A 135,925-nucleotide genomic window follows, 5' to 3' on the forward strand; every position below is an offset into this window, starting at 1 on the left:
CATGGGCACAGATATTACATGGGATGAATGTGTTTTGCCTGTTCAGACAACTGCCAGAAGATTTTTATAACTAGAACATAGGGGGAAGTTGTCTGTGCCCACATCTGAGACTCCAGAGGTATGAGGATGGGGTGAAGGTGACTTACGTGACTTCCTAAAGAGTTTGGTCTTGATCTTGAAGTCAACAGGGAATTATTAAAATTTTACTAGCATACACAACATGATCAGAATAGCTATTTTAAGTGATCACAAAGTAGTATAGGAATAGACAAATAGATCACTGAAAAAATAGAAATTCCATAAACCCCTATATATTTTTGTCATTTTGGTGTATCTTAAAGGTTGTATTTCAAGCCTGTAGAAAAAGATTGTATGAGAAGACCAAATAGTGTGGAGTCATTCTGCCAGGGTTAGAATCCTGGTTTTACGAGTTAATATCTATATAAATTGGGCACACTACATAACCATTGGGTGCCTTCCTTGCTACCTCTTAAAAAAAATTTTTTTTAAGTAGTTTTGTTTAATCCTCAAAACAACCCCAAGAGGATGGGATTAAATTGAACAAAGTAAGAGTTCAATAAATGTTAGTAGTTACTGTTATAAATGCAAGTTGACTATCCATTTGAAAAAACTTTGGATTCCTACATTATATCCTTCATGAGAATACATTTCATGTGATCAAATAGCTAAACTCTTTTTTAAGCTATCGAAGTATTAGGAAAACACATGAAAAATAAGTGTAACCTTTGGATAGAATTCTCAAATAAGATGAATGTAAACACCATAAAAGAGAATACTGAGTCCTGGCCAGTAGCTCAGTTGGTTGAAGCATTGTCCTGATACACCAAGGTTGCAGGTTCCATCCCCAGTCAGGGCACATGAAAGAATCAACCAATAAATGCGTTAATAAGTGTAACAACAAATCGATCTCTAATAAATAAAATTAGTCGCATTTCAAAACACTAACAGTGACTGATCAAAAAAAATTAAGAAAACAATTCAGTTTACTATAGTATCAAAAAGGGTAAAATACTTAGGAGTAAACCCTAAAGAAGTGAAAGACTTTGCAATGAAAATTATAAAACATTGCTAAAAAGAAATCCAAAAAGATGCAAAGAAATGGAAAGACATCCTGTGTTTGTAGATTGAGACTCGTTAAAATGTCTATGCTACCCCAAGCTATCTACAGATTCTATCCATTTTCTATCAAAAATGTTTCTGTCAAAATCGCAATATTTGAAGAAATAGAAAAAAACATGCTGGAATGTATATGGAATCTCAAGGGATCCCAAGTAGCCAAAACAATCTTAAAAAGAACAAAGTTGAAGGTCTCACGCTTCCTGATTTGAAGACATATTACAAAGCAGTAGTAATCAAAACAGTGTTGTTCCGACATTAAGACAGATATATAGACCAAGAGAACAAAGTAGCCCAGAAATAAACCCTTGCATGCATTGCCAAGAGACCGTCGAGAAGGGTGCTAAGACTCCGCAATGGGCAAAGGACAGCCTTTCAACAAACGGCACTGGGAAAACTGGGTATCCACATCAAAAGAATGAAGTTAGACTCACCTTACACCATAGACAAAGATTAACTCAAAAGTGGATTTAAGACCTAAAACCATAAGGCTAGGAGAAAGCGGGGAAAACCTCAGGACGTTGGATCGGCAATGATTTCTTGAATTATCACTCCAAGAGCACAGTCAATAAAGGCAAAGTAGTCAAATGGGGCTGCATCAAACTGAAAGAAGCTTTGGTGCATCTAGGAAACAACAGCAACCTGTGGAATGGGAGAAAATATTTGGAAGTCGTTTACCTGATAAGGGATTAAAATCCAGAATTTATATGGAATTTCTGCAACTCAACAACAAAAAAACAAGTAATTTAAAAATGGGCAAAAGACTTGAATCGACAATTATCTAAAGAAGATACACAAATAGCCAACAAGCACATGAAAAGATGTTCATCGTCACTAATGATTGCAAATCAAAACAACAACGAGATAACACCTCGCACCCTCTAGGATGGCCACTATCAAAAGAACAGAAAATAACAAGTGGGCGAGAATGTGGCCGACGTCCTATTAACTGGAACACTTGTGCATTGTTGTTAGGAATGTAAAGTGGTGCGGCCACTATGAAAAACACTACGGTGGTTCCTCAAAAAATCAAAAATAGAAATACTGTGGTCTGGCCATCCCACTTCTGTGTATATGTTCAATAGAGTTAAAGGCAGGCTCTCAAAGAGATCTGCACACCCAAGTTCATTAAAGCTCTATTCACAATAACCAACAGGTGGGTGCAACACAGAGACCCACTGACGGCCCAATGGGTAAAGAAAATGCAGTGTATGCGCACAATGGGTGTTACCCAGAGTTAAGAAAGAAGGAAATTCTGTCGTATGCTACAACTTGAGTAAACTTCAAGGACAGTGTACTAAGATAAGCCAGCCACAAAAGGACAAATACGGTATAATTCCACTCATGAAGTATCTAGAGTAGCTAAGATAGGGACAGAGAGCCCTGTCTGTGTCTGGGTAGCTCAGTTGGTTGAGCGTTGTCCCAGTGTGCCAAAGTTGTGGGTTCAATCCCTGGTCAAGGCACATGCAGGACTCAACCAATGAATGCACGGATGAGTGGAACAAAAAAATCAGTGTTTCTCTCTCCCCGATTTCCTCCCTCTCTCTAAAATCAATTAAAAAAAAAAAAAATAGAGACAGGACAGAGATAAGCAGGTAGTGCCAGATGCAGAGGAGAGGGGGGAGGGGAAATTAGTATTGAGTGGGTATAGAGTTTCATTTTTGCAAGATGAAAAAATTCTAGAGGTTCAACAATGTAAGTATACTTAACACTAGAAACTGTACACTTAAAATGATAAAGATGGTAAGTTCAATGTGATGTGCTTTTTACTATAAGCAGTGAGGGACAAATGCCGTATGATCTCACCTTTAACTGGAACATAATCAACAAAAGAAAAAAGCAAACAAAATATAACCAGAGACATTGAAATTAAGAACAATGTAACAACAGCCAGAGGGGAGTGGGGAGAGAGGTCTATAGGAGCTACTATAAAGGACACAAGGACAAAATCAAGGGGGAGGGTAGAGGTGGGGGAGGGAGGTGGGACTGGCTGGGGTGGGGTGGAGGGATGGGGAGAAAATGCAGACAATTGTAACTGAATAAAAAGTAAATTTTTAAAAAAATAAGTAAATTTATATTGAGAGCAAAGCAATGTACAGTGAGAAATGAAAGTTTAAGAGGAAGTCACACACCTATTAAAAACTGCTTCTTTGCTGTAGTCCTGTGGGGCTCATAGGTATAAGACTTGTTGGCTTTGAGCTAGGTGTTTTGGGAATCCATCCCTGATGTGGGAGCCTTAAAAGTTGGGGCACTTGAAGTGTGGGCCAAATCCTTCACTCCGCAGGCAGAGGCTGGGAGCGGGGGCTCCCTCGAAATTGTACGGCCCTGTGCTGAGGGTGGGACTCGTGGTGAGAGCAGGGCTCCGCCTTTCCTACCCATTCGGGGATATTTCCTCATTTCACCCCTTGTGTAGGAGTCACTCAGCTAGTTTCTGGATTTCCCTCAGGTGGAATTGCTGTGTGTAGCTGTGCATTCTGAGTGTGCATGGTAGGAGGGACACCCCAGGAGTCTCCCATGTCATCATCTTGGTCCTGCTCCAGAGGAAATACATGCTGAATGCTTAAGTATGAAGGGTGACAATATCTTCAAGTAACTGTTTAATGGTTTAATGTTTTGGGAAAAGAAAGATGATGATAGATGATAGATAGATAGATAAAGAAAGAAAGAAGAAAGAGAAAGAAAGAAAAAGAGGAAAGAGAAAAAAAGAAGAGAGAAGGAGAGAGAGAATGTAGCAAAACATTAACAGATGGTGGCCTAGATGAGGGTAGGGGTATTTATTTACTATTCTTACAACTTTTCCATAGCCTGCATTTTTCAGAATAAAAAATGTGAAAAAGATAACTTGCAGTAGAGAGAAAGATAACTGGCAGAGTAGGGATGGGATGCAGAGCATAAGGAACAGGATTAGGTGGGACAGGAGAAGAGCCGCTCAGACTAGAGGACAGGAGATGGTGTGTCTGCCGGTGAAGGTTAGTGTGTGGGTGTGAGCAGAAGTTGAAGGAGTGTGTGCTTACTGTTCCCAATGCTCTCTGTGAAGTTGAAAACAAGGCCATTTATTGAGTGACAGGGTTTGGGTACAGGTGAAGAATTGAAATAGCTACTGAAGTGCATGGAAGAGGTCAGGGACATGTAAAATGATGGCAAAGTAATGTTGGGAACCCAGGAAGGACTGCAGAACCTGAATTAGTAGTGGCACCAATTGCACGTTATGTGGTTTCCCCAGAACCATTCGACAAAAGAAAGTGGATGGGTGGAATGAGCTATCATTGGGATTTGACAGGGAAAATGCAACAATAGAGCAAGGAATTGAGGATGCATGCAAGAGAGGTAGAATTGACATAGCATAGGTTCAGGAATGGATAAAGAAAAGTGTTGATAGGAGAGCGAAATCATGAGAGGAGTGGCGAACTGGGAGAGAGGGGATCAGTCAAGTGAATGGAAGCTCAAGAAGGTTGATTAACACATATGTTAAAGATTAGCAAGTGGGAGGGCTGTAGAAGTCAAAGATCGAGACGGGCAGTTAGAATCAGACAACAGGTGGAACTATTCCAGGAAAGATAAGGGATGATATTGCATCATGGGTATCAACTGGGGATAAAGATTTTGAGGTTGACGTGATGAAAGAACTTTAAGCCTAAAGTTTTCAGTGATTCAGCCATGTGTACACTGAACAGAAGCCTAGCGTGAACAGCACATCCATAGGCCGATTCTGAAAGGTTCTTTCCATATAAATTGCCAAATTGGTATTTCATAATCAGCATCTTACCCACAAACATCCGATCTGTAGATTGGCCAGGGGCTCATGAGGTGGACTGTCCAAAGGGAACAGATCCTCCCTTTGGAGAATTTAGATCTCAAGACATAGAATGCTGAACATCTATAGCAAGAGCAGAAACCGTACATAAAGAAAAGCAGGGTTGCACCCGACACAAGAGCACCATGACGTCACCGGGATGTAAAGTACAGACAGGGAATATAGTCAACAATATTGTACTAACTATGTGTGGTGCTGGGTGGGTACTAGACTTTATCAGGGGGGATCACTTCATAAATTATATAAATATCTAACCACTGTGCTGTGCACCTGAAACTAATATCATAATGAACACCATCTGGAATTGAAAAATTAAAAAATTAAAAATAAAGAGCACGGTGATGGTAGAGTCTTGTGACAGGAACGGATCAAGCACTCTGTGACGCTGAGGGAGTGAGGGCTAGATCCACATCGGACCCTAAAGGCCATGCAGTTCCTGAGCTACATCCCAGGCTCTGCGAGGCCTGCACGGGCAGCCAGCCCTTCTGGTAGTACCAAGTGGGGTTCCCGAGTTTCCAGGAGGCCCAGCTGTGTCTGAGACACCTGCTTCAATATGCATCCTTGAATACCAACAGGTTTCATTTAGGATGTTTACAGTGCAAGTAGCAGACATGTTAACTCAGTCTACTTTGAGCAATAAAAAAATCCATCTCAAATAACAGATTTCAAAAATAGTGCCCCTTTCTGCACAGCACAGCCAGGACTGAAGTTCCATGTCCCCCACTTCTGACCTTGCTCTGTCATCATCAAAGCCCCTCAGTTGGCTGTAAACAGCCATTGGAGCTAAATACTTCTTGTTCACAATCACTGGTGAGAAAGAGGGCCTCTTCCCCAACCATGTGATGAAAATTCTTTCCTTAGTATGATTGTGCCAACTTTGGGCAATGCCAACCTTTCAATGGCCAAAGAAGTGTCACATGCTGATTAGGTTAAAGCAGAATCTCTGAACCAATAAGTGACAAGAAAGATGATTGTTGCTGTGATTGACTTAAATAGGATCTACTCTTAAGCAGGATGGAGGTGATCAGCTTTTTCTGAATAATATGGGATATGTAAGGGGAATGTGGACACTTGAATAAAACTGGCTATTTTTTTCAAGAAGGAAGAAAGGAGCCCTGGCCAGGTGGCTCAGTTTGTCGGAGCATCATCCCGTACACCAGAAGGTTGCAGATTCGATCCCCAATAGGGGCATATACAGGAGATGACTGATCGGTGTTTCTCACATCATGTTTCTCTCTCTCCTCCCCCCATTCCTCTCTCTCTAAAATCAATACATACATCCTCAGGTGAGGATTTTAAAATAAGAAGGAAGAAGGAAGAAAATGGATGTTCTGTAGGCAAACAATAGTGTTCCTTGTCCTCAGTGTTTGAGAAGGAACTATACAAGTTTGAGCTGTTTCAGGGTGTAGCAAGAGTGTCTGAACAGTAGTTTCCCTGCGTTTTCCTGAACTAACCCACTTTGGTATTTCTCCATTCTCCTCTAATTTCCCCACACAGAAATATACCCTACTGTATACATTCAAAGACACACATTCATATTAATATATAAATATGTGTATTTAAGTGTATACCTTTGAATATATGGAATATTGTATAACATATGTATAGCATAAAATATTGCATATATATAGAGTATATTTAAGGCATAGAACATATTACCAAAACGAGCACCCTTGCATCTATACACATGATTTAAGAAAAAGAATATTGCCTATGACTTTGAAGCTTTCTGTATGTAGTCATGCCCCATGCCCTTCCTCGACTCTACCCCGCATCGGAGGTAACCAGTGGCCTGGATTTTGCATCTTCTTGACTTTCAGTATAGTTTTACCCATTATTTGGATACCTCAACAATGTGTGGTCCTTCGCAACCTCCTCTTTTTGCTGAGTTCTGTTTATGATATTCATCCACGTTAACATATAGTTTTGGTTTACTCGCCTTAATTGCTGTATGATATTTCACTGTTTGAATATGAAACAACTTGTTTTCCATTGTCCTACAAATGATTATTTGTTCCTAATTTTTGCTATCATAAACAGGGCTGCGTTCTTTTACATGCCTCCTGGACGCGTGCACAAAGTATCTCTAGTCCAAGATACATACTTAGAAGTGAGATTGTGTCCTGAGGCATTGTGTATCTTCAGTTATAACTCTTCAAGTATACGTCTGTCCTCCCATCAACAGTGTCTGAGAGCTTCTGTTGCTCCATAGCCTCACTAGAACTGGGGCAATGTCAGTGTGGCAGATACTGCCTCTTATCCCCAGCACCCACTCTCCCCTTTTTCCTTTTATGACAGCTCTAGTGCGTTTTATCTGGGTTGCCCAGGTAGAAACTTTATTTCCCAACCTTCCTTGCAGCTAAGCATGGCCAACCAACTAAGTTGTAACCAACAGGATGTAACTGAAAGAGATTTGTATCTCTTCTGGGTTATGACCTTAAAAAGCATGCTCCTTAAAAAATATGCTCCCCTAACTCATTCTCCCTGTCCACTGGCTGGATGCCGACTTGGCAGGAGCCAGAGCGGCCACCTTGAACTCAGAGATGGAGGCTCTATGTTGAAGATGACAGCTCTGGGCCACTTACCTCTGAATGTTCTATGAATGAAAAATGAACTTTTATTTTGTTAAAGCCACTGTATTTTTAGTGTCTCATTGTTAGGGTGCTTAAACTGCATCCTAATTAATACATTTATTGTACAATTTTAAAGTCAGTCCCCATGTACGCTCCAGAAGCCTGTATTTATTCTCTCTTAAGATCATATTGGTGATGTTCTTTTTGCATTTGATGTATATTGCTAAACTTCTTTTTATGCCCCTGTCTTTGAGCACATTCAGCTGGAAGTGGAGGCTCTTCCCCAAGGCAGCTGATGATTTTTTTTTTTTTTTTTACAAACATTCACTTCTTCCTAACAGTACCCAGGTTTTTTCCTTGGAGTGTTACATTTTCCCCAATTGTATGCAACTGTATTAGGATTTAGATCAGAGTGTTCAGCCTTTTTCTCCATAGAGGCTGAAGAGGGAGCCCTGCAAGCTCCTTCTTCCAGGCCCTTTCTTTCACCAGCCCATACATCTGAGAAGGCACTGAGTAGTTAAAAGGTGGTGGGGGGAGTGAGGGGAGTCAAACTTGTTTCTTGCAGCACACAGAGCTTTGATGGTAGAATAACTCCGGCCTTACCTTTTTCCTACTCCTAGACCTAGTTATATGACTTTCTTATCTATTTTGTGACTTCCACAATATCTTTCCAATACATTTCCTTTTAAGTTTTAGTAGCTGCTATGAATAACTTCCAAAGAACTGTAATGGATACAACCACCCTCAAGTCCCAGGCTCTCCTAAACGGTGCAGATCCACTGTGAATGGCTGGAAGGACGGACCACACACAATTGAACCTATGGGTTTCCTTCGAATCAAATGAGAACACGGCTCTGTCAACATAAGAACACTTAAACCTGTAGAGAATTTTTATGAGAGCTCTTTAAGGAGGGAGCATAAGGAAGATTACATGAATTACAAGATGACATGAGAGAAAGCAAGGCAGGGAAACCTCAACGACTGGATTACAGCAACGATTTTCAACTGGTGTGCCACGGCACACTGATATGCACAAGAATTTTAAAAACATACAATACCTAATTCTTCAGTCAGGGGCACTGACATCTTTCCCCGTAGACTGTCAAATGATAAAATGACAACAGCCAACACAACAATAGCCGTCTGGTGTGAATTAATCAAAATCGTATCTGTTTTATTTTTTTGTCAGGTCGGCAAACATTATATTTTTTGTTCTGCCACTGAATTGTAATAATTAGTTTATGTGTGCCATGAAATGAAAAAGGTTGAAAATTGCTGGATTATAAAATAGTAAAGATTATGTGTTCCTTTGAGTGTGATTATGCTTATTTGTAAAATTCTTTTGAGTTGTTGCATGTAATTATAGTTCACTCATTCTAATTGCTGGGTTTTTTAAATTTTTATTTATTGAATTTAGAAAGAGAGAGGAGAGGAGAGAGAGATCAATTTGTTGTTCCACTTATTTTTGCATCAATTGGTTGATTCTTTTAAAAAATATTTATTTTTTTTTTTAGAGAAAGAGGAAGGGAGGCAGAAAAAGAGGGAGAGAAACATTGATGTGTGAGAAAAACATCAATCAGCTGTCTCTTACACATGCCCTGATTGGGGACCAAACCCGCAACCCAAGCGTGTGCCCTGACTGGGAACTACAGGGGCGACCCTTTGCTTTGTGGTGTGCAACCAACTGAGCCACTTTTGTTGGGATATTGGTTGATGATCCTTGTATGTGCCCTGACTGAGGGTCAAACCCACAACCTTGGCGTATCAGGATGATGCTCTAACCAAAGGGCTACCTGGCCAGGGTTCTAATTGCTGTTTTGTATTCCATTATATAAATATACTGCAGTTTGATTATCCATTCTAGTGTGGGTGAATATATGGACTGTTTTCCAGTTTCAGTTATTACAAATACTGCTGCTGTGAACATTCTTGTATATTCATGTATTTGTGTTGGTTATACGTTTAGGAGTGGAATTCCTGGGCCATAGGCTACATGTCTATTCAGCTTTAGTAGACATTGCCAAGCAGTCATTCAGAGTGGTCATCCCAATATACACTCCCTCGAGCAGCATGTGAGAACTCCATTTGCTCCACTCCTTGGCTTACGACTGCTTCATTTCCAGTCTCTGCCTCTCCATTACATGGGCTTCTCCCTGTTTCACAGGGCCGTCTTCTCATAAGGTTACAGTCACATCGGATTGGGGCCACCCTACTCCACCATGACTTCATCTTAAAGAATTACATCTGCAACAACCCTATTTCCAAATAAGGTCTCTCTCTCTGAGGTACTAGGGGTTAGGGCCTAAAACAGATCCTTTTTGGGGGAGGTACACAATTCAACCCATACCAGATATGATTGTAGTGGACATCTGTTCTTGATCTCAGTGGGGAAAATGTCAACTTTTTACCATTAAGTGTTATGTTTGCTATACTTTTTTTTTTAAGTAGGCACTTAAAATCCGTACAAGATTAAGGAAGTTCTTTTTTTATTTTTGGTTTGCTAAACTTCTTAAAAATCATGAGTGATGCCCTGGCTGGCTAGCGCAGTTGATTAGAGCATCATCCCGATAACCAAGGTTGTGGACTCATAGAGCACATATGAGCAACAACTAAAGAATGCATAAATAAGTGGAACGGCAAAGGGATATTTCCGTCTCTCTCAAATTAATAAATTTTAAAAATAAAAATCATGAAAGGATGATGAAATTTATCATATTTTTCTGAATCTAATGAGATGATCAGCTGATTATCTCATTTACTATTATAGTAAAAATACATTTATTTTTATTTTTCAAGTGAGAATTTTAGTTAAAAATATTAAAACTACAAGTAACAGAGATTTCTGAGCTGAGGAATATTGTTTTTTTCCATCTGGGTGCTGGTTACCCAATTATGAAAATTCACTAAGATGTATGCTTACAATGTGTAATTTTATGTATATGTTATACTTTAATAAAAAGTTAAACAACTAAATTCCTCCTTGAGAATGAGAAGCTCTTTCTTCTGAAGATACTTAGATTTCCCACTTTGCACTCACACCCACCTGCTAAGAGAGGTGAAGATCTGGGCTGTTCATTAGGAAGCAAGGTCAAATTTTCAAGTGGTGCACAACTAGTACAGTGGCACACTTAATATGCTCGGGGTTAGGCAGTGTTTCAGAATCCAGCGTGCGCCCTGGCTGGTGTGGCTCAGTGGCAGTGTGGATCCGCTTTGTTTTTCCGTGATTTATTCAAGCCGAAGGAGTTGGTGTTTAGTATTACCCCGAGAGATTGGCTTATATTCTAGGTCGTCCTCTCTCGACAATCTATCTGTTCTTTGCTACCTTTGCTTCAGCTGAGATTCTCCAACATGAGTTTTTATGTGTTCAGTTATTCTAAAGAATTCCACTTCTCCCCTTTTTATAACAACTGCAGATGTTATCTTTCAGCTGCCTGCAGGAATTGGTGTAGTCTTATACTGTCTTCAAAATAGGTTTCCACTCTTCACAAATTTGTTCCCAGTTGGGTTCTTTGTTATAATTGAAGTCTATCCATTTAATTTGAGAAGAATTTTGACATCTTTACAATTTTTCCTCCTTTTATTTAGACCACGATAATCTCTCCATTATTTCAAGTCTAATTTTATCTCACTCCGATATGATTTTGTATGGTTCTGTAGTTATCTCCGTATACATTCTACACATTTCTTATGGGAGTTATTTCTACTTGCTTCATGTTTTTTGTTGTTCCGATTTTTGCTATTGTAGCTGGAACCTTTTCTTTCTTTCTTTTTTTTTTTTTTCCATTCAAAAATGAACCCGTGGAGCGATAGGATCTCTACCACCCCTTTCAGCTGCGAGACTCTATGGTTTTTCGGTTCTATGACAGCATTCGACTCTCACCTACATTATCCGAACCTGAAGGAAGATGGCAACCGAGGGTTGCCAAGCAAAGAGTCGCTCTATCTCGCCTTTGTTCTCCTCTCGGTGGCTACTGCGCAGGCGTAGTCGTCCCGGTGCGACCCCGCCTTCTCGGTCGCGGGCCCTGCTCGGTAGCGCCGGCGCACTGGCTCTCTCCGTTTACAAGCTCTGGGGCCTGTAGGCGCCGCGAGTTCCGGCTGTCGCCGTCGCCGCCGCGGCTCCTGGAGGTCGGTTGCGACGAGTAACGGTGCAGGGACGAGCCCTGCGCCTTCTCCGATATGTACCCCAACTGGGGCCGATATGGCGGGAGCAGCCACTATCCGCCTCCGCCGGTCCCGCCGCCGCCGCCGGTGGCGCTTCCTGAGGCCTCGCCCGGGCCCGGGTACTCGAGCTCGACGACTCCCGCGGCCCCCTCCTCGTCGGGCTTCATGAGCTTCCGCGAACAGCACTTGGCGCAGCTCCAGCAGCTGCAGCAGATGCACCAGAAGCAAATGCAGTGCGTGCTCCAGCCCCATCACCTTCCTCCGCCCCCCCTGCCGCCCCCGCCGGTGATGCCCGGGAGCGGCTACGGAGACTGGCAGACGCCGCCACCACCGATGCCCCCGCCACCGGGGCCGGCCCTCAGCTATCAGAAGCCGCAGCAGTACAAACACCAGATGCTCCACCACCAACGAGACGGGCCTCCTGGTTTGGTTCCCATGGAGCTGGATTCTCCCCCTCAATCTCCCCCTGTGCCGCCAGGGTCCTATATGCCCCCCTCTCAGTCTTACATGCCCCCACCTCAACCGCCACCCTCGTACTACCCCCCGGCCTCGTCTCAGCCCTACTTGCCTCCTGCTCAGCCGTCCCCTTCTCAGTCCCCACCTTCCCAATCCTACCTGGCTCCCACCTCTTCTTATTCTTCCTCTTCCTCCTCGCAACCCTATCTGAGCCATTCCCAGTCCTACTTGCCCCCTTCTCAGGCGTCTCCTTCCCGCCCTTCCCAAGGCCATTCCAAATCCCAACTACTAGCTCCACCACCGTCCACCGCTTCTGGGAATAAGACAACTGTCCAGCAAGAGCCTTTGAAGACTGGTGCCAAGAACCAGAATGCTGAACAGCATCAAGCTGCCCCTGAGCCAGATCCTTCTAAGATGACTCCACAGGTAAGAAAGCATCCGCCCCAGCCGCATCTTTTCACCTAGAGGACCCTAAGTGAGCAGGCCTCGGGGCTTTAACCAGTGCTTATTCTAATTACAACACTATGACCAGCTAATTTACACTCCAAAGGATTCCGTAAGAGCCAGAGGTCTGACCTCGCAGCTTTTTAATTAGCTAAAAATGGATTATTGAACGTGTTTGAAGATGTTTCTAGACACCACGGAGTAGTGAGGTGGCTCAAAAGTTACTTCTTAGATATATTTCTTAGTTTCCTTTGACCGACTTCCTAGATTGTGTTGCTGTTGCAAAGGGCTCTGCTTTAAAATCTTGTTGGAAACTAAAATTTCCATTTGAGAGATAGCATGAAAAAGAAGCTTCTGAAAGAACTGGAATTTGAAATGCACATGAACTTTATGCTTCTTTAAAGGAATTATTTAGGGACCATTGATAGCTATCAGCTTCCTGAATTAGAAGAACTCACCAGTTGAAGGATTGAAATCTTGTTCTTACCGGAAGCATCCTAACTGTGCTTATAGATACATATGCAGTACACAGGGGAGTCTACACGTTTGACCCTTTGGCGAGTCTGTCGGTCATTTAAGGAATTGACCCACACGTGCTTTTCTCACTTCATTTAAAGATTTAAGACATGACCAGTTCACTGCACTGCATTGTTGTTACCATTCACTCCAGAGTAACAGGCTTGGAATTTGGCCAGGGTAAAAAAAAAAAAAAAGGAAAAGGAAAAAAAAGACGACGAAGAAGAAAGTTTTCTGATACCTCTTCACTCATGAGAGAGCCATTTCTCTAAACTTCTGTTTGAAGTGATGCCTCCCAGGGAATGGTCAAAGAGGGATGGGATAGCAGTGATAAACTCCTCCCCTTAGAAAGAAGATAGAACGAAAGTGGATAAATTATTTTTATCATTTATGATTTCCTAAAATAGACACTTTTAGCACTTACTAATCTACCTTAGATTCCCTAATGAAAAACAGAGACTCTTTTCATCTACAAACTCAGATTTACATGTAAAAGATTTCCAAAAGATAGGGATGTGGCATTTTAATGTTATAGTGGATTGGCATTCGAAATTAAGAACAGATACAGTTGTTTTAAGTAAGCACGATGCTGTGGTTGGCCGGAGAGTGAGTGACTCTGTTGGCTTCACCAGAGTGCCATGCCACCAGGTTATTCCCCGCAGATTTCTGTGTTACAGAGACAGAATTTCTCTCTTCCCACTTTGAAATTTCCAGTGCTTTTATTGTCAAATGCTCTGTGTTAATTCACGCCGAAATATGACATATGTCCATCTTTACTAGGCTGGTATTCTGGCCTTTTATAGAGAGAGAAATGAATTGTTTTATGGGATGGGGGGAATGAGACAGGTCATTAATATAAATACCGTGAGCACTGCTTTCCTGCCTTTGTACTTGGAGTGAACTCCTTTTAGAGCTTGGAATATTGAGTGCCTCCCATTCTTTGGTGGGAGCCAGGAAGAAAGTGATGGGAAAGAAAACTGGAAGATGAGGCTTGAGAAGTGTGAATGAGCTCTATCAAGAAGGGCCTTGTAAGCCTGTTTAGGCTTTTCTTACCTCTATCTGGAATTCATTCCAACTTCCTCAGCCTTCTTTTCCCTACAGTTGTATTGCTTTCAAGGCACATCTCAAATATCAGGGCTCTATGGAGCCATGCCTCAGCTTAGCCATTTGGGTGATTCTGTCCTTGGGATTGTAAATCCCTGGCAGAGAGAGACTATCTCACTCATTTTTTTATCGCCTGTAGCACCTAGGACAGTGCCTTGCAAACTGTAGGCTCTCCACATAGGTTTGTTGAACACGATACAAGAGTTGCCATGTTCTAGATTTAGGGTACTTTGGCTTCTTAGATGAGAAACATTTTCTTCATGCCAGTGCCAGTCTCTGACAATTAATCCTTCTGCACATTCTTATGTTATTTTTTTTGGAAAATGTCATTTAAAATGTGAAAGATTTTAAACATACAGTAGGCCCCCCACCTTATTTGCAGTTTTGCTTTCTACAGTTTCACTTACTTGCAGTCAATTGCCCGCCAAAAATATTAAATGGAAAATTCCAGAAATGCGCAATTGAGTGTGCTGTTCTGAGTAGTGTGATGAAATCTTGCTCCAGCCTGTTCTGTCCTCCCGGGATGTGAGCAGTCCCTTTGTCCAGCATACCCACCCTGCACCAGCTACTTGCCCATTTGTCCATTAGTAGCCCTCTAGGTTATTAGGTAACTGTTGCAGTATCGCCGTGCCAGCGTTCAAGTGACCCTGTCTTACTTAATCATGGCTGCAGGCGCAGCGGTAATAATGCCGGCAGTTTGGATGTGCCAAAGAGAAGCTGTGAAGTGCTTCTTTTAAGTGGAAAAGTGAAAGTTCTCAATAAGTAAAGGACAAAATTGTAGGCCGAGTTGCTGAGATCTACGGTAAGAGCAAATCTTCTATCCCTGAAACTGTGAAGAAGGAAAAAAGAAATTTGGGGTAGTTTGCTGAGAGACCACATTCATTTAACTTTATTGTAATAGTAAATTATAATTATTCTGTTTTTAGTTGTTAATCTCTTAGTGTGCGATTGGCCTAAATTATAAATGAAACTTTATCATAGGTGTGTATGTATAAGGAAAAACACTGTGTGTGTGCATATACGTATATGCTTCAGTACTATCTGTAGCTCCAGGTATCTACTGGGGGTCTTGGAACATATATCTCCAGCAGTTGCGGGGGGTGGGGGGGGCTGCTGTACACCAACGTACAGAAAGTGGTGTGATCCTTCCCCCATCATTCAGATTCAGTAACTATCAAGAGTTTACCATGTTTACTCCAACTAAGCCTTTTTTGTTGTTCCTTCTAAAATATTTTGAATAAATCTTAGCTCTCATGTCATTTCATCCATATATTCTTAGACATCTTAAAGAAAAAAAACCTGTCCTTAGGTTAACACACTATAACATGTAACAGAATTAACAGTAGTTTCTTTGTATCATCTAACACCTGATCCATTCAGATTTCCCCTATTGTCTCATCATACTAATGGAATTAAAAATAATCCCTTGATGTCATCCCTTCTAAACTTCCCCAGTGGATTAATTGTGTTTGCTTGGTTGGTTCAGGATGGGATCCTGCACAGACATTTGGAGCAGGATAAGCCTCTGTTGTGGGTTGACTGTCCTGTGCGACCGACGGGGGATGTTTTCAGCAGCACCTCGTGGTCCTCTGCCTACTGGAAAGCAGTAGCGGCCCCTCGTCGTGACAACCAGAAATGTTTCCAGACATTGCCAAATACTCCCCAGGGGAGCAAAATCACCCTCGGTGGAGAACCCCTGATTTAGATTACTTTCTCCTATTCTCTTCTTTTACCCCATGCCATTGAACTTGAAAAACCTGTGTTGTCTTGTAGACTGTCTCACATTCTGGATTCATCTGCTGTCTCATGGTGTCATTTGACTTGTTCCTCTCTTTTCCATGTTTCTTGTAAACTAGACATTAACTCTGAAGCTTTCTTAGATTTAAGCTCACCTTTTGGCAAGTGTGCTCTGTAACCCAGGTAACGCCGTGTTCTTCATTTGCATTCCATTAGGAGGCGCACAGTGCCGGGTTGTCCCACAGTTAGTAGTGCCAAAGATTGACGGGGTGACAATCTGGTCCCCCCACTGTAAAGCTTCCCGTCAGTCTTGCATCTAATGCTTCATCTAGTGATTTATCCATTGATTTTTTTTTTTTTTTTTTTTGCCTCAGTAAGTTATTTCTTCATTAGATGTTGCAGTGTGGTGATTTTTTTTTTTTTTTGTACCATTTCTTAAATGGAATTCTGTAGAGAAAAACTTCCACTCACGAACCAGGACTCTTTGATTGGAAATACAGTTTGTATAGGAAAGAGAGGATAAGTGCTTGATAGTCTTCCATTTAGTTTCTTGTTTTCAGAGTCAGGTGGTGGTGATTTAACGGAACGCATCTTTTTTCTTTCAGAATTAAATTTCTGTATGTTTAATGGACTAACCAGATAAAGTGCATACGAGCCTTTTTTCGTGAATTGTGATTTTATTTACCCTTTTAGTCTCAAAACCTATTTAGGAAAAGATGCTGAATTTGGTTAGAATTTTTAGTCCTTTATTTAATGTTCATGTATTTATTGAGTAGCAACCGTGTGCCAAGTACTGTGCTTAGTATGGAGATGTAACGGTAAACATGAGCCTTCATTGACTTGTTCTGATGGGGGGGAGATATTTAAGTAACTAAGAGATGAACGGGGTGCTATAGCATTATAAAATACAGAATTATAAAATATACAATATTACTAGATTATTCCATAAGGAATGGGAGAAGGTGAGGTGTTCTAAGCACATAGTAGGTGAAAAACAAATATTTTTTTAAATGATTGGATGTAGCTGGGAGTTCTCACCTAATTGAAGAGGCCTCCCTTTGTGAGGGATATATAAGTGAAACCCAAAGAATAGGTAGGAATTAACCAGATAGAGCTCAAAGAATTGAGTGCAGTAAGGCTTACTGAAATCCCAGGGTGACAGTGGTAGACACAATCTAGATCAAGAAGGGCCCATCAGGGCTCTGTTTTAAGGGCAATAGGAAGGCACTGAAGGATTTTATACAGACGGATGTGACAGATAGGCAGTTTTAGAAGCTTACTCTACTTACAGTGTGGAGAGTAGAATCAAAAGGAACACGAGTGATTTACGGAGAATAGTTAGTAAGTAATTCAAGCAAGAGATAAGTGGCTTGGACTTGGATGGCAATCATGGAGATGGAGAGAGGTGGAAGGCCTGGAGAAACGTTTAGGCACTGGACTCCGGCTGGAGATTGAGTAGTAGTGGAGAGGGAGGGGGCTGGAGATTGAGTAGTAGTGGAGAGGGAGGGGGCTGGAGATTGAGTAGTAGTGGAGAGGGAGGCGTCAGTGATGGATGATGGCTGGGTTTCTAGGATAAGCTGCTGGGTGGGTGGGGTCCCATTTACTAACAACATATGAGAACCTAGAGGAGGAGGAAGAACAGGTCTGGGGATGAAGGGGAAATAGTAAGTTTTAGACCTACTGAGTTTCAAGTTCTTGATACATAAGAGTCCAAATAGAGTTGTCAAGTTGGAAGTTAGATGTAGGTGTGGAATCTAGGTGCAAGATCTGGGAGACCTGGTAGACTTGTGAGTCATCAGCATAAAAGTGTTATTTGACGGGACAGAAAAAGATGAGGTCTCCTGAGGAATGTGCAGGGTAAGAACAGAGGTTAATGGAGATTGAGCCTAGCCTCACAGAGTCTTGGTATCTAAGGGAACCAACAGGGAAAAAGGCCAAATAGTGGAAAATCAGGACAGTGTACTGCACAGAGGTGAAGGGAAGACTGTTTATAGGAGGAGGGACTGGTCAGCTGTGTCACGACTGCTGAGAGGTCAAGCAAGATGAAGACTGTGAGCTATCTTGTGCCTGTACTGACATGTAGATTATTGTTGACCTTGGCAGGAGCAGTTTCATAGTGACTGAAGCCATATTGCATTGATTTGAGGAGTGATGGAAGGTGAGGAATGGGGATGGTGAGTATAGACCATTCTTTCAAGAAGTTTGACTGAAGGAGAGGAGGAGAGAGAGAAGGAGGGCAGCGGCTGGAGGAAGAGGTGAAGTAAAGGACGTTTTTTTTGGATGGAACTAAGATTATCTGGTGACCTTAATCTCTTGAAGTAGAATGTAAACTCAAAAATATTGCAAATAAATAAACTTTTAAATAAATAAATTTTAAATAAACTTTAAGAATGAAAATCCAGTATATTATTTTATCAGGTTCTCTCCCCAAACCCTCCTTCACTTTAGAATATAAGACGTAGGACATTTAGTCTTATAGGCATTTATAATAATCAACCTGGATAGGAAAGGCCTCCAAAATTAATCTTTAAATGCTCTCTCTCTCACTCACTCATACTCTCTCTCTCACTCGCTCTCTTTCTGCCCCTTTCTCTCTTTCTCTTCTCTCCCCTCTTTCTCTGCCCTCTATATTTTCCACCTTGAAAAATTATTCAATGCCCAGTGCATAACTATACTAGCAGCAAGCAGTCAGTAAGTGCTTGATGAGTAAATTAACACCTTTTTTTTGGTAATGATATTTGTGACAAATAGTTCTTTACATCCTTTTAAACTTCATTCCATCTCTTTTTGAATATGACATATGCTGTGATTTTCCCTGACTTGTGAACTAACGTCCCATATGAGGTGGAGGTGTCTGACATGACGGGACATTCAGAAGAACCAGGTACTAGTTCAGCTTCAGGCAGATTTTAGTTCTTTCTAAAATAAAAGTCAATCATCCTTGTTGGAGTCACTCAGGGCATTTTTGAATGTCATCATTGTTTCTTTGTAGAGCTTGAACAATGTGCCCAAACCTAGCCCAAGGATTGCGTTAGATCTGGTTTCTGTTTATTGGGTTCACATTAAACAGAAACTGACTTGCAGTGCCTGCTGTCAGTAACTAGCAATTACCTGAGCTCAGAAGGTAGGAAGCATGATAATAAGGAGGGTGCAAGTTGATAAAGAATCTAATATCTATAGTCTTCATATCTATAGCCATTGGCTTCTGGTTTGTGACAGATGGTTTGCATCTTTGCATCTTTTAGTGATGTTATTAAAGCAACTAAAAAAGAAACTTATAACTTCTACTGGAAAGAAGCTTAATTTACTAACTTCCCTAAGCTGAAAGGTAAACCTATTGCTATTTTCATAAAATAATAAAGTTGATAATGTTTTCATGCTACATTACTGTTGACTGTCGTGACCCGTGTGCAGTTTTTTTTTAATGCTGAACGGTAAAAGCACTTATATTCTGGAAGCTGATGATTATGTATATGATAATTAAAACCAAAAAGAACCCAGTCATGACCTAAACTTCAAGATTGAGTTAGTGTTCTTCTCAGTGGACTGGACCAAGTTGGAAGACGTAGGAATGAGTGGACTAGAGGGAAGTCTTCCGTTGATTGACAGCCACTTATTGACATCCTACAGGGTGCTCCTGCACTGTGCCTGAGCACCAGAGATAAGAAAAGCACGAGGCATTTCTCTCTCAAGAAAATTACCCTGTGAGTGAAAAAAAAGATAACAAAACAGTATATTGAGTGAGAAAAGAGCTTATATATTATGTACATTATATGCATCTGTTTCCATGTGGAAAATTGGAGAAGTGTACCATGAAACATTAGCCACATAGGAAGCCCTGGTTATCCAAAGACAGTGAATCACAGTGAATGCAAGTAAAAACGGATCCATTTAACATAAAGACTAAAGTTTATTGTAAAAAAGTAAAAAATTTGATTTGGAACATAATCTTGAAAAAACAAAGCTCAAAATCATAAAGAATAGCTGAGTCTTAGAAAGAGCAAAGAATAATTAAAGTATAGATTGTGTTTCCGTGCTATAATTTTTGTGACAACATTACATATCTATCATCTTTTATTTAGTTTTTGGAAAAACATTTTAGAGATTTATCAATTTTCCCGAGGGCTATTTTTCAATCTTTGATATTCACACATTCTCTTTTGCAGTTCCTATTATTAAAATTCTTTTTGCTTTTTAACCAGTAGGACGTGTACTAGATCCTCAGCTATCAATAAAGGGTTCCAAAGTTCTCCAACATCACTTTTATCAAATCTGCATCCTTATAGTAGAAATACGTGCTGTCATTAACTATAGAGTATATAGGGAGGCTTATTAGTGAATATTTTAGTGTCATGACACCTTTTTCCTTATGCAACCTTGTAACCATGGAGATTATATTGTGAATATTGGGATAATGATTCTGTAGTTATTTATGAGTGGTAAGATTTTTTATTGATTTAAATAATTAATTATTGCTTATTTATGCCGTCAGTTCTCTTCATTTGAGGTGTTTGCGTTCTGTAAAGTACCTGGAACGCTGAGTTAGTGAGCACTGAACCACTGCTCCTAAGGGAAGCGCAGAGTTAGGTTCCTGCGAGCCTCTGGTCACATTTTCATCAGCCAGTCAATGCGTAACCTTGTTTTATGTGTGTTTCTATTTAAAGACACCTTATTTAATAGGTGTTGTTGATTCATTAACTTTGATTCACAGCCAGCAGCACTGTCACATCTGCCCGAGTGAAGCTTAGCTGCCACACATTTCCTCTGTAAGGCACATCACAGCCTTCTGGCACATAGGAACACGAGTCGCCACTTTAGCCCAAGCTTGGGGGCCATTCTAAACAACAAGATCACTAACAAAAAAAGCACAGAAATGCAAAAAAATGTGGCCCTAAACAGACTGTGAAAAGGACAATTACTTACAGTACGAGAGCCGCACAAGAAGGCGAGCAGGGCCGTGTGCTGCCTGAGCTGGGGATGCGCACTTGAAGCAACTCAGACTCTCCCCGCCGCGCGCACATCCAGACACTGCCGCCGGAGCTCGAAACAAAAGTTAGCAAGCAGGCACAGAATCCACGGATAACGAAGGCCGGCTATGTTTTCTAATTTTTTTCTCCCTTAAACTTGTGATTCTTTTAAAGTGGAAGCACAAAACAGGCTTCCAGAAAATTCAATTACAGTATAATTTGGAAGGCAGAGTGAGACTTTTTCTTTAAGACTTTTAAAATAAATAGAAAGCATTTAAAAACACGTTCTATTCTCATTTACGCGTACAGTAGTCTCCCTTTATCTGTGGTTTCGCTTTCTACAGTTTCAGTCACCGGTGATCAACCACTGTCTGAAAACATTAAGTGGAAACCCCCAGAAATAAACATTCGTAAGTTTTAAATCGCGTGCTGTTCTGCGTTGAGTAATGAAATCTCAGCTGCCCTGCACTGTCCAGACCCATCGCTCTCGGGATGTGATTCGTCCCTTCGTCCAGCATATCCGTCCATGGTGTGCACGTGACCTGTGCCCTTAGTGACTTAGCCGTCTCGGGTACCAGATCCCTGATACTGCAGTGCCTGTGTCCCAGTAACCCTTACTTTGCTTAGTAACGTCTCAGCCACCTCACTTCATCTCATCGCGTGGGCATCTTACCATCTCACAGTGTCAGGAGAAGGATGAGTACAGTGCCATGAGTTACTTTGAGAGAGAGAGAACCACATTCATGTAACTTTTATTACAATATATTGTTCTACTTTATTATTTTGTTATTGTTGTTAATCTCTTACTGTGCCTAATTTATCAATTAAGCTATTATAGGTATGTATGTATGTATAGGAAGAAACTTAGTATATATAGGATTCAGTACTACCCCTGGTTTCAGGCATCTACTGGGGGTCTTGGAATGTATCTCCCGTGGAAAAGGGGGGACTACGGTCCATGTCTGGGAATGGCTAGACTAATGACACAACAGGTGTTTAGAGGAGAGAAGGCAGAGCGAAGAAGTAGGACTATTTGGTTATAATCATTCATTTTAAGACCTCCGCGGATAAATCTGGATCAATTAAAGACAGGTTAAAAGCAACTAGCTGTAAATACTGACAGGATTTACGCTGACCATTTAGCAAAGAGATTGCTCTCACTTCCAACAGTGTGTGTTTTAAGAGAGAAGAGATGTTGAATTGATACGTGTGGCATGGTTTAACTTAAATGTGTAAATTTGGGGAAGCAATTGAAAGTCTTGGTTATTTGCCTTTCTGGGTCTGGCTTTGCCTTTTCTTGCGTATAGATGCATGAACACAGACACAAATATAGCTCTCTGAAAACATCAAGCTGCAGCTTATAGGGTTGTCGAATAAAATTCTTAAAAATGTTTCTGTTGTAGGAACAGCAGCAGTATTGGTATCGACAGCACTTGCTTAGTTTGCAGCAGAGGACAAAAGTGCATTTGCCAGGACACAAAAAGGGTCCTGTCATAGCAAAGGATGCACCCAAGCCAGTAAAAGAAGTTACAGTACCTGCCAGCAGTCAAGTACCAGAACCCTCTCCATCTGAGGAGCCCCCATTACCTCCTCCTAATGAGGAGGTACCACCCCCTCTGCCACCTGAAGAATCCCAGGTAACCATAAAATTGATTATTTGGTGTTTATTAAATTGTGCAGCTTTGTTCTGATCATTTATATACCTTTGTCACGAATGGATATATTTTTTTATGGTGTTCTTTTTTTTTTAAAGCCTTGTCAGGTTTAGAAAAGGCATTTTTTGGCTCTCCCTCTCGGGAGTCCACCTGCTCCTTTCCTGCCCCCTCTCTCCCCCGGGCACACTACCCTCCCTTTCCCTCTCCTAAGCTCCAAGGGCCCTTCTCCTGCCTCCGTGACTTGTTTCCTGAGCCTGCACAGCCCAGCTGGCTCACTTCTACCACCTCTGCAACTTTCTAAATAAGCTTTCTCTGGTAATTTGAAAAAAAAAGAAAAGGCATTTTTTTTTCATGGCTTAAATGAGAGTAAGAGTTAAACAGTCTTGTAAATTATGTCTCTAAGCACTAAAGGGATGCGGGGTATTTTCATATTGGCAGCAGGCAGCAACAGTTAGCGCTTCAGCTTTTGTTGTCAGACTACCCAGGCTGCAGTGCAGTCGCTGCTGGCGGTGACTCTGCGCAAGTTAGTAACCCGTTCTGGGCCTCCCTTTCCTCATCTGCAAAGTAGGTTAGAGCGTTAAATGTCATCATCCTTGTCACTTAGCATAACTCACTGGCACATGGACAGTTCTCACATTGGTCCAAAGGTCATTGTTCTAAGAGCCTCATGTGGAAACTTTATTTAATCATGGTAATTACAGTGTAGTCCATTGGTGAAAAGTGACTAAGGTGGAAAAGAAAGATTTCGCATGGGGAAATGATTGTCCTGTGTAAGAACAGTGAGATGATTATCCTAGTGAAGGCTGGAATTCATGAACTCCTCTATATTGGTATCCCTGATCACACTATAGATAGAGCTAGGTATTTTATCTAAAGCTAGGACAGCTTTTCCCCCAGCCAGGTGGCTTAGTTGGTTGGAGCATTGTGACATGCACCAAACGGTTGTGGGTCCACTTCCCGGTCCGGGCACATCCCTAAGTTGTGAGTTCAGTCTCCAGTCGAGCGTGTACAGGAGGCAACCCATCAAAGTTTCCCTCACTTCAGTGTTTCTCTTTCCCCCACACCCCTCCTCCCTCTCGAAAGTCAATAAACATATCCTCAGGTGAGGATTAAAAAAAAAGAAGATAGAATAGCTTTCCTCAATCAGGCAGAGTTGTAGGGATTCTGGACTTTATATTACAATACATTATAATGCTTTATATAATATTGAAGTTTCTTACTAATTCGATTGCTGGTTTATGACTTAAATGAGAATGCATCCTCTTTCACCTGTAGTCCGAGGACCCGGAAGAAGACGCCAGGCTAAAACAGTTGCAGGCTGCAGCAGCACACTGGCAGCAGCACCAGCAGCATCGAGTCGGCTTCCAGTATCAGGGAATAATGCAGAAGCACACTCAGCTACAACAGATCCTGCAACAGTACCAGCAGATTATACAGCAGCCGCCGCACATTCAGGCAAGTGCTTCCTCAGCGGGCACACGGGAAGCTGCCCCCAAGACATGTAAAGGATTTGTTATTCCTGAAAGAGATTTAAGTGTGAAGAAGGCAAGGGATCGCATATTAACAATTAAATATTTCCCAAGAGGTGCTCAGGTACTTACTCAGTTGCCACGTTGACGTGGGGGCTTGGGAAGTGTGGTGTTGTGGAAGCGCCCTTGTGGGGCAGCTTGAAGAAGTCTTCTGCTCACCTCGACCCAGACGAATGTAGAGTGCTGTTACTGGTTCCTAAGTACGTGTGCTAAGGGGTTTAAGAACCAGGGCTCTCATGTAACTTCAAGTTAACTTACGTTTTGCCTACTAGTCACTATGGTAACAGACAAGCAAAAATGCACCAAAAAGATTAAAGCAACTATCATGAAGAACCCAACAAATACCCCATAAAAGATGAAATGACTCATACTTCTTGGTCTTATATGTTTGAGGTACAAACCTGTCTATGTGTCTATAATAATAGGTCACTTTTTTAAGTTCTTGAAGTGATCCACAGTAACATTAAAACCTTGGAAAATACTGATTGCTGAGGCAGGTATTTGCTTTACTCTTTGATTTTACCAACTCAGTGATGACCGATACAGGGTGGGGCGAGCGTAGGTTTACCGTTGTTCATGTGGAAAATACTACAGTCATTAATCAATAATAATACAAGAATAAGCTGTTTCCCGCACTCACAGCTGTCACCCTCCTTTGGCCCCACCCTGTGTAACTGAGTCAGAGGAAGGAAGAATGATCGTCACTGAACGGATTTAACAAGCTTATCCTTGTCCTCCGAAAATCTTTAATATTTTAATCTCCTGAGACTGCAAATGCCCTTGACTCATTAATACTTATCTTGTTATTAATTCTCTTCTATGGATGTCCTGAAATAATTTTAACCCCTTTGTTTGTAGACCATGTCTGTAGATATGCAACTGCGGCATTATGAGATGCAGCAGCAGCAGTTTCAACATCTCTACCAAGAATGGGAGCGAGAGTTTCAGCTGTGGGAGGAGCAGCTGCATTCCTATCCTCATAAAGACCAGCTCCAGGAGTATGAGAAGCAGTGGAAAACATGGCAGGGACATATGAAAGCCACTCAGACCTATCTCCAGGAAAGAGTCAATTCATTTCAGAACATGAAGAACCAATATATGGGGAACATGTCAATGCCACCTCCTTTTGTTCCATATTCTCAGATGCCTCCACCTCTACCAACAATGCCCCCTCCGGTACTGCCTCCGTCATTGCCACCGCCAGTGATGCCCCCTGCCCTGCCTGCCTCAGTGCCCCCACCTGGCATGCCCCCACCTGTGATGCCACCTTCTCTACCAACCTCTGTGCCCCCACCTGTGATGCCTCCATCTCTGTCTTCAACAGGGCCACCACCAGTCCTTCCCCCGCCCTCCCTCTCTTCTGTAGGGCCGCCACCAGTTCTTCCCCCACCGTCTCTATCTTCAACGGCACCTCCACCTGTCATGCCCCTCCCACCGTTGTCTTCAGCCACACCTCCTCCAGGAATCCCTCCCCCTGGGGTTCCACAAGGGATACCTCCTCAATTAACAACAGCCCCAGTTCCGCCAGTCTCCAGTTCTCAGACTTCACAACTTCCGGAGAAACCTAGACCAGCATTACTTCCCACTCCCGTGTCTTTTGGTTCAGGCCCACCCTCAGCTTACCATCCTCCATTGCAATCAGCTGTTGGCCCATCAGAACAAGGGAATTCTAAAGGTCCTCTGAGCAAGTCTGCTCTGCCATACGGTTCGTTCTCATCTGAGCAAGGACTTGGGGAGTCTTCAGTTGCTCCATCTCAGCCAATCACTGCGGTCAAGGACATGCCAGTGAGGCCAGGTGGACTGCTTCCCGATCCTCCCAGAAGCAGTTACATGGAAGGTCTAAAAGGGCCAAGGTAGGTCTGCCTTTTTTGTTTGTGCGGTTTGGCTGATTTGTTGATTTAGGCTGAGTAGGCCTTGATGGTATAAAAAGCTTCATTTATTTGGTGTTCTCCTGGCCCTTTTAATCTATACACATTCCTGGTTTACAATTAATGATGTTAAGTATTATTCATTTATTAGACATAACAATGAAATCTATAATGGTAACGTGTCCCCATTTTTTTGAAATCACTGCTTTTATCCTATATGTAGAGATTACAGTGCAGGATGGATGTGATGTTTTAGAGTAATGCTTATCAATCTCTTACCGACTTTTCAACTTCAAAAGTGATATTAAATTTATCTTTTTTGCTTTTTGTTTATTTGACAAATAACTGAATTGATAACTTCTTTGTTAGCTAATACGCTAACTGTTGGAGGTGAAGCTGAATAAGTTAACATTGTAGTGAAATAAAGCAGTGATATTTAGTGTGAGGGTAAAGAAGACTTTTTTTCTCCCCAAGTTGACCTAAATGGTAACTTTCCTACAAAAAAAATTTCAGCAAGATTCTCTTCCAAATGGAAATTGTATAGAAATACATACTCCTTATATAAAATTTAGATAGTTCAGAAAAGTACTGAAAAAAGTAGAAGTCACCTAATTCCACTGGCGATTATTATCCAGAGATAATTTTTTAAATATATGTATTAAAAATGGGGCCACACTAAGTGTACTGTCTTGTAACTCGCTTTCCCTTATCAGTACATAGGTTAGTTTTCCATCTTAGTGTCATTGGATCTACATCATCATTTTTAATTTAAATCCCATTTCAATAATTGAGGACAAAGTATATCTTTTATTTGTTCCCTAAGTTTATAATTCTGAAAACAATGTGGCACAAACTTCGCCCAAAATCAAAGCTAATTAGAGACAATTAACAGGAGTTCCTCTGGGTGCCAGAGGCCTTACCGGAGACTTTGCGGTAAGACATTCTCTTAGGGAGTCTTTTCAATAACCTGTGAATTTGTATGCCCTGTATTTATCATTTACAAATGGGCTGAGAGGATTGGATAACTTGCCCAGGATCATGTCCCTGGGACAGTTGAGCCTGAGTTTATATCCAATGGGAGCTGAGTCCAGGGGTTCCTCAGAGCAAAAGCACCAGTTAAGTACTGTATTTGATCCCGTGGTTCAGTGATGTTCATAGTTACAAATACATTTGTAGCCTTCATTTACTTAGTATGTATATCTTCTTGATTTGAATTCCCACTTATCTCCTGGATTGAATACTGTCTTTTAGATCTGGTGACTAGTTTGCTCTCAGAAGTACATTTTTAACATCTCACGAAACAAAGATTTTCTGCTCCCTTTTTTTTTTTTCTATCATATTAACGTTTCTCTCTTTTGCCTACCAAATCTTGAGTTTGTAAGTTTAGGACCAATTTTGAGTTTTTTCCTTGTCTCAAGATACAATTAATAACTTCAGTGCTGGGAGGATCTTAGCAATTACCTAACACAGTATCCACTTTACAGCAACTCATGTTTGTGTTGCATTTAATTTGACGGCTGCACATACTACCTTATTCCTCCATTGAACTCATGAGAAGTAGTTAAGGGAAGCTGAACTTTGGAGAGGTTGTACATAAATTGCCCCAGTTGACATGGCTAGTAAATAGTTGAGATGAAATTAGAGTCCAAGGCCTTCTGATTCACTTACAAGTTCATTGTATTTCCTGTGACAAGCAATTGATGGACTCTGCTTGAACACTGACAGTTTTCTAGAAAGTTTATTTCTTACACTGACCCTAAATACATTACTATAACTTCTACCTGTTGATTTTAGATCCACCCTTGCAGTAGAACACATAATGAATTGTCCTCTCTTTCTTCCACAGTGTGTGGATACAGTTGCTTAAAGATCACCCTCTCATCTTCTTTCCCATCCTGCTTTACCCACTCTGCTCTGCCATCACATAAATTCAGATTCTTCCTTTCTTTTCACACTCACACTGACCCTAGCCTCCTCATGCTGTATTGCTCACTGTCCTTTGAAGGGCCTTTGGTTTGTCAAGTCTCCTTCAGATGCAGAGGACCACAGCCCTAGTACCGGTGTCATTACAAAAAATGTGCTCGTATAGCTGAAAAAATTGCCGCCTTTTTTTTTTTTTTTTTTTTTGGTCACCACTCTCACAGGTTTTCAGGTCTTTTTCACATTAGCTATTTTTAGGCAGAGTTTCTCTCATCCTGCTTGTGCAGCTGCTTTTTGCTTTCTTTTTTCTTTTTCTAAGACTTTAGCTTTACATCTCATCTAGTAAAGTTTGGGCCAGCATTCTAGTCTTCTGAAATCTCGGTGAATGTTGATTACATTGTTTTTAGGTACAAGATATCCCTCCCCAGCTTTTTCATCTGCTACTTTTATTTTTGTCATTGAATTGGATCCTGCTCACATTATCTATCTTATTTTAAAAGCCTTTCCCCGGTCTAGCCTATGGCATTGCCGCTTGTACTACTCTTCCACTTCTTTTGCTCATTTGGCCCGTACGAAGTATAGTTTGAGCCTGTTGAGCAGGCATGGCTCTTTTTTCTCCTGTGTAACTAGGTTAAAAATACCAGTTGGAATCTGGGTAGTTAGTGAAAATGTCTAAGGTAAGGGTAATCTACATTGTTAAGAAAATTTGTGAATTTCCTTTACCAGTTGAATTCAGAGCTTGCTGTAGCATATAACTGATATGGTAAGCCACTCCTGTCTTGTCTTGTTTTGTTTTCATTTAAACAGAGCTGGGTAGAAAGACAAGAATTAATAAAACAGATACGTGATTTACCAATAACACACTATTAAAGTATTGAAAAGTACTTTGAATTTTTGCAAAATCTAGATTTAGGCTGCTTTCTAAAAAGTGTAAAGGTTCCCAAAAAGTCTGACGTAACTGCATCATATGTAAATAGCATGCCACGTGGTTCAGCGTCCAGGGCAGCTTCTTTGAAACTGTGTGTGTGTGTGTGTGTGTGTGTGGATCATCACATGCCTCAAGCCCTCTGGAAGACCACCGCTGCTCAAAGAACTGTCATGTCAGTGAGTGTTGGTTTCCCAGAACCGTTTATTTTTCAGTGATAAGATTTATTTATTAAAGGCTAACATACAGAGATGTGCACAATCGTAAGTGTTCAGCTTAGTGAATTTGTACAAAGTAGAACCACCCATGTCATCACTACGCAGATCACGAAATAGAATTTCACGTGTCTGAGAAGTCCCCCTCATGTCCCTTCCCACCTTCCCTTTCTACACCTTTTTTTGAATTCTATATAAATGGAGTCACGCTGTGTGTACTCTTTGGAGGAGCGTCTTTAACTTGACGTTACATTGCTGTGGGAGTCGTCCATGTTGTGTGCAGCTGGCTTGTTCATTCTCATCCCTGCACAGGGTTTTGTTGTATGAATAAACCAGACTGTTTATCCCTCCTAATCCTGATGGTCACTTAAGTTTTGGGGTTATTACGAAAAACGCTGCTGGGTGTCTCTTGGTGCCAGATGTCTCCCTTCTGCTGCACGCACATGTTTCTGTATGTGTGGGTGCTGGATTTTGTTTATATCTATCCCAAGGATAGAAATTGCTTGATCATGGGTATCTATGTTTCCCTTTGATGGATCTTGTCAGTTTTCCAAAGTGGGTTGTTACAGTTTATATTCTCAGCAGCAGTGATTCTGTGCTCCAGTTGTTTTGCATCCTCATCAATACTTAGTGTTGTTAAACTTTAAAATTTTAGCGATCTGGGTGGATATTTAATGGTATTGTAATAGGGCTTTAGTTGATATTTCCCTGATGATGAATGAGGCTGATTCCTTTCCATTTGATTATTATTCAGTTGGATTTCCTCTTTTATGAAATGCTGGTTCAAGTCTTTTCTCTATTTTTCTGTTAGGTTGTGTTTTCTTTCTTCCCGATTTGCAGGAGTTCCTCATGTTCACTAGATTCCGTTGTTGGGCCAGGTGTGCCTGGATCGTCCTGACCAGCGCTCACTGTGCGGCACTTTTTACTTTTCGCAGAACATCAGAAAAGTCGTCTTCACCATTTACCATCTAGGTCCAATGGACGCTTTTTATTTTTTAAATTTTAAGTAATTTTACAAAACACTTACTAAGTAAGAATAAAAGGAGAGTAAAAAACGTACTACAGATTGTAATAAAAATTTTTAAAGAGTAAAACTCATTACATCAAGTAAATTTTAGCAAACATCATAAAAGATGAAATAATTCTGTCACATATTCTTTTAGCAAAACAGAGGGTCCAGGTTCTTGCCACACAGTATTATGTGAAGTCCTTCCTAGTTAGTAACTAAGAGGGTGACAATACCACATTTCCGTTCTGTTTGTAGAAATACATTGTTCGCGCATCAAATCTTGAGTTTGAGAATATTCATTTAGGATATTGTCATCTGAGGACTCAGAGTTGGGGGTTTTACTTGTGATAAATTTCACATCTTTATTAAAGCCAGAGTGCAACTGTAGAGACATTTGTCTTTGGATTCATCTAATAGTTTTGGCACAACTTTCTCTGTCATTCTTTTCTTTGTCCTTCCAGTCAGGAGGTGCAGATTTCCGCGCTCGCAGATGTGCGGAGTGAAGCCTCAACACAGGCTGCAGTCTTTCGGGCAACGCGAGGGGATGCGACGGTTTATTTCACCTTTGCCTCATCCTCGTAGGCGATTCTGCCATTCTCTTGTTGTCTTTGTGTTTGAATCTTCTTTGGCATAGTTGGGGTTAGCAAGTAATAAATAATAAGCAATAAGTGCCAATGAGTATTAATGGATTCTAGGATAAGGGAATCACAAAATATTTCAAGATACAGAAAAAAATCACTTAAGATCTTACAATATATCTTAGATTTGTGAAAGGATCCAATGGACCCCATATGGTAACTGCAAGATAATTTAAATTTTTGTTGTTTTTTAAAAAGTAAATTTTCTCTTTGTTCTCTGGAAGGCCGGTGAGAAAAAGGTCATGAAATATAAATCTTTACAAGTAGAACTGTTAAAAAAAAAAACCCTCAAAAACTATGATTGGGTCCACTGAACCCTGATGAAACCCAAAGACTAATAATGCCTTTGATTAATAGAAATTCTTGATTTTAATTTAGTTTTCCAATTTATAGATTTTTTTTCTTTATGGCTAGTGCTTTTTTGTGTGTCCCGTTTAAGCAATCTTTGTTTACTCCAAAGCCGTAAATATGTTATCATATTTTATCTTTTATTGTTTTACCTTATATTTTAAAGTTAATAATCTGCATAGAATCGACTGTTTGTATGTGTGGTGTGAAGCGGGGGTCAAAGTTCATTGTTTTGCAGATGGCTGTCCAGGTGACCCCAGTGCCATTGACTTAAATGCGTCATCCTTTCCTTACTGTTGTACTTTGCCGTGTCCCCCTTCATCATAAGTGAAGTGATTGTATTTGTGCATTTGTTTCTGGACTTAGTTCCTTTGGTTTACTGGTTTGTCCTCGCACTGATGTCACACTGTTTTACTTACTGTAGCTTTATCATAAATCTTCATGTCTCTTAGTGTAAGTCCCCCAGTTCTGTTTCTAGATCAGAAGTTGTCAGACTTTCCTGTGAAGGACCACGTGGTAAATATGCTTAAGCTTTGCAGGCCATGGTTGGTGTCTGTCAAATATTTGTCTTTCTTTTCTAATTCTTTCTTATTTCTTTTCAAACTTTAAAAATGTAAGTCATCCTTATCTGGACTTGGCCCATGGACCATAGTTGGCTGATTCCTGATCTAGAGGTTGTCTTGACTATTCTCAGTACCTCTTACGTCCCATATAATGCTTAGAATCAGCTTGTCAGTTTTCAGAGGCCTGCTGGAATTTCTATGGGCACTGCATGGAGACCGTTGACCATTTTAGGAAGAATTGGCATCTTTACAATATCGAGGCTTCTGATCAGTCGCATCTACTTGTTGATCGCTGTTAATACTGGAATTGGGGACCTCTTCCACTCCGTAGCTGTCCCACTGGGGTTTGCAAGGGACTATGGACACTGTGGTTTTTCTTTATGCTTCCATTTGTCGTGGCTGTTGCTTTGTAGTGTTTGCTTCCCTTGGGGAACTTTGATTTTAGGATCTTGGACATACATATTAGAAAATAGGCATTATTTCACGTGAAAACAAAAGGAAGGAATTTTTATTGGCTTTATTGGGGTGACATCGGTTAATAGAACTATCTAGGTCTCAGGTATACAGTTCTACAGTACATCATCTGTATATTGTAGTGTGCGTTCACCACCCCACATCAAGTCTCCTTCCATCACCTTTTGTCCTGCCTTTACCCTCTTCTACTTCCCCTCCACACTCTGCCCCCACCGAAGGAATTTTATTCGAGATTTAACATCTCGTACTCCCCAGGTCTGCTGATTGGAGTATGTTTATGTGTAAGCACTGTGATTACCAGGTGATAACTTGTTTAAGGGTATTTGTAACCCTCCATACTTCTTAAGTTTTTGTACCTAATTTGGAGTATTTTTAATATAACTTGAAGTGTTTACACCTCGTTCAAATGACTTCATACCTAGTTTAACAGTTTTTATTTTTTAGAGGTTTATAAAATACTTAATTGTACAGACAAAACTTTTCTAAATAATTAAATATCAAATATTTGTTTTCTTTTCATCTAACCAATGTGCAATGCATGTGTGTTATGTGCTTGTATTTAGTGAATAGACACTATGTTCTTTATTTCCAATACATGCATTTCTATGTTAAAAGGTCATAGTGTTTCATTGTGTTGATGTAAAGATGGCTTATTTTTGTTCATATTTTTAACGTGAGTATCTCAGTATATTTCAAAGGCCTAAAAACTCTTTACTTTTATAAATTAAAAGGTTTTGGTAGTTTTTTGATTTCATAAATCCTTGAACTTCAAAAATATGTAAGTGCAGTATTGATAAATAGTTGCCATTTCTCTGTAGTGTTGAAGGTATATTTCAATTGGTTTAATGTTTTGTAATTCCCAAAATAAAAGTAAAATAATGACCCTTGGCAGTTGATTAGCAGTTCAACTTGAGAACAAAGCACCCACCCCCTCCCGGAGACTGCTTGCGTCCTGTGCTCAGGTACGAGGCTTGCAGAACCCGCTCTCTTCCTTCTGTCCACATTCAGTGCTCCCGCCCCCTTTAGCCTTGCCCCTGGCCTTTACATGTGTTCTTCTTTTTGTTTGGGATCCCTTTCCTGTCCATTTTTTGTTTTACTAATTCCTGTTTTTCCTGCACTCTGGTAATTGTATGCAGAGATCCTTCAGTGCGTGGTATCCCCTGGGGAGCAAGACTAACATGTCCCATATTTATTAAATTGTATTCTAATTGTTGATTTACTTGTCTCACTCTTCCTAGGGACTGTGAACTCCCTGAGGTTAGGTATCAGTTTTATTTCCAGCACTAACACAGTACCTGACAGTGAGTGAGTGTTGCTTATGCCAGAATGTCTCAGTTATGGATAAAATTCCAAGGCATTCATAATTTAGTTAGGAAGGCATTTCATTCACACTCAGAATTATACTACTAGATAACGTGTTGACAGCAGTTCTTTATTGACTCTTGTACATTGGGAGGATACTCTTACCACTTATGTGAACTATTAGTGCTGAATTGATTACAAGACGGAGGATTTTATATAAGTTTAATAATTTGTTATTCCAGGCACTTTGAATTAATAAATGTAACTTAAAGGAACCAAACCATCAAAAGCTCTGAAGCAGTGTTGTTTTTGCTCTTTGTAAACATGTGGTCTCTATGCTTAGCGTTGTGTTGTAGCCTTTGACAAGTCTCCAGTTAGCTAGCTGCCTTTCCCTCTGCCCAACAAGAGCTGTGCTGAGCCTTCGCTGTTTCGGATGTAGACATCTTCCCTAGTGCTGCTCTCTGGGCCTCAGCAAACACTGTTATTTTGCTTTCTGGCTTTAATTTAGATTCTTGCCTCACAGAGAAGATCGGGGCTTTCAGGACCACTCAATTCCTGCCTTTACCTTACCATCCTCATCTTCTTTCTTTCTTTTAATCCTCCCTTGGGGATATGTTTATTTATTTGAGAGAGAGAAGAAAGGGGGATAGAAGGGGAGAGACAGACAGACAGAGACATCAGTTTGTTGTTCCGCTTATCTATGCATTCATTGGTTGATTCTTGTATGTGCCCTGACCTGGGATCAAACCCACAACCTTAACTTATTGGGATGACACTATACCAACTGAGCTACACAACCAGGGCCCTGTCTTTCTTGTAATATCAGAAGAAGCCTTTTTCCTGGTTAGGGCTAGTCCTCTGTCTGCACTCTTAAAAGAAATACATTTTACATTTTATCAACGTGATGCATACGCATAGTTTAAAAAAAAAGAAAAGTAAAACAGCCATCCACTGTCCCAAGTCACCTTATATGTAATTCCTAATTACATCTTTTATTCTTTAGCTGTTTCTTTTGGTAGTTACCTTCATATCACTAAAGAATATGCTGCAAATTTCTTGACTTATACTTTTTAGATATTATATATTTACTTCCTGTACTGGTAAAGGTTTATTTAGTTCTTAGACTACTCTCTAACCCCATCTGCCCAATATCTTTATATCTATTTTGATACACCAGTAAACAATGTTGATTGTTGTAGAGGTGGGCAGTGTACTATGATTTCATTTTCTTTAATGTAATAACTTTTTCAGAATTTCCAATTGCCTCTTTGAAAAAAAGTAATCCTTCAACCCCAGGTCCCAAAACATTGTCTCTCTCGAGGAAATCTCTGTCCCAAATTCATGTGTGCTCTTGCTTTTGTCTAGACTGGTTGGCTGATTGGCTGCTCTCAAGATGTTGCTCTCCTATTTCCCTTGACTATACTCCTGGATTTGTATGCACTGTTTATTGAAACTCATGACTTCCTGTTTGTGGGTTAGTGCCTCCTTTTCCCTGAGTAATTTACTGAGAAACTGTATATTGAGGGTAAACTTTCTGAGTCCTTGCATGTTTGCAAATGTCTTTATTCTAACCTCACACGTATACTTTGGATGTGGAATTTGAAGTTGAACATAATTGCTCCTCCAAGGTTTAGGTCACTGTTCTATTTTCTTCTGTCACCTAATGCAGCTATTGTGCTATTCCAATTCTTTTTAGATGGCTTCTCTCTAATTCCAGAAACTTTAAAAAAAATTTCCGGTATTCTAAAATTTCAGTGGGTGGGTGGTTGGTTGGTTGGTTTTGTTAATTGTACTGGCTACTGATTGAGCAGGGCCCTTTCTGTCTGGAGATTAGAAATCTCAGCTCTGGGAAATTTCTCTGTGCTATTTCTTCTTGACTTTTTTTCTCTTTTCTGTTTTTCTCTTTCTGGAACTCATTAGAAGAATTTTCAACCTGCTGGATTGATTATATTTATCTTTCTCTCATTTTGTTGTACTTTCTGAGATACTTTTAGTCATTTTATTGCATTTTTTATTTTGAGAATTTAAAAACTTTTCTACAGTTCTTCTGGTTCTGATCCCCTTTACATATAGCAGTTTGTTCTTGAAGGGTGTGTGTGTGTGTGTGTGTGTGTGTGTGTGTGTGTGTAAGTTCTCTTCTGTTTTTTTACATTACCTCTGTTTTCTCCAGATGTGTGAACAGTTTAGCTTTGGTCTCTTTCTTTCATTTTGGAGACTTTCCTCAACTACCTAGTGATCCTCAGTTGTCCATGTATGTTTGAGAGCGGGAGACACTGACAGGTGGATTGGGGGCTTTGCTGTAGGTGGTAGGGCAAAGCATTGCTAATGTTAGGGGACCCTCACATTCAAGAATTTAGAGACATTCAACCTAGGGAAAGGCTGGTTGATGGTTTGGAATGTAGATTTTAATTTACACGTTTTTAGCCCCCAAGTCTTACTCTTGTCCTTCCCCAACATCTCTGGTAACAGAATGCTGACCGCTCTGGGTTTCGGTAGGCAGGCCGGTCCCACCTTCTGTTACCAGCCCTCTGAACTGCAGCTTCTTCCTCTAAACTGTTACCCCTTGTGTGTGTTCTTTGTCTTTCAGAATTTAAAAACAAAATAACCATCTGCTTGTGGCCCTCTTTTCACTGTGTTTAGTGGGTTTATGTATTTTTTGTTATGACTCTAAAGTGTCACCTTGGCTAGGCTGACATGTGTTTCCCAGAGTTCTCTTTCTTACATGCTTCTGATTAGGGTGGGTCATGAGGAACATTTTTGCACCCAGCATGAAATACCCCTGGACAACCAAAAACATTCTAACCCTTTCCCCAGAAGAGGATATAAAATCCATTTTTTAAAAATCTTGGGGATATCTTCATTATTCTTCTAGCTGGTTCATACTCCCTCTGATATTTTATAACAAATCCTGATATAGAAAGGTAACTATTATTAATGTATCTTATGATAGATGATAAGGAAGAAAAATTAACAAAAAATATTTGACTAGCCCTGGCTGGTGTGGCTCAGTGGATTGAGTGCTGGACTGCAAACCAAAGGGTAATGGGTTCAATTCCCGGTCAGGGCACATGCTTGGGTTGCAGGCCAGGCTCCCAGTAGGGGACGCTCAAGAGGCAATCACACATTGATGTTTCTTTCCCTCTCTCTTCCCGTCTCTAAAAATAAATAAATAAAATCTTTAAAAAATATATTTGACTAGTATATGTACATATTTAAGCATATAATATCAAATTAAGGAAGAAATACTCATCTGTCACAGTCCTTATTTCTGCAACTGGTCATGTAATCACAGTTGGTTTTTATAACTACCTTCTTTCACTGCCCTTTCAGTATTCCCTTTGCTCTCAGCAGGCACGGTAGCTGGTCTTGGTTCCTTGCCTGGTGGGTCACCCAAACCTTCATTCTTGAAAGGTCTGGGCTATTCACAGTCCTGCCAAACTGTGTTACTGTAGTTTTCCATTGACCGTAATTGCGGGACATGGAAGCACTAAGGTGTGCGAGATGATCTGCAGGCCAGACATGACTCCTCCTCACCGTCACTGTGTAGTAGTGACCCCGTTTGCTCTTGGAAGCCAGGACCAGTCCTCGCCAGCCTTCTTTGCCTGTTGATGCAGACCCCAGAGTGGCCAGGTGGCAGTGTCAGCTCGAGACTGATGGAGTCATTGTTGTGTCCCCTGATGGAAGCATTCCCCACTTTGGAACTAAGGCTTCCAGACCAGCAAAACTAACGGGGATAGGAAGTAGATACTTTGCTGAGGCTGAATTTATTACGCTTCAATGAGTTTTCCAAATAAATGAAAGAAGACCCTACTTCTCATTAATTCGTGAAGGGCATCACTGTCCATGCAGTCATTTAAGCCAGGAGCCTTGGAATGGTACTAAATTCTTCCCTTTCCGTTGTCATTTAAATCGCACCTCTGAGAAAAGTCTGTCTGTTTTAGGGAGCATTTGAGATCTTGCTTCCCTGCAGTTGTCCTCAATTTGGCTCAAATAAAATCTTACAGAAAACATTTTTTTTAAGATTTTATTTATTTTTTAGAGAGAGGGAGAGGGAGAGAGACATCTATTGGTTGCCACTCGCATACACCCCAGTCTGGGACCGGCCCATAACCCCGGCCTGTGCCCTGGCCAGGAATCAAACCGGCAACTCCTTGCTTTGTGGTGCAGCGCTCATCCAACTGAGCCACACCAGTGAGGGAAAGATCTTATAGGAATCTTTTTAAAAATTCTATCCTTTGTAACTTCCTCCATATCTCTCACTTTTTATCTCCTCCTCTACAGTATTTTCATATCAGTCACCACCTTGGACCAGGAGGCTTTACCTTCTCTTACCGAAATTGTGGAAACAATCTACAATAAGTTCTTCTCACCTATTCATATACTACTTTTCTGCTAGAGCAATGTTTTAAAAAGTCAGGTCCTATTTAGTGGCTCTAAGTGCTTATAAGGTAATTCCCAACTCTTACCCAGCATAATTAATTCATCTGTTATAACAGAAATCCAAAGGCGCATAGCTTTAACAAGTTAGAGGTTTATGCTCTCTCAGGACTTACGTGATGGCTCTACAGTGTCAGGAATCCAAGTTCCTTCTGGTTTGTTACTTTACCATCCCTTAGTATGTTGCCCTCAACTATGTGGGCCAAGGTAACGTCACTACCATGTTAGAAGCAGCACGAAAAAGCAAATGGTGAAGAGGAGGATGTGCCCAGAAGGAAGTATAAGTCATTTTCATTCTCAGCCCACTGGCCTGAACGTGACTGCAAGATGTAGCAGCAAGAGAGTTTGAAAACGAGAGTCTTTAGTCTGGCCGGCCTTCTTCCAGCTGAAAGTGGGAAAGCTCAGTTACTGTAGAGAAGGGGGAATGGGTATTGGAGGAGCACCAGCAGGGTCTGCCATCCAAGGCATACAGGGTCTTCTGGACACTGACGCTTGCCTGCCTCTTCACCTTCTCTCTCAGTGTGCTGCTTTCCCACTCCTCCTCCTTCCCCCGCACGCCCGGACTCTGTCTCCTCTTAGTTTCAGCCATGCTAAACTGTTTGCGTTTGCATACATGCTCTGCTGACATGTTTCTCTGCCTTTCCTCATCATGCTTCCTTAGCCTCAGATGCCCTTGCCTCCCCCTCCCTTCATCTCTAACACCCTCTGTTGACCCGATCTGAGAGAATTTGTCTTTTGAGACTCATTTAAGCATTTTCTGTCATATAAAGCCTTTATGAACAGCATTCCGCCACCACCACCCCAGTAGAGTTGACCATTCTTTCTCCTGCTGCCCTGATCATATGCAAGGAGACTTTAGTCATCACACGTTTGAGCACGTTTAATCTTAGATTCTCTGTATCCTTGACTGTAAACCCTTCGGGAGCGCAGATGACATTTATTCATACATCCCGTGGCTATAGCGTAGTGCCTAACAGACGGGATGCGCACTAAATACTCACTGCATCAGTGAGTGGGTCCATAGCAACAGCATCTCTGTCCAGGCTTCTAAAACGTCAGGGCACACAATTAAGATATGGCTGGCTGCTGGTTTTTCAGACTTTTGTCAATTAGTCAAAATGGTAAATGCTAGCTCCAGTCATATTTATAATCATACTATATTATCTTGTTAATTGTTTCATAGTTTTTAGTTATATTTTAATTCTGAAAGTACTCTTGAAGATAGCTGTGGAATTTTTTTTTTCATTCAAATTAGTGGACTTTCCTGTCTACTAAGGCACAACACTTATAATTGTTTTTTAACAATTCAGTATATCAGTGACTTGCTGCAGGAGATGTGTCGAAGTGAAGGACATGAAACTGACATGATTTCCAAAGCCTGTCCTGAGACCTTCAGGGCAGGGCCACTGTGCCGTGCTGGTTCTAAGACACAGATGCCTCAGGGTTCGTTTGATGACTGGAAGAGTCGTTGTTGTGAACAGATTCTAAGGCAAGGTTGCCGCAGATATTCTTACATGGAGAATTTTTCTTTTCTGCTTTACTGTCTTGAGTAATATCTTTTGTTTTACTTGTAGATTTGATGGTCCTCGAAGATTTGAGGATTTAGGGTCAAGGTGTGAAGGACCGAGACCCAAAGGGCCTCGTTTTGAAGGAAATCGCCCCGATGGGCCAAGACCCAGATATGAAGGTCACCCAGCAGAGGGCACTAAAAGCAAATGGGGAATGATTCCCCGGGGGCCAGCATCTCAGTTTTATATTACCCCCAATACATCCCTAAGTCCTCGACAGAGTGGACCACAGTGGAAAGGCCCCAAACCAGCTTTGGGACAGCAACATCAGCAGCAACCTAAGTCACAAGCAGAACCTCTTTCAGGAAACAAAGAACCATTAGCAGACACCAATAGTAACCAGCAGAAGAATTTAAAAATGCAATCCGCTGCATTGTCCATTGGTGCAGATGTAAAGGATGCCAAGGCGGCTCAGTCAAATGAGAATCTAAGCGACTCTCAGCAAGAGCCACCTAAAAGCGAAGTCTCGGAAGGGCCCATAGAGCCTTCTAATTGGGACCAGAATTCTCAAAGTATGGAGACTCAAATGGACAAAACCCAAGCTGTTACTCAGCCTGTATCCCTTGCAAATAAACCTCTACCTACTCAATCTACTTTTTCCTCAAAAACAGGGGGGATGGAGGGAGGAGCAATAGTAGCAACATCATCATCGACTGCAGACAATGATTTTAAACCTTTAGGTATTGGTCTGCCCCACTCAGGAGACAACCAAGATAAAGGGCTGCCTCAGCCAGATAACAGAGATAAGTTAGAAGGCAACCGAGGCAGCAGCTCATCTTACAGAGGTCCTGGGCAAAGCAGAATGGAAGACATGCAGGATAAAGGACTAGTAAATAGAGGTCGAGGCCAGGCAATCAGCCGTGGCCCAGGGTTGGTCAAGCAAGAAGACTTTCATGATAAGATGATGGGTAGAAGAGAAGACAGTCGAGAGAAGATGAGCAGAGGAGAAGGCAGTCGGGACAGAGGGTTAGTGAGGCCAGGAAGCAGTCGGGAGAAAGTGCCGGGTGGTATGCAAGGCAGCCAGGACAGGGGTAGAGCTGGCAGCCGAGAAAGGGGACCACCTCGGAGGGCTGGCAGTCAGGAGAGAGGACCCCTTCGGAGGGCTGGGAGTAGAGAGAGAGTACCACCTCGAAGAGCTGGGAGCAGGGAGAGGGCACCACCTCGAGGGCCTGGCAGTCGGGAAAGGGGACTGGGAAGACCAGATTTGGGTCGTGATAGAGGTCCATTTAGACCAGAATCAGGCGATGGGGAAAAAATGTATCCTTATCACCGAGATGAGCCTCCTAGAGCTCCTTGGAACCATGGAGAAGAGAGAGGGCACGAGGAGTTCCCTTTAGATGGCAGGAATGCTCCAATGGAACGAGAAAGACTTGATGATTGGGATAGAGAGAGATACTGGAGAGAATGTGAGCGGGACTATCGAGACGATACTCTAGATCCATATAACAGGGAGGACAGGTTCCCGGCACCACCATCTCGGTCTCATGACGGAGATAGACGAGGCCCGTGGTGGGAGGATTGGGAGAGAGAGCAGGATATGGATGAGGACTACAACAGGGAAATGGACAGGGACTTGGACAGGGATGTGGATCGGATTGGAAGACCGATGGATATGTATGATAGAAATTTGGATAATGAGTGGGACAGAGATTATGGGAGACCACTGGATGAACAAGAATCACAATTCCGTGAACGGGATATTCCATCTCTTCCACCTTTACCGCCCCTCCCACCTCTTCCACCTTTGGATAGATATCGGGATGATAGATGGAGAGAAGAAAGAAATCGAGACCATGGGTATGATCGAGATTTCCGTGATAGGGGTGAGTTGAGGATCCGAGAGTATCCAGAAAGAGGAGATACCTGGCGGGAAAAGCGAGATTATATTCCTGACAGAATGGACTGGGAAAGAGAACGGTTGTCAGACAGATGGTACCCATCTGATGTGGATAGACATTCCCCCATTGCGGAACATATGCCCTCCTCACATCATTCTTCTGAAATGATGGGGTCGGATGCAAATTTAGACTCTGACCAAGGCCTTGGAGGGGTAATGGTTCTCAGTCAGAGGCAGCACGAAATCATTTTGAAAGCTGCACAAGAACTGAAAATGCTTCGGTAAGTTGACTACTTAAGATCATTTCTTTTAGCCGAAACCACATTCAGAATGCTCTTTTTAAACTGATGTGATGTATGTGAATGGAATTAATTCAAGTTCTTACCACATAACTTTAACTTACACCTCTGGTCATTCTGTGCTGTTTTGGGGTTGGGGCGGGTGCTTAGGAACTGTGTTAATTATAAACTTATGTTCTGAAATCTGAAAATTGGATAGCCATTCTTGGCTTTTATAGATGCGTTGCTGACATGCCATGCCTGTGCATGTGTCAAGTGTCAAACTTCAGCTTTCTAGTGCTCTGGATTTCAGAGCTCATATGTAACACTCTGTTTTTCCCCAGGAGGCAGTTCTTTGGTATTAAATCTGATAGACTTCCTACTCACTAATCTTTGATACAACTTTAGAAAGTGCTATAAGGACTCATATTTTTCTCTGTTGAAAGCTAAGAATGGTTTATCTGGAAGCATCCTCAGATTTGTCTAATCACTGATACTTTCTTTTGGGGATGTTTTATCTTTCATTTTAACTAGAAGCAGATATCTCTACTTGAGGATGTTACTTGTTTGCTCCTAATCAAGTATTTTCTTTGTGAGATGGAGAATAGAATTTGGATTTCTTGACTTGCAATCAACTTGCTATGTATGTATAGGTATCTGCATAATGCTTTTCCTTGTAGTAGCAATAATAACAAAAGCTAACATGTATTGTATGCTTATGATGTGCCAGGAACTGTAGTAAGTGCTTTGTATATATTAATTGTTTCCTCCTTAAGCCAGCTGTATCCTGAGATAAGCATTTAGGAATTATTGACAGATTGCAAGCTTTTTGAGCAGTTTCTTAGGACTTAGCAATGTTTTGAGAAAATAAATTAAGTTAGGTTTTGATGTATTCCATTGTATTGTGTTTCTTTCATTATTCAATTCTGGTCTGTATTTGTGGATTACACCAACTGAAATTACAGTAAAACCTTTACAACTAGAGAGGTATGATGAGAAAAAATACTTGTAGGTAAAGATGGAAGATCAGAGAGCAAAACAGATTTCTGTGGTCTATAGAAGATATGTTCTGTGAGGTTTAACTTCTCCAGATTATTAATGAAGGTGTCAAAAGCATGCCCTATGACACCTAGCTACTATACAATTCACTTTTAAATTATAAACTCCTTTAATTTAACAGTCCTGTGTGCTGGTCGCTGTGCTAATAATTTAGCATATACTATCTCAGTCCTCCTATCTCAAATCCTTAGATCTCAAAAGGCCTGTAAAGACAAGTAGTAGTATCCCACTTCACAAATGACAGGAAGGCTCAGAGAGGTTAAGTCCACTTGGCTAATTAAGTGGCAAGCTCAGAATTCGAACACAGTCCGTCCAGCTCTAAAATCTATTTTGTTTTTGGAAAACACCAAACTGATTGGTGTTGCTAAGCTGCCAAGGTTTCCTTCCTTTTCTTTTAAAAGTTTTCTTTTCCATCCATTATTGCTTTGCAAAGAGATGCTGTATAAAAGGTGCTTCTTCTTCATCCTTTTTTTTTAAAGCTCTTTCTAGGCAACATAAACATAATTAAACAGAGTAGATGAAATGTGGGATAAGAGTGGTCATAGTTGAATACAAGGAAGCTATGTCGTGTTGGTATAAATTCATGATTTACACAAGGCATAAAAGAATTATATATTTGACCCTTATTTTGTGTCCATTCGGGTCACTACACTTTACAAATGTAGGGAGAAAATTGTAAAAGGTCTAAAGAAGTTGTAATAGATGTTACATGTGTTTAAGGTGGGCATTGTAAGGAAAAGTAAAAGGAATTTGACCAGATGTTTAAAGAAAAACTTAAGCATTACTCTTTAAGAATGTAAAGTGTTGTTTTCAGATGTGTAGACTGACAATTGTTCTCAGCCTGTGCAGCAGGGGCCATTAACTAAAGTACCCACAAGAGACAGGTGGCGAAAGTGAGTGAAGATGGACCAGTGTAGCTCCAGTGAGTGTGTGGTGAGGAGTGTGGCAAACTGCCTTCATCTGAAGTGGGCAGCCACTACTCCACTCAGCTATGTGTTGGCATATGGGAATGCAGGCCCACTGTTACCAAGTCTCTTTAAAATTTGAATTTCTGGCCCTGGCTGGTGTGGCTCAGCAGATTGAGTGCTGGCCTGCAAACCAAAGGGTCGCTGGTTCGATTCCTAATCAGGGCACATACCTGGGTTGCAGGCCAGGTCCCCAGTAGAGAGGGTGCTCAAGAGGCAACCACACATTGATGTTTCTCTCCCTCTCTTTCTCCTTCCCTTCCCCTCTCTCTAAAAATAAATAAAATCATTTTTTTTTAAAAATTGAATTTCTGTATGAAATTTTTTTCTTTGTAAATAATGGCAACTAATTCAGATTTTGAAAACGGATGTGAACACCAAGTTCTAAAAAACCTTTGTAGGCCGTATTTGGCCCATGGGCCATCATTTGCAACCTCTGGTCTAAATAAAGAGTATTGGCCCAAAAAAAAATGGCAAGAGAGCTTTTGGTTGGATGAAAAAAAAACATGACAAGTACATGAGATACTAGAAAAGACTAATGAGGCAGGTTGTAGTATCTGTCCTTGAAGATCTTCAATAATTTATAACTATTTATAGTTTGGAGATGACTGATCAGTTAGCTACATAAAGGCAAGAGAGTGTCATTACCCTAGAGTTATTCTGTGAACACTGTACAGGGTTTTAGAACAAGATTTTTAGGTCTCTTTTTTTTGTTATTCTATATTATTTGTAGTCATTTAGGAATGGAGTAGACATGCCTTATGTACAATGACAATTTTACTTGTTCATAGGGAACAGAAAGAACAGCTTCAAAAGATGAAAGACTTTGGGTCTGAGCCACAGATGCCTGACCACCTACCACCCCAGGACTCGAGGTTGACGAATACATCTTCAAGACCTGGAATGTATCCGGTATGGGAAAATGTATGCTCAGAACATCCAATAGTTCCTAATTTGTATGTTTGTCTGTCTGATCTCTTTATATTACAGCAAGTATAAATTTCCTCTAAAACAAATGGAAATTTTGGAAAAGTAAAAAGCTAATGGTAATTGACTTTTGAAAGTCTCTAAATATGATCTTTTCCTCCAAGTTTTGATAAGTACACCAAGCACACATGAACTCTATGGCGTCATGCCCACAGATTGTTGGGTTTTCTGGTGATGGTTTTTGTGCAAATGGTCCAGTTTTCCATCGGGGCAGTACAAGGCTCCCCGTGAGCCCTGCTCGTGTGAGCCTCAGTCTCCCACCTCTTCGAGCAACTTGTCTTTCGGCTAAGGAAGGGATCAAACATCGGGCCTCAGTTCAGGCCGTGACGGGGGTGACTTATGTAAAAGACTTGTGTGTTTAAGTTCTCCATCTGCTTTGCTTTCATTTTGTTGTTATTTGTTGTTTTACCTTTAAGCTATTGGTGGGCCCCGAAAATGTCACTACGGAAATAACTTTATAACAACACAATGACAGAGAAAACACTTGAATTATTGCATCAGATTAACTCTACTTTCTCAGCGTTCCCTTTCGTCCTGGTCTGACACGTGACACTCATACAGAGTCGTTGACCCCCCAGATCATGTCCTTTGACCTGTGTATGCATCCATCTGCCTCCAGAGTTTCTCTCTGTGGACATGTCTCCCGTCAAACGCAAATTGGGGTCCATTGTCATCCTCCATGAAACTTGTTTTTTCTCCTCACCTTCACTTAGTCACCCACTCAAAACCTTTAAGTCAGCCCATGTCCTACTCTTCCACGTACTCAGTCGTCCTGTTGATTGATCTTACTGCCTTATTACTATGGTTCTCATAGTCCCTCCTTCACCTCCCACAGCCGCAGCTCTGGCCTCCGTCAGCTCTTGCCTAGATTGTTGCGGAAACGTCATAATCCATCTCCCTCCGTCTCACTCCCCTCTGATCGGCTTCCCATTCTGCTGTCAGACTGATGATTTTATTTTTTTGAATCAAATTTTAAGGTGTGATTTACATACAGTAACATACTCATTTTAAGGCCTCTTATTTTAAGACCACGGTTTGAGTTTTAACAAATGTATACCAAAAGATAAAAAAATTTCCAGCACTCTGAAAACATTCTCTCGCGCCCCTTTGCTGTCAGAGCGGCCCCTGCATTCCACTTCAGGCAGCACTGACGTCTGTCTGGTCAAAGTGCGCGTTTTAACACAAATCTTACTGTGTTACACATTGGCTCTAAAACTCTTCAGTACTCCCTCGTTGCTTTCAGAATAAAACCTAAGTTCATTTGCATGGCCTTTTACGTTCATCCTGAGTTGGCCTGACCTCTGCTTACCATTACTTGCTACTCCACTTTCCCTCTATATGGAGCTTCTTATAATTCTTTGAGTGTGCCAGATTCTTACCCTTGCCTTTGCACATGCATGTGGTTCTGTAAACCTAGTCTGTCCTTCTCCAGCTTCCTCAGTGTTTAATTCTTGTACATCTCGTAGAACTTAGCTCAGTATCTTCTCCTCCACTTGTGTGAGACAATTGCCCTCACGAGCACCCCTGTAACAGCTTATATGGTCCTCTCTCGTAGCCATTATCATACTGTGTTTTGATTTCTTTGGTCTATTTTTCCTTCTAATTTGAGCTCATAAGGGTAGGAACTATGGCTTTTATCTTTACAAGGGGGACCCCAAAAATCTGGAATTTATTTATAAAAATTGTATATTTATTCTTACATGTTTAAACTTCAGTCACCTTCAAAGTACTCTCCATTTAATGCAATACACCTATCAAGACCTTTTTTCCACTGCTGAAAATAGTTCTTTAACTCGTCGATTTTGATGTCTTTTAGTGCTTCTGCTCTTTTTGGTTTCACCTCTTCCACATCTGCAAAACATTTCCCTTTGAGGACTTTTTTCATCCAGGAAACAAAAGTTGCTTGGGGTGAGATCAGTTGAATAGGGAGGGTGGGGCACGGGGCTCATGCTGGTTTTGGTCAAAGACTGCTGAACACTCAGTGCAGTGTGGGCAGGTGCACTTGTAAGTCACCCATCCTGAAATGGGCAAAGGCCTTGAAAGAGTCTTCAAAAAAATTCACTGAAGCCAAATGCAGCCTCTCACAACAACGCCAGCTGGTACACTGATAGAGATGGGTTCCTAGAACACTCACCTAGTAGGGAAACCTGTACTATAAGGGGCCTGCCCTCCAGAAACCTGTACTACAAGGGGCCTGGTTTTTTGGGAGGGTCTTCCCCTTGTATATCTCTTAGCAAATAGTAGAAACTCTAGATTATAGATCCACATTTTTGTTTTTTTCACTGACCAAATAAATCATTAAACATTTTTTTATATTGCTACATGCTTTATTATTTTTGATGCATAATTTATTAAAACTTTCATTTCTATTGGACATTTGTTTCTAATTTTTCATTTTTATTATTAATACAACTTTAATGAGTGTCTTTGTATCAAGTTCTTATTTTGGATAACTTCTTAAAAGTAATTTTAAACTCCCCAAGTGGGATACTTCAGTTAAAAAATAAGGATATTTTTAATGATTCCTGTAATAAAGCCAGTGACTCTCTAAAATAGTTGTATAACATCTGTACTATAGCCTTGCAAGCATCAATTATTTAATGTATTTGGTAGATATAATAGTTTCAGTACGATATTTTAATATGCACTTCGATAATTAGTGAACATTGATATTTTTCCATATTGTTAATTTTTCTTGTAAAAATTCTATTTTTGTTCTTTACCAGTTTATCTGTGTGACTCTTAAGGTTTTTCTTACCAATTTATATCATCCTTAATATAATATAGATATTAATCCTTTCTCACATAAATACTATATGGGTATTTTTTTTTTTTAAAAATGTATCTGGTGCTTTCATTATGTAGTATCAAAAAAAACACTTTTTGTTTATTTGTAGACATGGTCCCAAGAATTCTTCAGATATTTAAAACATGTCTGGAGAGCTGTACTGTAGACACAATAGCTTTGTCTTACTTAGGCATTTTCTTAACAGTTGAAAGTGTCATAACCTAAAGTTTACCTTTAGGTAATTGCTACTTGTCTTTAATTCTGGCCTCTAGTGGCCTCTAGTTAAATAATGTTTTTACATGTTAGTCCAATCTATTTTGTCGCTCAAAAAGTTTTTTAAAGCCTATGATGAGTAAATACGTAAGTTGTGTACTGCTGGCTTTGCAAGGTCTAAAATAGCTGTCGATGAAGAACAAACCAGAAACTATGAACTCACAGAAATTGGTAAGGAGTGTTTGAACCAGGCTTGCAAAAATTAAGATAAAATTTGACAATTGGGTTTCAGTACTACTCGAGTAGATGGGACCTACTTACCAAGAGGTTCTCCTGTCCCCTTATTTGACGATTGTTTTGGGAAAACGCATGTAAACGTTACACACAACAGTAGTCCTCCTTCTTAGAGCCATTACTGAATTTCCCATTGGGTTTCTTTGTGTCATTGTTTGCTGGTGCTCGAGTTGTATGTTAGTTAGTACCAGCCTTACCACAAACTGCTGTTGTCAACCGACAACTTGAATCGAAGTGAGGAGGCTAGCTAGCATTTGTTTCTCTTACTGGAAATTCACTATTTTTTTGGAGGAGATAGGAAACCAGAGTGGGAAGATTGTTTATAGCAGAAGTTCTTAACTAAGTGGTGAACATCAGAATTACTCATGGAGGGTTTTTTTGTTTTTGTTTGGTTTTGTTTTCTAAACTAATTCCAGGACCTCACCTACAGAACTTCAGTAGGTTTTGGGTGGGTCTGGGGTATTTGTATCTAAGTGGCTAGCACCCTAATTTTTCTGGAAGGAGAACAAGAGGGTGGTAAATTAGGGTGGGGGTAATAGATTTGAGGGCAATTTTTTTAACCACCATTAGGTGTAATTTAAATACCATATAATTTGCCCATTTTAAGCATGTAATTCACTGATGTTTAGGAAATGTTCCGAGTTGTGTGACCATCTCTGTAATCCAATTTTAGAACCTTTTCAACACCCCATTAAGATCCCTTGTGCCAATTTGCAATTAACCCCCCCTTCCTACCCCAAGTCTCAGGCAGCAACTAACCCACTTTCTGTCTCTATAGATTTGCCTCTCTGGGTATTTCATTTAAATGGAACCACACAATATGTGATCTTTTTTTAACTGGCTTCTTTTATTTAGCTAATATTTTCAAAATTCATCCACATCATAGCATAAGTCAGAACTTCATTTCTTTTTATCACCACGTAATTATTGTATGGATATACCTCATTGTGTTTATTAATCCACCAGTTGATGGACATTTGGATTGTTGAATAATCCTACGAATATTTGTGTGCAAGTCTTTAGGTGGACATGTCTTTCCTGGATAGATTCTTAAAAGTGAAATTTCTAAGTTTACGGTATATTTATGTTTGATTTTTATAAGAAACTGTTACGCCACTGCTGCACCATGTTACATTCCCCCCAGCAGCCTAAGAGGGTTCCTGTTTCTCTGCATCCTTGCCCTCGTTTGTTACTATCTGTGTCATCAATGATAGCCGTTCTGCTGGGCATGAAATAGTATCTGATTGTGTTTTAAAGTTGCATTTCCCTAACGACTAAGAATGTTGAGCATCTTTTCATGTGCTTATGGGCCACTCATGTATCTCCTTTGGAGAAATATCTATTCAGATCTTTTCCCACTTTTTAAATTGTTTGTCTTACTAATTTGTAAGAGTTTTTATGTCATGAATACAAGTCCTTTATTGGGTATGTGATTTGCATATGCAGTTGACCCTCAAACCGCGTGGGGATTAGGGACACCACCCCTCACAAGCTCCACCTCTTGCCGTGCAGTTGAAAATCCGCGTGTAACTTTCAGCTCCCCGAAATTTACATTGTCTCTTGCTATCTACAGGAGATTGGGGGCGTTAGTTCCAGGACCTCCTGTGGATACCAAAGTCTGCGGGTGCTCAGTTCCCTATATAAAATGGCATAGATCAGTGCCTATGGTCACACTGCCCCCCAACACACACACGCACGGACACATGCATGTGTGGACTCCCAGCCATGTGAATCAAATATAGTGCAGATACTTATTGAAAATAATATTTGTGTAAGTGGACCCACACAGTTCACACTTGTGTTACTCAAGGGCCAGCTGTATTTTCTCCCTAATGGTATATTTTAAAGCACAAAAGGTCTTGAATTTTGAATGAGTATAATTTATTAAACTTTTCTTTTATGGAATGAGAACAGATTCTCATTCTCTCTGATGTGTAAAAACATGGTGATATCCTCATCCATTAAGTGTTTACTCTATTCTCCAGCCTCCAGGGTCCTATAGACCACCCCCTCCTATGGGTAAACCACCAGGTTCAATTGTAAGACCCTCTCCTCCACCAGCAAGATCATCTGTTCCTGTGACCAGGCCACCCATCCCAATACCACCACCCCCGCCCCCACCTCCTCCTCCTCCACCTCCTCCTCCAATGATAAAGCCACAGACTTCAGCTGTGGAACAGGAGCGTTGGGATGAAGATTCTTTCTATGGCCTCTGGGATACAAATGATGAGCAAGGACTGAATTCAGAATTTAAACCAGAGACTGCAACAGTTCCATCTGCTCCGGTGTTACCACCCCCACCTGTTCACCCTTCCATTCCCCCTCCCGGCCCAATGCCTATGGGTATGCCACCAATGTCCAAACCACCACCAGTGCAACAGACTGTTGATTATGGCCATGGCCGAGGTGAGTAATGGTGGTAAGTTCATCCTTGGGATTCTGAAGGAATTATTAGCATCTGGTTTGCCTTTCTTAAGCTTCACTCATGCAGTGTTTTATCCCCGATTCTGTTTCCCAGATATATCCACTAACAAAGTGGAGCAGATACCCTATGGAGAAAGAATAACTCTGCGCCCAGACCCACTGCCTGAAAGACCAGCTTTTGAGACAGGTGGGCGTCCCAGAGAGATCAATAGTAAAACTCTTCGGAGTTTCATCTAATTATCACATGATTTTCTCTTTGGTAGGATTATTTGGGTCTCTTTTTAAAATATAGATAGAAGTTTCATGAGTTGAAGTTAGGACAACAATTTATACTAGTTCTAAAGTTAGATTTCTACTGTTTTGCCTTTATTTAAAAAAAAAAGGATGCTGTTCTTATATTATACCACATAATGGTTTTTGTAGAGCATGCAGGCCCACGTGATCGCTATGACCGAGACAGAGACCGTGAGCCTTATTTCGATCGTCAAAGTAATGTCATGGCAGATCATCGAGATTTCAAAAGGGACCGAGAGGCACACAGAGACCGGGAGCGGGATCGTGGCGTTATTGACTATGACCGGGATCGATTTGACAGAGAACGCCGACCTCGAGACGATAGGTATGTCATGGAGAGTACCTTTGCCGGTGTGTCAATTACCATACACTTGAGTTCAGCAGAAGTCAGTGTACTGAAGGAAATTTAGTGAATGACATGTTCTTTCATGTGTATAATTTGGAGAGGGAAGAATAGTTTTGGACCAATTTGCAGGGAATTGAATGCTTGAGTTTTACTAGCTTGAATTCCAGAAAATTAAATGGCTGAAGGAGATGGCCAGAAAGAGAAGGAAATAGTATTGTCAAAAAAGGTGTAGTCATTACTTAATTAGTACGCAAACACTTTTTGCAGTTTGTGAGCTCTTTAGATGTGTGGATTCAAGGCAGATTTAAATGGAAAAGTGAAGTAAAAATACAAACATTGACTGTGTAGTAGCTACTTACAGAGAAAATTGAGCAGGTAATGGTGTTGCATTATGAGACCGAGACCTCCAATTTATTTTATTTTTTACTTACCAAACCACTTCTTGTTACACCTTCTAGGACTCAGTCATATCGAGACAAAAAAGACCATTCCTCATCCAGAAGAGGAGGATTTGATCGGCCGTCTTATGACCGAAAGTCAGACCGACCAGCCTACGAAGGACCGTCCATGTTTGGAGGTAGAGCAGGGCCTTATTAACTATAAGGATATTGAGAATGCAAACAATAGATGCTTTCCATTGTAGCTATGGATGTAAACTTTCAGAGTAAAATGCACTCAGATTTCTAAGACATGGCAGCATTATCATCAAAAAAAAGCAATGTAATTAATAAAACAAGTTGCTTTTTTATATTTTTTAGATTTTGGAAAATATTAATAGAAACAACATCACTTATGATCTTACCACCCATAAAATCACAGTTGTTAGTTTTGTATATTTTCCTCTCTTTCTCTCTTCACGTACATATTTATGAATTTGTAATCAAAATATAAACACAATTTCTTTGTTGTGCTTGTTTCCATTGATCATGTTTTTTTACACATTTTTCCATATGTAAACCTGTTATATTAATGGCTCTGTAAATTCTGTTGAGTGGATAAAATGTAAGACTCTTATTGTTGGACATTTAGGTTGCTTTTAGTTTTTTACTGCTATAAATTCCAAACTAGAAATTTATACCTACATAAACAGACACACTCTAAGTCATGCTTGGGACTATCCAGTAAGTATATATTATTCTTCTTTATCCTGTTTGCTTAAATTTTTCCCTAAATTTCATATAAACAAGGATGAATTGAATATTTTTAAAAACATTCTGTTTGAACCAAGATGGCGGCATAGGTAGACACACTGCGCCTCCTCACACAACCAGAACTGACAGAGAATCGAACGGCAAGGGGGTCCGACACCAAGGAAATAAAAAATAAACATTCATCTAGATTGGTAGGAGGGGCGGGGGGCAGAGACGGGCACCGGGGTGGAGAGGACTCGCGTGGCTGTGGCAGGACCGAGACTGGCGGAGTGTGGGACGAACGGGGCAGGCGGTCCGAGCACTAGCAGACCCTGAGGCCACACATTCGTGCAGATAAACCGAGAGGGCCGGACTGGGAGTGGCGGAGAGCGGGGCAGGCAGAGTGCGGGTAGCACACCAAAGCCCCACATTCGAACATAGATAAACCGGACAAACGGCGGGGAACGAAGCAGACCGCGTAACCCAGGGCTACAGCTCGGGGAAATAAAGCCTCAAACCTTTGATTGAAAACGCCCGTGGGGTTTGGGGCGGCAGCAGGAGAGACTCCCAGCCTCACGGGAGAGGTCGTTGGAGAGACCCACAGGGGCCTAGAGTGTGCACAAGCCCACCTACTCGGGAACCAGCACCAGAGGGGCCCGGTTTGATTGTGGGTATCGGAGTGAAAGATTGAAATCCGGAGGAGAGTAAAGCGGGCGCCATTGCTCCCTCTGGGCCCCTCCCCCACGTACAGCTCCCTCTGGGCCCCTCCCCCACGTACAGCGTCACAGCACAGCAACCAGCGTTACCCTGCCCCGGTGAACACCTAAGGCTCCGCCCCTTAAAGTAACAGACGCGCCAAGACAAAAAAAGAAAAAAAAAATGGCCCAAATGACAGAACACTTCAAAGCTCCAGAAAAAATACAACTAAGCGAGGAAGAGATAGCCAACCTATCGGATGCACAGTTCAAAGCACTGGTTAACTGGTTATCAATATGCTCACAGAATTGGTTGAATCTGTTCGAAAAGTAGATGAAAAAATGAAGCCTATGCTAAGAGAAACAAAGGAAAATGTACAGGGAACCAATAGTGATTCGAAGGAAACTGGGACTCAAATCAATGGTGTGGACCAGAAGGAAGAAAGGAACATCCAACCAGAAAAGAATGAAGAAACAAGAATTCGGAAAAATGATGAGAGGCTTAGGAACCTCCAGGACATCTTGAAACGTTCCAACATCCGAATTATAAGGGTGCCAGAAGGAGAAGAGGAAGAACAAAAAATTGAAAACTTATTTGAAAAAATAATGAAGGAGAACTTCCCTAATCTGGCAAAGGAAATAGACTTCCAGGAAGTCCAGGAAGCTCAGAGAGTCCCAAAGAAGCTGGACCCAAGGAGGAACACACCAAGGCACATCATAATTACATTCCCCAAGATTAAACGCAAGGACCTACATCCAAGACTACTGTATCCAGCAAAGCTATCATTTAGAATGGAAGCGAAGATAAAGAGCTTCTCAGATAAGGTCAAGTTAAAGAAGCTCATCATCACCAAGCCCTTATTATATGAAATGTTAAAGGGAGTTACCTAAGAAAAAGAAGATAAAAAATATGAACAGTAAAAATGACAGCAAACTCACAGTTATTAACAACCACACCTAAAACCAAAACAAAAGAAAACTAGGCAAACAACTAGAACAGAAACAGAACCACAGAAATGGAGATCACATGGAGGGTTGTCAATAGGGGAGTGGGAGGGGGAGAGGGGGGAAAGGTACAGAGAATAAGTAGCATAAATGGTAGGTAGAAAATAGACAGGGGGAGGGTAAGAATAGTGTAGGAAATGTAGAAGCCAAAGAACTTATATGTATGACCCATGGACATGAACTATAGGGGGGAAATGTGGGAGGGAGGGGGTGGGCAGGATGGAGTGGAGTTGGGGGGGGAATGGGACAACTGTAATAGCATAATCAATAAATATATTAAAAAAAAATTCTGTTTGCCTGAAATCATAACTAAATCTTTTTATTTTCTTGATTTCCATTACTTAAAGTTTCTCTATTTAAGGTTAAAAGTGGCTCCCAAATCATTATGAATTATATTATTTTAGGATGAATGGAGAGAGTTAATATTTTTAATAATTACTTATGAGGAGTAATTTTGTTCAACTGCTGGAATTCTAGGAGAACGAAGAACTTACCCAGAGGAGCGAATGACCCTGCCAGCTCCTTCACTAAGCCACCAGCCACCTCCAGCTCCACGGGTTGAGAAGAAGCCTGAATCTAAGAATGTGGATGATATTTTGAAACCACCTGGCCGAGAGAGCAGACCTGAGAGAGTGAGTCCTATGCAGTTGACTAGTTTTTTGCAAGTCAGAAGCTGACAAGAGATCTCTTTAATTTAATATCCTGAATAGAATTTCTCTACTTTTCTGTGACGTACTAATAATAACCAGATTCAAGGCATTTTACCATCTCCAAATTATCATATAACCTGATAAATTACCTACCCTATAGAACCTCAGAAGTTAGAGCTTAACTGTTTGGCAAAAAAAAAGATACCAAAAACTTTAGAAAATGATAAGAGCTTGATTAATTGCATTTTGAAGAGGGAAAATGTAGATTTGGTTGTAAGGTATGTTGAACAAAAAGAGGGAGGATTAGGAGGCTTGATTAGTTAGGATTGTTTTCCTAATGACCTTCAAATGTATCCATTTTTAAATTATCTTATATTGCAGAATAATTAGATTCTATTTCACTAAATTGGCATAGATTTTCATCAGATATTTTGACTTTGTATATGTATATATGTCATCTTAAAACTTATTTCATTTGTTATTAATATAGCTACCCCCGCTTTTCTGTGGTTACTGTTTGTATGATATATCTTTTTCTATCCTTTTGTTTTGATGTCTTTGTGTCTTTTAATCTAAAGTATGTCTCCTATAGTTGGATCATGTTTTTTAATGCAGTCTGACCATTTCTGACTTTTAATTGAATTGTTTAATTTATTTACATTTAATGTTACTTGATATAGTTTGCTTAATTACATTTTTGGATTGTTCATTTGTATAGAAATTCAATTGATTTTTGCATGTTGATCTTATATCCTGACACGCTGCTAAACTCATTAGTTCTAACAGATTTTTAGTATATTCCTTAGGATTTTCTGTATACAAGATCATGGCATCTGCTGATAGAGGTGGTTTTACTTCTTCCTTTTCAGTATGGATACCTTTTATTTCTTTTTCTTGTGTAGTCGCTTGGGCTAGTACCCTTAGTACAGCGTTATGTAGATGTGTGAGAGTGGGCATTGTTGTTTTATTCCTGATCTTAGAAAACTTTCAGTCTTCCATCATTAAGTATGATGTTAACTCCGGGTTCTCAATAGATGCTTTTCATGTGGTTTGAGAAGATTCCCTTCCCTTTCTAGTTTGTTGAATGTTTTTATCGTGAAAGAATATTGGATTTTGTTGAATGCTTTTTCTGTATCAAATGAGGTTTTTGTTTTTATTGTATTGTCTGTGATTTTATTCTATTGTTTGTATTTTTGGTTTTTATTCTGTTGATATGACATATTAATTGCTTTTCAGACATTTATTTACATCCCTAGGATAAATTCACTTGGTGTGTAATTCTTTTTATTTTTCTGGATTCAGTTTGCCAGTATTTTGTTGAGGATTTTTGCATCCGTATTCATAAGAGATATCTGTGGATATCTGTGATATCTTCATCTGGTTTTGATATTCGTTATCTGCCTGATGTGAAATGCTGGCCTCATAAAAGGATCTGGGAATTGTTCCTTCCTCTTCTGTTTTTGGGAAGAGTTTCTGAAGAGTTGGTATTAATCCTTTTTAAAATATTTGTTCGAATTCAATAAGGTAGTCATCTGGACCTCAGCTTTTCTTTGTGGGTAGTTTTTGATGATTAATTCACTCTCATCTCTTGTCATAGTTTTGTATTCTAGTTGAGTCAGTTTCTCTAGTCTTTGTCTTTCTAGGGATTTGTCCATTTCATCTAAGTTATCTAATCTGTTGATTGGCATACAGTTGCCCGTAGTTTTCCTTTTTAACTCCTTTTTTATTTCTGTAAGGTTGGCAGTCATGTTCCCTCTTTCATTTCTGATTTTAATAATTTGAGTCTTTTTCCAGTGTCTTAAGGTGGAGGGTTAGGTCATGATTTGAGATCTTTCTTCTTCCTTAATAAATTTTCTTATAAGCATGGCTTTGGATGCATCCCATAGTCTTTGTTTTGTTGTATCACCATTTTTATTTACCTCCAAGTATTTTCTGATTTTGTCTTCTGGTTTCTTCTTTGACCCATTGGTTAATTAGGAGTATGGTGTTTAATTTCCACATACTTGTGCATTTCCCAAGTTTTTCCTACTGTTAATTTTAATTTTTCCATTGTAGTCGGAGTACTTTCTTTTATTTCTGTTCTTTCAAGTTTACTAAAGTTCATTTCATGCTACATCACGTGGTCTGCCATGGAGAATGATAGGTCATGGTTAACTCTCAGATTTCACTGTAGCCCTGACCGGTGTGGCTCAGTTGCTTGTGTGTCACTCTGCAAAGCGAAAGGTCGTTGGTTTGAGTCTCGGTCAGGGTACATGCCTGGGTTTCAACTTCAGTCCCAGTCGGGGCACAATGTTTCCCCTCCGGTTGATGTTTCTCTCCCTCCCTTCCCCTCTCTAAAAAATAAGTAAATAACAATTGTTTTTTTTAAAAAGCTTGTATTGTGAAAATATCTTCTCTGAGTGGTTGTTTCTTCGTGTGTTTCAGATTGTTGTTATAATGAGAGGATTGCCTGGCAGTGGAAAAACGCATGTTGCAAAACTTATTCGAGTGAGTATGTGAGAGCCAAAGACTCAGTTGCTTGTATTAGCCATTTATCTTCTTACCAAGAGGAATTTATTGATGCAGATATTTCTCATTTAATCCCTTCTGGCCGGCTCCCGTGGTAGATGCTATCGCATGTAACTTTGGGTGTGCTTAGACAAGTATTTTTCCCTCTGTTTAATTTGAAACCACCCGAAGACTGCATATTATTTAGCCCCAAGAAGAAACTGTAGTGTGAACATGCATTAATTTATTTCATAAGTTCTCTAACTTTCTTGACTACACGATTCTTAGGATAAGGAGGTAGAATTTGGAGGACCTGCACCCAGAGTTCTAAGCCTGGATGATTACTTCATCACTGAAGTGGAAAAAGAAGAAAAAGATCCAGATTCTGGGAAGAAAGTGAAGAAGAAGGTATGGTCACATCGTGACTCATCACCAGCAGTGAGAGGAGGAATGTGGCTCTTGGAGACAAAGGAAGGCTCTCCAGTTGTTGAGCCTGGACTTTAGCGCTCCGTGCGAAAGGACGACCACAAAGTCGTCTCAGGCCACGTGCTGACCAGGGCAGAGGTTCGGGGTGGTTCTTTGCTTCTGCTAACTCCGTGTCTCCCTGTGGGGATCCTAGGTCATGGAGTATGAATATGAAGCCGAGATGGAGGAGACCTATCGCACCAGCATGTTCAAAACTTTCAAAAAGACTCTGGACGATGGCTTTTTCCCCTTCATTATCCTGGATGCCATCAATGACAGAGTTAGGCATTTTGACCAGTTCTGGAGTGCAGCAAAAACCAAGGGATTTGAGGTACAGACTTCAGATAGTTTCAGAGTACTTTGCATTATCATGTAAGTACTGCATTTATTTGCCTAATCCCTATTCATTCTTTCTTAGGTCTATTTGGCTGAAATGAGTGCCGATAACCAGACTTGTGGCAAGAGAAATATTCATGGAAGAAAGCTTAAAGAAATAAACAAGGTGATTTCGGGGAACATAGAAGTCGTCGTACCGTAAACTTCGTTTAGGCTGCATCATCCCTGTTGTCCGGAAGTTCTTGTTTATCCCTTTACATTCAAAATACCTTTTCTCTCTGCTTCAGTAAATGTTTCTTATCCATTGTAGCTAAGTGAGAAAGGTGGCCTAGCTCTCCTGCAACTAGTCTGTTAGATGTCACGACATTAGTTAGTTTGTCTTGGATGCTCACTTGGTTGTTCTTTGAGTTGTTTCCAGAAGTAACTTGACCCCCTGAATCTCTCAATAGATGGCTGATCACTGGGAAACTGCACCTCGTCATATGATGCGCCTGGACATCCGTTCTTTGCTGCAAGATGCTGCTATTGAAGAGGTGAGCGTCCCTTGCCTCAAAGGCAGTGCAGAACTGAGCCTTTTCTTACCCCTTTTAAGAACACCTGTGTCACTCCCATTGAGATTAGCCAGTTATTAATATTTTCCCACATTTTCTCTATATTGATACATTCTCCCTCTCCTCCTCATTAGTGTTATTACTACTATTTTTATCACTGTTAACTGTGGAACCACTTGAGAGTTAAGTTGCAGGGGTCATAACCCTGCACGCCTGTATTTTTCAGTGGGTGTCCCAAGAACAAGGGCATTCTCTTACAGAACTAGTCGTCTGAATCTGAATTACCTCATATGCAGTTTGCCTTCAGGTTTCACCAGGTGTTCCCATGATGTGCTTTTATAACCGTTTTTTAAATTCAGGATGCAGTTCTTCAGTATAAAAATAGTTTCTTAGCCATGCCATTCTTATGGGAGACAAAGGAATTTTGAAGAGTGTAGTCAGTCGTTCTGTAGAATTCCCCTCAACTTGAGTTTGTTCCGTGAGTCCCGCGTGGCTAGTTTTAGGTTCAGCATTGGCAGGAACGCCGCAGAAGCGTTCAGTTATCAGGAGACGCGCGATGGCAGTCTGTTTCACTGTTGGTGATTTAAGGGTTGATCATGTGGTTCAGGTTCAGATTTTTCTCTTTGTAATAAGTAATCTATAGGGAGATGCTTTGAAACTGTTAAATATTCTGTTCCCCAACACATTTTTATTCAGTGATAATTCTTGTGTAAATTAATTGTTAGTTTGGTGAATGTAAGTCTTTATCATGGAATAGGAAAGAATTTCCTTTTTTAATCAGTCGTGTACTTCTGTCTTACTTGTCCTCCTGTGAATGAGAGTTATTCAGCATTGTCGTTATATTGTGTGTTCTCGCCTCCCATGCCACTCCTCAGCCCATTTCCTTCTGGCGTCTGCCCCGGCTGTTTTCCAGAGACTCCCAGCAAAGAGTTCTGTGACAGTGGACAATTCTCACTTATCCTGTTGCTTGATTTTGCAATTACAAATGACATAGTTGAGCTTCTTCAAAACATTTTTCTCCTGGCTTCTGTGAAGCCACCTTCTCCTGCCTTTCCTCTGGCCACACCTTTTCAAAGTTTCCTTTGCTGGCTTCTCTTGCTCCAGCAAGAGAAGTGCTTTAGGGTTTATCTATCCTAGGCTCTAGTTTTATTATGCACATTCTATATGGGTAATCTTTCTGGTTACATGCCCTTAATATTAAATTGTAAAGACTAGAATGCATTTTATCAACATCTTAACAATAATTATATCTGAGTACAGGTGATTTTTATAATCAATCATTGTTTTTCAAATTCTCTACAGGAAAATCTATATTACCTTAGTACATCTCAAACCCAACCTTTCCAGTATGTAATTTATCCAAACCTGTTCCTCTTGTAGGATTCTCTGTATTAACAGTTAGACTCCTCACTCATTTTGGTGCTGCAACCTTGACTCTCTGCATTATTCTTGACTATTTATTTTTCATCACACCAAAGCATGACCCTATCCCTCCACGATGCAGTCGGTCTGCAGGTTTTGTCAGTTGTGACGCACACGTATCTCCCTAACCCACCTACTGTTAGTGTTGCTACCATTCTAGACCACGCTACTGCCGTCCTGTCACTCTATCTTTTCTAATATTTTGAAACTTGAATCGTACATATGTTTTACTTGATTGGAAAAATACTTGTTAAAGGCTTTAAAAAGAAATCCTAGTCATGTATAGGCGTTCAAAACAGGTAATTACCAACATCATAGGAAATTGTAAAGATAGATAACCCAGGAAAACGAAAGGCAGGCTTATTACCGTCTTTTATCAGGTTGGTTTTAAAGTTCAGGATGTTACAAATTACTTAGTATGTGACAGTGAGACTGTGTGGTCTTGCTCTAGGTAACTGTGCTCATTCAGATCTCAGTGAGGGACTCAGCATTTTCCTACGTGTTAACTTAATCTTTTTCATTATGATTATTGGGGTGGTGTAGGTAGAAATGGAAGATTTTGATGCAAATATTGAAGAACAGAAAGAAGAAAAGAAAGATGCGGAGGAAGAGGAAAACGAACTGGTAGGAGACAGACCAACCACTTTGAATAAAGTGTTTCTTCATTAAAATCCTTAGGTGTTTAAATTCAGATCTGTGGTCAGATTATTACTGTTGATATGCACCAAAATGGTAAAAGTTTCATGATCATCTTCTAGGAGACTTTTGGATACTTTTTACTTTTCTCCTGACCAAAAGAACCCTCTACTGTGTTGTTACAAGAAAATTTTAAGAATGCTAAGAAACTTACCCTTGTACTCACTCATCTATTTGTGGGGTGGCTTTAGGGGAGTATACTTTTTAAGAAAATCAATTACATATGAAAGGGCATTCTTACGCTCCAGCAGATACGTGGTACAGCCTACCACATATGCATAACTTTCTCTTCTTTGCTATAAGACCTCAAAATTGAGTTTCTGTCAACCGAGGCAGAACTTACTGAATGAGGAGGCCGAGGGTTGCCATAGACTGCTGGATTTGCTCTGCATTTTATTCTCTTAAGTAATGGGGGAAATTATTTGACTGTGTAGGCAATGCATTTTGCTTAGGCTGATTAGAGACTTACGTAGTGTGAGTTCAAAGTTCCTGTGTACCCCCTGTAAATGCCTTTGATCATACTTCCTAGAAGTGTTTGCCTTACCCTGTCATTCACAAATATGCGGCCTGTAGAGTTACATTACTTTTCAGTGTTTGCTAAATGAGGTACAGAGATTAGCAGTGCCTTGGAATAGTGTTGCTTTTTCAATTTGGAGTGTTACTCGGTTTATTTAATATTTCAGCCCTCGCTAACGCTGCTTCTCATATTCTTCTGAAAATGTACAAAGTGAGAACCCTGATTCCTACCTCCCAGAGGCTCTCTAAGGTGTGACCCATAAACCCATGCATGATATGGAGGACTCTGGGTAGAAACTGTGTGTTTATAAAGAGATGGTACCAACCTTTACATTTCTAGATTTGTATGTGGATTAAAAAATAAGCTTTAAAGTTAATAGCATTTGAGCCTCAGTATGTTTATTTTTTTCTTTAAACAAAGTGTTTTTCTTAATTAGGGTGTATTTTGACATGTATGAGCCAAAATATAGGCAGGAAATTCACTTAAAGGTCCACGCTGTTCTGGAACGTGGCTAATGACCTCATTAGCTCCTTGCAGCGTGCGCACTAGAAAGTGATCGTGTGGGAAGTCTATAATGTTAGCTTTCTGAAGCTCCGTCTGTCTTTTGTGGAGAGTTCAGTTCAGGATTTGGTTCATATCATCTGATTTGCTCAGGTATAGGTCAAAACTTAAAACTTACAATTTTTAAAAATAAAACACACTGTAATAACATATTTCCACATCAGAAACCTGGCAAGGAAGCCTTAGGACTCTACCCTGCTGGACTATCTCTTTTATTTCCAAGCGGCTTAACGTTTTAAGCAGTGAGAAGGTGATGTAGTTTAAGTAAGAACATGGTGGTTCCAGCAGGGGGAAATTGATATACTTGTTTTGCCTATCTTTTGTTATGACACTTCTCTTAACCCATTCAAAGATGCAGAATCCAGATCTTCTACTTTTGGGTTTTATTCCAAGAGTAAAAGATGCTTGGAGAATTTTAACCAAAGGGTTAAGAGGAAGTCTCATGTCATTCAGACCGTTTTAGTGAAATTCTCAATAAACTTTGCATTTTGTCTACTCTGTGCTGATTACTGTAGCTGTGCGAAAGGCAGACTTTTCTTGATTAAGACAATGGGGGGGGGGGTCAGTCACTGGTTTGATATTCTGCCTTCATTAGTGCTTCAGTGAATCTAGTTGATGTGACTCAGAATTTACAGTTATTCTAGTGATGCTTAAGGTTGTCAGATGACTTTTGAGGTATAACATACAAATTTCATCAATACTTCCAACACCATCACTTCAGCATAGCTTTGTCTTGGTTTATTCTTTAAATGTATTTGAAAAATATGGTATAATTTATACACCTGGAATACTGCCTAATGAGTTGAGATTGAATTATTAGTCTGGTTTAAAGAGTAGACCTGTGTAAGACCTGTAGGTTTCCTGGGAGAATGACAAAGCTCTACTAAACTCTTACAGAGACGCTACTGCCATGAAAGGGTTCAACATACTTTGCAACTTATGTGTGTCAGTCAGTCTGTTCTATGAACTTGAACATTCCCAATAGCTGGGAGATAAATTGATCCTTAAAAGATGCTGACACCTTTGATGAATCTGGTCTACATAATAAGTTCTAGTGTTAAAGTTCTGTATGTTAGGGTCTGATAGAGAACAGAGTCCAAATACAGGAAAAGGGGAATCATAGTAAATTATTTAAAAAAAGCATACACTTAACTTGCCAGGTGAATAAACTGAAAGGATTACTACATAGTTAAATAGGTATGTTGGGAAATTTGAAAATATTATGGGACTTTGTTTGAAATAAACCACCAGTCATTTTATTAAATAAGATGTGAATTGCCTGTGGAGGTTTCTGGTTTTTCATGTAATAGGAAAATGTAATCTTAGAAGACATCAGAAATAATAATCAGTTTCCAACTTACAAAAAAGAAATGCTCTGAAATTGATTCGGTAAAATTGGCCTTTATAAGATCTGCTGGTAAACGTATGGAGTCATTTAAAAATGAAGTTGAACTTCATAGTCGTATTCAGTTGTACTAAGTTTTCTCCTTTCTTCTGAGTATTTAAAATTATGCTGGACTATAACTGTCTTGAAAAACACTCTGGACCTCATGGCTGCTATCACGTGAGAACAGCAATTGATTTGAGATAGTAACCCAGCCAGGATTACCAGCCCTCTGCTGCTCTGAGTAGTGCTTGCGCAGTAACCACCGCACATTCTGACCATGTTTACTGTACAGCTGTTGTTCAGACGACAGTCGTGTGTCTTGAACTGTAGCTGCTTCGAAGCGCCTTCATGATACCATTCTGAAGTGATTACTCTAAAATCTAGGCTGTGAAGATTTACAAATTTGGTAATTCAGTTTCTTCCAAGATAATGAAACTGTGTTTTCCCTAAGGATATTTTTATAACGAGTGAGCGGAAACTGTATCCATTCCCAGTTTTAATGCTTTTCCAAAATCAAAAGTGATATGCATGTATGTGTCTCTTTCTAACCCTTCGAGCTTCTCTCTGTGTACGATTTAGGGTTACATTCCGAAAAGCAAATGGGAGATGGACACATCTGAGGCAAAGCTAGGTGGGTATTTCCTTTTTCCTGTTTTTATATGTGATACCTGATGGTAATGGTCGTAGATCTTTCTGCTGTAAGGAGAACAAGTTTCCCAAAAGTTCTGCTTAAACCAGGATTTTGGGCCTACCTTATATCCTCAGTGTGTTTTGTTAGCTTCCAGTTTAACTAGTTATGTCCTGTGACAGAATGAAAGAAGAGTATTTTAAAAGAACTACCTTCAATACCACTTCAGGTTTTTAGAGTAAGTGGAAACACATGATAAATTTAGTAATAAAATGCTGTCACTTCTGCAATTCATTCTTTCATATTAATCAGACATATTAGTACTGATGAGAATTCTGGTTTTCTAAAAGAATATTTAACTGCAGTCCAAAGTTGAACCAGATTGTGAGTACTTGGGTAGAAATAATAGGAATAATGAATATTGAAGGTTAAAACTTAATTAAAAGGCTATTATTTTCCTTGTATAATAATAAATTAGAGTTTCTGGGTGGGGAGTGGTAGATATATCATGCAGGTTTTTGAAGAGCCTGCTGTATGAGATTCTACTTAACATTTCCCTTCACTTTGCCTTTAGTGCGAGATTATAAGGTAAACGGGTTTAAATGGTTGTCTGAATCAAAAATTGGAACTGCTTGGTGTGAAGTTATCTGCCAAGCAGAAAATCATGCATATCCGGTGGATTTTCCTCCAGTATTTCATAACATTTTTTTTCTTTTCTTTTTTTTTGTTTCTGTTTTTACCTTACTTAAAGAGAACCATTTAACATGTGGATTAAGATATGTTAATAAATAATCTAAGAAAATGTGATAAGGACTTTTTGAGAAGATTGACCTTACTAATGTATGAAGTAGGGCTGTTGGTCTTGACTTTCTCTTCCTGGTATCATGCTATTATTCCAAAACTGAAGTAACCATCTAAATATCATAAATTTAGTATAAATTTGATTGTTTAGCTGCTTCCCTGTTTGGGACACATTGTCTGTGTTTCTGACATCAAAGGGGGGTGCATTTTACAGTCTCATAGGCTGTGCCTTTTCTTTTGCCCAGCTGATCGTGTTTGCAGTTGATGTCGACCAGGTCCGATGTTAAAAGATAGTCCCATAAACTGAAGTATTACTGTATTACCGGGATAGTTGCTTTGTTGTAAAGTCTAGAGTTTTTTTCCTACTGTATGTCATGTGAAAATTGTACGTGGTTACTGACATTCTTCCACTGGTCTTCCCCCTGTAGGAAATCTTCATTACCAACTATCTCCTTCCCTAAACTTGTAAAGAATATATATAAGTGTTTAAATGCAATTAAATATGTAGGAAAATCATCATCACAACTTAATTTAATACTGATGCTTTAGATGTGCTCACTTTGACATTAGATTAAGAATGTTGGAAGTTCTGTACTTTTACGATAACCTGTAAGACTGTCGAGATGGTGTCCCGTTTTCCTGGGCCTCTACGTAGTTGTGCAATACAACTGGCCTGGCCTGGGTTATAGGCCAGGTCCCCAGTCGGGGGCATGTGAGAGGCTACCCATGTGATGTGTCTCTTGCACATCTTAGTTTATACACGGGGGCACAGAGAGATCGTAGAAAAAGGGACTGTAAAAGATAGAAATATTTTAGCTAAGCATATACCCAGGGGCCTTATGTAATACATGGTCTAGGATAATGTGTTTTTAAACTCGAACCTATTTTCTATTCTAATTTTTAAAGAGAAAGGAAAATAGAATTTAGTAATGATGATTCAAGAAAATATGCTATTAATCTTTGTGTTGATTTCTGGAAAAGATTCTTGCCTGTGTACCATTTGCTTCTTAGAAAATACATTTTATACAAATTTAGTTTATTTTAAAGACATTGTCACACAGGGAATCCCAGAAGTGGATGTGTCAAGTAAACCATTTCAGTTAAAGGCACTAAAAATCTTGCAGTGAACCTGGAAAGTACACCCTAACACGTCTGTGGTTGGGCGTTTGCTCATTTTCAACAGAGTAACATTGACTCTGTATGGAAGCACTTGCTTCTCGCACCCTGTATCACTTGAGAGTGATCTGCCGTGGAGGAAGACAGGTTGCGGGAGTGCTAGTGAGAGTGCTCGCCTCTTTGAGATTAGCTTGTGCAAGCAACTAGGAAGGTTCTCTTCTCTAACACGAGCATCTTCATCTGAGAATTAATTAGCCTGCTTATGTTGCCTTCCTTATCGTAACAAATTCAGTAAATTTGATTACCAAGTACAGTTTATTTTTCTGAGTTTACCAACATTCTTACGTCACTCTGGGTAACACGGTTATGCTGGGTGGAAACGTATTAAGCTTTAGCGGTGTCACATTGAGCCAGGAGAGCTGAGTCTGAAACTGAGGAATTTTGATTCACAAATGAGTCTGCCATTGAGAAAATACTCACCTCTACTCTTTCAAGGAGTGGGTTAAATCTCATTGCAGATTCTTGATCTATGTTCATGAAGTACAGTATACAGTTCAGCCTGTCTTTGAGTGTTGCAAATTAGAAGTGGTGTAATTTTAGAAACATTCAGAACTGGCCCTGGCTGGTGTGGCTCAGTGGATTGAGCTCCAGCCTGTGACCTGATAGGTCTCCGGTTCTATTCCTGGTCAGGGCCCATGTCTGGGTTATAGGCCAGGTCCCCAGTCGGGGGCATGTGAGAGGCTACCCATGTGATGTGTCTCTTGCACATCTTAGTTTCTCTCTCTCTCTTTCTCCCTCCCTTTCCATCTCTCTAAAAATAAATAAATAAAATCTTTTTAAAAAAAGAAAAGAAAGAAAGAAAGAAACGTTCAGAACTGGCCTGCACAACATCTGGCATGGATGTCGTAGAGTTGTTGATTCCGCCCGTGTTACCCCTGGAGTTGCACCTGGGACCCAGGCACCCTAATGCACATCAGACGCTGGGAAAACTTAGCCTTGAAGCTCCTTAAATCCCAGTGATGTGACTTAGGGTTCTGCATGTCAAGTTCCTTTGCGTTTCTCGTCTCTGTCGTTTGTCTCCGCTTGTGAGTTACTGTGTGCAGGTCCTTGTGCGTGTCGGGCAGTTCCATCTCCGCAGTTGGAATGCAGAGGCACGTGACTTTCCTACGTTCACTACAAACAAATTTCCAGAGACATCATTTATTTAGAAAATACAGAGATGTACCTAATTATTTTTTCTTTTGCGCTATAATATACTGTTTTGAAGATGTGTTAAAATTCTGTGACCAGTCAAGTTGGATATTTAAACCTTCATCTTCATCTTAAAACTTCATCTTTTGAAACTCAAGCCTCTGAAAATCATTAGTATGAGTGTATTGGACACCAGTTGTCTTCTGTAACTAGCGCCCCGGGTTCCTCCTCCCTCACCTTATGCCATACATCTGTGTGTTTGGGTTTCCAGGATGCCATGTGGAAGAGGTATGCACCTTTTCTTCAGCCTCAAGAGGGAAACTTTAAACATGTTGTGCACAATCAAGTTTCAAAGTAAACATTACAAACAAGGGTGTTCAGACTAAAATGTGTACTCTGAACTTCCATGTTGCCGGTACGGGACTCCTGGTCTGTGGCTCTTGTCACACACGGTGCGTGAGGAACAGCTCCCGCAGCTCAGCCTTCCCACTGTCCCGCACTGCGGCTTGGCCGTGCCTCCTCCTTGGAATTGATATATGAAACTTCCCTTCGAAGTCTGTTAGTGTCAAAATTGATCTTATTAAGCTTGGAAATCCTTTGAGGTTTAATTAATAATTGTATAGGACCTTCCTACTTTTCTGGTAATACTGTACAGGGTTGAACTGAGACAGGTTTATTGTTTGTGGGGCTTTGTTGGTTTTCTAATACTGTGTCCCTGCACAATCAAGGGGTCACTTCTTTACGATTCTGTATGACATGGCCTGTCGTAGACATGCAGATAGAACCACTTGGTACAGCATGCGATTTACAGAGGTTAGGAGGCTGTTTCTGTGGAACTCATCCATGTTAAAATTTTTCCAAAGTGATACGATAAAAATTTCTTGAGTTTTGTTAAGTGTCGTAGTTTGGCTGGATTTTTAAATAATACTGCTTTTGTGGGGGAGGGGCTGAGAAAATAAAAACTTTGCCAGGCATGCAAACTGATACTGGTTTTTGTAGCCCGTGTGGAATGGTGCACTTAGTTTTGTGTGAAACTGTTACATTCGAAGCATAAACTCACCCTCTCCTGCCACTGCTTCCATTGTACATTTCACATCAAGTTCTCCCCAGCGTGGTGCCTAAAAGGTTCCTGTTACATACACTCTGCACCCTTTGTGGGGTTCAGCGAAGTGTGGCTATTGAGTGTGTCTGAAGTTGTCAGATTCTCCTCTGTTGACCTGATTAATAATAGCGTGCTTACATAACTGCAGATGACCCAAGAGTTCCAGGCTTCGGTGTCACTAAACCATGTAACATAGCGCTCCATGTGTAGAGTTCAACATCAGTATTGGCAACCAATAAAAAAGGCCACACATGTCATCGCGTGTTCTCCGTGAAGACACCTGAACTTGTACCTCGTAATTTCTGAATTGGCAATTCCTGTCCATGTAACTGAGTACAGCCTGGGGGCCTTGGAAAGCCTAGCCCTCGCAAATTGAGCATTCAGAAAGAAAATTCGGATCTGGTCACTCTGGCTGACTAGCCCTGCGCCGCAAAGTGGTCAACAGTGCTACCTCGTGTAGCCAAAGGAAGCGGTGGTCTGTGCGGTCAGCGTACTCATAAACATGAACTCGCGTGAATCTTCTCTCAGAGGTCGGACTCCCAGGAAACTGTCCATCTAAAACCTTCTAAAACGTTAGCTTGACTCTTTAAGGTCTACCACCTGCTTTTCATATGACACAGCATCACACATGATTGCAAATCAAATGGGTGGTGTTAATACTGTGTTAGAGGAAAAAAGAATGGGAAAAAAATGTTTTTTTAAAAACTCAACTTTGCATTTTCCTTCAGAGCATGAGAGTTGAAAGTGTTGTGATTTGGGAGGGGTGGGGTGGAGGCCAGGGAGGCCAGGAGACAAGCGCCTTTCTTGCTCTGTCCGTATTTGTTACCTAAACCAATATCATAATGTAATGGCTGTCAGTACGAAGAGCAAATAAATAGTGGAAATTGCACAGAATGTGATAGGACCTTGGCCAAGAAGATAGTTTGGATCTGCAAGAGATGCTGCTCTCAAACATGTGGACGTGCCCTCTGACAGCGTTCCAGCTTTCCTTCCCCTGTGTGTGTGTCGCGTGCGAGCTCACACTCTTCCTTAATGCTGCGGCTCTGTGTTTGTCCCTCAGACAAGTTGGATGGCTTGAGGACTGGCACTAAGAGGAAGCGGGACTGGGAGGCAATTGCCAGCAGAATGGAAGATTATCTTCAGCTCCCTGACGATTATGACACTCGCGCTTCTGAGCCTGGGAAGAAGAGGGTAAGAGACTTTGTCAATGACTACCGACGGAGGAAGGGCCCATTTGGGCGTCTGGTTTTAGAAAGTTATAGACAAATAATCACAAAAATGCTGTTTTTCAGAGCAATTCAGTTTACACTATATTATATTACACTTCAGAAAAATGAGGCAGACTTTATAAATTACCAGGTCAAAGCGTACAAGTAAACTTAAAAATGGAGAACAGAAATGGCTAGCATGTGGCCAGTCTTAGCGGGCTTTGGAGTAGCCACTTTGGGCCATTTTGTCATGGAGCAAAAGAGCCAGGTGCAGAGAAGAGTGTTGAAGACAATCTGTGGGACTTCTTAAAGGATTAGATGTAGAGAGTCCAGGAGTGGGTAGAGTCAGGGGTGGCTCTTCAGGGTTCTGGGCATAAGCACTCCATGTATGGGATGCCATTTACTGAATTAGAGTAGAACTGGAGGAGTCATAAGTTTGAGAGTGAAAAATCAGAAGTTCAATGAGGGACCAATTAAATTTGAAATGGTAGTAGGACTCAGGGCTCCAAAATTTAGAAGTACAGATAGAGATAAATGTTTCAAGAAGTAAAGAGAAGTACATTGTTAAATGATACAGAGAAGACAAGTAAATTGGGAGCAAAGAAACAGCCACTGAATTTGACACATGGAGATCATTGATGATTGATCAATAATCAGTCAAATTTCCTTAAAGAGTTGAAGCATAGAAGTTTTGCCATGAAAGGGTGCAGAGAAATAAAGTTAGTTAGGTCTTCCATGTAGATGTCAAATTCAGCAAAAGTAGTATCTATATATAGCCTTTAAAACAAAGTAACAAGACAAAAGGGATCATATTATATGTGATCTGCATAACCCTTTTCCCGCTAATCAGTCTTGATCTTTCTCTGTCAGCACCTACTTAAATGACTTCCTAGTTTGCCACTGTTTGGTTGTACAATCAGTTATTTATCCAGTCCCTTAGTGATAGATAATTATGCTGTTTTCATTTTATTGTTGATACTATGGTGAAAGTCATGATGTATGTATGAGGTCTGTCCAGAAGGTACCCAGCCATGTGATATGAAAAACAGAGAAGTCTATTGAAGAAGATACAAGATACAAGAAACACTGTACACAGGACAATGACTCCCAATCCCCTTCAAAGTAGGCACCTTGGGACCTCACAAGGTTCTCCCAGTTGCCATTAGCTGCCTCATTGTATTTTCCTGAATCTCATCGACAGTCTGAAATCTCTTCCCTTTTAAAGGTGATTTTAATTTTAGGAAAAGCCACAAGTCACAGGGCGCCAAATCTGGGCTGTAGAGGGGCTGAGTCAGCTGGGTGATTTGATGTTTCACAAAAAACTCGGCACGAGACGTGAGGCATTAGCGAGTGCACTGTTGTGATGATGCTGCCAATCACCAGTTGCCCGCAGCTCCAGCCTTCTGAACCATAGGAATAGTTTCCATGGAGGAATGTTCAGGCTTAACTCAAAATTTGACGCAAAGCAGATTTCATTGTGCTACTGGCTCAGTCATTTTGAATGCGATGACCACACAGTGCATGTGCTCACTCGATAGGGTCTACTGCCCCCACTGACTAGTACAGTGAAGTCCTGATTGTTCACACACACGCGTTCCGTCCACTTTCCTCGGCTGCTGGGTTACATCGATGTCACACAGACTGTTCTCGTTACATTAAACAATGGCTGGACTTTTTCTGGACGGACCTCATATATGTCTTGACGTCTCTTTGAAAGTATATCCCTAGGGTGGACTTTTAGCACTAAAGCTGCAAGCTCATAGAATATGATTTATCATTTCTGACAGATATTGTGAGATTGCTTTCCAGAAAGGTACATCTATTTATACACCCACATGTAAGTAAATACCTATTTTTCCACACTTGCCCCCGCAGTGCTGTTACCAAACTTTTAAATTTTTCACAATCTGATAAGTGAAAAAAAAGGTATCTCATTTTACATTTTTTTAATTAAGAATGAGATTGTATATAATGTCTTTATACATCATTGCCTTTTTATGAATTTCCTCAGTACTTTACTAGAAAAAGAACATTTACTGTACGGGTGAAGTTTTGTTAGGGCGCATACCGTTACAGAGAATGCGGGGTTCAGAGTGCTTTCCACGGCCCCGCTTTGTCTCTGTGGCCTGCGGGGGTGGGGAAGGGAGATCTGATCAGTGGCCTTCTTTGTGGGCCCAGCTCCACCCAGGGACTCCCTGTATTGATACCTCCTATTCCCATTTTAAGGTTGGGGCAACGGAATAGAAAGAACTCTTCTTGGGGATGATAATTTGGTGTAGTTCTGGTAACCATGAGTAATCTGAAATGAGAAATATTTTTCTCCAGTTTATTTTTAGTCCGATAACTATCACCCTCCTCGATGAGGAGTTTGTGATCCCATGTACTCACGGTCTAAATTAGGTGGGCGGAGAAGTGAGCCGCACACACCTTCGTTCTTTAAAGTGACCCCACTTTAACTCTCCTCCCCTGCATCACTCCCGCATTTCAGATAGTTCTTAACCCTCAAACCACTTACAGCATCAACATCAGAGCACCTGGAGATCCTACAGGTAGCAAGGAATAGACAAGTCTTTATTCATTCCTTTCCTGGGCTCTCTCGAGTTTTAGTAATACTCAGCTTTTTACAAATACTAGGCGAGTTCCCTGGGATTAACTTCCACTCTATGAAAAGGTCATTCAGTAGAATTGATCATACTGTAATTTTACCCAAATGGTTAGGTTTTAAAATATAATTTATTTTTTAAAAGTTTCACTTTCTTAGTTGGGTATAAAATGGTGGCTCGAGTGGACTTTCACTTTGTTCCTTGGATGACTGTGGAAGGTGAGCCCATCCCTCTTATTGTTTGCTGAGCTCGTTCATTGTAGAAATATTTTTAGTGACAGTGGATGAAATATGTATGCCTTAAAACTTTCAGTGTTCGTTATGATTTTCTGTACTATAACATTTTTTAACAGGTAAGATAAATGGCCAAAAAATGGAGATTGTAAATCTCAATAATAGTCCCTCTAGGAAAATCAGGAGGGACACTGACATTTAAGAAGCCACTTCTAACCGAAGGCATTGTTCTGTAGGCACTGCCCAGAGGTGCCCCAGGAGAGTAGACAGGACTGGATTCAGAGGATTTTATTCTGGGTGTAGGGGAGGGATTCAAAGCAGATGAGAGTCACAGCTGTGTATTTTAAGGAGCTCACTCTAGCAAAATGGATTGAGGGGGTGAGAATGCACATAGGAAAACTAGGGAGAGGTTAGTGCTCTACTTTAGGTTTTAAAAAAATGAGGTCAGTGAACTAAAAAAGAGTGACAGAGGAGTTGGAAGGGCTGGGCCTGAGCTGAGCGCTGAACTGTTGGGAGCTGGAATGGTTAGGACTTGGTGACTGCCTGGGGAGTTCTTTCTGTAGCTTCAGATACATGCCTTCCTCCAATATCCCACATTAGAAATTAATTTCTAATTTTTTAAACTTCTGGTTTCATGTCAGTTATCCTACCCCTTAGACTTCAGAGTGGGGGAAAGCCTTTTGTATACTTATTTTTCCTAAAGCCCAGCCTAATGCTGTGTTCTTTCTAGGTGAGATGGGCAGACCTGGAGGAAAAGAAGGATGCAGATAGGAAAAGGGCCATAGGTTTTGTGGTCGGACAGACTGACTGGGAGAAAATCACAGATGAAAGTGGTCACCTGGCTGAAAAAGCCCTCAATCGAACCAAGTATATATGAGACTTAGTTTTCAAACGGAGTCACTGTTCCCCTGAGGTAAGGATATATGGCCATATAAGTAGCCTACTGTGCAGGTGTTTCGAAGGGTTTGAGATAAAGTAGACAGCATGCTTTGTTAAAAACACGTCGCTTTCTGTATTTTCTGGTTCTAAACAAGTAAGTATGTGCTAGCTGCCAACATTTACAAAATATTCTAGAAGGAAGCAATTTTCTGCAACCTGGCTCACTTACAAAAATGTAAGACTTAAGAAAAGCATGGATTCTGTAGATTTGTGAAGGCGCGGAGTGATGAGATGCTAAGGTCTACTGAGCTTGCCTGTTCTTTCCTGGCATGACAGCCTTTCCATTTCTTTCCAGATGGTTCGCCTTGAGGTGATCTGAAGCCAAGGCCCCTGGAGCTTCGTTGTGCGTCACCTTGCTTCCACGTTTCTGTTTTTGTTTTGTTTCTACTGCTTTCGTTTTTTAAAGTTCTCCAGTGTCCCCAAGAGGTATTAGGATCTTGCTCTACCTTAGCAAGAAATTAAATTTTTAAAAAACTATTTTGGGGAGGGTGGGAGTGATAGGTTAACTGCCGAAACCAGGTGGGGATCTGCTGGAGTGTTCCAACAGAAAATACTTTCTCCACCTTACCATCTCACGGACTATCTCTGTCATCATTGCTTTGTGGCTGTTTTGGTTTTTTACTGTATGTAACTGGTAGCTGATTGTACTAGGATTAAAAACAATAAACTTTCATGATAAAGCCGATGAGATTCATGGGCTGTACAGCATGGGCCCCTTTCTCTTGTTTTCTCAGTTTTATTTTTATTGCTTTTTTAATATGGTGGGTTCTAATGGCATGCTAGCCAAACATCCCGAAACCTCCCTCCCACTGAATATTACATAGCTCAGTGATTCCGTGGCACATACTGTAACGCAAGGCTCAGTGATGTTCAAGACACTCGTCTGTATTTTATTGGTGGTTTCTTGCTCTACCTTTATATCTTAAAGACTAGTATAGATGATTTTAAATATGTGTTTGTTCCCTGGAGCACATCTGCTCTGTAACATGATTTACTTTATTTTTTTGGCCCTTTCTCTGTTCCTCCCTCTCTGCATTCCTTCCTCTTTCTATGTTCTCCCGTGATGCTATTATGTATTTATTTTCCCTGCTCTGACTTTGACCCCTGATGGGCAGAATCAATGCACTCTGTGGAACCCAGAAGCTGATGGCCTTAGTGCTGATCTTGAGTCATTGATTTTTTAGTCCAGATTTCAGGGAAGGAGTATGGAGATGCAGAGCCCTCTGGCAGGAACCTTTAAGCCTGTCAGGTTTTCAGGTTCTTGCCAGATTGCTCGTGACCGGAAAGCACGGCCTACTGCACAGATCTTCCTCTCTCGTGGACAGTACCAGGGGAATACAGGAGCACGCAGAGCTACGGCCCAGATGTCATTCCTCTGGAAAAATGGAAAAGGAGCTATTTTCCCTTTTTTATTCTGCAAAGAAAAAGATGTCATCTTCTGGCGTGAGAGAAGACAGAAGAGCCTTCTTCCTCAAACACCATTTCTACTTTGTAATCCAGCTTAGCAAGTTGTAAATTTATTCACAAAAGGGCTTGAATATTTTGAAATGTTCGCTTTTGGGATACATACCTCTTAGTTTCATGACTTACACGAAATACCGTGTATGGAGATAATATTTATTAGTATTTGAATAGTACCACTTTGGGTTCCAGAACTTGAGATTGGAGTGCTGCAGACTAAGTTAATGGGAACCCCTGACCTCTGGCTGTATGTCATCCCTCCTGACCTTCTGAATGTTACATGTAAGAAGCTTTAAGTTCGTCCACAAGTCAATATTGAATGTATAATTTGCTACATTAAATAACTCCCATTGTTTGTAGTATTTAACAAGCTACTTTGGTTACATTTTGGCCAATAATACCTCTGTATGTCCTGACATTTTTCAGCTGCCTTTATTGTGTTAAGTGAAGGTACATCACAAGATAGCCGGTAGAATTACTGTTTGTAAAAAGACCCACGGGATGTGTTCTCTAGTTCAGAAGAAAATGGAGGCATGTATTTCTTATAGAGAATGTTTTACTTTCAGTCTTCGTAACCATTTTATATTCTGACTGGCAGTGTTCAGAATGCCGGTTAAATCAGAAGTGGTGACCCTATCACTGTAGACTTCCGGTCAACATGGCAGCACAGGCAAACACGGCTGGCCTCCTTGCACAACCACATCAACACTACAACTAAGTTACAGAACCACCGTCACTTAGAACCGTCAGAAATTGAGCTGAGTGGAAGTCGACAACTACAGAATGAAGAAACCACATCCATCCAGGCTGGTAGGAGGGGTGAAGGTGCTGAACAAGGTGGTCCCACACCCACATAGGGTGGATGAAAATTAGGGAGGGAGACCTCAGGAGTGATGAGTCCCAGCCCCACACCAGGTCCCCCAACCCAGGGTTCCATTGCCAGGAAGATAAGGCCCTGTAACTAATGGTGGCAAAAACCAGTGGGGATTAAGTCAGTGGAAGAAACTTCTGGAGCCCCAGGCAGTTCCCCTTAAAAACCGACACACAGACTTACACAGACTCACTCCTGAGCTCGGGCACCAGGGTAGCAGCTTGAAAGGCACCAGTGGCATACAGGGAGGAACTGAAGTGTCTGACATCAAGGCGAGAGCTGGGGGACAGCTTCCCATCAGACAGAAAGGCAAGCAGAAGCCGTTGTCCCTTTTCTGAACCCTCTCCCCACAAAGCCACGGAGCTGGCAGGCAAATACTGTAAATGAGACTTCATGAGCCTGGCTTATACTGTCCATCCCACCTGGAGATCCACTGAAGCTCTGTCTTACCCAACTTAGAGCTGGTAACTGGTTTTTCTATATGAGTGGCTGGTCTTGGCTCATGCTTCACGACTTTCTAAATCCTCTTAAGCAACAGCTGGATACAGTGAGCTAACAGCAGCCAGCCTAGGGTCACAGCTTGGCTTCACCTGGGAACCTCCAAGCCCAGCACAAGTAGCAGCCATTTGCACACTGCTTTATAGCTCATGCTGGGTGGCCCTGGGAAAAACACAGGTGGGGGCTGACCTTGGCCTGCATCACCTGGGAAACCCCAGAACCTTCACACCCAGTGGAGAGCTATGACCACATCAGAGCACCGCCACCCTGCCCCTGCACAGCTGATCTTCCACAAAGGGCAGAGGTTGGTGGTAGGGGTCGCAGCCAGTCCTTGCAGCTGACTGGCCTGGGTAAATCCGTCCTATTGACCTGCCAACAGCAACCAAGACTCAACTACAAGAGGAGGGTTACTTAGCCCATATGGAGGGTGCACCTCAAGTACCCTGCTTGTGTGATAGGTGAGGCTGTGCCACTGGACCCTACAGGACACCTACTGCACTAGGCCACACTACCAAGACAGGGAGTCATAGCCGCTCTGCCTAATACAAGGAAACAAAGACAGGGAGGCTGCCATAATGAGGAGACAAAAAAAAACATGACCTAAATGTGAGAAACAGATCAAAATGCAGAAAAAGAACTAAACAAAGTAGAGATACTCAGTCTATCAGGTGCAGAGTTCAAAACACTGGTTACAAGGATGCTCAAAGAACTTGAGAGGACCTCAACAGCATAAAAAAGATCCAGCCAGAAATGAAGGATACATGAACTGAAATAAAGGACAATTTACAGGGAAACAGCAGTAGAGTGGATAAAGGCAAGAATCAAGTCAATGATTCAGAACATAAGGAAGCAAAAAACAACCAGGACAACAAGAAGAAAAAAAATCCGCCCCCAAAACCGAGGATAATATCAGGAGCCTCTGGGACAACTTCAAAGGCTGCCAACATTCGCATTGTAGAGGTGCCAAAAGGGGGAGAGAAAGAGCAAGAATTTGGAAATTATTTGAAAAAAATGATGAAAGAAAACCTCCCTAATTTGGTGAAGGAAATAGACATGCAAGTCCAGAAAACACTGAGTCCCAAACAAGATGGATAGAAAAAGGCCCACTCCAAGACACATCATAATTAATATGCCAAAGGTTAAAGATAAAGAGAGAATCTTAAAAGCAGCAAGAGAAAAGCAGTTAGGTACCTGTTAGGGGAGTTCCCATACGATTGTCAGCTGATTTCTTAAAAGAAACTTTGTAGGCTAGAAGGAGTTGGCAAGAAATATTCAAAGTCATGAAAAGCAGGGACCTACAGCCAAGATTGTTCCACCCAGTGAAGCTCTCATTTAGAGTCAAAGGGCAGATAAAGAGCTTCCCAGACCAGAAAAAACTGGCCTGGGTCAATCTCTCCCATTGACCTGCCAACAGCAACTAAGACTCAACTAGAAGAGGAGGGTTACTTCATCATCACCAAACCATTATTACAGGAAATGTTAAAGGAACTTATTTAGGAAAAAGAAGATGATCAAAGCTATGGACAATAAAATGGCAATAAGTACATGTCTATCAATAATTGAATTAAGTAACTAAGCAAACAAGAAGAACAGAGACAATCATTGATACAAAGAACATTTTGATGGTTGCCAGGTGGGAGAGAGACTAGGGGAATGGTTGAAGAAGTCAGAGGATTAAGAAGTACAAATAGGTAGTTACAGAGTAGCCATGGGGATGTAAAGTACAGTGTAGGAAATGGAGTAGCCAAAGAACTTATATGCATGACCCATGGACATGAACCATGGTGTGAGGATTGCCTGAGGGAGTGGGGGGTGCTGGGTGCAGGGGCAATGGGTGAAAAATTGGGACAACTGTAATAGCATAATCAATAAAGTGTAATTTAAAGAAATCTACCAGTGTGGGCCTGGCTGGTGCGGCTCGGTTGTTTGGTGTGTGATCCTGTAAACTGGGAGGTCGCAGGTTTGATTCCTGTTTGGGGCACATGTCTAGGTTGCCAGTTCCATCCCAATCGGGGCACGAACTAGAGAACTAGAGGCAACTGATCGATGTTTCTTTCCCTCTCCCTTTCTTTTCCCTCCCCTTCCTCTCTCTCTAAGAAAAGAAAAAAATAGTCAATAGCATCTCCTCTGGTGAGGACAAAAAATCTATCACTCTGGCTGTTGTGGCTCAGTGGACTGGGTGCCGGCCTGTGGACCAAAAGGTCACCGATTCAGTTCCTCATCAGGGCACAAGCCTGGGTTGTGGGCGGGGTCCCCTGTTGAGGGAATGCAAAAGGCAGCTGATCAATGTTTCTCACACATGAATGTTTCTCTCCTCTTTCTCCCTCCCTTCCCCTTTCTCTAAAAATAAAAATCTTTTTAAAAGATCTATCAATGTAATCTACTATAGTAACAGTTTTAAAAAGAAAATCACATCATATCAGTGCAGAAAAATCATTTGGCAAAATTCAATATCCATTCATGATTTAAAAATTAAACCCAGAAAAATGGGAACGGGAAGACTTCCTCCACTGAATGGCAAAAGACTGAATGTTTTCCCCATAAAATCAAGAAGACAAGACTCTCATGGCTCTTAATTCAACAAGTTCTGACCAGTGCAATAAGGCAAACACAAAACAAAAGAGGTGATAATTAATTTCTTTAGGTGCATCATGATTTTGCCTTGCAGCCATGGCTTTCTGTCCGTGATCTTCCGTCAAGAGGGGCTGGGGAGGAGTGAGCTGGGTCAAAAATGGCCTGTGCTGATTTTTGTAAGATACGGATTAAAATGGCCTTAGGGGATGAACGTAGAATTGCGTACTTTAAGAAACTGGTGTAGCAAATAACCTGAATGAAAGGATATTAATGAAGTAGAGACCGTCATTTGGTATTTGACTTTGCTAGTCTAGTATGAGACTTAAGAAACTCCTTAATTTGCATTATCACTAGAAGCAGAATGGAATAGAAAGTCCAAGAGTATCTTGGGGAAATTTGGTGTAGGTAGAAAATGTCCTTGGAAGACCAAGGACCAAACTTGAGCTTTATTTATTTGCTAGCATTTTACTGCTATGTTTTTAACATTGTTTTCCTTACCATCTCAGAAAGCTGCTTGAGACGTGTTTTAAAATTTGTGTTTTAATCGTCATATTTAAAATCTTGTGGTGGCTTCTGTCTTAATACAAAAAGGTCTGATTTGGGGGCAAGTCTCTGATATCTTTAACGTTTCAAATCTTTTAAATTAAACATAAAACTTCTCACTTCAGTGATTCACCTCTCCTTATAAACTCTCTGTGCAAGCGACTTGGTAGGTGAGACGTGGAAACTTTACTACTTGGGAGTCATTTATGTCCGGTTAGATTGGCATAGTCAAAACAACGCCGTGGCTGATTACGGAGATCAAAAGCCATCAATAACACACAGTAGTCTGTTGACCCTTATTTGATGCACATAATTTTCTAAAAGTTTGAACTCAATTCAGATATCAATGATTAATTCAGAAGATCATTGACACAGACAAAATCTTACATTTTCTAGATGGATTTATTTCCCTAGCGAACAAATTCTGATTGTTGATTGGGCAAACCAAAGTAAGCATCATCTCATGAGTTCTGAATTGGGTTGCCTTAACGTTTCAACTGAGATTTTCTTACTTTGGAGGCCCCTCAGTCTTTTAACTATGATGTCCTCCTAACCACACGAATTGCAGGTATTTCAGTAATCATGGGTGTTTACTGCTAGGACTATACAAACTATGGGTTGTCGCCTTTTTTTTTCTTTATAGTAGTCTGTCTTAGAGGCCATTCAGACCATTTACAGAACACGACTGTCTCATTCCTCCCTCCCCTTTCTCTCCCTTTTACACCCCTTTCCTCCTCTTCTCTTTCCTCCCTCTTTCCAGTTTTTCCAGAGGTACCTTCTCATTGTAAGGAGTTCTACTGAAAAATGTTATCAATTGCTTCATCTGTATTTCTGTTCTTTTTATGGCATGGAATATATATTGTGCGGGGTGTGTTTCTGTACAGTTTTATCATGCATAGGTTTGTTTAGTTGCCCCATCTCTAACCCTCGGCACCTACTAATCTGTTCTCCATTTTTATAATTTAAAGAATGTTATAGAAGTGAAATCATAGGGCATGTTACCTTTTGGAATTGGCTTTTGGGTTGCTTTCATGTGGCGTAATTCCTTTGACATTCACTCAAGTTGTTATATCAATTATTTGTTCCTTTTCATTCCTCAGTAGCATTCCATCCTAATCTCTTAGAGCTGCGGAATGTTATTTTATGTCTTTACCATAATTTCCCAGATCTCTATGGTGGGTATTCATGCTGTCTTTTGCTCTTAGGAATTGTGAATTTCCTATGTTGTCATCACTCTGCCACTTTTGTATACTTGCCTGGTTTCTAGCAACGGGGGAGCACAGCTGATGGCATCCTTTACCTAGACAGCCTCAGCGACGGGCGACCCGCATGGTGGTGCACTGTTGAGAGATGACAGTGATGAAATGGCAAAGGGCAGATCTTTCCTGGTAAATGCCCCACGATAGGATTCTGAGGGAGCAGAGACCCCTGATGTGCCTTAGGGGGCCAGAGTGGCCAGAGACTGATGACTGGTCACTCGTGGCTGAAAGTGAAGAAGTCGGACCACCGGCATCTGGACCAGCGTATTTATGCACCCGCACCTCAGTTAGGGATCTGACCTCATTTCTCAGGCTCCGTTGCTCTCACATCAGACCGTAGTCCAGGAACATCCTCGTGAGGGGGGCCTAGCTGCCGCAGTGGTGGGCCTTGCATCTGAGATCCTGCAAAGATCCTTCAGGGTTAACAGTTTACTATGTAGGGAAGGACTTGACGTTGAGTCTTCTACTTAAGAAGCTTGAACTTTCCACTGAATTTTCACATTCTTGTCTTTTGACAATGTTGATCTAAATTACAGATCCTTCTCCTGTGACATTGAAAAACTAAAGTAATCTCTTCCACCGTAACTTGAAATCCCACTCTTGGATGCATTATGTCTGACAATGAGTTCCTGCATCTAATGTGTATTTCTGTTACAGCGTCTAGCTCAGTGCATTCCTCATATAGCTGTAGGGTGAATCGAGGGATGTCTCCTAAGTGTATGGCAGTGACCACACAGACATATTCAGAGCTGGAAAGATAACACACGAGGCAAAGGGTGGAGACCGCAAGCTGGAGAACAAGAGGAGGTGGGGCCTGCTCAGCCCCAACAGACTGTGACCACATTGGGATGTGAGTTTTGTGTGGCCGGAATTTCTGGGTTTTCAACAAAAGTGAGGGGTGTGTGTGTGTGTGTGTGAGATCGCCAGTGTTTCAGCACCAGGAACTTTGTTTTTTTGGTTTGCTGCTGTTTTGTAAGTGCTTTGGCCCACACAGCCTGCCTGCCGTTCAGGCTTGACAGCAGCCAGTCTGAAACTCTGGGTGTTTAGAGAAGAGCTGGGAGAGAACCTAGAGTGGAAAAAATCATTCATGGCTTGCTGTTCACAGAGCTTTGGAAGTGATTTTGTTTTCTGTGGTTTGTAATTTCTTGTGTAATGTAACTAGTGTATTTTATCTCCAATGGCAATCACCTACTTCACCTGGAAGTTCCCGTCACCTGCCTTATTCAGGACAGACACCAGCTTGGCCCTGAAGTTTGTCAGCTCCTTCTCCGCCCTCCTCTTTCTCTCCTCTTACCTACGTGCTACGCTCAGGGGCACTGTGTGAGGTGTGATGCACTGTTTTCTCAGCGCTCCCTGCGATTTCCGATCTCACTGCCTCCTTGTTATCGCATCCTTTAGAAATCGTAACTGTCTTCAGGCCTAGCTCTCATGATACCATCTTCCTGAAGCTGTTCCTGGTTTTCCTCTCTTGCTCCCTCTTTCCAGTTCTTACCAGGCTTTGCTTGTATTTGTCTATGGTCTTAATTTTTCTTTCTAGTAGAGTAACCTATATACCTGTTTATTCTTTCTTCCCCATCCATTCCCGCTCTTAAATGCAAGCTGTTAGAGGGTAAGAACTATGTTTTATTCGCCTTCAATCCTTCTAACACCTAATACACAATACCTATTATGTACAGCACAACAAGCTTCTTTAGAATGGATAATGTAGTAAATTTAAATATAAAATCCATATAGGTTAATATGTGTGCAAGTCACAAAGCTCCAATTCTTGTGTTTGCTTTTTCTCTGTCTCTGTATCTTCCTGTTGGTGGCAGAACCACAAGTATCACAGTAAACCAGGCCTCACAAACTCAAATGCCTGCTACGGACAGGAAGACGTAGTTGAGAGAATTAGCCAGTAGTTTCATAACGACATGTATTGTTTCATTAGAAGCATACTTTGCAAATTAGACATGTAGGAATATTGTTCATTCTTGTGGAAAAATTTCCTCTTTCCCATTTACCTTGAAACATTTGACAATCTGTGCATCTTTAGTGTCTTCGGTAGAGCTGTAAGTACAAGTATCAGTTTTCTAATTGACACTACCATGAGAAAAACCACAATGGAAGCAGAACGACAGTTGCAACTGACAGCCTCAGAGTTGGGGAGCAGTAGGGCACGGTGGGGACTGGGGTAATGCAGAGTGCTTGCCGGGTCTCAGTGAGACAGTTCTTCTCCAGCCAGTGATGGCCATGAAGCAAGGTAGAGCCAGTGATACCAGATGAGGATAAGGTGCAAATCTGGATATTTATGTGAAATAGTCTTTTCAAAATATTATGGGGGCAACACGGTAGAGGCGAAACATCATATCTGGAGGCCACATCGTACGTAGGGGCCCTCATTTTGGGACTCTGGCACATGCCATTGAGGATGGTAAAAATTCTGAAAGACAGTTACTGCACAGAGGATATCTTCAGGAGGGGAAACATTAGGTTGTATAGATTGTATATAAATATTTTGACTAACACCTTTTAACTGATATTTTGGAATGAGCCACTCTCTTTTCATTGTGCCAGATGGCAAAACATGCCTAATATACTGATACTGAATTTGCAATGGGTTTATTTTTGTCCACTGTTTGCTTTCGCATGGAAGCATATATGTCACCCCTCTGTGGGTGACATTTTCCTGGTGTCTCCAGTTATCAAGATGCAGGTAAGCACCTTGTGCGTGCTCAATTAAGTAGTGGCCGTGTACCTGTCCCAGAGAGGGAAGACTGCGCGAATTCCCTCTGGTAGAGTAGAGCAGCTGAGCAGCCACACCTGGAGGTGAATTTGACCAGAATATTCTGCCCTCGACTCTCCATTGCTTTCCACTAACATCCACTGGGGAAAGGGGCTGTGTGTCATTTAAACTGCTTAGCTGGTGCCTGTTGTCAAGGTGGGTATGCTTTTGCTGTTTGATTTCTTAAAGTACATTTTTGGTCATTACCTTTTCCAAATTCATTTAAGCGATAAGATATGAACTCATTCTCATTATTTAAAAAAATTAAAGCTCCAGCTGGTGTGGCTCAGTGGGTTGAGTGCCGGCCTGCAAACCAGAAGGTCACAGGTTCAATTCCCAATCAGGACACATGCTTGGGTTGTGGGACAGGTCCCCAGTCGGGGGCACGCGAGAGGCAACCACACATTGATATTTCTTTCCATCTCTTTCTCCATCCCTTCCCCTCTGTCTAAAATTAAATAAAATCTTTTTTAAAAATTAAAATATTACATATAATATTAAACCCCCACCACTGAGCAATAAATACCTTAAAAATCTTAGAGGTAATTACCTTGGAGGCTGTTACCATTTTGGAATGTGGCTTTCCAAAACTTCTGCGCATTTATAAAACATGTACAGCCCTGGCTGGTGTGGCTCAGTTGGTGGGTGTCATCCTGCAAAATGAAAGGTCACCTGCTCCCTGCCCAGTGAGGGAACACGCCTGGGTTGCTGGCTGGTCCCCGGTTGGGAACATGCAAGAAGCAACTGATGTTTCTCCTTCACATTGATATTTCTTCCCTCTCTCTCCCCCTTCCCCTCTCTCTAAAAATAAAATAAAATCTCTAAAAAAATAAATAAAACGTGCTTATAAGGATGTAGTTTGTTTTTTACATGAGCGATATTCTTTAAATGTTCTGCAGATCCACTGTGTTTTGTGAGTGTGTGTGTATATACACATGTTTATATGAATATACATACACATATATGTGTATATAAGGTCTGTCTGGAAAAAGTCCAGCCACTGTTAATATAATGAGAACTGTTTATGTGACATCGATGTAACCCAGCAGCCAAGGAGAGTGGACTGAAATGCACGTGCGTGAACAATGATGACTTCACTGTACTAGTCAGTGGGGGTAGTAGATGCCCTTGAGTGAGCATGTGTACTGTGTGGCCATCGCATTCAAAATGACTGAGCCAGTAGAGCAACAAATCTGCACCAAACTTTGAGTTAAGCTTGAATATTCCTCCACAGCAACTATTCAGGTGATTCAGAAGGCCTCAGCTGTGGGCAGCTGGTGATTGGCAGCTTCATCACGACAATGCACCTGCTCATGCATCACGTCTCGTGCAGAGCTTTTTGTTGGAACATCAAATCACCCAGGTGACTCCACCCCCTTACAGCCCAGATTTGGCGCCCTGCGACTTCTGGTTTTTCCCAAAACTAAAATCACCTTTGAAAGGGAAAAGATTTCAGACCATCAATGAGATTCAGGAAAATATGACAGGGCAGCTAATGGCAACCGGGAGAACCTTGTGAGGTCCCAAGGTGCCTACTTTGACGGGGACTGAGGCGTCATTGTCCTATGTACAGTGTTTCTTGTATCTTCTTCAATAAATGTCTCTATTTTTCATATTGCATGACTGGATACCTTCTGGACAGACCTCATATATTCCATGTTATGCATGTAACCTAGACTTTTCCCCTTGTTTGTGAGTCTTTCACTGCCATAACAATGTTGCATTGAATATCCTTGTAAATGTCCCTTTTAGGCACATTTTCAAGTTTTCTGGGGAAAACAGAGAAAAAATTGAATTACTAAGCCATAAAACAACTTCTCCTTTTATGTCCTCCTAATAATGATTTGTATGTGTGTTTTAGAGAGTCCTAAAATCCAAGGTAACTATAATTCTTGTATTTTAAAATTCCAGTTTTATATGCTACTCTCATTGGAATTCTGCCCTTTAAATCAATTTGGAATTGATGTGGATGAGTAAACTGGGTTCTAAGTAGTAGCCATAGCTCAAAACTAGTAAGTTTTGGGGAAACATAGGCGCTATGTTTCAATGATAGGGAAATTAAATTGCCCTTTGAGAAGATAATCTCCCCGAATCATATTATTTTCAAATGATGACAGTTGGAGCCACAGGCGCTATGAAAGTGTTTTTCCGCATCACTCTTCTTTAATACTGGCTTGAGTAATTGTGGGAAATACAGGTTTTGAAACTGTATACTTGCTTGTCAAGAAAAAGTGAAGTCTGGAATACCATCTTTTCTTGAGCAGATCTAGTTCATTTAATTATGAAACCTTTTAAAAGAATGTTCTTTACACAAATTACTAATATCAGAAATGAAAGATGGGTAGATGGCCCTGACTGGTGTGGCTCAGTTGGTTGGGCATCATCCTGCAGCGTGAAAAGTCGCTGGTTCAATTCCCGATCGGGGCACGTGGGTGGGTTGCAGGCTCAGTGGCCTCTGTTTGGGGCATGCATGAGAGATGGCTGATCGGCCAATTGATGTTTCCCTCTCTCCCTCCCTCCCTCTCTGAAAATTAAAATCTTTTTTAAAAAAGAGATATGAAAGATGGGCTATATCTCTACAGACCCTATGGATGTTAGGATAACAAAGGAGTACTATGAATAACTCTTTGTCCACAGTTTGATAACCTAGTTGAAATAGACCAATTTCTTGAAAGACACATCTGCCAAACACACAAGAAAAATAGACAATTTGAAGAAATTGAATCAACAACTATTTACCTTCCAAAAGAGAGAGCACCAGGCCCAGATGGGTTCTACCAACCATTTAAGTGAGAAATTGTACCAGTTCTCTGTTATCTCTTTCAGAAGATAGAAGCAGAGGGAATACTTCGAACTCATACTATGAGGCCAGCATTATCCTAATATCAAAACCAAAGACATTACAAGAAAAAACTACGGGCTGCAGATCTCTCATGAACATAAATGCAAAAAATCCTCAACAAAATATTAGCAAGTTGAATCCAACAATGTATAAAAAGAATTATATACAACCACCAAGTGGAATTTCTGCAGGTATGTGAGGCTGGTTCAACATTAAAAAATCAGGCCATTTGTAAATCTATCACATCAGGCCAAAGAAGAAAAGTCACTTGCTCATAAAGGTCAAAGGAGCATTTTACAAAATCCAATACCCATGCATGGTTTTTAAAAAACCCTCAGTAAACTAGGAATAGAGGGGAACTTTCTTAACTTGATAAAGAATATCTACAAAAAACCCTTATCTAACATTGTCAAAATGTCCATTCTTCCCAAATTGATCTATAGATACAATGCAATCCAAATCAAAATCCCAGCAAGTTTTTTTGTGTGTGGATGTCGACAAACTGATTCTAACAGTTCTGTGGAGAGGCAAAAAGACACAGAATATCCAACTCAGTATCATTAAGGAGAAGAACAAAAATGAAGGACCAATACTACCTAACTTGAAGACTTACTATAAACTACAGTAATCAAGACAGTATTGGTAAAAGAGTAGACATAAATTAACGAAAGGAGAACCCAAAGTAGACCTACCTAAATATAATCAACTGGCTTCTGGCAAAGGAGCAAAGGCAGTAACAACGGAACAAAGAGTATTGTCAAAAATAGTGCTGGGACAACTGAACACCAACAGGCAAATAAGTGGAGCTAAGCACAAACCTTATACCCTTCACAAAATGAACTCAAAAGGTATCCCACACGTGAGTGTAAAACACTAAACTTTATGTAAAACTCCTAGAAGATAACTTAGGAGAAAACCTAGATGACCTTGGCTTTGGTGATGACGTTTTAGATCACCAGAGGCACAACCAGTGAAAGGAAGAGTTGATAAGTTGGAGTTCATTCACAGTAAAAATTCTGCTCTTTGAAAGATAACGTCAAGAGAGTAAAAAAACAGGCCACAGACTGGGAAAAAATATTTGCAAAACATCTAATAAAGGCCTATTGTCCAGAATATACTAAGAACTCTTAAAACTCAACAATAAAACAACCTAGTTTTAAATGCGCCAAAGACCTTAACAAACTCCTCACCAAAGAAGATACACAGATGACAGATAAGTGTAAGAGAAATGCTTCACAGTATATGTCATCAGGGAAATACAAATGAAAAGGAGATACTACTGAACACCTATTAGAATGGCCAAAATCCGGAACACTGACAACAGCAGATGCTGCCGAGGGTTGGGAGCAACAGGAACCCCCATTCATTGCCGGTGGGAGCGCAATGTGGCACAAGGACTTTGGAAGACAGTTTGGCAGCTTCTTACAACAGTAAACATACTTTTACCATATGACCCAGCAGTCACACTCCTTGATATTTACCTGAAGGAGTTGAAAACTGGCCACAGAATAACCTGCACGTGGATGTCGATAGCAGCTCTACTCACAATTGCCAAAAATTGGAAGCAACCAAGATGCCCTTAAGAAAGCGAATGGATAAACAGTGGTACATCCAAGTAATGGAACATCATTCAGCACTAAAAAAGAAGGGAGCTGTCAGTCCATGAAAAGACATGGAGGAAACTTAAATGCATATTATGAAATGGAAGAAACCAGGCTGAAAATGCTACACACTCTATGATTCCTACTATATGACATTCTGGAAAGGGATTAAACTGTGAGGTCTGTGAAAATGAGTGGTTGCACCCTGGCTGGCGTGGCTCAGTTGGGCGATGTCCCGCAAGCCTTTCGGTCACTGGTTTGATTCTCAGAGGACATGTCTGGGTTGTGGGTTCGGCCCCTGGTCGGGGCCCATGTGGAAGACAACCAGTCAACATTTCTTTCTCTCTCTTTCCCTCCCTTTCCCTCTCTCTAAAACAATTTTTTAAATAAAATTTAAATGAAAAGATTAGTAGTTGCTAGAGGTTAGTGGAAAGGGAGGATTTTTTAGGACAGGGAAGCTGTTCTGTATACTACTGTGATGGTGGCTACGTGGCATGATACACTTGTCCAAACCCATGAAGTGGACAGCACCAGGAGTGACCCTAAGGAAGGCTGCAGGCTTTGGGTGATGCTGATGCATCCGTGTAGGTTCATCAGCTGTCACAAGTGCTCCACTTCGGTGGGGATGCTGATAACGGGGGAGGCTGTGTTTGAGTGGAGGCAGGGAGTATATGGGAAATCTCTCTTTCTTCTGCTCAATTTTCCTGTGAACTCAAAATGCCTCCCAAAAATAAAGACTATTTTTTTAAAAAAAGAATATACCATGAGGATTTTCTGTTTTTCATATGAGCCTTATGCTTTCACTCGATTTGAATCGAGTGTCGATAGGGCCTCTACAAGATCTGAAAGGTATCCCCAAAATGTATTGTCAGGGCAGGGTATTGGCCACCGAGGCTCTAACCCCAAAACTGCTCAGATGCCATACATATGAGTTGTGAGCTACAATGTTATTTAAACTTCAAAGCTTAGGGGAGACACTTGATTGGTGGAGGAGCCTGTGGATGGGAGGAGAGAGGTGCAGTGGGCAGGCAGGACAGATTTTTTCCCTGACTTCTTTCTGATTCCCAGGAAAACAAACTGACAGTTCTGATTTTGTGTACTCAGAACAGGACAAAATCAACAAACCCTAACAAAATGAAAATTGCTATTTAATCAAGAAGCTAGTATGTACCTTACTGAATTAGCCAGCTTTGTTATTTATGATAATTAGGTATCTGTGGTTTAAAGTGTCCTTATGGAGGCATTCTAACCTATGGTTCTGCCAACTTTCATTTGCTTCTTCCTTAGGGGACATCACTCCTTCAATAGAACTCTTCCTCAGAGATTGTGATTCTACATGTTTGGGTTTTTTTTAATTTTTATTTTAACATAATTATAGATTCATAAGAAGTTACAAAAACATATCCAGCCTCCCCTTATGTAACATCTTGTGGAAACAGTTATCTATCGAAACCAAGAATTGACATTGACATACTCCCCGGGGCTCATTCAGGTTTCATGAGCTTGTATTATAAGCACTCGAGTCTACGTGTGTGGTTCCATGCAATTGTATCACGTGTGCCTTTGTGTAAGTATTGTGTAAGTATTCCACGCGGGATCTGGAAGGACCGTGAAGGGATATGGGATGAGTCACTTTGCTGTAGTCCCATCACCAACTCAAGGTCAGGGTTTTGTGTCATCGGGACTGCTGCTGCTCTGAGGGGGTAGGTCGCATAGCTTTTGCAACATGAAGTGGCTTTTTCATCTTCTTACTTTCATGGGATCGTCATTAAAAGGTGTATTTGTCAGTAATTGTGTTTGAAGAAGATAAATCATAGTCACTCTGTTTGAAGGCAGTTAAGTGATGAATATATACACCCCAAAGCATAAAGGTCTATAATTGATCTTCACTTTAGGGGCAAATTCACCAAGCTCTTTTTCTGCCAAGTTTTAGAACACTTGATACTTGCTCAATAATGTTCTAAAAACCAGTGTATCTGTGTGGTTCTCGAAACAATAAGGAGACTGTCAACTTCCCAGAGAAAGACCCTGGTGTGTTGAAAGCGCTTAGGCCTAATTCTATGATAAAAACATGGACACAGTCACTTAACAGCGCACTCTAAACACTGTCAGCGTAACTAAACTCTGCCTCACTCACTTTTTAGGTGATCACTGTCTCCAGAGCTCAAGGAGCTATAATCATACCTGCTATTCACACAGCAGGAGGGTTTTAATCATCGTTGCACATAGTGTGGAAAAACTCAGGGGTTTAGGAATGTAAGCCCAGTGTGATTAAGGTTTCTTTTCCCAGGCTTTGCTAATAAATCGACAGTCCAGTAAAACTGTTCTATTACCTCTCCCCCAGTGTCTTCCTTAGAAACTCTTATTTCTGACCCTATTTTGGTAAGGGTTCTCCGTGGGAGAGAGGAGGTCTGAAACTGGTCTGGTTGGCCCAGGGTCAGTCAACTCAGCCCTGCTAAGGTAATGGGGTGTGTGATGAAAAAGGAAATGTCTAAACACCAAGATAGTACTAGTGACCAAAAACAGCCTTGAGGTATTTATAAAGAATGCATTCTGGCCCTGGCTGGTGTGGCTCAGTTGATTGGGCATCGTCCTGCAAACCGAAAGGTCACAGGTTCAATTCCTGGGTTGTGAGTTTGGTCCCGGTTGTGGTGTGTATGAAAGGCAGCTAATTGATGTTTCTCTCCCTCACTTTCTCCTTTCCTTCCTCTCTCTCTAATACCAATAAGCATGTGCTCGGTTGAGAGTTAGAAAAAAAAAAAAAGAATACATTCTGCCAGATGTAATTGTGGGTTTTTTTGTTAAGGATTTAATATAGTGGGAATTCAGCAAAGCATCAAACTGCTAATCCCATTGACTCATAAAGACTGATTGGGAAAATGTCAGTTTATTTAAAAACAGTAGCCAAAAAACACTTAAAGCCTTCAGTATTCTGAAGAAAGTAATCATCAACCCACATTCATGAAAAGAACAGAGGAGGAAGATAATCACACATTAATGGCTATAAAATGAAAAGGCCCAGAAAAGAGACCCGATTATTTTCAATTAAAAAATAAGCTGTATCTTTATGGAAATGTAACCTGAACATAGTTTTTCAACGCTGGGCGGGGAGAACCAGGGTCGTGCCAGCGTGTCCCCCTGCACCCACTCAATCATGAAAGCAGCAACCAGCCTCTCATGACAAGTGGGACAACTGCAAAGACTTTTGGACAAAAGCAGGTAGTGTTTTAGCAAGCAGAGGACAAGTGGCCATAATAGTGATGTCAGGTGTCAGGTAAATGCGTCAACGTAGGGTTATGACAAAGAGTAAATGAAGGAATGCATGTGGAGTTTATAGCACAGGGCATTTTTTTAAAGCTGGGTGTTACCTCTCAGAAAACAGTCACATCAGTTGAAAGCTAAGTTTTACACTGTCATATCACAGGTATTATTAGTGCATGTTCCTTCATGGCTACAATGAAAACAAAATTCAGAGTATGTTTTGTATCAGTAATGTCACACATCAGTGTCGCTCTTAAGCTCATACATTATCATTTTTCACTGTAAAGAGTACAAACTCATGGCGTTGCTGACAGTTCACGCCTGCTGAGTAACAACATAGCTAACATTTACTGAGCACACACTGTGCATTGGGAGTGTGCTGAGAAAGTCACCTGTATTGTTTCATCTAACCCTTAGATCTGTACTGTGAGGTAGGTGCTGTTGTGCCCCTTTTACAGATGGGAAGGCTGAGGCCAGGAGAGTAAGTACCTTGCAGAGATAGATCCACGGTGCCTGAACCAGGATGCAAACGTGCTCTCCAGAGCTCATGCACCTGACCCCGGCAGTCCACTGAGGAAAGGTACTAGTTGCAAGGGGGGTTGTGGGCAGCAAACCAGACAGCTGAGGGTAAAGGGGAGAAACAGTGAGAGCAGAGACACGTTCTGAGGCTAAATTCCAGGCCAGAGGGAGTTTTCAAAGACATGGGAGTCTGAGCTGCAGATCAGTAAAAAGGGGGAGAGAAAGGATTTTCTAAGGGAAGAGTGGACATGACATTTGAGGGTGACAATTCTCCACATTCTCTAGAGAATTTGGAAATGACAAAACAAGAGTTTGTGAGCATGAAGCAGTGAGGTGGTAAGAAGCAAAATAACCCCAGAAGGCTCTTGGCAAAGGAGAAGGCAGGCTGCTCAGGGAGTAGGTGGACATGTGGACCTGGTGAGGTCTGGGGCAGATGTCCCTTTGCTGTCCCCGTTGTCTCCCCCTGCCCTCGGTGTTTCGGCAGGCGTTTCCGTCCTCTAGAGGCTAACACCCGTGGACGAGCATTTGCCTCCTGTGCACGTGGTTACACTATTCAGGTTTATGTTGCCTGGAAGAGCTGCTTCTTGCTCTGTAGGAATTGTCTCCCCCTGAAAAAACACTCTTTCCACCGATGATCTTTTTCCACAGTTGAGCACTCAATCCATACAGGGTAGGGACCCTACCTCAGAGCTACCGATTGCATTATTAATACCGCCCAATAGGTTGTCAGAGCTCATTCACTCCAGTGTGTATTGTGTATACTTAAATCTGGACAAGAATGTTTTCAGACTCTAACAAGAAGCATCGTATTTGCCATGTTGTCACAAGCCCACTCCCCCCAGGCATACCCACCAGCCAGCAGGAGCCATAACCCGTCCTAGCGGGTGTGTTCTGTGTCTCTCTCCCAGCCGTCACTGTTTCATTACCATCAGTTTTCTCAGTCCTGAAGAGGTGAGCTTGCTTTTTGTGAAATCTACGCAAGTGCCTAGTAGAGTTTGTGTGAAAACATCAAAGGATTTTTAAAATTTCCATTTTGCTTTTAATGAATGCATTATCAAACTGTTCTGCTTTATAGAACTAAGGGTCAAAACTACTGAGAAAAGCTAGAGTCAAGGATTATGAAAATTTAGAACATATAGGATTTCATCCAGGAAACTAGTTACCAAAACTTTAGCTAGTTTTGTAAGGTTCTTCAAAGAAGTATTTTCTAAATGCACGTGTAAAATTGTTATGGAAACCTTACTTTACATCACTTCTGAGGATTCTATATTCTGCCATTGAAAACAAAGACAATTTTTTAAAAAGGACCCGTGGACCTGCGTACAGTGGTTGGGCTGGGTTTAGCAAAGAGCGCTGTGTTGTTTCTGCCAGTTTTGCGTTGCCCTTTCCGCGATGTGCAGGAAACGGGTGGGCATGCCTTAAACATCCAGGAGATACCTTTGGCCCCTTCACCGTATGCATCCGATTTGGAACTGTGTGCACTATTTGAAACCTTGTTTGAAAGAAGGTTCCTAATAAACCTTTTCCTGCGTGGAATGTCAATGGAACTGCCTGCTTTTAATCAATAAGGGGCATTAACTCCTCAATAGCGCCGCCACCATGAAACTCAGTCCAGGCCCTACCATCCACCACTGAAGTTCTAGACACTTGTGCAGAAATCGAGCAGACTCTGCACGCGTCCAACGTGGAGAGAACAGTGCCCGCATTCACCTTAACGGAAAGAATGACCAGCCCTTGGCAATGTTGTGGCTGAACAATAACCAGCTCAGCTTTCACTCCAAATGTGTTCCCCACAGAAAGGGAGATAGACTTGGTAGAAACAGAAAAATATAATAAAATAGTTTTCTTCTGTTGGCAGAGCATATATATTTATACATTCCTTTGTGTTTAGCTCAGTGGTTAGAAAACAGTTCCTGGAAAGACTGCAGGACACGAATGTTTTCAATTTGAGGTTGTACATTTCATCTAATTCCCCGGGACAAGGTTCACTGCCCTGGAGGTGGCTTGGCTCCATCTTTACGACACACACTAATGAAGTTCAGGTTTGGGACAGAGAATGGCTGGTCCATATCAGACGATCACGTGAACTTGGAACGGTTTCCCACGAAAGTCTTAAACAGCTATGGAATAGCACTCTGGACTGCGGGCTCCTCCGCCGTCCCCAGATGCGGGTAACCGGCTGCCCTCACTCCGGGCACTCAGTGCCCGCCTGCTTTTAAAACTTAGATTCGGCGGCGACCTTCATTTTCGCAAAGGGAACGTTGTGGGAGAAAACGGGGCAAAGGCGATCTGGATGCGATTGGTTATGCTGCTGGACGCCTCACAAAAGCCCGAGCCCAACCCGAGAAGGTCGGTTTGGGCTGAGCATGTTTGTTTTGTCCTCTCGGCTGTCTGAAGTAAGTGAAAATGCAAGACAGTCGTCATTCATACCTTTTCATGTTGAGACGTCTACAGCGAGAGTTTAGGGACTTTATCTCATCGGACCCAGCCCACCCAAAAAGTCAAGGACGTGGGTCATTGGATTTGAGCTGTGCCCCCGCCGCAGCCTGCACCCCTTTGGCCGTGCCTCCCAAGACTTGGTTCTGACTATCTTAAAAGACATGTGCAGTTATTCAACTTGGCAGATGTCTTGCCTATATCCTCAGAGTGAGTCACAATTTGCGTTGGGCCAGTAGGTGGAAAAACGTTGATTTCATGAATTCTTTTATCTGTGCCGGATGAACCGTGGGCTGTCATTCATTACCTGACAGAGTGTGGGAATTTCCATGTCTGTGTGCGATGCTGCATTTGTCCCGGTGGGCCATCCATCCTCTGTGAGGCCGTGCGTGGGCTGTGCAAGTCTCTGTCTGGGCCTCAGTTTCCTCCTTCCTAGCTGAAGCGGGGTGGGCCAGGTGATCTCCTTAGGCCCCTTCTAGCTTTTGCGTTCCGCAGTCCAGTGCTTCTCCTGCGCATAGGAGGCTAAGGCATCAATTGCCCCGATTGACTAGAGACAATCCGGGCTGTCCAGCCGATAAAGTCTTCCAGCAGACGAATGTGCATGAGCAGCGACAGCCAGCCCCGCAGGAAGTGTGTGCTGGGCTTGCTGGAACGATCACTGGAAATCCGGGCTGCCGAAGCACCCCTAAGCTCCAGACAGGGCTTGTCAGATGACAGTGCCCCATCAGTGCTGGGGGCTTCCCGGAGATGATGGCCTGTTTAAGGTCGTGACAAGCAGCAGGGGTCAGGATGCAACCCAGCAGCAGAAGGTCTCTCCGGTTGCTCCCCACCCCTCACTGTCCCTACCGACTCAAACGTCTCAACCTCCTGGTGGGGCAAGTTACGTCACTGTTCTAACACTTTTTTTTTTTTAATGAAGATAATATCTACTTTTCAGAGTAAAAAGCTTAAAGATAACGTACTTGAAAGTAGCTAGCAAATAGGCGGAGCTTGATGAATAGGGAACTAAAACCAGCAATTTGTAAACACAAACCAGCAAACAACAAATAAGATAACCTTATCTGAAAGCTGGGGGGGCAGAACACGAACGCTTGTGCAGTGAGCAACGTCTCACAGTGCGCTTCGGGACTCATTTTACAGAGAGGACCCGCGAGCTCCCGGGCTCACAGCACTAGCAAACAGTGAACCGGAGCGTTAGGTCTTCTGATTCCAAAAACCGTTGTGTTCCTTTTACAGAATGCTACCAACACACCGTTACACTGGGTACATTTCATAGGTTAAACTGATGATGGTTCTGGAAAAGGAAATAGGTGATCAGAAATGGTAATAGCACCTATCGGGGGGTTTACCCTTATGCCCTTCTTATGTTACCCCGGCTCTCCTGACTACCATTTGAGACAAACCCAGGAAACCCCAGCCAGTTGCACCTCACTTTGAGGGAAGCTTAATTCTGACACAGCTCCTAGGGGTAGCTGGAAGATTTGAATATCTCTGGGAGGTCACGGTCCAGTTTCGAAATAACTTTATAAATGGGTTTCTTCCAGGAAGGATCTGAGTCTTTCCCTGCGGAGATAGCCCTGAAGAACTCCTGTAATGTCAAGCTGGCGACTTCCAAGAAGCAATCTGGGACCTGCATTCCCAAAGAGACCCCCAAGAAGGAAAAGACGTGAGGCTGTGGAGCACTGGAGCCCTGCCGACCCTGCCGCCTGATGCTCCGTTGCCTGTGTGGTGGGCTGATGAAAGCATCCCTGCCCTACTGGCCCTTGATTTTTGCAGCCCCAGGAAACCCCTGCTTCCCTCATCAAGTACAAACCTTAAAATGATGGTACCAATGAGACAGCCCTGGGAGAGGGCATATTAAGGACATCCTTTTGTAGCAGGAGCTGATTCCACTAATGGGTGACATTTTTCGTGAATGGGAAAGTCTGACTCTGATTGAAGTTAAACCTGTAGTTCAAAGGGGTTTCTAGCATTCTTTTACTTAGTGCCTCATGCAGAAAAGAGGGCCCCCAAGTTTATGGGTCATACCTCATCCCCCCATCTTTTGGGGGCTGTATCCTTAGGATTTGGATCATTTCCTGCTTCCAAAACCCACCATGAAGTTGGCCGTGGCCGAAGAACATGTTCTAGGACCTCCCTCAGCCTGGCCCGGGGCTCCCCACCACTGCACGCCCAATGACCACCGTCCCCCTGGAAAGATGTGGCAGCACTGCCCCTCCCACACGTCCCAAGCCACAAGCCTTAGGCGGTACAGTCATGTGGGTTTCCAAACGCATCCTGATGGAGCATCTGCCCTGTGCATGCCAGCAGTGCTTCCCTTCCATGGAGTCATCAACCAGCTGCCCGTTGTGATCACAGTCACGTGAGAAAGTCAGGAAGAGGTGAGTGTGGTTGGTGACCAGGCGCGCCTGGCCCCTGCCAAACAAGGTGCCGGCTAACGAGCTGTCACCTGCACACGAGGAAATGTGTGTCTGGACTAGGAGTTCTCTCCAGTGACACATAGACCAGCTGCTCGCCCTTTACTGATGCCTTATCACTAAGGTGCCACTAGTGTGCCTTCATAAAGATCTCCAAGGGACCATGAAGCTTGAATATCATTTATTTGTTCTTTCCAGGCAGGATTTGAGATGACTTACCATGGAAGGCCTGTACATAAAACTCTTCAAGGGAGAATAAAGATAAGAACCAAATGATGAACAGAAATTGTGGTAAAGAAAACCTGGGCTGCCCTGGCCAGGTAACTCAGTTGGAGCATCATCCTGATACACCAAGGCGGCGGGTTCAATTCCCGGTCAGGGCACATGCAAGAATCAACTGATGAATGCATAACTGAGTGGAACAGCAAATTGATCTCTCTTTCTCAAATCAACAAATGTATAAACAAGAAGAAAAGAAAGTTTTGACCAAGACCAGATGCTGCAACTGAGCCCAGCATTTGCTCCTGGGCCCCCCGACACTAAGGCAAAAAGGCCAGCAAGCTACGTAAGTTGACAATCACGGAGTGTTAGGACTAAAACAGCACGATGCCGGCAGCATAATGCTCTGCCTAAGTTTCAGAGTGAAGACTGGCTGTGTATTCCGTCTGCAGCATCCGCCTGTCTCCGGCCTAAGAGGAGATACTGAGATTGTAATCTTTGTAGATGGTAAAAGATTGGCCCCGGGTTGCCCTGGCTCTCAGTGACGTAAGGACAGACACAAAAGGGGGTCTTTCCTGAAACTGCAACCTCCTGCGACCAAGTACGCGGCCTTACCTCAAAGTCATTTCCCTTGTTATAGTGCAGATTGAGAGCTCGGAAAAGCTCCGAGTCACGGAGAACCACCAGCACTTCGGGATCCGTGACGCCGTCTGAAATCGCTTGCCGGGCGAATTTCTCCATTTGGATGTAGTAGAACTCACGGAAGTTGCTGAACCACTTGATCATCTGGGAGGTGATGCAGCGGTTGAACTGTACAAACAGCGGGCGCCTCAGGTCAGCCGTGTCCCACAAGGGCTCAGAGGCAGAGCTGGCCGCTCCCAGCGCAGCACAGAGGTTACTGCGAACAGCTCCGCCAGCGTTAAAAAGGGCTTCCTTTGAAGAAGAAGCCAGGGCTATTTTCTAAGCCTATTCAGTTATTCACAGAACATTCTGAATTAGCTCTAGTGCCCATTTGAAACTAAATGCTCTTTGGCATATTAGATTTCTGAGGATTTTTCACTCATGAAAAGGTTGTCATGGGGTCTAGGTGTAACTTTAAGAGGGTCCACGGTCAAGGCCAGTTTGGTTCCAGCTTCTGCTGCACCCAAGCCGATTGCATGGCCACCCCAGAGCCTTCTGCCAGATAAAGGGCCAAGGGAAAGAGTGAGGGTGTAGATAGTTTATCAGCAACTTGGAGTTGCAGAATGAACTGAAATCAGAGCTTAGCATAGGGATCAGCCAAGCAACTGAATATGCAGGAAAGACCTGGAAAATGCAAATGAACGATACAGATACAAAGGACTAGCCCCAACCCAAGGCTCATGCTGAAGGAGGCCCATAGAAACTTTATGGGAGCAGGCAAGTTCTGGTTCCAAGCATCAGAGCTTGATTTTCCTTATTGTCACACTTGACCTTGACCTGTACTTACCTCCACTCTGTTTGAAACACAGCTATTTGAATGTCGTTTTGACAGTGTCTGACTCTTTACATACTGTCTTGTCATGGCGTCTTCAGCAAAGACAGAACACTAGGCCAAAGACACCATTTCCTAATGTTTCTCTCTCCCCACACTGGCTTCTCCCTGTGTGTTCTCAGTATTGTCTACAGCTCAAGCCTTCAAAGTTCAAAGGCACCACCTTCTTCACCCAAAGTCATTCAAGATTATTCAGGCCAAGTCTCAACCCATAGCTGGAAATCACACCAATTATGTCAATGTTAAAGGGAGCTAAGGTGCACACAAGGTGCCCTAGAACTTGCCTCACCCTGGGCAGAACCCACTGCCACTTGGGAGTGTGGCAGAAGTGACACTCAGTGGAAGGGTTGTACCTGTACGTCAGGGAAGTAAGCCTTCAGGAGGCTGGAGCTGGGGTAGCGTGTGAAGAAAAACATTAGTTTGGCCTTCTTCAAGTGGCTGGGATTCAGACCTTCCTGGATGTGTCCCGGTGTCAAGGAAAATCAACACCAGTTCATCAAACAATATTATCCAATTACCCAAATGGCCAGTCATCCTTAAGGTTTTTCTTTTATTTTGGTTGAATGGTACATTTGCTCCATTTTTGTGTCTCTAGCAAGTCTGATCCAGTAAGCTTTTCTTTCTGGATGCTGAATACCACATGTGGACAGTACAGCTGCAGAATTTAAAAACCGTTTTGATGTGTAAAAGTTCTATGGCACAAGTCACATCAAATAGTTGATTGTACTTTGCATGTGCTTTCAGAATAGGAGGGGAAGAGATGGCAGCTCTGCCCCCAAGAAAACATTTTGAGACCCCAAGTAGAGATTTGCTTTCCCTTTCTGCCTCAGTTTCCTCATCTGTAAAATGCATCAACTCAACAGTCCCCATTCTGGCTCTCGTCATTGCCTTTACAGTGTTCAAGCCCACAGGCATCTAACCAGATAGGACCGGGTCACGGTTTGCTTTGCCTCAAGGAACTTGACCTGCTGCTCTGCACCTGCTCTCTGTTCACCTGGAAGAACTTTCCCTCCTCCTTCCTGTCTCAGTTCAGACGCTCCTCCTCTGTGAATCCTTTCTGAACGGGACCTTCCTTACCCCAGGCTACCAAGGCTCTTTGTACGAACCTCTGTTGTAGCAATGACCTTACTGGAGTTTTTACTGCATGTTTGCCTCCGTATTTAGAGTGTGGACCCCTCGAGGGCAAGGACCTTATTTTTTATCTTTGTATTCCACACGCCTAGCCCAGTGCTAGGAACATAGTGGGTGCTCAATAAACATTTGTTAGATAAAGGAATGAGTGAATGATTACATGGTCAACTTTAATCCATACACAAATAGAGAAATTGTATTGCAACCCATTCCTCAGTCTGGGAACAGATTCCTTCCCCTTTAACAAGAGTAGGGAGCTGTGACATGACTGCCTAGCACCAGGGTGGGAGGGAAATAACGATTTTTACACAAGAATGCTTAGCGTTGCTGGGGACAGTCCTGGGGCTGGGTGGGAAGCTTTACACAGAGGAACCTTGGCACTCAGGCCCAAGAGCTATAGCTTTAGGACAGTTAACATTTCTCAGTAGGATTTATCAGTTTAGCCAAATGAAACCAACTGATTACAGTATAGCTGGCCCTGGCACCCAGCTGCTCCCTAGAAGACCCTCGCACCCGGCCTTGTTGGCCTTACTTCTTATTCTTCTTATAGGTTCATAAATGCTATGGAAAGGATCCTGGACTTGGGAGTCCAAACACCCAGTTTCCAATATTGATTTTGCCTCCCATTAGCTGTGTGATCTTGGACAAGCCACTTACCCTCTCTGGGCCATTTCTAAATGTAGATGTAGTGGGTAAAGCTTGTGCTTGGCAGTCAGATCCCGGTTTTGAATCCTGGCTCTGTGTACGTCTGTCTTGTGACTTTGAGCAAGTTAGTTCACTTTTCTGTCCCTGCCTCTCAGACGCACGTCTAGGGTAGAGGGTAGAAGCCCACGACCTCTTATGTGAGACACTGGGCCAAAGGGAGTTCCAACTTGAGAATTTGTTATTTTGTAAAGGCGATATGGCATGCACACCGCATGTTAGCTAACCCCACACAGGGGCTGTGGCAGCGGTCTGTAACCCAGCACACTGATATTTCCACAGCAAAGGGGGTGACTATTTACACTAAGTGGGGTAGTCTACAGATAACCTCCAATCGGTGCAGGCCAGGCTTGCCACCAAAAAAGCTCCCACCAGCCTTAAGGCAAAAAAATCACAGGAATTTTCGGGTTTTGGGGTTTCAGAACGTAGCATAGTGGCGGCGGACACACACACATGTGAGACACTGGTAGTGGTGATGCCACAGAGAAAGTGCACAGCAAACACCACGCTCACTACTCACTCCGACCACACCTGCTTCACCTGTCTCGCAGGGATGCCATGCGAGTGTGGAAGTTCTCTTACACGTCAAAGAGTCTTGCTCTCAGGTGGCTTTCCCAGCCCACAGTAATAAATTTCTAATGCTGGAATGTAGGCAGCAGGAATGAGGGAATAGTTGGGGGGTCAGGATGCTGCCCGGAGGCCCCAAATCATTCCAAAGGCAGACAAGTGCCTCACCTGTACAGCCAGACCCCGTGGATGGGCCCTGAAGCCCCCTGGAGCCCCCTGAAGCTCTCTGAGCCCAATCCTCATTTCACAGGGCAGGGCTCAGCACAGAGGAGGCACAGAGAGAAAGGTCAGCATGTGCCTCCCAAAGGAAGAACAGCAGAGAATTTTTGAGGCTTGAGGTTTTGAGTTTCTTCCACCACTGCCTGTCTTTAACAGGGAGTCCTTACCCAATGGCCTCTCATTAAAGATCCAGACAGGTGATGGCCTAACAGGAAAATCTATCTGTGCTGATAGCTCTGTACCTCCTAGATTCCCTGCTGCCTGAACAGGCAGTGGTGGCAGGTGACTTGTTCTTAGCATTGGTTTCATTGTTGCTACTGCCTTGCCTGGAAAGCTCCCAGCAGCACCGAGCTTCGGGTTGTTTCCAACACCTGTGGCCAGCAGGGGGCGCACGTAGCATTTAGGACACGAGAGCAGGTGTCTGTGTGGCAGTGAGCTGGTACCTCGATCCTGCCGCTCCTACTACACTGCAGGACTGTTCACACCACTGACACGTGGACCTCTGGACACTCAATCCAAGGCTGCCCGTGAGAAGTAGCAGCGGGAGCTCAGCTCGCTTTTAAAAAGCAATATTCAGAATCTGTTGTCCAGAACTTCAGTCCTCCAGGAGGCTCGCTGGAAGAGGGTTCTTGGGTCCTACGAGTTTGGGGCTGCATATATTCTCTTCTTAGAGCTTCACATTGCACTTCAGCATGTTAAAAGGCTCTGAGGAGTCCCGCAGCAAAGACCTAGCCCAGTATTTACAGAAGCTACTTTCCCCCCCTAATTCAACAACTATTAATATCCTGAGGAAGCTTTACTCTGGGAAACTAAGAAAGTGGAGTCTGCCTAAACATGGCAAAGATGATGCAATAAGGTCCAGACCCCTACATACCAGGGGGGCCCCTCAGCCTTCCCCCTGGGGGGTGTCGGCTCCCACCATACATCCAACTCCCCAACCCATAGGCTCTAGTCTTCTCAGCTGCAGCTTAGAAGATGTTCTTTATACCGAAGTCTCCTCATCCCCTTCCAGCTGCCTCAGGTCTAGCCCCTGAGGAAAATCTCTCCTTCCCCATCTGTCTCAGAATTTTCTGGTCCCCCAGATCTGCCGCATGTATGGTATTTTGGAAGCCCATTTGAGTTAAAAACAATCAAAGCCCTTTCAGACCCAAAGCAGTAAGTCAGTAGTGGTAGAATCTGATGTGTCACAGGGAAGATAAAGGAACCTTCCATCCCAGCATCCTTAAATGCCAGACTGTGGTCCCCGCTTTCCCAGGAACCTAATAACTGTGAGCCACTGGGAAGGAGGGCCCAGAGGCAACACTAAGAAGACCGTGGAGAAAGCAAAGCAATTCCCTGTGCCATGGGATTACTTGTCTCCACCTGCCCATCCTCCCGCTTTGCTGTTCCTCAGGGCTATGACAACGAGGCCTTCACTACTCGTAAAGGATATGTGGACTGAGGAAAAAGGAAGTACATCAGTGACAGCCCGAAGGCCAGCCTGCTCCATCTTCACGGAGGGCAGGAAGGGCAGTTTTTCCCAACAGGTGGGAGGGAAGGGCACCAGGGGCTGCTGCCGGCTCACCACCGACGGCCGCAGTTGGACAGCTCCCCAGGGTCGCAGGGCAGGCTCTGCGGAGGAGTGACTGGAGGAAGACGGATCCTGGGGAAGTCGGCCGCTCCAGTGACCGCTGGGTCCCTGACCTAGTAGCTGGCTAAGAATCTGATTTTCCTGGATGTGGGAAGGCACCATCGGGGGGCAGGTCGCTGGAGGGGCCTGATAGGGTTTGGAGGTCGTTCTCGGAGAGGCGGGGTGTTTAGGAGAGTCTAGAGGCTTGGCCAGTGGTAAGTGTCCCGACGGGCCCTCAGCCTGCGCCTGGGCCTTCCTGGGCACCGCGGCCAGCGGAAGTGGGTCTTCACAGGCGCCCCCCTCAGGCAAAGTCTCCCTTCTACCCTCTGGCATCAGCCCCTGGACGCTTCTGCCCAGCTGAGTCAGGTGGCCGGGAGGATCCAGTAGCACCTTCTGTAAGACTGAGTCCACAGCCTGGGACACGGCCCCAGTCAACTCTTTCCTCAGCATCTCCAGCAAAGCTTGTGTTCCAGGTGGGAGGAACCTGGGCTCCTCAGGCTGCTGTTCGACCTCAGCTGCTCTGTGATTTTCCACCCCAGGGAGGCCCCCCCTGGAGCCCTGGTGGTGGTCGCTGTCCCTGACCCATGGCCCATACCCATGGCCCTTCCTCTGCTTTACGCTGGGGGGGCCCCTCCGCTTCTCAGCCCCTCCCGGGCCCCGAGCCGTGTCCCCGGGCTCGGCAGCCTGCAGGATCTGCTCTTGCAGTTGTCTCAGCTGTTGCTTCAGCAGATGAAGCTGTTCTCTCACGCGAGGGCCCCCCATCCTGCTGCCGTGGTCCCCAGCAGGGCCTGGTTTTGGGGGGTTTTGCTGCATGGGAAAGCTCTGCTTCCTCTTCCGCTCCCGGGTCTTCTCTGGGCAGCTTGGGCTGTCTCTGGCTCGGGCACTGCTGGGCACCAGAGGGGGAGGGCAGAGGCCCATGCCTCGGACGATGGTCTCCACTCTGGCCTTCTTCGCCTGGATGTGCTCATCCCAAAACCAGTCAGGCTCGGTGAGGCTGGAACTGGGGACCAGGATCCGGGGAAAGGAGGAGTCTCTGCCCTGCTCACAGGGCAGTGGGCTTCTTCTACCTTCCATGCTGGGTTCTGCTGGCTGGGAGCAGACCCAGGATGGGGAAGAAAGCAAGCCAGAGTTAGGATCCATCTCCTGGCTCCACAGTGACGTGCTCAGAGGCTGTGGGATTAGTTGGGGCCCCGTGAGGGAATCCCTCCTCCTAATGTCCTCAGGTCAAGGATTCAGACTCTGGGATGCCTGGGCTTGGGAAACTCCTGGGCTGACTCTGAAATGAAAGACAGGAAGAACACAGTGCCTGTGATTTTCAGTTTTTCAAACTTGAACGTGCAAACAGATCACCTGGGAACCTTGTCAAATGCGGATGCTGATTCAACAGGTCTGGGGAGGGGCAGAGATGCTGCATTGCTAACCCGCTCCCAGGTGCTGTGCTGCTTCTGGTTTGGGACCACACTCTGAGGAGATGCCTGAGCGATCCTCCAGGGAGGAGTTCTCCTGCCAGGGCATAGCAATAACATCAGAATGATAATAAAATAACAACAGCATCTAACTGGCATTATGCCAAGAACTTCACAAGCATTTCCTAATTTAATTATCATAACAGCTGTGTGGGGGTGTTGTCATTGTTACTTTACAGGGACAGAAACAGGTTCAAGAAGCTAAGAAGTTACCTCCTAAAGTCGCCCAGCTAGTAAGTGGCAGGCTGGAGTCAAAATAAGATTTGTCCAATTCAAAGTAACTTTCTTACTGATTACCTGTAACAGAATCGTCTGGCACTTGTTAAAAATAGTGACTTCAGATCCATGGACGCAGACAACAGTGTGGTGATGGACAGAAGGAAGGGGGTGCTGGGTGGAGGCGGGTAAAATGGGGTGGGGGGATTAGAGGGGGGTGGAGAATGGGGACATCTGTAATAGTATCAACAATAAAAATAAAGAAAAAATAGTAAATTCAGCAGTAGACCTGGCAGTTCTGCTAAACAGAATCCCTCAGTGCTGGGGCAGGGAAGCTGCATTTGAAACAAACAAATCAAAATTTGAGATCCAGCTGTCCCGCTCCTGGAGCTACCAAAATATGCATTCCTTTGCATTCCATCAACATTTAACAACTGTTTATTAAGCACCTCCTATGCATCAGGCCTGTTCTGGACACTTGGAGAGACGGTGGTGAACAAGGCCAGCAGAGTCATGCTCTCAGGAAGCTGGCCGTCTAGCAGGGGAAGAAAGAATAAACAGTTTATTTTCAGACAGTGATACCAGCTGGGAAGAAAAAGCACAATAGGGATTGGAAATGAAGGCAGGAGGAAAAGGAGGGAGTTATTTTAGGAAAGGCTGCCTAAGGCTGTTTGATTCCCACGAAGTATCAACATTCACTGTGCTTTAACCTGGAGGTTTCAGATAGCAGGTATAAGACACGGCGGGTTTACAGAACATTCGTACGCGTTACCTCATTGCAACTCACACCAAACTCGGGAGAGTAATTCTCCCATTTTACAGATGAGAAAACTGGGGCTCAACAAAGCTGAGCCTGGCTCTCAGTTCCAAATCTTCTGACTCCAAATATTTTGTGCAACCATACTTCACCTGCCTCCCTGAAGATGAAGAGACCTGACCAGAGACTGACTTTTCTGCCTAAATCTGTTAAGCAGATTCTTCCGTTACTAGACAAGGCGACTGGGTTTTTTTCCTCTACACATTTCCACTCTCCTTTGCTTCTCTTGCACAAACGCTGTCAGGAGAGAGCCTGCTTTCTTCCTTCCACTCCCATCCACTCCCATCCTAAAGCTTATGTGGAATTCTCTAGCTCAGGCAAAGCTCAGGTCTTCTGCAGCTGGTGGGTCCTCGCCTGCAGATGTGGCCACAGCTTCTACCCGGAGCCTCCTGGCGACTGGCAGAGACACCCACCAGAAGCTCCCTGCGTGCAGTGTCACACCAAGTGCCAGGGCAGAGGGCGGGAGGCGGTGGCACCTGCAGTGCCCTCATGCGGAACACGACGCTGAAAGAAGGCTGGGTTCTCGGGTCAGGTAATTAGAAAGCTCTTGCTTTGAGTAAGGCGTTTGTAAATTATCGAAATAAAAACAGAAGCCTTCCCAAATTAATATAATGGAAAGAATTTGTGTTTGCCAAGTTGAAGCTAACGCCTTTGGAGTCACTCCCCTCCACACTCACCTGTGTTTTTTTAAAATTTACTTTGTTACAGTGGACATACAATAGTACATGAGTTTCAGGCGTACCACTAATAGGTAAGTGATTGGACATTTACCTATCCGCTGGTCATCCCGATAAATGCAGCACCCACCTGACACCACACATAGTTATTACAATATTATTGACTATATTCCCTGTGCTGTACCTGACATCCCTGTGGCTGTTTTTATTACTGTTGATTTTTACTTCTTAATCCCTTTCACCCTTTTCATTCATTCCCACCCCCCACACACACACACACTTCTCCTATCTGGTGACCAGCAACACTCACCTGTGCTGAGCTGTCCTGGGCTCCGCGTCCCATGAGAACGCCAGCTCCTTCACACCTCGTGTCCTTGCACTTACCTTTCCCTCGGCCTGGAGGGCCTTTCTCCCACTTCTCCACCTGACAAACCCCAACTCCTCTTCTAAAATCCAAATGAAATGTCACCACCTCCCGGAAGCGATCAGTGTGTCTTCAGACTGTGAGCTCCCCCTGCGTCTCCGAGCAGAGCCTGACTGCCAGCTGTCACCAAATCAATGCTGACTCAGTTGGACACATTGTTGCGTATGCACTTCACTTAGACTGATTTTTTGTTTCCTCCTTAGAGGTTCTTTAGTTCAGATTCCTGTAGCATCTACACGGAACAAAGTCAACACAGAGAGAGGGGCGGGGAGGAACACAGGGAGTGCGCCCATCCGCAAGAGAGAGCACAGACCCACGAACGCTGCCACTTCTCCCTTGCGGGCGTTTAAGGCATGGTTTCTGAGGTTGCGTGTAGTTTGTATGCTCCGGGAGGCAGAACTGCTAGGGCACGAGATGAGACTCAGTGTGTTTCATGAAGTAACAACCAACAGGAATGTCTTGAGGCCAGGATCTGGAACTCCAGCCAGACTCCACCGGGGCTGGGCGCCCAGCGATGTCTATGCCCACCTCTGTGGGACAGCCCTGGAAAGACTGTATCGGGGCAGAGAAACAGGAAACCTCTGTGCTGGGGCCAGCGTGTTGCCCGAGGCCCTCTATCTGGGTGTGGCATGAAGCAGCCATGCTTTCTGTTTCAAAATTAACTAGCAGCACTCACATATTCACTGATAAAAGGAGCAATCGTGGCGACCCTTTCAGAATAGCCTGACTGCTTTTCTTAGATTATGAAAGTAATACAGGATCATTTTACTTCCCAAATATAGAAACGTATGAAGAAGAAAACAAAGACACCTATAATGCTCCTTTCCAGAAAGCAACAAAATCACAGTTAAAGGGTTGGTGTTCATTTTTTCCAAAGTTTTTTCTCTGTGTACAGATACATTTATATAGTTTCTCATAATTCCATAAATGCTAAAGACCAAAAACAGAATTGCAGATACATAACTGTACAGCTTCCCTTTTTCCTCTTTCACGCCGATGAAAACCAGTCCACGGCGACAGCATGAAAGTCGGTGCTAGTCCATGGCACGGATGCACCGTCGTCGATTCAGTAAGCCCCCTTTGACAGCAGGTTTTTCCCTGTGTTTTCACTACCACAGCGGTAGAGACAGCACAGTAGGAAGACTGGGAGTGTGGGCCTCCGAATCCGACGGCCTGCATTCAAATCCTCAGAGCCACTCACTAGCTTTGTGACCCCTCTGTGCCTCAGTTTCTCATCCATAAAATTGGAATGACCATAATGCTCGGTGGTATCAGAGCGTTTTGGTGAGGGTCCAATGAGTTAGCGTGTGTTTTTAGAACAGCTCCTGGCACACAGTAGACTGCAGATGAGTGTCTGCCATTATTGTGAGGGATACTGAGATGAGCTCCCCTCCGTCTGCATCTGTGGGAACTTATCCTACGATTTCCTTCAGGTGCATTTCTAGAAGTAGGAGTTCTGGGTCAAAGACAAGGCCTGTGTTAAACTTCTTTACTTCTTGCCCAAATGCCCTCCAGAAATGTACCGACTGATTGGGGGTAAGGATAAAAGACTGATGGAGAACTTTCCATTTTTATTCTGTATGTTTCTATAGTAATTGAATTTTTATAAGAATGTATTCATGCATTATTTATATGTATGCGTATTTTTTTAAATGGCCCATGTGCTCTCTTACCAACATGTCTATCAAAGAACGCACACCCCTCATCTTCACCTGTACTGGGCATCATCAGTCTTTGGAATCTCTGCCAATACAGTGGGTGACAGTGTTGTCATTTGTATTTCTTTGATTCTCAGTAATCTTGCTCATTATATATTTTTTTGGGCAATAGGTACGTGGCATATATTATAAAAGTTAAACATGTTTATTCCATTTGAGTAAATAATCCTACATCTAAGAAGTAAAATCAAGAAAATATGTTATACCCACAGATTTATGTCGAAAATGACCATCCTAGTATTATTTATAAGAGATTGGTGAAACGAATTCTAAAGTATGGTAAATCTATGAGAGACTGTATTATGCAGCTATCACTTTAAAATCATGTTTAAGAAGAGCTTATAGAATATTATTTTATAGTAAGTGGCAGAGAGAAATTACATATTAAAAATACGAAGAAAAAAGATGACAAAGAAACACATTAAAACAGAAGCAACAGTTCTGAGTGAGGGAACCACGGGTAACTTTTTTCCTCTACTACTTTTTTCTGTATTTTCCATATTTTTGATGGGTATGCTTTTACTTTTCTAATTTAAAAGGGCAACCTTTGCCGTTGGCAATTAAAAATGTCCACTTGTTGGGGAAGCCATGCAAGGGCTATATGGAAATTTCTGTACGTTCTGTTCAGTTTTGCTGGGAACCTAAAACTGCTCCAAAGTATTAACTCTATTAAACAAACAAACGAACAAAGCTTGCATTTTCTCTCATTGAGTCTTTCCCAGGTACAAATTGCTGGGCACCAGGCGTTAAAAAGCCCCACTAGAAAAGCCAATTTTGCTACAAACAGGAGTTCAGAACGCAGGGCTCGTGAGGGATCTGCAAAGTTATACAGGATTTCATAGCTAGAAAGTGTAACGTGAAGGTCAGGCTGAATTTTCAGTAGTAGACACAGGAAAGAAGCTGGGCGCCGGCTCCTTTCCGCTGAAGCGCTAGAAGCCGCGACCGAGAGCTGAAAAGACAGGCAGCATCCGCGCCGCTGTCAACTGCGCAGATCGCCGCCTAACGCGGAGCCCTTCTCCCGTGCGCCTGTGCCCTCCCGGCCCTGCAGCCCTCCCAAAGCTCTGCTCAGAGGGGTGAGAGGGCAGCTCCCCTTCTGTGGTGTGTCCCCATTTAGGGCGCAGCAAACACCTCTGACACACTTTGTGGGGGCCACCAGGGAACCCATCAAGAAAGCAAGGTGGGATGTGGGGAGTCTTTAGATAAAAGACAGCAAGCAGAGCCCGGGAGATGCTAACTCTTCCTCATCACTGTCATCGATCCTCAGTCCAGATTTATACACGATCTAGCATTACTTCCTTGATAAAGCTCCTGCCAGGTTTTTGTTAGGAAAATTGAGTGTTTGTTTGCAGGAGTTTGTTCCTTCATTTCCCAGACTCAGGTGGATTCCAGCTGAACCAGCCTTGTGCCCAGTAGGTAAATAATCCACAATATGGTTGGAGAAATAGGGAGGAAAATGCCTTCTCCTGAACTAACCTCTCCTGTGCAGACACCACAGGATCTAAGGGTCTGCCATGGGCAACTCATAATAGTGGTCACTATATCACACGTTTCTATCAAAATACACTTTTGTCTGACCCACACACAGTACTCCTGAACCATCAGGTACCTCCATCAGGTGCTTACCGGGCTCAGCAAACTTCAGCCGCCAGTCTAAGACTTGTACGGGGTAGCACATCCCTAGGTCAAATAGCAGGGTCATGCTTTTTTCGGGTGTTTTCATATATAGCCTCATTGCTGTTTCCTTCTCTAAGAGGGGCAACTGTGGGGGGGGTGGCCTGCATGACCCTGCGTGCACCATCTCTCTCGGGTCCAGCCCTGAGCAGCTCTCCCTGCCCCACACCGGCTGATGGTGGAAATGGGGAGAGGAGGCCAGGCTCACGACTCAGCCCTCACAGCCCTGTTCATCAGCAGACAAACATACAACCAAGTCGGAGGGAGACCCTCGGGTGGCGTCCTGGGTGCCCGTGCAGCAGTGCTGAATGGTCCAGCTCCCGACCTCGGGCCTGGGTAGGACTTGCTAGCTCTACGAGACCTTACGCAAGTTAACTTGGCCTCTTTTCCCCTCAGTTTCTTCCTCTGTCAAACAGGGTTGATTACAGGGACACCTCCTAGGGCTGTAGTGAGGATCACACGTAACAGCACATGCCCAGTGCCTGCACTCTGCAGCCTGATAATAGTCACTCCTTGAACTGCAGTTTCCTTTCCCCCAGGGCTGGTTTGTTTGGGGGGCCCCACAGCCATGGAGCATTAGCGCTGGAAGGGGCTTAGGGCTAACCTGGTACAGTGGGTGCTTTCCAGACTTTTAGATTTCAACTGTTAATAAAGTAAAATAATTGGGCCAGCTTGAGAATTGCTACATTTTATTTGCAGGTAAGGGCATGAAAAATAACTCTACAGAAGACTATATCCACTATCATTTCTATTTCATAAAAGAAAAGAATCTTTTTTTTTTTTTTTTTTTTTTTTTTTAAAGATTTTATTTATTTATTTCCAGACAGAAGAGAAGGGAAGGAGAAAGAGAGGAGAGAAATATCAGTGTGTGGTTGCCCCTCACACACACCCCCACTGGGGACCTGGCCTGCAACCCAGGCATGTGCCCCGACTAGGAACCGAACCGGCAACCACCTGGTCCGCAGGTCTGTGCTCAACCCACTGAGCCACACCAGCCAGGGCAAAAGAAAAGAATCTTAACTACCCTGTTTTTAAAAACGGAAAAGGAAAAAGAACATAATATCCAAATAAATCTATCTTAAAAAAAAAAAAAACTCCATGCATTGTCTGTTCGGAAAACCAATGAAAACATCACAGACCAGTGTCGGGGAACCTGGCATGTTCATGCCATGACCTTGCTTTATGGATGAGGCAAACAAAGCCCAGAGAGATGAAGTGACATGCCAGAGCTCATGTGGTGGCTGCGATGACTTATCACTATCTAGGAAGACACCCCTGGACATGAGAGGTCTGTTCACGTGGCTGTGAGTTAAGACAGGTGCCCTGGGCTGTGCATGAGGAGGGCTGAGCTCTACTCCCAGCCATTTGCTCTCAAGCCACACTTTCTGCATTTTCTGCTTTTCTAAAACAGGAATGCTAATCGCCCCCTCACTCCTCTCTCAAGACAGGTGAGAACCTAATGAAAGAAGAGATTTATATAATACATCAATATACAGATGATGTATTATAGAATTGTACACCTGAAGCCTATATAATTGTATTAACCAATGTCACCCTAATAAATTCAATTTTTAAAAAACGTGCTCCGGAGAAGCACACCAGGGCATTTAGGAGTGAGATGTCTCCATGGCTGAATTTACTTGAAATTATTTCAGCCAACAAAAATAAGAGGGGCAAATACGGCAACATGAACAATTGTTAAATCTAGGTCTCTGCTAGTCTCTCCACGTTCCTGCATATTTAAACATTTTAATAATAAACATTTTGTCATTTTTACAAAGTGCTCTGGCAAGGTAAATGGAAGGCATGGTGTTACTCACAGAGAAGACGCCCTCAGGGAGGTCCAAGTCCTGGGCTCTGGGGGCAGGTGGGGCCCACCACCCCAGGAGAGGGAGCAGCCACTCTTCACCAGCCCTGGTCAGGAAGTGATTTTGGTTTCCCAGCTTCCTCCCCAGACAGGCCTGGTGCCTGTGGCTAGGGAGGGAAGCCTTCTGCCCCTTCTCAGTGCACGTCTGACAGGCCCAGCCCTGCTGCAGCCATGGGCACTGGGGACAGTGGGGGCTGCCTAGCACAGCCAACCAGTGTGGGGGCTTATGAATATGCAGATAGAGGCCAGAGCTGGTTGGCTGCCCCCTGCCATGTCCCACCCCCACTCCAACTCCTGCTCAGAAAAGCCAGCTAAGTGAGGTCCTTCCGGAAATGGCCATCTCTTCAGTCCTTGTCCAAAGACCCAGAGAGCCCCTTGGAAACGTGGGGACTACATTCCCCAGCATCTTTGATGGCACTGGCCTCCAGCAGGGAGCCCCTGACGGCTGCTTCCAAATCCCCCAGCGAGGCAGCTCCAAAGTGAACATCTTTCTCCCTGTATCTTCCTGAGGATACTGAAATCAGCCCAGCACCAAAATATGGCATCTTCTCTCTACAGGAAGGGGAGGCTGAGTGGCTTGTCCCTCCCACAGAGGTGCAGACACTGGTGGACAGGCTGTTTGCTGGGCCCAAAGCCGTCATTTCTGGCAGAGCTGGGTAGAACTCACCCGTCAAATCACCTGAACGTCACTTGACTTCTGCCATCTTCTCCTTCAGTTTGGGCAGTGGAGCGAGTTGTGAAATTCAGCAATGAAAACCAATGAACTGCAGCTCAACTGAACATGGATAAGTCCTCAAAATATAATGTTGAGTGAAAGGTCGCAGAATGATACAGGCCCTGTAATTCCGTTTATGTTACGATTAGAAACAGGCCAAACGATGTGTCTCCATGATTTTCAGTGAGGTTTCACCTCTCCATTATTTTCCATTACAACTGAATGGAGAGATAGATAGATGGAACGTAGGCACCATTAGTAATAATACAAAGTGTACAGTCTCTATTATAAGGAGCCCACAGGTGAAAGGTTGGGCCATAGCCCCATCCACCACCTGATCCATAACATTCAAAAATATGTAAGCAGGGATGTGAGCTCAGACCACTCATTCGGACATTGGGGGACTTCAGGTGAGGGAAAAGAATGCTGTGTGTATTGTTTAAGGTGAGCTGCACAGTGTGGTTTTTTTCATTAACTCAGTCATTATCCTTTGTTGAAAAAAAACTTTTTTCTTACATAATTTGAAAGTACAAAAATCTTTGCTTCAATTTAAAAACGAGTCTAGTTTAGGATGCCTGCATATTGGAGCTACAGTGAAAGCAAGGGGATGGTTAATACTGGGCTGGCCAAGGAGTTCATTTTGTTTTTCCCGAACGATGGCTCTAGTAGCGCTTAGTTGTCTTTAACTTCATTCGAAACAATTTCGTTAGATTGCATTGTGACAGCTGTCATTCAGTGTGCATTTAAAAAAATCAAAGTTGGTGAATTTTTGTGTAGCCATTTTAATATTGAAGATGGAAGAAAAACAGTATTTTAGGCATATCATGCTTTATTATTTCAAAAAAGGTATAAACACAACTGAAAGGCAAAAAAAGATTTGTGCATGTACAGAGAAGGTGCTGTGACTGATCGAACATGTCAAAGGTGGTTTGCGAAGCTCCTTGGTACTACTGACATTTTGGCCAAATAATTCTTTGCTGTGGGGCTGTCTTGTGCATTGGGAGATGTTTGGCAGCACCCTGGTCTCTACCCACTAGAAGCCAATAGCAGGAGAGAGCTGACATACTCAAAATATCCAAATCAATAAAGTTATTGGTGTAAATGAAAAATGTGTCTTTCATTTTACGGGAAAAACTAAATGGACTTTTTGGCCAACCCAATACACAATCCAGTGTAGCTGTGGTTGACTCCAGAGGAACAAGGAGGGTCACACAGGACTCTTCCATTGCTTTCGCTAGGGTATTCCTTGTATTAGTTTTCTTTAAACCATACACCTGCATTTATACACCCTTTTGAATATATATGTTAAAATAAAATTTAGAAAATTCTTTCTTGAACCCTGCCACAACTTATATTCATAAACTTCTGTCCCAACAGGTAACGCTACGTCCTGGTGGCTCCGAAATACAGACGAGGGTGGACGTCTAAAGCGCTGCACCTTGGACTCCACAGAAACTCATACTCGAATCTCAAGGAAACCAATGTAACCTTTATCCTTTGAGAGGGACTTTGCATGTGACTGTGCATACGTGTGTGTGTGTGTGTGTGTGTGTGTGTTGTATGGCTGTAACATCTAAGATTAACCTGGGTGATCATTGAAATTCCAGGCTAAATGCTTAGCCACAACATTCAGGCTGGTGCTTATAACCTGAGATAAGAATCTCAAAAATTAATTATTTAAAACTGGAAAAATTAAGTAGCCATCTGAAAAACGTTAATAGCAACACCTGCAAAGGACTGCCATAAGTCCTAATTACTATCCCTGGATTCTTTAGCTGCATCCAGCAGTATTGTAAGCATGGACGTATTTAGTCATTCTACTTGTATTTATTGAGTGCCCAGAGAGTACCTGGCACCATATTCTGTACTGAGGATCCAGGAAAATACAGGCATAGCTCGGAGATGCTTTGGGTTCGGTTCCAGACCACTACAATAAAGTGGGCTGTACTCTTTTTGCTGGTGGATGGTCTTGCCTTCAATTTGTAAAGAAACCCCTGCAACATCTGTAAACGACAATAAAATGAAGTGCAGTAAAATGAGGTATGCCTGTAGAGTCATCTCTTTCCTCCTGCTACTCTGCCCAGTAGAGGAGACAGACAGGTAATCAGGACATTACAAAGCAACATAAAGACACAATGCTTTGGAAGCACAGAAAAATTATGTTAACTCTACCTGAAAGGATTCATCATCCTTTAGAAAATCATCCTTTAGAAATCATCCTTTAGAGGATGATTAGGAGTTCCTAGGTAAATACGGGCTGGGAACAACCCACACCGACGTCCGAAGGAGTGAGAAGCACTTTGGGGCTATGCTGGGTAGTGCGGTAGGACTAAAGCTCAGCACCGCTGGGAAGGATCACAAAGTGGCCAGAGGCCAGGTGCCTGCTCGAGCTGCGGAGTTTGGACTTTATCCTACCAACAGGGGGAAGCAATAGAAAGAATTTGAGCAGGGACATGACAGGATTAGATTTGTGTTTCAGAAGGAACTTTGACACAGGTGTGGAGGGTAGAGAAAGTAAGTGGAGGCCCAGGACAGATTCGGAAGCTTCAAAAATAATCCCCTTGAAGGAAGCTGAGGACTTGTCTGGGGCAAGCAGGGCAAAGATGTTCTACTTCTAGTTAGGGCTTCCAACCAGCCCTCCAGAATTCCAGTGCAAGTGCTTTCAGAGACCAGGCCAGATGACTCACCTAAAGAAACCAGTATGAGCAGTAACCAAGTAGCTCACTCACTCATTCATTCTTAATTCAGCCAGAAGCTTATAGAAAACCTTTTCTATTAGGAAGGGGAGCTAGGAAACTAAAGAAGGGGGTGCTATGTGCTTTCACTATGAAGGTAGGGGCAGAGTGGTCTGCCCAAGGCTGCAAGGCCCACAAACATTTATTGCACACCTAACCATGCCAGTCTCTGTTCGCAGTGCTGGTGCCACAGCACTGAACAAGCCAAGGTCCCTCATCTTGTGGAGTTTATATATTCTAGGGGTAGAGTGACAAATGAACAGCCCCCGAAATGCAGAGGATGTATGAAGACCAATCAGCCAGGCTGGAGAGAGTTCGAGTAGGGAGTAGAGATGATCAGAGGTCGTCGCCGAAGTGTCACCTGCCCAAGGCAAAGCAAGTGTAAAATCAGGCAGGCGAGTCGCCAGGGTCCAGGTTCAAAGTCCGTGCCCGCCTGCTGCTCTTTCCCGGTTGTGCAGAAGAGGAATGGCGTGGTGCCCCCGGCTCCCAGGAAAGAAAGGAGCCAAGCTCTGAGCCAGCTCCGCAGAAATGTCGGGGGGTGGGGTGCGGGACCCCGGGGACAACCTGGTCGCCGGACAGTCGTAGGCACCCTCGGGAAGGCCAGTCCAGGCCGGCAGGCAGCGAAGCTGGCTCCCGAATCAGCCCACAGCTGTAGGTTCACTCGCACGGACAGCTGGCCCGAGGCGGGGGCTGCCTCGCGGCGGTGGGTTCCCCCAGCCGGGCAGTGGTTCGTTCCGGACACCCCTCCCCGCGCGGCGGTGCCGCGGCCCGCCCCACTTCCGGTTATTACTGGGGCGCGACATCCGGTGTCCGCCCGCCCTCCGCTCCCCGCCGCCGCAGCCGCGATGCTGTCCCGGTCTCGCTGCGTGTCCCGGGCATTCAGCCGCTCGCTCTCCGCCTTCCAGAAGGTACGGTTCGGCCGGGCCGGGCCGGGGCCGCGGCGGGCGAGAAACCCTCCGGTGGGCAGACCGGCTGCTGGGCGCAGAGGTGCGGTGCGTCGGCCAGGCCGGGCACCAAGGGCACCGGGACGCAGAGGCCGCGGGCTGGGTGGCCTAGGGCTGCTGTTGCCCTCCGCGCCTTGTTGCGGAGCCCAGCGGCCCCTCGCCTTCCCGAGGTTACCGGCGCACCGTCCCTGCTGTACCCCACCCTGCGTGCCGGGGCTGAGGAGATGCCTAGAGCCGTGCCCGCCCCGACGCGAGCCTCAGAGTTTGGGAGGAGGCGCCGGGACTCCCCCGGCGGTATCCTGGGGCCCGTCCCTTCTCTTCTGCTAGAATCAGTGGGTATTCACTCCCGCCGGGAAGTCGAGATGCTTGGCAGGCCCATTGTGCTGAGTCTGAGAGCCGTGGTCGTTGCTTTTACTTTTTGGACTCAGGAGCTTCACCTGCTACCAGCACCTGGACAGCTTTGAGTATTTAAGAGAAAAAGCTGTTTCTCCCCTCCTTTCGCCTTGGGTGACGTCCGTAATGTCTTCTTTCTCAACAGGGGCACTGCCCTCTAGGGAGACGTTCCCTGCCTGGTAAGTTCTGCCTTCGCCGTCCTCTAAAGTGCTCTCTTCCTGGGCAGAGTGTGTGAGGAGTCGGGGTGCTGGCGTTTCTCAGTGCTCAGACACACAGGCATGAAACAAGGTGTTACTTAGTAATAACAGCGACCACTTACTCCTTTAGTACATAGTTACAAAGTTTCTACTGTATCCATGTAAGGCCTACAGCAATGAGAGATTCTTGTCCTCCTGGAGTTTACAATCTAGTGGGAAAGACAAAGTGTAAATTGCTAAGTGAATGAACCATCACCGATTTTGGTTAAATGCTGAGAAGAAAGCAGACGAAGGTGGCAGCAGACTCTGCTACAGTACATGACTTTAAAGCTGTGCGGTGAAGAGCAGAAAGAGGAAAGGGAATGGCATGTGCGAAGTCCCTGAGGAAGGAAGGAACTTAGCAGTGCTTCGGAACTGGAAAAAAAAGGTGATTTGGTCAGAGCATTTTGGTTGAGGGAGAGAGTGGCATGAAATAGAAGATGGTCTAGAGACCACGGGAAGGAATTTAGATTTTATCCCAATAATTTCTTATATGCCTGGAATATTTGTTGAATGAGTCAATCTTATTGTGGGCTTTCTGTGTGTTTTTTAGTTAATCACTAAGAAACACTACTAGAAGTATTCTGTTTTACAAATGCAGAACCCAAGGCTCAGAGAGGTCAAGTGCCTTGACCAAGGTCACTCAGCCAGGTCTACCTGACTCCCCAGCCTGACTCATGTACTCAACAGACAATTTATTGAGTTCTTACTACATGCCAGGCACTGTGCTCAGTGACAGAAATACAGATGGTCTCTACCTTCAAGGATCTTACGTGCTAGCTGGAGAAAGAGCAGGTATATTTTTATCCACGCATAGGGATGTACTTACATTGTGATTGTTATGAAAGACAAGTGCAGGCTGTAATGAGAGGGTGGGATGATACAGCCCAGCTGGGGAAGGTGGGGCATGTGGTGTGAATGTCAGTTAAGGCTTCCGTGAAGAAGTAACATTTAAGCCAAGCCTTGAAGAGTACATAGGAGTTATCTAAGAGAACGATATATCAGGCAAAATGAATTGTTTGTGCAAAGGTTTTCAGGCTGGAAGTGACCTGACTGGTCACGGAAATGGGAAGGAAGCTGTCCGGCTGGAAACAGCCTCTCGCTGGGGTTTTCGCTGGGGTTTGTACTGCGGCTCAGGGCTTCACCTTGGGCTCGCACCTTAGCCTGTAGCAGCCACACTTATACGTGAAACGGGAGTAAAGAAAGATGGTTGTTCCACTTCAGGGGGCGGTGAGACACGAAAATCAAAATCAGGTCATTGTGTGAAAGTTTTTTATAAACCCTAAAACACAGTACAAATGAAACTTGTTGTAGGACGAACCCTAAATTGGACTCAGGTTCTAAGAATCAGCATGGACCGCTGGCTGTTCTAAGTCAGAGACATGCTGTTATACTTGGGATTTGTGCTCTAGAGTCATTGGCTGCTGGACATAGAGGTGACTTGACTCTGAAACCCTGGGGATGTTTGTGGGGAGGTGGGCACAAGAGAGAGCTGTCTCCCCTTCGGTGTCTCCTGAACCACTAGTTCGGAAGGGGTTGTTAATAGATTGGGAAAAAATGAAAGAATATCCTCAAGTGAGGCCGCTGTTGTAAGTAGTTGTTAGTTGGGGAAGTGCAATTACCTGTGATAAGGATGGTGAAGCAGAAAGTGACTCCCACCTTTTGAGTGTTACCGCCTAGAAGACTTCAGGGAGACGGTAAACTGAAAGGAGGGATAATGATTTGCTCAGTCTTAGGACAAGCTGGAGAGTGTGGGCTTAAAAGTAGTCGAGTCTTTGCTACTAGGGTTTAGGCAGTAAGACTTCCAGCCCCGTGCATTTTAAGTAACCAGGGAAACAAACCCAGGCCAAACATTCCCACTGTTTCTCAGATTAGGCTATGTGTAGTTATAGGGTAAGCTAATATGTATCCTTCTCAAGCTTCAGTGTATTTGAAGACTTGGGGAGTAGAGACATTTATTAGGAAAACCTATTAGGGATAATGAAAATTTATGAATTTTAAGTTGAATAAAGATAAAACTATTTCAGGCTATGCCCTGAGAATTCTCCTCAGTCACATACCCACTTTCAACCCCACATACCCCTTGCTCTCTGCCATTATGGTTACTTTGGTGGAACAGTTGAAGAAGCAGGACTCTGTGATAAAGATTATATTGTTGCCCATAGCTGATCCTGCTCTGTCTCCGAGTTAGGGGGTGAATAGACTCCTTTCCCTCCCCAGCAGGTATCCTATATAAGAGTTGTTGGTTAAGAGTTTTTTTGTTTCTTGCAGGGGTCTCCTTATGTCAGGGACCAGGTTACCCTGACAGCAGGAAGATTGCGTAAGTATCACTGGGAGCACAGTTATGTGGCCATGGGGTATTTACGATACCAGTTCTACATTTGACCATTTGCTTCTTCACTGGCTTCCAGGGCTAGAAACCTAGGCGGTCATGTTGAGTCCCTAGACCTAACCTTGATGTTAATTTTCGACATATGATATCCCTTGAGCTTAAGCCCCATGTCAAGTGCTGGATCAGGAGTGTGCCTGTCCTAAAGTGCTTAGGTCATAACAAAAGTGAAGTTGGAACCCTCTCTTTATGGTTAATAGGTATAGAAGGGTGCTCCTAAATAATATTCTGGTTGGATACAAGTGCAGCTGAAGGGCTGGAGGTACATTTATTGTGGAGATTGAGAGCATCCTCTCGATAGCACAGTTACTCATTTTTGAAACAGTAAAAGCAACAGGCTAGTCGATTGAGTCCTGGGACTTTGACTACTTGGGACGGAATGCTATTATTGCATAATACAAAGTTTGGAGAAAGGCTACCCATGTGTGTTTCATATTAACTTCTGCTTATGAATGTTGCTTAATGCTACTTTGCCTTCCAAGTGTTTTCAATGTGGCGGTAAGAGGATGCTCTCTAGTTACCTAGTAAACTGCTATCAAGGAAGGGAAATCTCTGCAGGGAAAGTCTTCAAAATGCAGGGTCAGCAGATGAGCTCCTTCACTGTGCTTTCCAGTGGGATTATTTTTTATTTTTGAGAAGATGATGCAGTCAGTACTAGAAGCATGAACTCTGTTATTTTTAGAGGGCAGTTTGGCATTCATAAGTCTTTGAACTGTGCATACTTTTTGATCTAGCAATTCCGTTTCTAGGAATCCATGCTGAAATCCGATCTACCCAGATTTCCCTCAGAATGGCCAAACAGCAGGGGTTGGTCAGATCACGCTGTGTTAACGTGTTCACACTAGGAGAAGTGAGAAAAAGCAGGTTATAAAATGGTTCCGTTTTCTACTGTCTGATATAGTCCCATTATAAATGTCCTTTTTGCTATTTCCAAATATTCTACAGTGAACATCTAACACTTTTATAATTTAAAAAATTATTTAGAGAGATTCAAAATGTGCTGCTCATCTGCAATTTGAATGAAAGTTGGAACAACAACAAATCCCCATGCAATAAATACAACAAAGAACTGTTTGAAAGTAAATTATTTTTTAAAACCCTAACTTTGAGTAGATTACACATTAGGCTATCACCCTAACCTAGTAACTTTTCGAGTTGTGTATTTTTTCCTGTGCATAAGATACCCATTTTATTTCAAACGTCTTTCATTGTAAAACTGTTTTTAGCTTTATTTTCATTTAGTAGGTTATCAATTTGTGTGATCCGAAAGTACAAAGTGTCCATGAGAAGCCCGTGTCCCCCTGCACCACCACGTTCTTCTTCCCGGAGGCGGCCGGTGCCCTGGTCCTTGGACGCGCTCGCAGAGCGGTGTCTGCGTGGGCACGTTCCACGCTGGTCCTTGCCCATGTGCTGCGTGTGGTTATAAACTCTGCACGGGACACTCTGTGATCTGTACTGTTTTACAACATGCATTTTTCCTTGATTCCACATAGAACTTAGTTATTTTGACATTATAAAGGTAAAAATACCAAAAGGCAACTTAAATCTGTCTTACTCTCCTACTGTAAAGGTGCTTGTTATAGAATAGTCACGGAGCCCTGAAATGCAGATCGGGAAAGCCCCCTCAGCCTCCCCAGAGGTGACCATTGTTAACGCTTTCCTGCATACAAAGTGTTCCCATCCTCTGGTTTACATTATTTAAAGTTAGTGCGGTAAAAAATACCTTGGTCTTTTGAGGTTCCTCTTTAATGAGTCCAAAATGCACTAGGATATACCACCTGAGGGTTTTTTGCATAATAATACCTGTTTTACTTTCAAGCTAACTACCCCATCTAACTGCTTTATCTGATCTAAATCAGCAATCCCATGGACAGAAATGCCATTGTGTGTGGCACAAAGGCAAGCAATTTCCATTACTTGGATTTAGTTAAGAAAAAACCTAATCGGAAAGTTAAGTCCTTTTGGTGAGTGTGCAAAGGACCAAGATGCTTAGCTTTTTTTTTCAGAGAACCAAATGTAAGTCTTTTTTGTGAGAGCTGGCATGTCACTGCCCAGTGGGGTCCTGGACGTGGACAGTGAGCCCCCTGCCTAGAGCACTCAGGTCATCCGGGCCCTCCTCCAGACCTGCCAGAGCGGCCTCTCTGGGGATGGGGCCTGCCGAAGTTCCCCCAGGGGATGCTGACGGGCAGCCCTGGCTGAGAATGACTGAGTTAAAGGGAAAGTGATCCGTGGTGCCTCAAATGTGAGTGGCTCACTTGCTAAAGGAGTTTACTTTTATGTTTCTTTTATAGCATTAACAATAGTAGTGTCTTCAGCATTCGCTTCTTCAGAACTACAGCTGTGTGCAGTAAGTACCTGCCTTCAGCTCTGCCTTCTTGGGAGTGGAGTTTTAGTGGGAAGAGCAACAATTGCCTCAGTTTAATTAAAGAAAAAAATTTTAAGGAAACAGAATATGGATTACATGTGATTTTTCTTTTTTGCTCTTTTCCTAGAGGATGATGTGATTACAGTCAAAACCCCGGCGTTTGCAGAATCTGTCACAGAGGGGGATGTCAGGTGGGAGAAAGGTGAGACTCGGGCCCTCTCACTTCTTCAGTCTGAGTGCTTTCTAGAAGTCCCGCTGCCGCCACTCCCCACCCCCCTGACAGTAATCAGCGGACCTGCGCTCTGTCCTTGTCTTCACAAGCAGCGGGCTTTCTCCTGGCTCTGTAGGAGAGGGGTGGAATGCCTTCCACAGGGGATGTTGTGGCTGCTCGAGGCCCCCTGACAGGTAGCCTTTGACTGTCTTTTCAGCTGTTGGAGACACAGTTGCAGAAGATGAAGTGGTTTGTGAGATTGAAACTGACAAGGTAGGCCTGTCCTATATCCGTGCCAATTTTTATGGTCTCCCCTTGGTTTCGTAACCTAACGAAAGAAACAGGGACCTAACTGTTGTTTACAGATAATTTTTAACTGGCTCTAAACACAGTTGTAATAATGTTGGAATAGCTCATTAAAATTTTTAAAAGTTTAAGTAATTTTCAAACTTTTCATCTCATAGCATACATAAACTAATTACTAAAATTCTGCAACACCAAAAAATATATTTTTGGCTGATCTGACAAAATAGGTATACTTCTGGTTCATTCGCACTGGATGGCTATTGCTGGTTGGCTGTTGTCATTTTTGTATTTGACAATCTAAGGGAAAAGAGGTCAGTGCCCCCAACTGGCACACCGATCGAACATTGCTTTTCTAGGTGTGGGTACTAGATGCTTTAGTGGTAGTTTTGTAGCTCCGTGGGCGCATGTCCGCACGCAGTTGGTTGCCAGTTGTTTTTCGGGTGTCACCTGGAGACTCGTGAACTGAGCGTTGCTTTAATGTTTCTGAGAATGGGTGAGTCTTCACAACAGCATTGGCTTGTCATACTCTTAGTCTGAAAGCGTGGCCTTCGCATTTCCATACGCACAGTCTCGTACATCCGTGTTGCAACTCTTGTGACTCATATTTCACATTCTGGACAATTAATTTTATAATGCTGAGTAAAAATGTGGGTTCTTTATCCGTCTGTCCTTCTTTTCCAGACATCCGTGCAGGTCCCGTCACCAGCAAATGGCGTTATTGAAGCCCTGTTGGTACCTGACGGGGGGAAGGTAGAAGGAGGCACTCCTCTGTTCACGCTCAGGAAAACTGGCGGTAAAGACACTCCCGTTGCCAGGGGCTTTGGCCTCGCCCTTTGGGATGGGGCTGAGCATGGTGTCCTAATTAATTCCTCGGTACCTCGAAGACAATTGGGCATTCCAGCTGCTCTTAGCTGAGGGAATAAGAGGGGCAATACTTACATGATGTGAACTTTACGTGTCAAGTTATAGAAGAAAGAGGTATTAAAATTCACAACACTGTTCTTTCCATGTATGTTTCTCATGCTAGACTTTTTCTTGAAGATATGAGAGAGATCAAGATTCTGAACAACTATAAAGGACACATGGACAAAAACAAGGGGGGGTTGGAAACTGGAGGGAGGTGGGGATGGCTAGGGTGGTGGGGAGGGGTGTGGGGGGAGACAAAGCTGTACTTGAACAACAATAAAATTCAAAAGTATTTAATTTAAAAAAAGATTGACAGGGAAAAAATAAATGAGAGGAATATAATCAAAACAACAACAACAAATCAAGATTCTAAAGATAGTGATTTTTTTTTCCTCCTCAACCTTGGCATCAGAATCACATGGAAACTTTAGAAATAGTACAAATGCCTAGACTCCATGGTCCAGGGATTCTGATATATTAAATCTGGGGTTACAAGATGTCAGTTATCTGTTACAGTACTGTGCTCGCATGTGCTTTGATGCCCCCCAAGTGATTCTGATCAGCCAGCGCTGAGGGCCACTGTTCTAAAGTGAGAAGCAGCAGTATTTCATGGTGTCTGTTACGGAGAGTTTAGTGTAGTGTTTTTATATCTGTTCTCACTACATTTCTAGGGAGGGTTGCTGTTTCTCTGAGGAAGAAATGAGAAGGAAATTAATTTGTACTGGACCTTATAGTCAGCGTTCTGATTCTCAGTTAAAGGCTGTTACTGCTAAAGTTTATTTCTTCTTCATTGTTGAAGTATATAGCAGAGGGATGGCGGATTACATCACTGAGATTGATCAGGGCCATGTAGAAACCCAGAATGGAAAGAATCTGCCGTAGAAGGACTAGAAGGCTAGGGGAGAAGATTGGTTCTTCAGTTGAAGAATTTCATTTTCTGATGGTTTATTCCTTTGAAAAAGCTCTAAGTTACATATAAGACCAGATGTGATGTCCAGATGGAAAAAATCAAAATAAACTAATTTGACCTTGTGAGTTTATTACTTGACTACCTCATTGGTTTATGAGAGTCATCCTGGATGAAATGCTTTGAGCTTTTTAAGTCTAAATGAGCTGTTGATTATTTCCCAGGGGTGTCCAACCTGTGGCCCGTGGGCCACGTGCAGCTCAGGATGGCCGTGAACGTGGCCCAACACAAAATTAGGAATTTACTGAAAACGGTACGAGATTTTTTTGTGATTACGTGTCATAGTGCATTTCATGTGTGGCCCAAGACAGCTCTTCTTCCAGTGTGGCCCAGAGACGCCAAAAGGTTGGACACCCCCCGAACCTTTTTTTTTTAATAGTTAGGAATACTCTTCCGCATGTGATGTTAAAATAGAAGATGAGACTACCACTATTATGTTACCTAGAAATGTTATTTTTATGTAAGACTTTTGAATATCTTAGATTGCCTGGGTTTGCTTTGAAAGTACTTGCTGAATTTGGTGATCAGTTAGGTATTTGTGAAGTTAGGAAGGCGGCTGAGTTTAGTTAACCTGATGTAGGACGTGTGGGAGCCCTGGAGATGGAATGGCACCTTAGATCAAGGTGTGTCATCCTGCCTTGCCTGCAGAGCAGACGCCCAGGAAGCTTTGTTAATTGATTGGAGATGGAGCTTCTGCTGCTAAATTCTGCTTAGTATCTGATTTTTCCATTCTAGACACTGCCAATGGCAACTGCTTTTCCTTGTTTTCCAGCTGCTCCTCCTAAGGCCACGCCAGCTGAAGCCCCTGCTGCTGCGCCCCCAAAAGCAGAACCTGTAGCAGCAGCAGTTCCTCCTCCCTCTGCAGCCTCCATCCCCACTCAGATGCCACCGGTGCCCTCGCCCTCACAACCTCCTGCCAGCAAACCGGGTGAGCCGCCGCCTCCCGCGTGACGTTATGTGGGAGAAGAACAGTCTCAGCTAATATCATGTTTCCTCACAGGGCGAAGTCTGGGACTAATCATGGCTCTGAACAGGCTCTGTTGGCTGCTTTATAGAGCTGTAGACTGTATCAGAACACCTGGGTTTGCATCCCAGCTTTCTATTCACAGCTCTGTGACTTCTGGCTAGTTACTTGACTACTCTGAGCAGATTGTTCATGTGTTAAGTGGGAATGGTGCCAGTGTACCTCAGAATGTCTTGGGGATTGAGTGGCAGTACGGTGCGAAAGCACTGGTGTGTGCTCAGTAAGTGGTTCACTCGTTTTCTGATGCGGCTGTGCCCATGCCCTCTTCATTTCAGTGTCTGCAGTGAAACCCACTGCTGCTGCTCCAGTAGCTGAGCCAGGAGCTGGTAAAGGTCTGCGGTTAGAACATCGGGTAAGCTCGTGAGAACTACTTCCAGGAAAGAGGCCCAGGGACAGTGTTGAGATCGGTGGAGGGTGGGTGTGGTGGTGCCTCCCTTTGAATGGCTGGCTGCTTATTCTCTTGACCTTGACAAGGAAACTGAGTCTGGGAAGTGACTCGCTCACAGTCGTGAACTGTCAGATGACACGACTAGGACCACAGTGAACGCTTGTCCAGTGGTGTTTCCCAGTCTGTTGTGCTACCACTGAGATGTCCTGGGGAGCAAAATATCTGCAGGGATGGTAGCTTAGTGTCGTGGCAGGGCGGGGATGCGTTAACACACCTCAGGTAAGTGGTTTAGTGAGCTCCATTCCTATACTCCGGGATGCCTAGCTGAGGGCTACACAGTAGCAGTGGCTGTCAGGGGCAGACATAAAACCTCAAGGAAATATGGTCAAGGGTGTGGGTTCCTCTGCCTGAGAATACTATGGCCTCAAAGTTTACTGCTTGTGAGTTTCCATTCCACAAGTAGCTATTCTCATGCAAGTCTTTTAACGCTAGAAATTGCGCTTTCTGTAGTGATCCCTGGGTTGACTAGCTCCACACCACACTCTTCCTTTTCATAAATCTGTTTGGTTTTAGATCACACCATTTCCGGGGCCTCCATTCTAGGTCAGACTTTAAGCACGTCTGGAGCAAGGGCACAGGAAAGGGGAAGCCTGCGGCTCTTGTTGTACTAGGGTGTGAATAACCCTGACCACCCACTCCTGGCGGGGGGGCGCTCCCTCGGACTTAATGGGGGTGCTAGATCCAAAGAGACCCAGGTTGTCCGTATTCGTCCTGCTTTGACTTTCAGGAAAAAATGAACAGGATGCGGCAACGCATTGCCCAGCGACTGAAGGAAGCCCAGAATACGTGTGCGATGCTGACGACGTTCAACGAGATTGACATGAGGTGAGAGCCCCAGTCCTCTTATCTACTTCCTTCCTGCCTGCCTTCCCTGCTTCCTTCCTTCCTTATTGTCACCTGCGAACATGCTTATTAATTTTAAGGGGTAGAGGGAGGGAAAGAAACGTCAAGAGAGAGAAAGAAACATCGATTGGTGGGGACCAAACCCACAACCTACAATTCCCATGTGCCCTGACTGGGAATTGAACCCAGGACCTTTCAGTTTACAGGACAACGCTCCAACCAATTGAGCCACACTGGCCAGGGCCTTACCCTTTTTTTCTGGAGAACACTTTTGAACTTGCCCCAGTCCCCACCTAGTGCTAATTCCAAAACTGACTTAAGAGGGAAGAGGTACCTGCTGCTTTGTATTGCTTGTTGACTTCAGCAGAGTGACCTGCTCATTCATTCTCTGATAGACTGTTAATACTATATACCTGTCCCCTCTGCGACTTAAAAAGCTCGGCTTTTTAGACTTTTATTCCTGGATCCTGTGATTTCTGATAAATGAGGTGGTAATAGTTTCTGTTGTGAAGCTTCCTGAAAAGACTGGGTGTCATTCAAGCCAGAGGTTTCTCTGCTGTCCATAGGATGTAGGGAAGGACCTTGACTAATGAGTCACGAAGTCTGCAGCTTAGGTTTCAGTGCATTAGGGCCAAATTGTGCACAAATTGAATTGGACTTTGAAATTCTACCCAATATCTTAAGACAGAACATGTAAATATTTGTGGCCTTGAAAAAGATGCAGCTGGCTTAACAGCTCTGATTGGAAGGTAGGAGTAATAGTTGGGTCTCTTTTTAGCAGCTAATCAAGGTGTCACCTGATGGTGGCCTGGGGTCCCGCTGCAGTCAGTAATTTAGTTTAGATCGATGCCCTTTGGGTCTTGTGCTGATCAGCTAACCCATAGGGGCCTCTCTGAGAATCCTTCTCCTCTCCCTGTTGTCCCAGCCTCTGCCTCCAAGGACAGGGCTCTGAAATAGAAACTGCTTAATGACCAGACAGCTGCACTGGGGCAGGTTGGAGAGCAGCGATGTTTATCACTTCTGGGTCCCTCTTCTGCAGCTCTTGTGTCTTGGGAACCAGTAATGTCTTTAGGGCGGTAACCCTAGCACTAAATAAGGTTAGACTCAGGAAAACAAACGTTTAAACTCAATCAGTCCCCCTAGGACAACTTCCTTTTTAAGAAACAAAAGGTCTGAAAGGGGGGGTTAAAGTTGTATCATCTTATCTTTGATGCTAATGTCAAATTAGGTCGTTAGAGGGAGAAAGGGAGAACTGAGCATTTGGGCCTGAGATACAGTTAAATTCGATTTCCATCACAGAACTGTATTCCGATAAATACTGAGATTTCTTCCGAAAATGGTGGGAAAGCCGTTTCCCACTAGCTCTGCAGCAGCACGTGTGTGGGGCGTCTGTGGGAAAACCGGTCCTGAAGGAACGAAGGCGCTTCCCGCTGTAGAGGCCCCTCAGGAGGCTGGTCGCGCTTGGAAAGCTTCGGTTCACACACAGCCACCCGTCTAAACACCAGGGGAACACCTCCATTCAGTTGATCTTAAGGGCGAGAGCTGTGTGTGTGTTACACATATTTGAATCCTGGTGCCCAGCATTGACCCGAACAGGAAGTGGGGGCGGGGGGCCCTGTGTGAGGGGACAGGTGGGTGGGGCTGCTTGCTCTGGGGAGGTGACGAGTGCCTTTACTGGCTTTCCCGTCAGCCTAAGAGAACGCTGGGTCACACCTTCCACGCATGGCTGCCTTGCTCACGTGGAGCCTGTGTACCTGTGGAGTGTTTTGGGGGGCGGGTTCTATTTTCATAATTAGGAGATAGGAAGCATGTCACAAGGACGTCATAATCAAGTTTGGTGTTTTAAAAACTCTAATAAGTAATAAAAATATTGCCTATTTTTGTGGAATTTATGCTTAAAAAAAGTTTTTCAGGGTAGATAGCTCATGATTTTAGTGTAGCTGAAAATCACTTTCTCTTCCAGGGCAAGGATGTTGGTGTGGTGGTGCGTCTCTTACTCATTATCTGCCACTGAAGTCTGTGACTTGTGGAATAGGAAGGGGCCTGTATAGGGCTCAGCCCCCCTGAAAGATAGATTGGACCTGATTCCTCCTATCCAGGTTTATTTCGTAAAGGAGCAAAGAAGGTTACTGTGTTGACCTCTAGTGGACTATTTCAAAAGTTGAACTTTACGGTACAGAGTAAGGGAGAAAAATCTTACCCAGCTGTGTACACAGAGTTAGAAACCAGTGTGAAAGTCAAAGTCGAGGCTTCATTTGTAGTCAGTTTGTTTTGTAATGTGTTTTTGCAGTAACATCCAGGAAATGAGGGCCCGGCACAAAGATGCTTTTCTGAAGAAACATAACCTTAAACTGGGCTTCATGTCGGCTTTTGTGAAGGCCTCAGCCTTCGCCTTGCAGGAGCAGCCTATTGTAAATGCAGGTGAGTCTGTGGCGACCAGCAGCGTAGGGCCCTGGGAGGTATGTGCGTGAACGCAGACCTCCCACACGGACACAAGGACGGGGGTCAGCAGACCAAGGCTTCTTGTTTCATACCTGTGAAAACATGAGTGTCTCCCCAGGCACTCCTTATTTCACCTTCCTGAAACGGCATCATAATTCCTTTGTCCCCACTAAACGGACAGAAGGTTCCTCTTCCCGCTGCCTAGTTTGGACACTCTAGGTCTCTCCTGGCAGGGTGCAAGCTCACTCTCTGTGTGGCACTCGCCTTCCCAAGGGCTCTGGTGTCTTGGGGCCTGACTTCCACACTTGGCACAGGCTCCAGGGTGACCTTTGACTTCTGGTTGATGGGCCTCGCTGGGAGGCCTCGGCTCCTCTGTTATGGACTTAGTGTTCATTTTCCTTCGGTTTTACTCACCTACATAATTGAAATGTTGACCTAACAAGCAGTTCCCTTTCCTATATAGATACTTCTCTGTTCTCTGGAAGATTGAAGAAGGGACATTGACACTTTTACAACCTTCAGCAGTGCCAGGGTCCCTAAAGATCTAGAACTAGAAGCACCAGTCCCTTCCATCAACTCTGTGCTCTAGGTAGACGGAAGGGCTGTCTTTGTTTTGCCCATGTATATACCTCTTCGTTTCTTCCATGCTTCCTGAATGGCTCTGTTCTTTCTGCCTGACCATACACGTGGGCATTTCTGAGTTCTTCTGGCCTCTTTTTCACTTTACATGCTCTTCCTGGGTGTTTTAATCTAACAGGACAACACACACTTTCTGTGGAAAGATTCCCAAGCCTGTATTTTTTGTGAGCACTGGACCTAAGTTGTCAGGTGCTGCTTGCTCCCTCAAGCTGCAGTATTAAAACCAGACCACCCTGCATTCTCCTGAACCTCCTAGAAAGAGCTTTTCCCCATGCCTTGTCCCCTTTGTTGAGAGTGGGCAGCTAACGGGCAGTGTCCCCCCACCCCCACTTGCTAATTTGCCTTTTGCTGAGCAGGAGCACTTTTTAAACCTAGCCGTTCTCAGCTAAGGGAGCACTCTTTAGTAAGAACGTTAAGTGTGCCTGTCTCAAGTGAGCCAGTGTATTGAACCCTCCTGAGGGCTGCCGCAGACGTGGCCCCCAGGCTCTTCTTTCAGGGCACTTGGGAGATGTGGTACGATTGGTTAGCACGGAAGTGAGGGGAGCTTGGCACTGGTAATGCGGTGCTTTTCATGCCGATTGGTCAGCCCACAGTATATTGAGCACTGTGGGGTTTTATTCTATTCGTGCAAATGTTACCTCATCAGCTGAGGCCTTGGGAGTTGTATGTGACGTGTGTTTTTTCTCTCGTAGTGATTGACGATGCAACCAAAGAGGTGGTGTACAGAGATTACATTGACATCAGCGTCGCGGTGGCCACGCCACGGGTGTGTTGGGCCGGGGCGGGCGGCGCGCTCTGGTCTTAGATTCTCACCTTGTTTGTGTGAAGAGGCAGACACCCGGGCACAGACTGTGTCTGTAACTATGTCACTTTAGAAAGGAGTTAGTAAAAGAGTAATCTGTTTTTGACTATATCACACTCTTTTAATGTCAAGCCTAAATATTTTAGACTCTGTTAATTACATTGAGTAATTAGATATTCTGGGAAGGGGAGACCGTTGACTTGAATCAAGGGAGTTATAACTGTGAAGGGTACTCTTTAATTTGCAGCTGAAAACAGTTTTTTACTTTCATCAGGGTCTGGTGGTTCCTGTCATCAGGAATGTGGAAACTATGAATTATGCAGACATTGAGCGAACCATCAGCGAACTGGGAGAGAAGGTAAAGTAGAACGCAGCATGTGCGCCAGCTTGCTGGGGCGGTCCAGGGAGGGCGCCAGGGGAGGGCGGGGCTTACCAGTGAGCAGTGCTCAGGGAGCTGGGCTGGTATGCTCCGTAAGGGGTACAAAGTCTGTCGCCCCCAAGAGCCAAAGCAGAGATGTCTGGCAGCTTAGCGTGCTCTTGGGAATGAAGATCTCACCGGTGAGGCCTGCTGGAAAAGGGCCTGAGTGTTGTGCCTGTCCTTTCGTGGGGCACTGGGTCCAGGCATCGCAGCTGAACGACTTTCAGTGGGAGCGGGACTTGGACTGTTGATGTCAGACATGAGCCTTCTGGACCTCCTGTAGGTGAAGAAAGCTCAGATGACCTTACATTTCAATTACGAAATCTGTTTTTAGGCCCGAAAGAATGAACTCGCCATTGAAGATATGGACGGCGGTACTTTCACCATTAGCAATGGAGGCGTTTTCGGCTCCCTCTTTGGAACACCCATTATCAACCCGCCCCAGTCTGCCATCCTGGGCATGCACGCGATCTTTGACAGGCCAGTGGCTGTGGGAGGCAAGGTGAGAGCATCACCGTTAGTGTCCTAGCAGCTCAGCGATGAGAAGGGAGCCTAACTAAACGCTAAGTGTAAAAGAGTCACTGTAATTTCAGGCAAAAGTTTCATCTTAGTTTCTAACTTAATAGCGAAGGTGCTGAGTCTCAAATTGTGGTGTGTGGGTCAGCATCATCTGGGAACTTACTAGAAATGCAGATTGTTGGACCCCCATCTGGACCTGTTGAAGCAGGAAATGCAGATGATTCTGAGGCACATTAAAGTTTGAGGATGGCTGAGCTAAGAAGGCTTGCCCCTTTATCCAGGGCAGTCCTCAGGCTTCATTCTCCAGGCGCTCCAGGGAGTGGGGATGCGGCTGGAGGCTTGGTCCTTGCCCCTGGGAAACAAAGGACAACTGTGCAGAGTGGTCCGTGAGCTTGCAAGTGTGGGATAAGGCTCAGAGGTTCTCTGGGAGTCCAGAGAATGATGTCAGCGGGTGTGGAGCCAGCCCTGGAAGACATGTCAGGAGGAAAACATTTTCTGGGGCTGTGTTTAGAACGTTTCTGGGTCACTGACTTCTTTGTGAATCTGAAAATCGTAGACGTCCCCTGAAAATGCTCACACACAACTTTGCATGCAATTTCAGAGAATTTGCAGACCTTAGGTTTAAAAATAATGTTTAAGTTATAACCTTAAAGAAGTAACTGTGGCAGCCAGAACTGAAGGGGAAACTTGTCCTGTAGAAAAGAGACGAGTAAAGGGCAGAGTGAGTTTAAAAAGGCAGTTGTGAGGGGACTCCTGTTTGCTTGTCTGTACTTGTTTCTGAGTGGAGGAAGGAAGGGGGAGGGGCTTGGTCTTTAACAATACCGTAAGTATCTAGAAGCAATGTCAATAGAAGAGGCACCGGGAGCTTTCTTATGGGCCGTGCTTTTTTCATCTCCCCACTTCAGTGGGGCTTTTCCTGTTCTACTGCAGACAAATCTGTAAACTTCTTCTCTCTGCAGGTGGAGGTGCGGCCCATGATGTTCGTGGCATTGACCTATGATCATCGGCTAATTGACGGCAGAGAGGCCGTGACTTTCCTTCGCAAAATCAAGGCAGCTGTGGAGGATCCCAGAGTCCTCCTACTGGACCTTTAGGAGGAAGTCACATACCCGCTATATTGACCACACAGGAACTGAAAACCAGTCTTCTCCCTGCCCCCACGTGGGTCCCGGGGTAGCCTGGCGACAGACAGGCACATGCTGCGGGCCTCCAGCAGGAGAGCCAGGGCACTCTGTAACCAGCAGTCACAGGTCTTTTCTTGGGGTTCCTACCGGGCTCTCTCCCTCCCTGCACCCGTCTCTTAACACTCAAATATCTCATTTCCTTAGGCTTGAGGGAGGCGGAGAGCCTTAACGGATGCTCATTAATATGCCTGCCTCTCTTCCATTAGCCCTCTGCAGAGGTAATTTTGCTTCTCCCCTGTGCCAGCATATATACTATAGGGAAGCCACTGGGGACCATGTGATTAAGTTTCAGTCATTTGAAAGTGTGTTCTCCCAGAGCTGCCTAGGAGAGTGCCATGCCTCCCAAGCTCGGAGCAGCCTCTGTCCTAGCTGGGCACGTTCTCACCTGGTTCCACCTGTGTGGGGGTTACTGACCACTGGCCAAGAGGTGCTGCTTTGCTTCTTAAATGCATCTTCATTCTCAGCTGTCATTGACTTCAAGATGCCTCTTCTACCTCTTCCAGGAAGCACAGGCCAGGGGTCTGGGGTGTTGGCAGTGTTGAGGGGGAGAGGGCAGATTCCCCCCAGGTCAGAAGTTGTAAACGAAGGAACAGACCCCGGGGCTGCCCTCACAGACTCTGTCATAGCCTCATACCAGGAAGACCCATTTTGGTACAGTCACGCACGGCTGTGGCTGTGTCAACCTTTCCAGGTTGCTAGGAACCATTCTAGCACGTTGTTCTCATTTAGAGCTGATTCTAGCACATCATGGCAGTGGAGGGTGGGCCGGAGCCTGGTAGAGATGGGTGAGGGAGGCTACCTGTGCACTGGCTCAGGTGGCCTTGAGCCTTTCAATTCCATTGATGTAAGCACGTGGACTGAAGAGGCCGTTCTGTTTCTTCCTGTATCCTGGCCCTTAGGAAGGGGGCCTTAGCTCTTCCTCTGCAGAACGCAGGTCTGGGGGAGGACAGACTGGGGGGGAAACCAGCCCCAGGACACTAGTGCACCGGAAACGGCCGGTGTTACCTCCGAGGTACTGGCCAATGGGTCTGGACACAGTCACTGGGATTCTGGGAACGTGGTTAAATGCACCCGTCTTGTCGAAAGCTACAGGGCTTCGCAGCGGCATTCAGGCCTGAGGCTGCTGACACTTGACACCAGGAGCCATTTTAATGCAGAGTGCCCATTTGTACCTTGAGCGGAGGAACAAGCCTAGGGGATGGGGTGGAGGGAAGGGATGGGAGTCAATACTGAGTGCCTGCAGCATCTATGTCTTCACTATTGAGAACTTGTAACTGAAATATTTAAAGACTGATTTTCAATGCAAATTAAAGGGCAAATGTTCTCAAACAGGGTTCCTGCTGCTTCTGTGTTCCTACTGGGGTGGTGTGAGCCTCCAGCGCTGTTTGCATTCAAAGCCGCATAACGTGCGTTTGGTTACCCTGCCAGTCCCAGACTTTTGAGATTCGTTAGCACTGTACTAATCCGACAGAAAATGGAACTGTGGCTGGTGGCTAGGCAGGGGGGTGTCCTGGCTTCCTTCCAATGAACCCCTCAAGCCTGGCAAGCCAGGTTTGAGGACAGACTGGTTTCCACCTTTGTGAAGCCCCTTCAAACACGTAAGACACTTGCGTTTTTGTGGGGCTTGCATTGTTTCTGGGATGGATTGGGGAGAGGTGGGACAACTCTTAAAATTTCACATTCTGGACTAGATTGTCACAGGTGTACCAAGATGCTCAAGGTCAGTAAGCACAAGAAGGTGGGCTGCCTCCTGGGAGCAGCGGGAGGTAGAGCAGACAAGTGGGGGCTGGCCTGGACCGCCTCCAGCAGACAGGAGTGACGGTGTCCAGGCTAAATACAGCCTGCTCTTTCCACACAGCCCCGCCCTGCTGGTCTCACCGTCAGTGTTGCCATCTCTGGGTGGGGGCCGGTCGCAGGAGCGCAGTGGCTCCCAGGGGTAGAACCAGAGTCAGTAGGTAGGGGAAAACTGGATTCAATGAAAGGAATTTAGGATTTTCTGTTAGGTCCAGGACATGGTGCTAGAAGCTTTCGTTTCTCTAGTAAACTTAAAAAGGAAGTAGAATCCCTGTTTTTTTTCAGAAGGAGGCAAATTGTACGTCACCTAAGGGCTGGGACCACAGTATTCAAAACTCGGCCTGGCCAAGTGCCATGTGCAGTGTTGCGGGGATGAGGCCCGGAAGTTCCAGAAGCAGCTCCCGCTTTATGCAGCAGGTGGTCTGGCCTGACTTAGGCAACGTAGCAGAAGGAATAGGAACTTTCGAACAGACTCCAGGAGGCTCTGACCAGACCCTGTCATTAACCTCTTTGAAGAGGAGCCACCATCTCTCTCAGGGGTCACTGAGGATTACGCTGCTCTTCCCAGGCATCACGACCCTCTTCCAAGACTTGACTTCCCATGAAGCCCGGCGACCCCTGCGTGCCAGCACTTCCCCTTGGGCTCAAAGCCGCTCTGCAGGGCACAGGCTAGCATGCGGGTCCTCCACCAGCCCTGCCTCCTACTTCCTAGTGGACTCCAAGCTCACTGTTGACCCATGGAGCTTGTCTAGGGGAGCCTTCCTGTCTCCCCCTCCTGACAGGGCGCCTCTCATTGCATTAATGAGGCAAGAACACCACGGTGACGACATCAGGCTTTATTGGGGGCAGGGGCAAGCCCCAGGGAAACCAGGACCATGCCAGGCCACACTTCTCAGTGTCCTCTGTCCCAGAGTCACTCCACCCTCCCTCGCAACACAGGTAGGGGCCTACCACCTGGGTTAGAGTTGGATCTTCACAGTCAGACTGGAGATTAGTGTCAGGGGCGCCACCTGGTGGTAGTGCAGACACACTGGAGGCAAGGAGTTGGGGGCAGAGGTCTGGTAGGTGCCACACCCCAGTGACAGGGTGTCCTGAGAGGACACAGAGTCCCCCAAACCTGAGGGGGGGACTGTGGGGTAGCTACTTTGGGGGTAGCTACTTACCCCAGCTTTTTAGAGACCAGAAACATCGTGCTTCTGGCTAAAAGCTTAGGGGGTCAGTTGTTTTGTGATTCATTTTAAAAGGGGATGAAGTCACAGTAGGCAGTGAACTGAGTGGACCCTCACGACTAAAATGCAAAATGGTAATGGGAGGAATGCCCCAGGAGGGAATTCTAATGGGTTCAACTTGTCTTAGCAGCTTTGCCTGGAGGCGGAATTGGGGTCTCCTCTCAGACCCATGGGGCAGACTCCCCGGTCTCTGTGCCCTCCCAGGCTAGCCGGGGAGGGGAGCTCTCCATTCTGTTTCCAAATTGCCCTAATTGGCAAGGGTGTGCATTACACCCTCCCCCCACTCCTCCTTATCCTTATTCTGCCCCCCCCTTCTCTTTGCTCTTCAAAGTCTGAAATTACAAGATGGCAGGCATGGTCGAGAGGGGCAGCGGGTCACCCAGTCCCCTACCTCATGCCCACTGCAGACTTGTGCCCTGCTCCTCGCCTCCACGGTCCCTGCAGGAGTGGCCTCTGGTAGAAGAGGCCCACCAGTTACATGGCTAAGATGCCAGCCAGGGAGTCCTGGTTTGAGGCCACTAAGCCAGTGGACCAGTATCCTGAGGTTAGTCTCCAGAGATGTCCCAAGTGGGGCACAACATGGCAGATAATGAGTCGCAAAACCTTGAGGTCGGCTCAGCAGGTGGCCAGCAGTCCAGAGCTAATGTGACAGAAGGCGCCCTTTAACCCGCCCGGGGCTGGGTGTGCATTCAAGGTTCAGAGTGTGCACTCAACAGGTTGCTGCTGACCGGTGGCTGGAGGATGGACAGGTGGAGGAGTCCAAGCTGCCCAGCAGAGTGAGAGACCTGTCCTGTCCCTTCCCCTCAGCAGTGACTAGAAAGGGTTTCTCCAAGAGCTGGTTGGGAAACCCCTATACCCCTCCTGGGCTGTGGTGATGATTACTTAAGAGGCCCAAAGGAGGAGGCAGAGCAGGAAAAGCAGCTGCCCTGCATTCTTTGCTGAGGGCCACTGATTAGAGGGGCCAGCTCTGGGTGACAGGTGAAGAGAGGAGATCCAGACCAGTCCAGTCGCTTCCATTGCCCACTCCACTCCCTCTTACCCCACCAGTTTGCTCCACTGGACAGTACTGAAAAAGGGGTGGGCCTTGAGTCTGCTGACACCACCTCCGCCAGTGCCCAGGCGCTGGCTGGGGTCAAACTGCAGGAGCTGCGGAGAAAGGCCCAGTCAGCGCCTGGCAGGCCTTCCCAGCCCCGCTGCCGGGGCATGGGCTGCCCTCCGGAGACTCATCACCATGGCCCCGGGAACTCACCCCTGGCCAGCCCTGCCACAGCACCCCCCGTGTTACCCTGGGGACCGTCAGTGTTGTTTGACCACCAACGTGGAGACACAGGGAACCTCCTGCACCCCCATCAGCCACCTAGTCGCAGCACACTTGTGCACTCACGGGGCTCTGCCCTCCCAGCACCCACCCTCAGGCCCCGGAGCCAAGCGCTGCCTCTAGCTGCCACCTCACCTCAGTCAGCAGGGAGGCTGCAGGGCCACTAAGCCCCTCGGGCAGCTGGAGCTGGGTGTGGGGCTGGATCCCTGAGGGGTGGCTCTGGGACAGGGCCTGGGAAGACACAGGGAGGGGCCTCTGAGGAGGCAACCACAGAAAAGTCTGCACACCCCAGCGGCCACCGGGATTTTATTTTTCCCTGTGTCGCATTCCACGGGGGTGGTGATGCTGAGGCCCCCCGCTGCCCTCCACTTTGGCTCTCGTGTGCCAGACCATGCTAGGTGCCTGACAGCCATTCTTCACACTTGCCCACAACCCTCAGAGCAAACGCAAGTATCTGCATTTTGAAGACAGGAAGCCCACTGAGAGAGGCAAAGGGACTGATGCTGAGATCAGGGTTTGAACCCAGGTCCCTCTGGCTCCAAGCTCACTGGAAGCATGGCTCTTGGGCTGCATTCAGGGGCAGGCACTTCAGGAAGAGTATTGTCTCTTTACAGAAAAAAAAAATCATCAGGGGCAACTCATTTGGCAGCAGGCCATGGCCACTGGGG

At 43.6% G+C, this 135,925-nt stretch overlaps 4 protein-coding genes across 10 annotated transcripts in view; 2 read left to right on the forward strand and 2 right to left on the reverse strand.

Annotated features, from left to right (window-relative positions):
- The first annotated feature begins 11,529 nt into the window (after nt 1-11,529).
- On the forward strand, nt 11,530-73,276 carry YLPM1 (YLP motif containing 1). 5 transcript variants are annotated; one of them, XM_053927665.1, is made up of 21 exons: nt 11,530-12,567; nt 22,313-22,546; nt 23,840-24,019; nt 24,952-25,946; nt 39,367-41,478; nt 44,291-44,411; nt 49,767-50,187; nt 50,300-50,392; nt 50,629-50,824; nt 51,304-51,422; nt 54,153-54,307; nt 56,750-56,812; nt 57,101-57,220; nt 57,432-57,608; nt 57,696-57,779; nt 58,063-58,146; nt 60,130-60,210; nt 63,327-63,378; nt 68,646-68,776; nt 72,360-72,542; nt 72,864-73,276. In XM_053927665.1, the coding sequence occupies exons 1-20, from the start codon at nt 11,701-11,703 to the stop codon at nt 72,504-72,506; spliced, it is 6,432 nt and encodes a 2,143-aa protein (XP_053783640.1). In that variant the 5' UTR covers nt 11,530-11,700; the 3' UTR covers nt 72,507-72,542; nt 72,864-73,276. The 5 variants fall into 5 exon arrangements, 3 of the variants coding, with proteins under 3 accessions (XP_053783640.1, XP_053783641.1, XP_053783639.1); XM_053927664.1 differs by having other exon boundaries at nt 11,534-12,567; nt 44,291-44,423; XM_053927666.1 differs by lacking the exon at nt 39,367-41,478.
- Nucleotides 73,277-94,659: 21,383 nt separating this feature from the next.
- On the reverse strand, nt 94,660-102,714 carry PROX2 (prospero homeobox 2). Of its 2 annotated transcripts, XM_024567411.2 has the most exons (4): nt 101,398-102,714; nt 97,700-97,807; nt 96,449-96,643; nt 94,660-94,827 (listed from the first exon to the last, which is right to left on the reverse strand). In XM_024567411.2, exons 1-4 carry the CDS (start codon nt 102,712-102,714, stop codon nt 94,660-94,662), a joined length of 1,788 nt encoding a protein of 595 aa, XP_024423179.2. The 2 variants fall into 2 exon arrangements, with proteins under 2 accessions (XP_024423179.2, XP_024423180.2); XM_024567412.2 differs by lacking the exon at nt 97,700-97,807 and having other exon boundaries at nt 101,965-102,714.
- Nucleotides 102,715-114,357: 11,643 nt separating this feature from the next.
- On the forward strand, nt 114,358-132,244 carry DLST (dihydrolipoamide S-succinyltransferase). Its single transcript, XM_024567675.4, has 15 exons — nt 114,358-114,788; nt 115,363-115,396; nt 117,725-117,773; nt 120,134-120,189; nt 120,335-120,409; nt 120,636-120,691; nt 121,406-121,517; nt 123,370-123,525; nt 123,897-123,973; nt 124,797-124,894; nt 127,203-127,333; nt 128,686-128,759; nt 129,070-129,153; nt 129,548-129,715; nt 130,692-132,244. Exons 1-15 carry the CDS (start codon nt 114,726-114,728, stop codon nt 130,824-130,826), a joined length of 1,368 nt encoding a protein of 455 aa, XP_024423443.1. The 5' UTR covers nt 114,358-114,725; the 3' UTR covers nt 130,827-132,244.
- A 1,294-nt stretch (nt 132,245-133,538) lies between these two features.
- Nucleotides 133,539-135,925, reverse strand: part of RPS6KL1 (ribosomal protein S6 kinase like 1) — a 14,282-nt gene continuing 11,895 nt past the window's right edge. For both annotated transcript variants that reach the window (XM_024568149.4, XM_045201096.3), the window contains exons 9-10: nt 135,393-135,488; nt 133,539-135,085 (exon numbers count right to left, since the gene is read on the reverse strand). In XM_024568149.4, coding sequence (XP_024423917.2) covers nt 134,975-135,085; nt 135,393-135,488 — 207 coding nt within the window. In that variant the 3' untranslated portion in view covers nt 133,539-134,974. The remainder of the gene's footprint in view (nt 135,086-135,392; nt 135,489-135,925) is intronic.

The sequence above is a fragment of the Desmodus rotundus genome, chromosome 7 (assembly GCF_022682495.2).
Source record: "Desmodus rotundus isolate HL8 chromosome 7, HLdesRot8A.1, whole genome shotgun sequence".
NCBI classification, from domain to species: Eukaryota; Metazoa; Chordata; class Mammalia; order Chiroptera; family Phyllostomidae; genus Desmodus; species Desmodus rotundus.

Bases quoted from the DNA above. Each gene is read 5' to 3' on its own strand.
- DLST (XM_024567675.4), top strand. From the start codon at position 114,726: ATGCTGTCCCGGTCTCGCTGCGTGTCCCGGGCATTCAGCCGCTCGCTC. The intron at 114,789-115,362 runs GTACGGTTCGGC...CTTTCTCAACAG, and splicing joins CGCTCTCCGCCTTCCAGAAG to GGGCACTGCCCTCTAGGGAG. The intron at 123,526-123,896 runs GTGAGCCGCCGC...TCTTCATTTCAG, and splicing joins ACCTCCTGCCAGCAAACCGG to TGTCTGCAGTGAAACCCACT.
- PROX2 (XM_024567411.2), bottom strand. From the start codon at position 102,714: ATGGATCCTAACTCTGGCTTGCTTTCTTCCCCATCCTGGGTCTGCTCC. The intron at 97,808-101,397 runs ATATCCTTTACG...ACACCGGGACAC, and splicing joins TTCCTTTTTCCTCAGTCCAC to ATCCAGGAAGGTCTGAATCC. The intron at 96,644-97,699 runs GTACAACCCTTC...CTGTTTGTACAG, and splicing joins CTTACTTCCCTGACGTACAG to TTCAACCGCTGCATCACCTC.
- YLPM1 (XM_053927664.1), top strand. From the start codon at position 11,701: ATGTACCCCAACTGGGGCCGATATGGCGGGAGCAGCCACTATCCGCCT. The intron at 22,547-23,839 runs GTAACCATAAAA...TTTCACCTGTAG, and splicing joins TGCCACCTGAAGAATCCCAG to TCCGAGGACCCGGAAGAAGA. The intron at 63,379-68,645 runs GTGGGTATTTCC...TTTGTCCCTCAG, and splicing joins CACATCTGAGGCAAAGCTAG to ACAAGTTGGATGGCTTGAGG.